This window comes from Cavia porcellus, unplaced genomic scaffold (assembly GCF_034190915.1).
Source record: "Cavia porcellus strain 051 isolate PalLab524CR breed Dunkin Hartley unplaced genomic scaffold, mCavPor4.1 scaffold_18, whole genome shotgun sequence".
NCBI lineage: Eukaryota > Metazoa > Chordata > Mammalia > Rodentia > Caviidae > Cavia > Cavia porcellus.
The window spans coordinates 68,861,157-68,999,882 of record NW_026947501.1 but is presented as its reverse complement, the minus strand read 5'-3'; the positions used below and the strand labels follow the sequence as shown (position 1 = coordinate 68,999,882).

At 52.0% G+C, this 138,726-nt stretch overlaps 5 protein-coding genes, 1 long non-coding RNA gene and 1 pseudogene across 16 annotated transcripts; 4 read left to right on the top strand and 3 right to left on the bottom strand.

Annotated features, from left to right (window-relative positions):
- Nucleotides 1-27,069: 27,069 nt before the first annotated feature.
- On the bottom strand, nt 27,070-45,546 carry Zbtb49 (zinc finger and BTB domain containing 49). 4 transcript variants are annotated; one of them, XM_063230167.1, is made up of 8 exons: nt 45,407-45,546; nt 41,010-41,176; nt 38,026-39,116; nt 35,385-35,431; nt 31,480-31,553; nt 30,926-31,008; nt 30,666-30,827; nt 27,070-27,947 (listed from the first exon to the last, which is right to left on the bottom strand). In XM_063230167.1, exons 2-8 carry the CDS (start codon nt 41,159-41,161, stop codon nt 27,280-27,282), a joined length of 2,277 nt encoding a protein of 758 aa, XP_063086237.1. In that variant the 5' UTR covers nt 41,162-41,176; nt 45,407-45,546; the 3' UTR covers nt 27,070-27,279. The 4 variants fall into 4 exon arrangements, with proteins under 4 accessions (XP_063086237.1, XP_063086236.1, XP_063086238.1 ...); XM_063230166.1 differs by lacking the exon at nt 45,407-45,546 and adding an exon at nt 44,981-45,400; XM_063230168.1 differs by lacking the exon at nt 45,407-45,546 and adding an exon at nt 45,062-45,400.
- Nucleotides 45,482-62,819, top strand: Lyar (Ly1 antibody reactive). Its single transcript, XM_003464351.5, has 9 exons — nt 45,482-45,671; nt 50,381-50,553; nt 51,049-51,163; nt 56,396-56,503; nt 56,608-56,691; nt 59,959-60,373; nt 60,673-60,759; nt 62,042-62,127; nt 62,508-62,819. Exons 2-9 carry the CDS (start codon nt 50,432-50,434, stop codon nt 62,640-62,642), a joined length of 1,152 nt encoding a protein of 383 aa, XP_003464399.2. The 5' UTR covers nt 45,482-45,671; nt 50,381-50,431; the 3' UTR covers nt 62,643-62,819.
- Nucleotides 62,820-75,593: 12,774 nt separating this feature from the next.
- Nucleotides 75,594-82,437, top strand: Tmem128 (transmembrane protein 128). Of its 6 annotated transcripts, none has more exons than XM_003464352.5 (5): nt 75,594-75,741; nt 77,216-77,357; nt 78,557-78,715; nt 80,612-80,717; nt 81,872-82,437. In XM_003464352.5, the coding sequence occupies exons 1-4, from the start codon at nt 75,645-75,647 to the stop codon at nt 80,709-80,711; spliced, it is 498 nt and encodes a 165-aa protein (XP_003464400.1). In that variant the 5' UTR covers nt 75,594-75,644; the 3' UTR covers nt 80,712-80,717; nt 81,872-82,437. The 6 variants fall into 6 exon arrangements, with proteins under 6 accessions (XP_003464400.1, XP_013002011.1, XP_063086234.1 ...); XM_013146557.3 differs by having other exon boundaries at nt 81,702-82,437; XM_063230164.1 differs by having other exon boundaries at nt 80,882-82,437.
- A 4,622-nt stretch (nt 82,438-87,059) lies between these two features.
- On the bottom strand, nt 87,060-90,678 carry LOC134471405 (uncharacterized). The gene is made up of 2 exons (XR_010040870.1): nt 90,476-90,678; nt 87,060-88,199 (listed from the first exon to the last, which is right to left on the bottom strand). It is a non-coding gene; the product is annotated as an uncharacterized LOC134471405 (long non-coding RNA).
- Nucleotides 90,117-117,179, top strand: Otop1 (otopetrin 1). Of its 3 annotated transcripts, none has more exons than XM_063230162.1 (7): nt 90,117-90,588; nt 98,811-98,947; nt 103,724-103,782; nt 109,618-109,748; nt 112,029-112,193; nt 112,888-113,810; nt 116,056-117,179. In XM_063230162.1, the coding sequence occupies exons 1-7, from the start codon at nt 90,237-90,239 to the stop codon at nt 116,224-116,226; spliced, it is 1,938 nt and encodes a 645-aa protein (XP_063086232.1). In that variant the 5' UTR covers nt 90,117-90,236; the 3' UTR covers nt 116,227-117,179. The 3 variants fall into 3 exon arrangements, with proteins under 3 accessions (XP_063086232.1, XP_003464415.1, XP_063086233.1); XM_063230163.1 differs by lacking the exon at nt 90,117-90,588 and adding an exon at nt 90,639-93,729; XM_003464367.4 differs by lacking the exon at nt 112,029-112,193 and having other exon boundaries at nt 90,125-90,588.
- A 13,442-nt stretch (nt 117,180-130,621) lies between these two features.
- Drd5 (dopamine receptor D5) lies at nt 130,622-133,729 on the top strand. Its single transcript, XM_003464368.3, has one exon. The coding sequence runs from the start codon at nt 130,881-130,883 to the stop codon at nt 132,303-132,305; it is 1,425 nt and encodes a 474-aa protein (XP_003464416.1). The 5' UTR covers nt 130,622-130,880; the 3' UTR covers nt 132,306-133,729.
- A 2,743-nt stretch (nt 133,730-136,472) lies between these two features.
- Nucleotides 136,473-136,699, bottom strand: LOC111755330 (U2 spliceosomal RNA; annotated as a pseudogene).
- Nucleotides 136,700-138,726: the final 2,027 nt, after the last annotated feature.

Here is a 138,726-nt window from a genome sequence, read left to right as displayed (position 1 = left end):
AAACCTACTGTTATGGTTGATGTGTTGTGTCAACTCGAGATGTCTAGAAGCTTACATAAGTAACTCAGCGGTTCTGCATCCCAGGTTGTAGAGGACCTGCCCTGGGACACTGTTCATCTTAGCAACTTGAGAAGTTTACTTAGCAGGGGGCAAAGGGCCTCACTTTGTAAACAGCCTCAGCTTGTGCAAGAGGAGGGCATGGAGATGGTGTGAGTGCTTCACCCACCCGAGGGTGGATAGCTGGCATACAATATAAGGGAGGAGAAGAGGCTTGCCCTCCCCTTTTTGCTATCTTCTGTTGCCCCTGTGCCAGGCCACCCTGCATTCTTGGAGCCAGCTGACTATGGACTGAAACCTCCACAAAGTGTGAGCTAATTAACCCTCCCCCCTTAATTTTGGGCATTGGGTATTTTGTGCCAGAAATGAGGAAAAGTAACCAAGACACCTACTGATTTCCCCACTTTCCAGAGAGGAAACACTTCCAACAGTCTTCCATAAGCGTTTGGAACCCAGAGCTCAGGGCACAGGAAGTGAGCAGTGCTTGGGTGGGGCAGCACTTAGAAGCCCTGCCAACCCCTTCGAGAGGCTTGGCAGCCCCAGAGATGGTGTCCTGAAGCCTCACCTCCCTGACAGGCTCTGAGCACGGCCCATGCCTTCTGGAGTGGAGCCCAGTGTTTGCGAATAAAATTGATCTGTCAAGACAGCGAGGTGGGGGTGATGGTGCGCAGAGCCTGACAGAGCCTACACCGGTCTTGGCCCCCCTGAGCCCCCAGGATCCTATGTTCATGGTGAACATGGTTTCCATAGCCTCTACCAGGGATGGAGGGCCATGTCCCTGTCCCTCAAAATGACAAGCACAGCAGATATGACACGTGCAAGGGCCATGCAGGAGACAAACAGGCCAGGCGAATGCTGCTCAGAATCCACTGGACACTTATGCTGACTGTGTGTCCAGCATTTTAATGACTCTTGTCATCTGATTACAATGCCACCCATGAGCTGTCATTATCCTCACTTTATTTCAGAGGAAAATCTGGGTCTAGGAGGGCTGGTGTCTTGTCCGGGTCATACGGTAGGCTGTGAACTCATTCCTTCATGTCCAGCCCTTGGCTTCCCCAAATCTCTGGTCCCTTCTGACTGTACCACTCTCCCATAAGACCGGGACACTAAGTCAAAGATACATGTGTTTCTGGACGTAGTGGTGCATACCTGTAATCCCAGCACTTGGGAGGCTGAGGCAAAAGGATCACAGCAAGCTCAAGACCAGCCGGGCTACATAGAGAGTTCAAGGCGAGCCTCTTCTACACAGGAGGACCCTGCCTCAGAAGAAAAATTTAAAAGGTCCCCATGGCTATGAGACCTTCAAGAGCTCACGTGGTGATTTCCTGTGGCCGCCATAATAATTGCTAAACTCTTGGTGGCTTAACCAACAGCAATCCATACTCTGTCTGTTCTGGAGCTCAGAAGTCCTAATCGAGGTGCTGGCCCCTCCAAAGGCTGCAGCAGGGATCCCCCTTTCCTCTCCCAGGTACTGGCAGCTCCAGGTGCTCCTCAGTTTGTGTCCCTGTCCTCCCAATCTCCGTCTCCCTCGGGGCACAGCTGTCACCCCTGTGTCTCTGTTCCACCTCTTAGTAAGGACTCCATCACAGTTTCCGTCACGGGACTGGTGGTAGAGCTTCAGGTGGTTTTGGAAGGACAGTGTCTGAGGGAAATGTGAGCCAAACCCACAATGAAGGAGAAAAAGAGGAAAGAGTATGACGATCGTAGGACACCAGTTCACACCCACCAGGCTGAACACAGTAAACAAGGTAGGCAGAAACAGGCGCTGGCCGGACATGGAGCTGCTGTGTTCCCTCCACAGCTGGCAAGAGCAGATGACGGAACGGCCTCCGTGGCACCTGGAGCATTCCCATAAGACTCAGAAATTCCACCTCTAGTACGGGCCCACGGCAGTGCCCAGAGATGCACACAGAATTGTACCTGGATGTCCACAGCAGCGTTCTGAGAATTACACCCAACTGATGCCCTGATACACCTAATGAGCAGATAACTGGAAGGCAGCGGGTCCGTGCGATAGAAGAATACAGTTCACAGCCAAGAAGACCCAAGCATTAGCAATGTGCACCAGGGATGGACCCGGGGGACATAAGGCTGAGTGATGGGAGCCAATGCAAAGGCACAAGTCCCGTGGTGTCGCTTGTGTGCAATGTCAGAACAGAGGGAGGCTGGGCGGAGGTGAGAGCGATGGCTTAGCAGTAGTCCCCTATCCAGGCACGGTGCAGGTGCCTATAATCTCAGCCATGAGCCTGAGGCAGGAGGTTCTGAAGTCAGGCCCTAGCTTGGGTGATACGGCAAAGTACTGAGACCCAAGACAAAATGATTGAGTATCAGGATGAAAACTGTTACGGTGCTGGTTCTGTCTTCCACTGCGGCCTGCCCTCCACATGGGGCGGACGTCTCCTCCTTTCAAGTGGCCCACTGGCAGGGCTCGTTTCTTTTCCTACATTTAATAAAACTTTACTGTCATCAAAATGAAACATATAGGTTTTTTAAAAGGTGGAGAGACATAACTCAGTGCAAAGTCCCTATGTTTGATTTCCGGTATCACAAAAATAATAATAATAACCAAAAAAGAGTATGCTTTTTGGAGGGGGGAGTGAGTGTGTTCTCCACCTGCTTGTGTAATTGCACGATGCCGTGACCCTGCTGAAACCATAGAATTGCACATTTCAAATGTAAGGTGTGGGAATCTCAGTAAAACTCTTACCCGGAAACAGACTGTATTCATGGATATTCCTCTGAACTCTGTTTTGGGCCCCAGCCCCTGTGCTGGTTCCTTTTGCCAAAACCACAATTATTGCTGACCCTTACGATTAGTCTTGAAATGAGGTCTCAGTGATTTTTTTGTGTCAGTGTTTGGAATATTTTGGTTTCTTTGCCTTTCTACATATTTTTTATAATCAGTGGTTCCTGACTGTAAGTCCTGCTCAGATTATGCTTAGGTATTGTATCTATATATATGGCTGGGGATTTAGCTCAGTGGCAAAAGTGCCTGCCTGGTAAGTGCAAGGTTATAAGTTAGATCCCCAGTATAAAAAAAAATCTATATACAGATTTGTAGAAAATGGACATGTTCCAATCCAGGGACAAAGTACACGTCTTTTTTATTTTTGTGTTTGTTTTGTTTTTTGAGATAGTGTCTCACTCTGCAGTTTGGGCTGGCCTTGAGCTCAGTTTGTAGCCCAGGCTGGTCTGGAATCTGCAATGATCCTCCTGCCTCAGCCTCCCCAGTGCTGGGATTGCAGGTGACATTTGCTTTCTTAATCTGAAGTAGAATGTTAAGTGCAGAGATTTTTGTAGCTATGCTGCTTCCCAGTTAAGAAAATTCCATTTTCTCCTCGTTTGCTGAGAGGGTTTTGTGTTGAGGGTTTGGTTTTACCAGGACTAGATGTTGGTATCCGTCACGTGCCTTTCTTTCATCTATTGATGTGTTTACCTGGCTTCTCGTCTTCCGTGGTTTCATGGTGAATTACCACAGTCAGCCTTGAATTCCCCGGAGAAACCCACCTTGCTTGTGGTATATTATTCCTTTTATATATTTATGGGCTTGGTCTGCTGGAGTTTGGTTGTTTTTTATCTACATTCATGACGGATCTTGGATTTTTTCTTTCCGTTTCTTTTCTTCTTTGTAATTTTATTTTATATGGATAGTCCTAGGCTAATGCTGATCTCATAAAATGTGCTGAAAATTGTTTCCTTCTGTTTTCCTAAAGAGACTCTGTAAAGTAGTATATTTCACCATTAAATATTTGGTAAAATTAGCCATGAAAACCATCTGGCCTGAAATTTTCTTTGTAGGACATTTTTAACTTTGAATTTAATTTTTTAAGTAATTATGACTATTCAGACGACCTAGTTCTTCATGTGTGAAGTGTTGTACTCTTCAGATTTCAAAGAATTATTCATTTCATCTGTGTTGTAAATTCCCCGAGAAAAGAGACCCTTGTCTTACCCTGTGAGCATCAGTCAGTTCTACAGAGAAGGCTGCTGCTGTGGTACAGACCAGAGGCTACCAAGGCTTCACCCCCCAGCCTTTGGGGGGCGGCATAGCCCTGAAGGGACAGAAACTAGTGGAAGAGCCGGGACCCCGGAGATTGCGAAGCAATCCCTTTTGCCCCTTAGCTGGCGAAGCACCTGCCACATCAGTCACTTTCCACTGCTGATACAAAGCACTCGACGAACACAGGTCAAAGGAGAAAATTTCTGCTTAGCTTATGGTTTCAGGGGTTTTCATCCATGGTTAGCTGGCTCCAAGGCAGAAACTTCGTGGCAGAAGAGTGTGCTGCTCAAATCATGAATCCAGGAAGCAGAGAACAGGGAAAGAGTCAGCCTAGAAGGGGCCAGGGCCCCGATGCAGTCCCCGTGATCACGCCCCCACGGCCCACCCAGACACACCCAGGAGTGTGCTCTGCCAACACCATGTTTCTTAAGCCATTCAAAGTGGTGATCGAGAGCAACCAGCATACACAGTTTGTGCTCCCAGAAAATTGGAGCTCCGGGTCTCGACTAGAACTCCAGAACCACGAGCTGTAATGCACCTTCCTCCACACAGGCCAGCTATCTCGGGTCCTTCACTGCAGCGAGCAGAAGCTGGGGCACAGCTCACCATGTGCGGCACTATTTGGTAAAACTTGTCTTCCCTCTTTTTTCTTGGTCAGTCTGGCTCGCTTTCTCGCTCTCCCCCACCACAATGGCCTCGCTCGCCCCAGACCTTCGTGCCCTTCCTCCCGCAGGTGACTCCTCTGAGCCTCCCTGCTTGCTGATGCCTCCTTGAGGGCTCGGGAGAGGTAGGGACCATGGAGCTGGAAGCGCCCTTAAATGACCTTGTTTGAAGCTTCTCCCTGGATGTCCTCAGGGTAACTCTGGATGGGGTCAGGCTGCCTTCACAAGTTCACAACTTAAGTTGGTTTTTTCCTGTTGTTGACAGGCAAGGTGGGCTGTCAGCCTGACTGACTTGGAAGCCCCTAGGTAGTCAGTAAGGCACGCTGTGGGTGTGTCCGGATGGGCCATGAAGGTGTGGCCTTGGGGACTGCCTGTGCTTCTTGGCACTTTCCTTTCTGGTGCTGGTCCCCAGCTCTGTTCCCCGGTCACCATGAACCTTCCACCACGATGCTCCTGCCTTGGATCCAGCTGACCACGGACTGAATCCCCGGAACTGAGAGCCACTTAAACCTCCCCTCCTTTAGGCTGTGTGCCTTAAGCGGTTGTGTCCCGGAGATGTAAAGCTGATTAATGTAACTTGACTGTCCCCACCTCTGATTCCAGGGGCCACTTCCAGGGCACTCTACCCCTCCGAGGAGCTCCAGGCTTCCCTTCAGGCCCTTTTTTTGGTCACATCATGCTAGACACAGACTGCCCGCTTCCAGCCCTGATCCAGCCTAACTCACTGGTTGTGTGATCTTGCAGAAGTTACTGTAACTCTGTCTCAGTTTCTTCATCAATAAAATAGCCCTAATAACTGTCCCCTTCAGGCCTGGGGCAGAATCGTCCGTGTGCCCGGCACACACTGAGTGCTTGCTGGGAGTGCTAACCCAGTGCTGCCCTCAGCTTGCCCCTTCCTTTCTCACCTTCATACCGTCAAGGCCAGGCCCACCAGGATCTGGGCTTGCTGACACTGCGCCCTCAGTGTGTGTCCCAAACTGAGTCAGGATTCGGAGCTGCATGAGGCATGCAAATGCAGTCCTCTGGACGCCAGGTGGGAGCAGCCAGGGAAGCCTCAGAGGTTCCTCATAAGGCCTCAGGCAGAAGATTCTAGAAGGTCCTTGCCATGGCAGAGCAGCACTCAGTGGGGTGTGAAGGAAGGTGAGGAGCTGGTGCACTGGGGGAGTGGAGACCACGAATGCCCCTGTGGTCGGCTCAGTTACGGCCTCCAAGAGAGTCCAGGTCCTAACCACCTGTGGAACCTCCCATTGCTGCCTTATGGGATAAAAGTCACTTGCAGCCATGTTAACCTTCTTTGAAGGACAGCTTTTTCTGATTGCACGGTTGGGGCCTAAAATCTATCCCAAGTCTGAGTAAGAGGGAGTTTTGAAACAGGAGGAAGGAACCACAGGACCACTGAAGCCAGAGGCCACTCTGTTGGGTTTGAAGATGGAGAAGGGGTGCACCATCTGGGGAACCCATGTCCCGTCAGGAAATGGATTCTGTCCTAGAGCCTGCTGTGAGGCGATGGGCCTGCCACCATCCTGACTGAGGCCCTGTGAAATTTGTTTCAGATCACTGACCTCCAGAACTGTCAGAGGATAAATTCTTCTCGTTTTAAATCACTGAGCATGTGGCAATGTGTGACACCCAAGACTCAGCCACTGTCTCATCACAGGGGCAAAATGCCCAATACCAACAGCCTAAGGACCGAGAGGCTTATTTTGACCCAGTTTCAGTCTGTGGTCAGCTGGCTCCATTACAGGAACAGGAGGGCAGAGGGGTGTGGCAGAAGGAAAAGTCCTCAACCCAGGGCAGCCAGGAAGTGGGGAGAAGAAAGGAGACAGGAAGGAAGGGAGAGAAACCCTTCTGGGTCACCCTCACAGTGACCCCCAAGCCCCGCCCCTAACCGCACACAGCTGTGAATCCACCAAATCCACAGCATCCCAGGACCCAGTGGTTCACCTTTCCCGCCCCACCTCTCAACACATGAGCCTTTCAGGAACTTTGAGGTCTAAACCACAAACTGCCACAGGACACTGACGCAGCAGGGAAGGAGTGTTCAGCTCTCCCCTAAAGGGTGAACACCGGAGTGAGGGTTCTGAGCAGGGAGGTGTTTATAAAGAGTATTCCTGAGCTACGGGGAGGCCAAGAGCTCAGGAACCATGGCCACTCGTCCTGCGGGAAGGGTCCTCCAAGGTCCGTGTGGTGGAAGAGTCAACCCCAGTCCCTCTGTTGATGACCTTGGAGGTGGGGTCTGGGGAGGTAACTGGAGTTTGATGTCATATGGTTGGTGGCCTCATGGTGATATCAGTGTCTCCACAAGAGAAAGAAGAGAGACTCCTCAAGCTGGCATCCTCTCCTGTCTCCCACGGGACGTCTCATCATGGTGGGATGCAGGACAGGGCAGATTGCAGCTTTGTACTCTTGGGCTTCCAGAACCACCAGCCAATAACCCCCTTCTCCTTAGAAACTGCCCAGGCTGGGGATCCCTCTGGAGCAAGAGAAGGGGCTGAGATGCTGCTGAAAAGATGGGTCCGTGTTCACAGTTCCCAAGGGGAGGAGGTTGGGCACCACAGGAGACCCAGGGGAGGCTCCGGGAGTGGGTGAGGGATGGTTGGAGCCTTCACTGAAGTGGCTGCAGGGCGAGCAGCAGGCGGGGCCAGCAGGCGTGTGGTCAGCAGGCGTTTGGTCAGTGGGCTGCTTTGCTGCATTCCTGCCTCCTGGGTCTCAGGACATCACTGGCTGGCTCGGCTGTTCCCTGAGGGTGCTCCAGTGGGCCTGGAGTGTGATCTCCAACACAGGAAGGGTTAGCGGCTCTGGATGGGTTGGTTTAGATTTTCCATTTGTGCCCACCAGGAGGGGAGGTGACAGGGAGACTGGAAGCAAATGAGGTGACTCAGGGATGTCACCGGGGCCGTCCACAGCAAGGTTCGGGTTAGAGGCTGGTGAGGAGATGGCAGGGGTCATGGGCACGGCAGCTGGGAGCATGCGTGATTCCAGTGTGGTGAACCATGTATGTCTCTGTGGGACCCCTGTGATGACAGGAGGAGGACGGGCTCCCTTTGGTGACCAAGCAGCACAGAGCCCTGTGTGCAGTATATGCATACATCACCCTGCACCCCAGCCAGGTCAGACCCCTCTGCCCCTACCTGCACCTCCTGAGCCACCTCTCCCCTCACCATCCCAACACCCAGGGCCAAGCTTCTTCCACACAAGCTCCTACCCAACTCTCAATGCCCTCCCTGTTTGAATGCTGCTCTAATCAACCCTAAGCACCAACTCATGAGCATCTCCTCTTGGCTTGGTGCCAGTGTCCTGGCATTTACTGAGCATTTATATTGTGCTGAATGTTGATCCAGCTTCATGCAAGTGTTGGAGGGTTGACCTGGGAACACAGCTAGCATACTATAGCAAGGTGCAGCCCAAACTGTCCAGTGAGTCTTAAACACTAGTGCATAAGAGAGAGGACTGAGGCTTAAAGGAGTCTGGAATTTACTGAGTCCCACACTTATACACCAGTTTCCTGACATCATCACAAAAAACACCGCAGCCTGGAGGCCTAAACAGCAGAGCTGTGTCCCTTCTCTGCTGAGAAGCCAGAGTCCGAGATCAAGGTGTCAGCAGGGCTGCACGCCCCCCTCGGGCGGGCTCCAGGTCCTCCATGTTGCTGCCAGCTCCTGGAGCCATTGGCCGTCCTGGGCTCCCTGCTCCATGGTCCTTCCCCCGCCTCCTGTCTGCCCCCCCCCTCCCTCCGCCTTCCCCACACAAGGGTGCTTGGCCTGGGGTTGGGATCCCCCTGGGACAGAGCGGGGTGCTCCAGTGTGGGGCCCCTACCGAGTCACGTCTGCAAAGTCCCTTTTTCCAAATAAGGTAGCCCTAGACGGTCAGGGGTCACCCAGCCCATGGACAGCTCTCATGCGGCCACGTTCACCTTGCAACAGCTTCTCAGTGATGTTGCCAGGCTTGAACCCAGGCATCAGCCTCCCGTGCCCACCCTAGGGCCCCAGAGCAGGTGCTGGAGAGAAGCCACTCTCTGTGTCCCCAGCTGCCTGGGACAGATTATTCATGGCACACTTGGCTCCAGGCCCTTGGTGCTGTTCCAGCTGGACCAGACCCCAGGCGGACCCCCTGCCTGTGAGGTCCCTGAGGCTCCCGCATCAGCCCAGTGTGTGCCAGGAGTCCTGTGTGTTTATATTCTCAGCTCGACACTGGGCTTCGGGATTGTTGCTTCCTGTCACAGGATTCCGACACTGTGTGGATGGGTGTGGCACCCACCGGGGGCAGCTGTTTAGTCAGGAGGGCCAGCAGGGCACTGGAAACGGTAGGAATGAGCACGGCTCACTCTGAGTTAGTGGTGGGGTGAGTGAGGGACCCCCAAGGAGCCAACACTGGGGTCCCCTGGACCCCCTGGGGCCTCTCAATCCCTCTGCAGGGAGCAGAGGCTCCATTCCTGTCTGAAGGGAGGGGATTTGACTAGGTCACACAGCTGCAAGCAGTGGAAGTAGGTTTTGAACCCGTGTCCCTTGGGTTCCTCGCCCTCTTCATGTGGGGTGGGGGCAGGGACGGAGCTGGCAGGGACCTGGAAGAACTGTGGAGAAGGGGCTGTGGTGTCCCCAGCAGGCTTTCCCCTGCAGTGTAAATTATCCCCTCAAACCAGAACACGACATTCGAATCCTAGGGACATGCCAGGGGCTCGGCTGGAAGTGAAGCATCCTTGCGGGAGGTAGATGGATGAGTGCAGGAAGGATGTGGGGTGCCTTCATCCCAGCGCCTTGTGGTCCACACTGGACAGCACCCCCTCCCTGTCCTCTGCTAGGTGAGGCAGCTCAATGGGGATTTCAACCACCACGCATCACTGGAAAGCAACGGAGGCCACAGAGGGCACAGGATAAGCATGAGCACCAAGGGACCCCAAATCCAGCCTTCACCATCCCCATGGCTCCCCAAGATGTATGTGGGGAGTGGGGGACCCTGCATACCCCCTCAGTTCTGTGCTGTGTGCTTGTGCCTGTTACCACTGTGCCAACCTAGGGGAGCAAGGACCTAGTGCCCAGTAGGACTGGGCGTCAGTTCCACAGCCCGCTGTGCACCCAGCCACGGGCTCTGCAGCACTCTGTGGGTGGGTCACAGAGACTGCACCACAGAAAGCCCCGAGTCCTAGGGCAGCATTTCTCATCTGCTTTCCTCAGGGCACAGGAGGAGCACCGCCTGGGCAGGTCCAGAGAGGCATGTGCCGGCAGGTCCTACAGCTGGCTGGGTTCTTCACAAACATTAGGGCAGAAGGCTGCACAGAGTCCAGGGACCCCAACGAGGCAGCACAGCGGCCCTGCTGGGATCTCCAGGAGGGTGGAGATGCTGGAGCTCAGGGGATTCCAGGGTTCGGAGGGCACTGAGACCAGGGAGGAGGGCAGAGTTGGGGGCCAGGCGCTTCTGTGTCCTGCTACTGAGCTTAGAACCAGTCTACAGGCAGGCTCTCAGGGGCTCCAATGCCCTCAGGTGTCCCTAGGCCTCCTGACCAGGCTGCAGCAGGTGCCAAGTGGATGTGCAGGTGCCTGTGAGTTTTGGGGTCCCCTCAGGAGACAGGCTGAGAGCCTCTGCCTGTGGCAGGATTGGGCCAGGTCCTGTGTGTGCCCTTGAGTCCATCCCTTGGGTACACACCCCTTTTGGGGGGACTCGAGCCGAGGCCTCACCAGCTGCAGAGCCCCTGAGGTTCTCACCGAGACACCTGCTGCATGACAGTGTCCAAAGCCTGGGTACTACCCTGCTCCGCTGCCCATGGTGCTGTCACTGCTGGGCACAGACCTAGGACTTGTTGTTTGGAAACCACCCTGCCAGTAGGTGAAAAGCCTTGCAGAGGGCAGTGCCTGGGGAAGAAGGAAGTGGGGAAGGGAGGGAGATGGAGGCTGTGACCCAGTCTGTTTTCAGAGCTGCCTGGCTTCCCATCCTGCAGTGTGGTGCCCCCTCCTCCACATGCAGCTGCACACACGCACGTGCACAGACGCACACAAGTGCACGTGCTCACCCTAGTTGCAGACTTGTGGCTTAGCAAGGTGCAATGATTTGAATTTCCCCCTGAAAAGTCCTGTTGTAATTTATTCCCATTGTGAGGCATTAAAAGGTGGGACCAGGTGTGACCTTCAAGGATGCTTAGGTCGTGAGGCGCTAGCCCTCAGGACTGGCCCACTCCATGGATTAACGGTTGACCAGTTCACAGACCATCACAAGTGTGGGTCTGTCACGGAGCCAGTCTGCCCCCCTCTTACCATACAACTGCCAACCTGGCACTCTGCAAAGCCCAGTGGTGAGAAGATTCTTGCTGGATGTGGTCCCTGGACCTTGAACCTCCTGGGCCCCAGAACTGTTAAAAATGACCAGCCTGCAGCGTCCAGGGAGAGGTCCAAGCAGATGAAGCCACAAGTCCACCTGGAGGGCCGCAGGTTGGTCCTGAAGGACGTCCAAAGGGGACCGAGCTGTATGGCTTGCAGAGTCTCTTGGTTCCTACCGGCAGGTGAATGTGTGCTAGAACCTGCTCTGCAGCACCCCCTGGCTCCATGGTTTTGAGCTTCACACGAGCGACTGTTTTGTGCTGATGGATTCCACACAGATTGTCAGACAGATTGTCAGCCAGGCAGGTAGGGGAGGGGCAGAGCTCTGTGCCCTCCCCGGTGTGCTGGCCTCCCAGCAGCTCCAGGGTTCTGCAGCCCAAGATCTCACTAAATATTTATTACTGGAGTGATTTACACTGGGTATGGTGATGCATGCCTGTAATCCCAGCACCCAGGAGGCTGAGACAGGGGGATCATTGCAAGGTTGAGACCAGCCTGGGCTTCAAAGTGAGCTCAAGTCCAGCCTGAACTGCATAACAAGACCCTGTCTCAAAAAGACACACACACACACAAACACACACACACACACACACACACAGAGAGAGAGAGAGAGAGAGAGAGAGAGAGAGAGAGAGAGAGAGAAATTTGGTTTTGTTTGTTTTTCTGGTGCTGGGGACAGAACCTGGGGCTTTGTCATGCTGGGCAACCTCTCTACCACTGAGCTCCATCCCCAGTTTGGAACAGTCTCACTAAATTGCCTATACTCACCTTGAACTTGCAAACCTCCTACCTCAGCTCCTAAGTAGCTGAGATGACAGCATGCAGCATCATGTCCAAGTTATTCAGGAGGTTTCAGAGAAAATAGTTTCCACTCACCAGCTTCCCAGGGGTCAGTGGGTGGGGGTCACAGTGCCAACTCTCTTACCACTGGGTCCTCCTGGTGCCTAGCTCCACCTTGGGGCCAGCTAGAGGGTGTGTTCTGGGTCACCTCATTAGTGCAGGCTCCAACATGATTGGAAGGGGCTCGAGATGAGCGACAGGAGACTCCCCCATGGCTCAGGAAAGGCCCAGGACTTTAGGAGCTCTGCGATTGAATCCAGGGGCAAGGACCAGATATGCTTCATAATGCGTCCCGTGCCCTCTGTCCCTGAGACAGCTTCTGCTGTCCTCAGATCTTCTCTCCTTTCCAGCGAGATGCAGGATCCTCTGCTGATCTCAGTGTGATGAGCAGCCCGAGTCCCTTTCTCTGCGGGCTTTTGTACACGTCCATGGCCTCCAGCGCCTCCGACTTTGTATCTTTTTTCACAGCATAAGCACAAAGTCTGTGAACGTTTTTCTCTCCAGCCAGCACATCACTGTTTACCTGAGTAATCCCTCTGCTTAGACATTTAAACTAGTCCTGATTTGTCTTGACCACGACTTTTCAAATGTTGTCCTAAGAGCTTTGCACAGAGTTTGACCACATCTCTGATTATTTCCGCTGGGGAAGTTTCAGCAGAGGAATCAGACTCGGGCAGTGGGGCTCTTGGGAGCTCTTGGGGAACGGATGGAATTACTTCGCCCGGAGGCTATGGGTGAGGGGGGCAATGTTCAACTCACAGCATCCAGCCTTGATGATGGCCATATTTTAAAAATTTTTTGCTAATCTGAACAACGAGCAACAGTGCCTTGCATCCGCTTCTGTTTGTTTGGTCACCCCGTGTGGAAATGCTCATGGGCCCCCAGCTTGGCATCTCAGGCAGGGGACAGACCTGTCAGAGAGATTCAAGGAAGGACAATGAGCCAACCAAAAGTTCCCACATTGTCGGGGTCCCAGAGTGCTGTGGACCCACGAGGGACACACTCAACTGCCCCATCTTCTCCATTTGTGCTCTGAGTGGGACCCAGCAGCGCCCTCCCCAGTTCATGTCCCTGGGAACTCCAGATGGCGACCTTCAGGGAAAAGGTCCCTACAGATGTCCTTGCTGCAGGAGGATGATGCTAAGCCCACTGTGCCTGGGCTCCCAAGGAGAAAAGAAGAGACACAGAGAGGGACCCACAAGGAGGAGCTGGGTGACGACAAAGGCAGAGAGGGGAGCGATGCAGCTGTGAACCAACGAGGGACAGGACACGCCGGCCGCCAGCTGAGCAGGCTCCTGGTACCCAGGTGGAAGGAGGGCAGCACACTCTTGGTGTGACCAGGGGCCACAAGCGGGGGATGTGGGGCAAATGGGGGACACCTGAGGACACTGTTACCAGTTGACTCTGCCCCCAAAACCAAGCAGGCTGACAGAGACAGGCAGGGTCTCCTTCACACCATCACAGGGGCACAAGCCCTGCCCGCACCACAAAGAGGCTTGCGGTCCCCAGGACCTCGAGGGAGCGATGTGTGGCTATTTTCCACCCATGTGGGGTCCAGGCTATGGCGGTGGCAGGGACAGCTGGCGGGATGAACACACAGCATGGCCCAGGTCACTGAGAGACCCCAGCCCTGCACACCCGGGCTGTTGGAGAGTTCCCAGCTCAGCACTGACCTCCAGAGGCTCCATGGTGTCACCGCTCTGTGCCTCAGTTTCCCCTTCTGTAAGTCAACAACAGTAGCAAGCACCCAACAGGGAAGTTTGTGAGGATTGGAGGGTGCTAGATGCCAGAGCCCCGACACAATGCTCACCTGGGTATTACTCATCCTTTTCTTTGTTAGTGTTTTAGTTGTTTTTTGCCTTGTTTTTGAGACAGACTCTGCCCTCTTCTTGCCTCAGCCTCCTGAGCCTTTGCCCTGAGCTACTTCCCTCACCACCTTTTTAAATTTGATGTATTGAGATAAATTCTTGCTAAGTCACTAAATTGCCTGGGCTGAGCTCAAACTTCTGGTCCTCCCACCTCGGCCTCCCGGAGTGCTGGGATTACAGGTGTGCCTTACCACGCTCGGCTCCAGGTGAGGCTTCCACCCTGGGACATCTGGAGACCATGTGCTGGGGACCAGGCCTCTCTTGCAGCAAAGAGGAGCAGATGGGTGGCCTGGTGCCTCCCCCAGAAATCCTGCCATGATGCCCAAATGTCCATGACCAAAGAAGCCAGCAAGGCTCTGGGAGGCCACACGACTGCAAAGGACTACTCTGCATGGAGGAGTGGCACAGGAGCTGTGGCTTACAGGAAGTGAAATCCAGAGCACATGCAGGGCTTCCTCCTGCTCCCTGCCCCCTCACCAGCTGTGTCTGAGCTCTGGGGACTTCTCTGCAGCGCTCGCCTGGGAAACAGCGCTGGCGCGGCCAGTGGTGTCTGCAATCAGCTGCGTGTGTATTCCCACATGGGCTCTTTCTCTCTGATGAAAACCAATACCAGCCGCAGAAAGGGGATTGGAAAACCACAGGGTTGGAGGGAAACTGTGTTTCTCGTCTACTGTTTCCAAAGGGATGATTTCATGGGGAAAAAATTCAGTGGGTAACAAACACAAAATCAGAAAAATTATGAAATAAAAACACCAAGTCCCATTAATTTTTAAGCAGGAGCTGGGTGTTCAAAGCCCTGGATCCCTCAGTTCTATCGCAGCGGCCAAGGCAGGCTGCGTGAAGGAGCTGTGTATTAGTTTGCCGAGGCTGTCATACCAAAATACCACAAATGGAGATTAAACAACAGAAATTGATTGTCTCATGGACCTCAAGGCCAAAAGTCTGAACTCCAGGTGCTGGCACAGGTGAAGGCTCTGCTCCTGGTACAAGCTTTCTCCTGGACTCGCTGCTTCCTGGGTTTGTGGCAGCCGAAGTCCACTCTACACCTGCCGCTCTCTCTGAATGCGTCCGTGTCCAACCCTCCCCTTTCCCCAAGGCTGCCAGGCGCCTGACCATTCCAGTCTGATCTCATCCTAACCTAATTAGACCTAAACAATTCGATTTCCAAGTGAGGTCAGAGAACTGAGCCGTCTTCCTGCTGTGCCCCCATGTGGCCTTTGTTAGTCCTTGCCCATGGGAGGACAGCAGGCCAGCTGTCAGAGGACTCCTTAGAAGGCGTCAGTTGCTTAGGATGTGGGTCCCACCCCTTGTGACCTCACCTAGCTCAGGGCCATAGTTGGACGCCTCCTCTCCAGATGCAGCCATGCCAAGAATCAGGGCTTTCCCTGTGAATCTCCTGAGGTCACACACAGTCCACGACGACGACCCCTGACAGCAGGCTGTGCATTTCCCTGTGGCCACCACACCCCTGGTTGTCCTGTGCTCTAATCTCCCTGGCTCCTGTGTCTTTATGTATTTTAGAAATACAAAGAATACACTGTATTTCTATAGTTTTAGAGTGATGCTGAACTTTATTAAGAACAGGGTAGGGAAGGAAACTGCCCCATGTGGTATTTGGGGGCCTGAGGGACAGAAGCTGGGGGCCAGCTGGTCATTTACAGCATCTCTTCTGTCCATGAGGCCAGTTGTCTTCACTGGTCGCCTGGGAAATCCTTGAGGGGCTCACGTACAAGGCTGGAGGGGAACAGAGTGTCGAGGGACCGGGAACACGGGGTACAGGGTCCCCAGCCTTATGTCCACAGGAGCGGCTTGGGTTCTGTGTCAGGGTCACATAGGTTGTTAGGGAGTCCTGCATCCCTGCTCCCCCAGAGCCACGGGCCAGCTGGTGGGAAGAAGCCACAGGATGTGAGGCCCCCCTTTTTTTTGTCTTTTTCATTTTTATCGGTACCGGGGATCGAACTCACGACTGCCTGCTTGCAAGGCAGGCGCTTATGCCGCTGAGCTAAATCTCCAGCCAAAGATATTTATAATTCTTTTTATTTTAAGCCTTTATTATTTATTTATTTATTGGTACGGGGATCGAACTCACAACCATGTCCTTGCAAGGCAGGCACTTATGCCACTGAGCTAAATCCTCAGCCATCTTTTTTTTTTTTTTTTTTTTTTTAGGTACTGGGGATTAAACTCATGACTGCCTGCTTGCAAGCCAGGTTCTTATGCTGCTGAGCTAAATCTCCAATCCCCTCCTTTTTTTTTCATAATCAAGTCTTCCACAAAGTGCTCTGACATCACCTGCTTGCTTGAGCACCAGAGACGCCCACAGGAAAGCGACCCACTTCCTCCAGCAGGCGGGTATGTCTGTCTCTGGCCTGGATGAGGATGCCAGAGGCTCTGGGATTTGGGAATTACTGGCAGATCCATTAACTGATCCTTGGCCCCAAGCCAGCAGGGTGCAGGAGATGCTGCTGGCTTCCAGGTCATTTTTCAGAGTCCCCAGCCACCCCTCAGCTCTGCCAGGCTGTAACAGTGTCCCTCCCTGCCCAGGACTTGGCCACTCCTGTCTCTTGTTCCATCTCTTGGGCTTAGTTATGTCCCCCAGATTTAGCCACTGAGCCTCCAAGTGTGACTGTGTTTGGAAATGGGACCTTTAAAGAGATAATGAAGTTAAAATGAGGTCATCTGGACCAGCCTCGTCCAATCTGGCTGGTGTACTTGTAAGAGCAGGCAAGCAGGATGTGGACAAGCACAGGCACAGGCCCTGTGAGGACATAGGCGGGAGACACCAGCTAGCAGCCTAGGGGCGGGCTCAGGGGGCGGCGAGCTGCCGTACCGGGGTCTCGGCCTGCAGCCCCCAGGCTGCCAGGCAGTGCATCCCTGCTGTGTGTGCCAGTCTGGCTGCTTTGCTGCGGCAGTGGAGCAGGCCCGTGCCCTCTGCACTGGAGACTGGACCAGATTCAGGCATAAATTAAATAGTAAATAGGAGAACATTTCTAAATCTGGACACACCTTCACTTTCAGAAACACATTAAAAAGTAACTTTCAAGAAAGGTGAAATCAAGCTTCTTATGCAGAAATAAAACTGAGTATATATTAAAGATTTCAGAGCCAGGTGTGGTAGCACCTGCAATCCCAGCCCTGACTAGGGAGCCGAGGCAGGAAGATCCCTGAGAGTTTAAGGCCGGCCTGGGCTACACACAGTGAGTTCAAGGTCAGCATGGGCTAGGTAGAAAGGCCCTGTCTCAAAAAAATTAAGAAGATTTCATTTTTTCTCATTAGTTGAGGAGGGAAGTGGTCAGACGTTTTATTTGGGTCAAAGGAAAATTGGAAGAACAGACACATCTTCCATCAGTAGTAGTTTTTTTGTTTCTGCAAGCATTCTGCCCCACAGCCAGAGCCGGCCCTGGACCTGGAGAAGTGAACAGGATGAAGAGGGGTGAAATGGAGTGGGGCGGCCCCAGCCAGAGAGCAGCGAAGCGCAGAAGCTCCGCTGGACCGACAGGGTTTGTCTGTCCTCAGCAGATAGGATGGTTGTGTGTTATCACACAATGAGAAAAAATTAAATCTCCTTAATTTTTTTGAGAAAGGGCCTCTCTACGTAGCCCAGACTGACTTTGAACTCACTGTGTGCAGCCCACTGTGTGCACCCTGCATAGGGGACTGTGGCTCAGAGACACCAAGCGGCCAGAACCTGCTGGGTGGGAAGGGGAGGGCGCACTGTGTGCTGCTGCATTGAGTTCTACCCCAAAGCACACATCTGCCTGGGGGCTCACCCGGGCACCGAGGCGGTGCAGGAACAGAGCCTGGATGGGGGCCCTGCCACTCAGCCCCTTCCTCCAACTCCCGTCTGTCAGGGCTCCTGTCTCATGACCTCTGAGCCTCCTGCAGTGGGCTCAGAAGAGGCCGCTGGATCAGGAGTGTGGTACTGGGATTAATGATGTGTGGTACTAAACTGGCCCACTGAGTGGTTTAGCACAGTGCTGGGTATGAGTTGCACCAACCAATGGGATTATAACCGGGATGGCACAAAAGCCCAGGGGGCTGGCTGCTTCCGCCTCCTGCCTACCGTGCCATGGGCTGTTTCTCCTCTGCCAGGCCCCTCTCCCATGCTGCCCTACCTTGGAACCACCCATGTAGGGGCTGAAACTTCCACAAACCGTGAACTACACTTCTCTTCTGTAACTTCTGGGTACCAGGTGTTCTGTCCTAGCAATGAGAAGGTACTACGACAGCCCCTGTCCCTCACTCTGGGGAGCCTGTTGGAGGGGCCCTTGGAAGCCCGGAAGGCAGCAGCTTGTTACTTCCTGGGCAGCTGTTCCAGGGATCTGTTCCGGTCTTTGAGTCATTCTCTGCCCCCAAATGTTCTTGTAGAGGATAAAAATAACAATAATAACTATAATTGATTAAGTGGCTGTCATATGCCTGATTCTGTGCCAGGACCTTAACAAACATTTTCTGCCGGGTGTGGTAGCACATGGCTGTAATCCAGCACTTAGGAAAATGAAGCAGGAGGACACCCACCAGTTCAAGGCCAGCCTGGGCTCCTGGGCTCCATAGTGAATCCCAAGCTGGTCTAAATCACTTAGCAAGATCTGTCTCAAAAGTTAAAAAAAAATTTTTTTTTGTCCTTGGGAACGATTTGTGTTTATTATATATTTTTGTGCAAATGTGTTCATATGTACACATATAAAATGAAAGTGGGTACAGAGTATATATAAGTATGCAAAGGCTGTATTATACAACCTTGAAACAACGCTGTCAGCTCCGGTGTAAAGAGAAGTGAAGGGCGAATTAGCAGATGAGGGAAAGGGAGGCCGGGGAACGAGAGGAAGAGCTCTGGATTCATCAGCCCTAGGCCTTCACTCAGAGGCAGTGGACTGAGCTGCCCATTGTTAGCTGGTAACAGGCTCTGGACACCGGCTCAGCTGCCCTGGCCACGCACCGAAGCAAGCTTGGGCCACGGACTCTGTCCCAGGCCAGGCTCCCTTTCACCTTGGGTTTGGGTGGCCTGAGGGGCGTGGCTTGGAGATCGTTCATTCTGCTTCTCTTCTCCCGTCCTGGCACACAACCTTCTTCCATGATGATTGGGCAGGGTGCAGGGTGCAATTCAGAGCATGGGGCAGGACGCGTGCTCAACGTGGGTAATGGGCAGGGGCTGCAGAACTCCAGCATGTATGGGCAAGCCCACGATGACACAGATCCCAGAGGCAGGGCTGGGCTGGGAAATGGGGTTTTCAGAATTCCTTAATGTCATCTTTTCGTTCATCGCAGGTCAGTCAGGCCAGGCTGCCTGTGGCAGGAGGAGCCCCGAGGCCAGCTGGAGGGTGTAAGACACTGGGGTGTGCGGGGAGGGGAAGCCACAGAGTCAGATGGAGCCCCTTTTCTCCTGCTCAGCCTCTGCTGCCGCTGTAATTCAGGAGGGGGAGGAGGAGGCAGAGGGAGGGGGAGAAAGAGGAGGAGGACGAGGAGGAGGAGGAGGAGGAGGAGGAGGACAAGGAGGAGGAGGAGGAGGAGGGGGAGGAGGCTTAGATTCCTGCTTCCCAATGAGCAAGGAGCAAAGAAGGCAGATCCAGCTGACCCTTCCCATGGGGCAAGTCACTGTACCCAGGGGCTGGGGAGGTCTTGAGAAGGGGAGGGACACAGCAGAGCCAGACTGGTGGAGCATGCAGCCAAGCTCAGAGCCTGCAGGAGAAAAGGGGTTCCCAGGGGCTGTCACATTCAAGCTCTGAGCCAGCTGAGGATCCCAGAGGTCCAGCTGGCTGCGACAAGAGCAGGACTCAGTAGGCTTCTAGAGTGGGCGGGACATGGCTGAGGGACCATGGCTCCTCCCACCAGCAAGAGAAGCCACAGGTCCCTGTCCCCACATTCACATTAGGGGACGACTAAGGGGGCAGGGGATGGCCGGGAAAGCAGGCCCTTCCAGAGGGATCCTTTGCACTCTCCCAAACTTTATTTTTTAGTGTCTTTGAGACAGGGTCTTGCTATGTAGTTCAGGCTGCCCTTGCACTCCCCACGAGGCCCAGACTGGCCTTGAAGCCACAGCGATCCTCCTGCCTCAGCATCCCGAGTGCTGGGATCGAAGGCGCGTGCTACCATGCCCAACTTTCTCCCAAGTTTTAACCTGCATCAGACATTTTTGTTTATTTCTCTGCACTGCATAGGCTCAGAGAGGATTAAGAAATTAGAATTCTCTGCACACCGCTGCACAGTGTGAATTAGATTTGGAGACCTTGATACTTTGTATTTCAGTCTTGCCAGCATGAGTAGCTTGGTTTGCTCCAGGAGCCATGATTAAGTACCATGAGGGAGAGAGTGGCTAAATAACACAAGCTCCTCTCCTATTGCTCCAGAAACAGAAGCTGGAGATCAAAGTATGGGCAGGCTGGTGCCTCCCAAGGGCCCACTGGGCTAGCAGCCTGGGCTCCTTTGTTTGTGGGTCTGACCCGCCAGGCCGCCTTTGTTGACATACCTTCTTGCGGTGGGCAAATCAGTATTTCCCAATTCCCTCCTCTCACAAAGGTGCAGGGTCAGAGCCTCACCCTACTTCATTTCCACTGACACTGCAGTGATCCTACTCCCAAGCAAGGTCACAGCCTGAAATATCGGGTGGAAGGCATGGTTTCCAACCATGGCTCTGAGGCCAGGGCAAGTCTAACACAGCAGCACTGAGCATTACCGGTTCCTTTAGCTAACTAATAACTAATAACTAATAACTTATGTGCCGCGTAAGCTTAACTGTGTGACTGGACTGGCTTGGGAGCCTCCCAGGGGATCAGTGAAGCTTGCTTTTGGTGTGTCTGAATGGGTCGTGGTGCTGTGGATTTTGGTTAAGGACTCACTCTGGCCCCGCCCCTTCCTCTCCGTTGCCGTTTCCCTACTCAGCCTCCTGGTACCATGAACTGAGCAGCTCTGCTCCCTCATGCACTTCCACCATGATGTCCTGCCTTGGGGCCGGCTGACTACGGACTAATCCTCTGAAACCGTGAGCCAAATGTAACCTCTGCTGTAAATCACTGGAGTTGGGGATTAGGTCCCAGGGATGGAAAAGCTGACTAATGCAACTGAATTATTTAACATAAAATCCATCGCCACTGTCCATCCAGAATGCTCTGTTGTGAGTGCTTTACTCTAAACAATGCTCCGAGCTGGAGAGGTGGCTGTGGGCAGAAGAGGTCAAAATCCACGTTTTCCTGCCAGCCCCGTAGGAGAAGTGTGAGTAAGGTCTGTGTTAATCTCAAGTTACCTCCTTCGGGGTGGATCTGGCTTCTAATCATCACGGCAGCCCCCGAGACAGGCACAGTTATCACAACATTCGCCAAAGAGAAAAGTGAGGAAGGCAGGGGACGCAGCAGGGACGCTCTGAGCTGCCCCTTCTCACAGACTGACCAGCAGTGAGCTCCTTCACCCTGCACCATGTGCCCGTGGCTGCTGTGTTGCCTAACCCACAGTACCTGAAGGAGGAGAGGAGACCCCAGGGTGAGTACGCAGGCTGACCCTGGGTTGAAGGCCACCCAGAGCTGCAGGCCACCCCAGACCCTGTCTGGTGGTTACTGTTTCCACTTCTTCAGCAAAAAGCAGAAAAAAGGCAGTGGGGTATGCCTGTAATTTCAGCTACTCAGGAGGCCGAGGCAGGAGGATTCCTATAACATAAATAACTTGCAAAGACCACCAGGCTTGTGTAAAGGAATGTGGAGTGGAATTTATTGTGCCTGAGTTTAGGCAGAGCATGTTGAGACCTTCTGCCCTGAATGAAGAGAAGCCTGCCCCTTTTATAAGGATGGAGAGAAGGCAGTGGACTAACACTAGGCGGGAAGATCCCAGTGAGCACCTGTGGCTAAAAGGTTCTGGCAGTCTCACAGCTCAGTGGGCCTCGTCCTTTGAAGTGTCCATGGTGAATTTCTGGGCATCTCCAGATGTCTCCAGGTCCTGCAAACTTTCTCATCCTCTCTTACCTCCTTTCCTGTGTTTGCCCAGAGCTGGGTTGAGTTCCAAGACAGCAATGCTTCTGCTGGCCAGCGGGCTGGCGGCTGGCAGAGTCAGGCCAGCCTGGAGACAGGACCCCAAGCCTGAGGCTGGCTGGGCAATCCAGCAAGACCTCTTCTCAAAATAAAACAAAAGGGGTGGGGCGGGTGTGGAGCTCAGTGATAGAGCACGTGCCTGGCAGCCACAAGCCCTGGACTCTACCCAGATCACCACAGAACGTAAAAGGGTCCCAGTCTCACATGCCCTTGCCCTGCCAGCTGGGGAAGGACCCACTCGGTCCTAGGACACAGCTCCTTATCAGTGTGTTTACTGGGGTGAAGTAGACACAGCACAAAGGTGACCTTTCCCCCACTTTAAAGGGCACATTGCAGTGGCCTTTTGTCCCTGGCGTTGACTGAGGTGCCTCCAGCCAGGAGCCTCGAGGAAGGTATCTCCCACCCCTCTTAGGATGCAAGTCCCAGAGGGAGAGAGAAGGACAGGGAGGGGGGTAGAAGAGGGAGTGGGGGTAGCCACACCTGAGGGCCTCAGCAACCTCCATACCTCCTTGAAGGCCCAGCTCCAAATGCAGTTGCGAGAGGGTCAGGGCTTCACCATACACATCCAGGATGAGGGGAGGAGCACAGTCAGTCACCCCAACAGAAACTGTGCCCGGCAAGCAGACATCCTCCACTCCCGTTGTCCCCAGCCCTGAGACACTAATCTGCTTCCTGTCCCCCCGGGGATGTCTAGATGGGACCATCACATGGCCAGGGTCACATGCTACACAGCCCCAGGGCCAGCACTTTCACCACTGCACAGTAGTTTTCAAGGCTCTCTGTGCCAACAATCAACTTTAAACTTTGGAATGGGCCTGGCGGTGCATGCTTGTACTCCTGGCCCTCTGAGAGGCTCAGGCAGGAGGGTGCAAGTTTGACTCCAGCCGGGGCAAGTTAGTTTAGTGAGACTTTCTCTTGGAAGAAGAAATTAAATTAAATTTTTAAAAGGGCTGGGGGTGCATCTCAGTACAAAGGCCCTGGATTCAATCCCAGTACTCAACAAACGAAGAACTATCAATTAATCAAGCAAGCAGGTAATCTTTTCTGCAGCCAGGGTCAGGGAGACCTAGAACCCGAGGAACCTGGTTGAGGGCACGCAGCTGTCAGCTGTCCCCAACTCTCGAGCGCTGAGGGCAGAGGCCAGGGCATCCCTGGCATGGAAACACTGGTGTCTGGGACCGAGAGAGCCCTGGACAAGTGAGAGAGTAACAAGCCAGCGATCCCTTCCCGGGCATGCTGCCCCAGTCTTCCCGCGGGACTCGGGGACACCAGGTGCGGGGCTGCGGTGTCCTCTGCACAGGGCTGCAGGCCCCGGTGTCCTCTGTGGAGCTCCGGGGCTCCAATGCCTGGAGCGCCTCGCCGCCCCGTTTGAGCGTGGCGATGCTGCCACCTGCTGGGCAGAGCGCTGAGCCGAGGCGGCTGCACAGACACCCGCATGGAATGGATGGGAGCTGCGCGCCAGAGCTGGGACCGGAGGTCAGCAGAGCTGGACAAAGGGTACTCGGGACAGTGCGCTGCACGCCAAGGCTGCTGCACGCAGCCGGACCGGGTGCACGGTGCGTGCCACTGCGTAGGGAGACCCGGGCGTGGACTGGGCGCTGCCTGACTGGGCTGTCTGAACCTGGGGTCAAGGATGAGATGTGCAAAGGCCCGAGGCCTGTAGTGATATTTATCTTTGGCAGCAGCCTCTCTGAATAAAGTCTTTGTTTCCTTTTTTCCTTATTTGTATTTTCTCTGTTGTCCAACTATTAGAATTTAAGTCATCTAAAAGAAAAGGCGCCGGGGTTGGGGGATGAGTGCAGAAGCTCAGTCTGGACCTAGAACTTTCCCCAAACTCCAGGTCTCAGCGGGCCACCTTGGGTGCTTTGGGGAGGAGTGGAGCCTTTAGGAGGTGGGGCCAGTGGAGGAAGTGAGGTCAGGGGCGTGGCCTCCAGGGGGCCTTAAGTCCCGCCCCTTCTGCGCTCCTTCCGGCCCCCAGCAGGTGAGCTGTCTCTGCCCTCTCCAGCTGGTACTGAATGCTGAGCGACCAGGGACAACAGCAGCAAGGCCAAGTGACCGGGACTGCTAGAACCGGGAGCCAAGTGCACCCTTTCCTCTTCGCACTCTGATTACCATAGGTCTTTTGTCACAGTGACGGGAAGCTAGCTGGCCAATGGAGCCTGACCCGATGTGGCTGCTGCTGTGGCCGCCTCCAGCGCCTGCTGCAGGGTGGCTGCACCCAGGCGGGGCTGACACCAACACCAGTGCTGTCTGATCCCTGGGTCCTGCTGTGACCTGCAGGGTGAGCGCTGCTCCAGGAGGGTCCTTTCCTCCTCTGGTGTCACACAGCCACTGTGCAAGCAGTGCCCTGAGCACAAGCAACATAGACAAGAAGCACCGCGGGAGGAGGTGGACCAGAGGAGTTGCTGCCCCCATCTCGCTGGGGCTTCCTGCTCCCCAGGCAGGTGCTCTACCTCTGAGCCCCGAGTCTGTATTGTTATTTAAAATTTTGAGACAGGATCTTAAATTGCCCAGATTGACCTCAAACTTGTGTTTCTCCTGCCTCAGCCTCCTCAGCAACTAGGACTACAGGTGTGCAAAATCACACCTAATTTAAAACTTTTCTCCATGCCTTTATTTTTTTTTAATACTAGGGGAGGACCCCAGGGCCTTTATCCTGAACTACATCCCCAACCCCACACTCTATTTTACTTTTTATTTGGGAATGGTGGCTCCCTAAGTCTTTAGGTTGCCCCAGCTGGGCTTAAACTTGCAGTCTCACCTCAGTCCTCTAGAGCACTGAAATGACAGGCCTGTGCCACTGCCCTTGGCGAGCTCACAGGTAGAGCACTTTCCTAGCACGTGTGAGGCCGAGTTCAATCTCCAGCACCACCAAAACAAAGTAAGTCACATTCTAAGTAGATTTATCTCAGGTATTTTGTGGCAGTGCAGGAAGGAGAATTTGTTGTGCTTTTTTAAGTTCTGGTTGGACCCAGGATCTTGGGCATGCTAGGCGAGAGCTCTGTGGCTGAGTTACACCCTAGCCTCACAAAGTGTCCTCTGGACCCATCAACCAGCCAGCAGGCGAGCCCAGCCTTCCATTTTGCTGGGTCTGATCCTAGCTTTGGCCTTTGCCACTCAGCCACCAGGGGACCTGGGGCCTAACTGTCCCTTCAGGTCCTTGGTCAGGTCCCCATAAGATCCTCCTCACAGGGCTCTGATGACTTTAAACACAAAGGGATCCGAGGGGCAGGGCTTGTCTCTGCTACTGTTACTACTGGGCACATCAGCTCATGTGCCAGGGAATCCACATGATGAAGGCCTTAGCCCAGGCCAGATCCGTCCACCTGCTGCCCTACTCCGCTGGCCTCCGCAGTTCCTAGGGAACTTGCTAGTGTGCAGCTTGCTCGCCCTTGTGCTGGCCCGCTGAATGGGCACCGGCCTGGTTTCCCAGGCATCCAGCTGGCTCCCAGGAGGTTCGCCTGTGGAAGGAATTTCTAAGGTGCCTTCCAGGGCCAGGGGGGTTTCTGATACTCTGACCCTCTGTCTCCCAGTTTTCTCCTGAAAGCAGTGCTTGACACTTTTAGATTCTTGGGCAGTAGGAATGTGTCACAGGCTCTTCATAGGGACTGAGAGAGCAGTAGAGTTGAAATTCCAGTCAGGGGACTGCAGCCCTTCCAGGGGGAGAACCAGCAGTGTCTCCTGAGATCCATGCCATGTTGGAACTGAGGACGCTGTGAAAACAAATGACCATCCTGCCTCCCTGCTTAGCAATAGTGAACCTACTGCTACATGGCCTAGAGTCAAATATCCCTCTTCCCTGATCCTCCTTATCCCCCCCCCCCTCCCCGCCCATTAGCAAATGGGAACCAGAAATCTGGGCATCTCCTGGGAGGTTGACCATAGCAAATAAGGGGGACTTCCCTCTACCATTTCTTTGAAGGCACATATTTTTATTACTGTTTCGCTCTTCTGATTAATGGTACTGCTGTATTCAATATTCTGTTTTGATAAGTTCTATAGTGTTCTATATTTCATCTCATTTTGATATACGTGATTGAAAGAACAACTATTATAAAGATAACAAAATATACTGTGATTCCTATCACTGTTATCCTGGTAACTTGCTGTGAAGTTCTGTACCAATTTCACTGTATGATCTTAGTTGGCTTTATTCTGACTAGTTCTGTTGTATACTTTCAAAATTTAAAAAAAAAAAAAAAAAAAGAAATTCCAGTCAGGATACTAAAGACCAGAGACAGGGACGTTTTTCACTGCCAGCTAGGGGCAGAGCCAAGCCACAGTCCATCCTCCTTCCTGACTGGAATCAGTGATGTGTGTGGGCGTGAGCATCTCTTTTTCACACGCATGCACGCACATGCACACACATATTCTTGGACAAAGGCCCAGGCCACTGCCACATAACTTGCTGTCCAGGGCACATACACACATATCCACCTCCTCGGAGAATTTTTTTAAGAGTATGGCTTTGGGCACGGTGTGACCAAGGCTTTGCTTTGAGTATTTCCCCTAAGGTTTTATTCCATAAAATCAAATTACTATCCACATCAAGTGGTTTTATTCGATAATAGTCACCTCAAAGCTGGATGTGGTAATGAACCTATAGTCCCAGCACTCTTGAAGGCTGAGGCAGGAGGATTCTGTCTGAGCCCAGTCCAGGTAACTTAGTGAGACCCTGTCTCAAAATTAAAAAAAAAAAAAAAAGAAAAGCCCAAGGGCTGGGGATGTGGGTCAGGGCGAAGCCTCTGGATGTAAGGGCCATGCTGGGGGAAACGATAGTTACCTCAGCCAATGTGACTCTTACTCTTCCAGCCTTCAGGAGAAGTGGGCAGCTCTTGGGGGTTTAGTCTGGGTGGCAGAGGACTGGGGTGGGCAGAGACGCCTGCAGCCATGTTGCGGAGTCTCACGGACCATGGCGCTGGGAACCTTAGTCCTATTACTGTCCATAGCACATGCACGTTTAGAAGCTCTGTCCTGGCCAGACAGGGGCAGGCTCCCCAGGTAGGAGACAAGGTGGTCTGGGCCCTGGCCGTTGTGCAGCTGGAGAAAGAAGCCTGGAGGAGCAGCGGGGCACGGGCCTTGGCCTCCGCCGGACATTGCTCCAGAGCGTGGCTGTGCTGTGTACTGATGCCAGAGGCCGGGGGTGTGTGTGTGTGTGTAGACGACCGCCGCACTGCAGCCCTGCTCACCGGCAAGGATTTTGATTTCTGTTTATTCTTTGGCGATGCCAAGAGTCAAACCCAGGGTTTTGTGGGCTGACAGTGTTTTTTATTCCACTCTGGCCTTCAGAGTCACAAAAATGCTGGATGAAACATATTAGATAGAAAACCAAATTTCATTTATTCAAATTAAGTTAGGAGCTTCATATACAAATAGAATTTTTTTAATTTTTTAAAATAAAAATGATATGCATTTCAGTCCTGTAAAAATACCATCTGAATTCCTATAGACTGTCTTAAAAGGACCCGATGTAGGTGCCTGATATTCTGGCCTCTGTCTCAGGGCCAGACGTCCAGGTGGCATGGGTCACTGGTCCAGCTCGTGCTCATTCTGCAGAGTTTTCATGGCGAGCCCCCAGAGTGTCATGCTGGAGAAGAACGGGCCCTCCGAGGTCCTGTAGGCAGCGGAAGCCGTGCGGCTCCCCAGTGGGTCCCCGCAGTGGTTGTCCAGGGCGGCCAGTGAGGAGCGCATGGTGCACAGGCCATCCGCCTGCAGTGGCTCACCGCCGGCAGGGGGGCCCACATCCGCGTAGGCATAGGCGGGCGGCGGGGCCAGCTTGCCGGGTTCCAGGCCGGGACTTGCTTTCTCCTGCACGCCCGTGCCCTGGACGGGGACCGCAGCATGCAGCTTACAGTAGCCGCCGTCTGCAGGATGCCCGTCGAATTCTGGCATGGAGGCGTCGGCCGTGTGGCCCGGGAGTCTGCCTGGCCCTGGCACCAAGGTCCCAGCCACGTCCTGTGAGAAGGAGTCCGAGCTCCGCGACCTGTCCGCATCGGGCACCTCGATAGCTGGGCCCAGCCCCCGCAGTGCGTCGGGGCTACCGTCGCCGCCCGCCTTGCCATGCATGCGCTTGTGCCGTCGCAGCACGGCAGAGCGCGTGAAGCACTTGCCGCAGACCTCACAGGTGTAGGGCTTCTCCCCGGTGTGCGTGCGAACGTGCCTGCGCAGGTCGCCGGAGCCCCCGAAGCACTTCCCTGTGGGGACAGAAAGGGGCGCTAGGACCAGCCACCGCTGGGGCACGTCGGGCAGGGGCCTCTCGGCTCAGGTCTCCCCCAGCATAGCCTGTGGCAAATCCCCACACCCCTGCTACCTGGAGCCAGCTGATGTCCCAGTGGGACCAGCAGCCCCCCATCCTTTTCATTCCAGTGTTACCCAGCCTCACAGCCAATCCGCTAACACAGAAACAAGCTCCCCTAGCCCAGCATGGCGGTTCAGGCCTGGCATCCCTGCGCTCTGGAAGGCTGAGACAGGAGGATGGCACATTTGAGCCCAGCTTGGGCAACACAGTCCCTTAGCACGACCCTATCTCTAGAAGGAAGCAAACAGGGCAGGCCTGGGCTCAGTCTCCAGCACAGGGTCGAGCAGGAAGCACCTTAACAGAGCAGTGGATTCCTCCAGGCTGTGCCCTTTCGCCTGTGCATGGCAAGTCCCAGGTGCCGAGGTAGGATGAGTCCCTGAGCTGTGTGGAGCAGTCTAGGGTCTCAGGTGGTCCCAGGGGGCCCAGTGTTCGGAGTTTCCTGGGGTCAGCTTGGCATCCATGCTCACCGAGTAGCAGGGTTTGTGTGGACTGTGGACCCTGCCCCAGCTGGGGGGGCCAAGTGACCGTCTGAGGAATGGGCTGGGAGCAGTGTGGGAGGCGGGACGGGCTGTGGGTAAGGGGACTAGCTGGTGGTCCTGGGCCGGCCTACAATAAAGGGGAGGCTGAGACTGGTGTGTGGGAATGACACCACCATCCCAGGGTGGCAGTGGGTCCCTGGTGTGCAGGACAGTGCCTTCCTAAGGAGAGGCGAGACCACGGACGCAGGGCATCCTGACAGGTGCTCAGGTCTAGTGCTGCCGTTAGGCCAGGCAGGGAGAGGAGAAGTGACCCTAACTCACTCCCTGAGCTCGCCACCCTTACCAAGGGCTGCATGCAGTATGAGGCGCCTCCTGGCCTCCACGGCTGCCCACTCTGCCCCTCCACACAACGGCCTCTGAGCGGTCAGTGGCCGAGAACGCCAACCCTGGGGTGCCCTGCCCCCCTCCTGGAACTCTGTGTGCGTAGCCTCAGCGCTGTGCTCAGGTGCATGCTGGTTCCTGGCCTGGAGCCTTCCTGGCTGTGTAGTGCTCAGCCTGGCTGCCATGACCTGCAGTGCAGCGCATGACACCTGGCACAGAAGCCTTTGTCGATATTTCCCTGCGTCTTCAGGACACCTTATAGCTAGCACTGCTGGGCACAGTGGGTAGACAATCTCAGGGTCCTCCGCGGGCATCAGTTTGGGTCAGAGCCGAGTGTGGCTGGAAAGGAGAGGAGGGAGGTGCTCCCCCCTCCAGCCTGGCGAGTGGGGCCGGGTGTCCTGGTTCCCACCATTTGGAGTGCACAGCAGAGCTCCGCCCGACATTGCCTCTCCGACACCACTGGGAGAGTCCCCTGGCAGGATTGTGGGAGCCCAGGCCCCCCAAAGGAGACAGCTGCCGGGCCCAGGACGAGAAAGGCACGTCCGTGTCGCGACAGGCAGGTGAAGGGGGGGGGGGTGCCTACAGGGGACTGTGCTGTGATCGAAAGAAGAGGGGCACCAGTAAGAGCAAGAGGCCAGCTGTCTACACAGCCTGTCTATGCCGTGGGAACACGAGCGCTCAAGCCAGCAAACACTGTCCACAAAGATTGGGACGTGTGCAGTGGAGGAAGAGCTGAGAAGACCCCACCCTCCTGACCCTGGTAAAGAAGATCTGGGACAAGCAGGTCACAGAAGGGATGGGCAGCTAGGGCGGGTGAAAGGAGCAACTACTACTGTGCACAGGGTGCCTGCTAGGGTGCTGAAAGGTCCTAAAATTAGAATGTGGTGGTCACAAAGCTTGGTAAACAGGCAGGTGAAACGCTCCGAGGGTCATGAGAAATGGCTTCATTCCATGGTACAGGACAATTATCTCAAGGCTGGTGAAAATACCAGTCCTGTCCAGCAAAAACACTCTACGCTGCTCTCTCCCATGCCCCAAAGCTGACCACGGGGTCAGAGCCATGGCTTGTGGGCGGGAAGCGCCTCCCTCTGCTCCCTGCATAGCCGTGCCTGCCGGTGACGATTTGGAATGGTTCTCTGCCATTAGGGATTTGAGGCTGCATTCTGGTCTGGAGTGTGAGTGAAGCCTACTCTCCCAGAGTGTGCTGGGTGGGCGTGGCTGCCTAATCTACTGCAAGCCAGCACGGGCAGCCGACGCCTCGGCTCTTGCCCAGTTGTGCCCTGGGAGGAGGGTGGGTATGGACTCCACCTCCTGAAGCAGGACCTGCTCAGACAGACCTCCAGGAATGTCACAGCATGAGCCCATGCACTAGACCCCATGCTACCTGCTGCCGAGTCCTGGGTGACACATGGGCAGCCTCTTCAAGGCTGAGGGCGCACAGGACCTGGCCCAACGTGTGCCTGGCTCTGAGTCCTGGTTCCCTGAGGCACTATGGGCTGTCCCATGTGATAACCTTGCTGCCATCCCAGATGCAACCCCAAGGAGCCCACTGGCTCACCCTCAACCCTGCCGTGTGTGCCCCGCACTCCCAGAGGCACCCCTGGGGGCGGCTGCCCCTTCCCATGCAGCGCCTGGACAGTCTGCTCTCTGCTCCAGTGCTGGGGTCAGCAGGTGTTAGAGCGCCCACCTGTGCTGCCTGCTCTTCACCTGGGATGGGACAGCATGTGACAGCCCTGCCGCCCACCTGCACTCACCGCAGGCCGAGCAGCTGTATGGCCGCTCGCCCGTGTGCCGCACCCTGTGCTTCACCAGCTTCCGCTGCATGTTGAAGGACTTGCCACACTCGTCACAGGTGAATACCTTGTCGGCCGTGTGTGTCTTCTTGTGCTCCTTCAGGTTGCTGAAGTTGCTGAAGCCTGCAGGACAGCGGGTGGTGAGCAGGGGCTGGCGGTGCCCGAGACCAAGTCTCCCCAGGACAGGACAGGGCGGGGTGGGGGTGCATGCCCAGGCTCACCTCGACCGCAGGTGTCGCACAGGTGTGGCTTCTCCCCCGAGTGGATGATGATGTGACGCTGGACGTCACCAGAGGCTGCAAACCTGGAAGGGACTCGGAGAACTCAGCTAAGAGGCAGCAAGAGACAGGGTCTTTCCTGTGATGGCTGTCGAGGGGAGCCCTCTCTCCTGCTGCCTCCATGTGAAGTCTTGGTGGCCTGATCCACAAGAAACGGCTTCCCTGTTCTTTCTTAGGTAAGGGAAGTAGGAGGTGAAGTGGAAATTGTTTTTAAAGCATGCTTCTGCTGCCCCCTCCTGGTGCCTCGGCACTCTTTCCCCTCCTAGATGTCCCCTCCATGAGAACACTAGTCTATCTCAGCTTTGGGATGAGTGGAAGTTCTCATGCAGTGCCATTCCCCTCCTGAGACTACTGGCCTAGATCTCCTTTCTTTGAATTCACCTCTCCTCTGACTGGCATGTGTCACATGAAGGGCCCCAGGGCGCAGCCGTCTCTGTGCGCTGTGCCGCCGCAGGCACCCTCGTGTGACAGGACAGGACACTGAGAGAGGCACTGACCTCTTTCCACAGATCTCGCAGATGTACGGCTTCTCCCCAGAGTGCCGGCGCAGGTGAGTCTGCAGATTACCTGCCTGCAGAGAGAGGAAAGAGGGCGTGCCCATAACCAAAGGGTTCTTACTTTCTTTTTCTAAATTATACAAATCCACAGACAGCTCCAGCCCAACCTCAAATGGAGAAGAAGCAGGCACAGCCCAGGAGATGGCGTGGACAAGGTGGCAGGGCCAGTGTGGTGCTACCCTGCCCGGTCCTCTGCTACATGCGGGCGCCCGGGGAGGTGGCTATGGTCCCCACGCCTCTATCTTAAACGAACCTTGATGTATTTGGGTCATCTATGTGCAGTGTCATTTCAAAAAAGTAAAAACCACTTGTACATGTTTATTTCCATATTCACAACAGTGTTGGTTTTTCCCCTGACGAACATGGTTTTGTTCACGAAGGAGCCACGCTGATTGAAAGCGTTTCCCGGCAGGACAGTAGACCACACTCTGCCAGGCAGGTTCATCATGTTTACCTTTGTGCAAAAATGCAAATCAGGAGCATCACAGCATGGCAGGGCCTTTTGTATCCCTAATTTCTGAATTAGGGACAGGGCTTTGCAAAGAGTAACACTGAGATGGAGATCACCAAAAATATTTCTATGTATGAATCAATAGGAGATCAATATTAAGGTTCTAAAGGAGAGCAGAATTAAAACTGCAAAGGCCACAGATATTAATTAAAAATACTGGGGGATGTTTCTAATTAGGACTGAGAAATGAAACCTTCCTTTGCTCGAACTCAGCAGTCTCAAAAGCTGTCATTTTCCCCGTTTAATTTTTTATAGTGTTCCTTTGCCATAAAAAGGAAAAAGCCCTACAAACAAACAGTTGTACCATGGGTGATAACTCAGCAGAGCCAGCAGCAAGGGTGACCGACACCCAATCACTGTGCCTTTTAAATCTGCAAACTGTGTTTCGCGTCAGAGTCGGAGGGGGTTTACTGTCGTAGATCTGAGGATGGAGCTGACATCACCGTGACCAGACACTCATGGGCACGAAACATGCTGTCTGTGGGGCTTCACAGCAGCTGCCAGGCCCGGGGAGCACTGAGGCAGAGGCTACACGTTTACGGCTATGGAAGGTGCAGCAGTGCGAAAACTTATGTTGATTTTTCAATAACTAAAAACAGAAAATTTGGCAGAACTTGGTGAGGCAGAGAGCTTTTAATAGAACGGCTATCAGTAACAATCAGGACCCAGTACCAACAGGGGCACACACTGGTTTCACTGCCACTGCTCACGGGCAGGGCATCTAAGCCGGGAGGCTCGGGGCACTCTGAGGGCTTCATGTTTGCACTTCTGCTGCGGCTGGGAGGAGGTCCCCCGGGCCGGTTCCTTACGCCTGCCTCCCCTGGCTTTGTGGCACCCTGCGCAGAACATGGGGCCCTGGAACCCAGACCCTTGAGGCTGCCTCTGCCTCACAAAACACACACTTCTGCACCTGCCACGGCTTCCTCCCCCAGCTCTGCCCTGGGGGAACTGGGCGACCTGGGTGCTTACATGGGCATGACACAGGACAGCGGCCAGCAGTGCAGGTTCCAGTAATGTGTCTGCCCATCCTGTGGTTTAGGACCACACAAGCTGTCTTCAGCTTACACGCCACAGTGCCAGTCACTTCTAATGACAGACTAATCCCCCCACAGACTGTGTTTTCAGCACACGGTAGGGGCTCTTCCTGGTATTTCCTGTCACATCTTCATAGGGGAAGTCTTTGGGAAGCTGCCCCTGTGGAAGCGCACCCTGGCAGGCTACCTGCAGCGAGGAGGTGGGGGAGGCATTCTTGGCTCACATGCCTGGAGCACAGGCTGCCAACCTGCCAGGGCTGCTGGGCGCAGCCTCAGCCTGGCATCAGGGAAGCGCCTGCCCTGCTCCTGCACGTGTTCTGCACAGCACAGCCCATGAGGCCTGGTTCACTTTGTCCCCTCCCAGCACATGGCATAGCACATGGACACAGGACACTGAGAAGTGTTTTCACAACTGCTGTCCTTGTCTGCAAAACTTTCATCATTTCACTAGGAAAACAGTAGCAATCTGAAAGCTGCAGCCCTAAAGCTACCTAACAGACTCAGGGGCTGACCCAGAAGAAAGGCAGAGAGCGTCTGCTCGAGACAGGCCCACCTGGCTAGGGTGAGGAGGGCAGGTGCTAGGTGGGTTGGGAGCAGGGGTCCCTAGCATGGTTGCACATCAGAACCACTGCATTTAGAACTGTGATACCAGTTGGCCTCCAAACCAGAGGATCTGTATCCTGGAGGGCAGAGAAGGGAGGGTCAGGGGCTGGGATCCTGACTAGCTCTTTCCTGAGGTCTCCAGCTTGAGCCACGAAAGGCTCTGGGGTGGCACAGCAGTGTCATCACAGTGACTGCGGAAGGGGTTTTCATGCTGGGCTTTGCACTAGACCTCTGTAATGGTCCCATGACTAGGTAACACCCGGTTTCAAGAACCAGAGATGCTGGGACTGCCCCTTACCAGCAGTCAGGAACTCAGGTTGTAAGACCTTCGGGCCACACCATGGGGTGATAAAATGGAAGTGGCGGGGCGGGGAGGTGTCAGGAGAAGGAAGAGTGACACTCCCCAGGCTATGCTGTGGAACAGGCATCTCATTACCTCCGCCCTGGTTAGCAGTCTTATACCCTTGGTGACACATGCAAGGTCACAGGCAGCAAGCCCGGCAGAGGCAGGCCTTGAACCTGACCCCAGACCACTGGCAGGGAGGAGGGAGGGTCCCCAGCAGAACGTGGTGGGGTGGGGTCAGCACTGAGATGAACCTGCCTAGATGTATCGCATTCTGATGATCCTAAGACACAGCCCCAGCCCAGACAGGCTGACCGCTGGGGACAGGGTTGGTTGTGCACAGGAAGAATGCTAGGTAGGATTCGGCTCAGTGCTGGGGATATAAGTTCAAGTGAAGCCCTTGTGTCTGGGCTCTGGGAGGTAGAGCTGATTCTGAAGGCATGGATAAGGGGGAGGCTGGAGTGCTGGGTGAGGGGTGCATGGTATAAGGCGCCCATTAATTCCATGCTCCTTAGGACCTGCCGTCCATGCTACCACTTCCGGGGTGAGTGGCACTGGCATGCGCTGCCGAGGCTGTGTGGCACATGCTGTGTCAGCACTGAACCAGCCCCTGCCCTCTGCGGAGCTGTGCTCCCATCCAGGGGCAGCTGCCAACTGTCTGTTCACCTGGGAGCCAGGGCCTGGCCGTGGGTGGGGTCAGAGGGACCTCCTATGCCAGACAGGCAGGTGCCTGCAAGCCAGGCAATCACCGTGGACATTTTCTACCAAACATTCAATCTCTACATTTCTTTATGTCCCGTGCCTAGCATGGTGCCTACCAGTAATAAATGCTGCATGAGAAAGTGAACTGCACACCCAGACTGGCATTAGTGGAAGCAGCGCGAGGAGCAGGAGGGCAGGGACTAGAAGTCATTTCCTCTTACTTTTCCCAGCACCGTAAAATCAGTGGTCCCGGTAAAAATAAGAAACCATTTGTTTACCCTGGACCTAGCCCAGCGTAATCTGCAACCTTCTGGGAAATCACAGTGTGGTGCTCTAGGAACTTCATTTATCATGTATAAATGAGAAGTCCAACCGTACCAGCACTGCACCCACACTTGGACAAAAGAAAAGGCGAGAGAATTCACACAGACTGCAAATGCCATCCCCCTGCCAGAAAACCAGAAACTTGCACGAACTTCAACTTCCTGAAAAGTATTTCCTAATTTAGTCTGAAGTCTTTAAGTTACAGATATCATTGAGGCTTCTCTTGTACAAAAGTGGATCTTACTTGTACAAAAAAAAAACACTGAGTTAAAAATATAACCTGGGTTTCAGGTTTCTAATTATTGACAGCAAATAAGAGTGTTCCCACCTGAGAGAAATGTTTCCCACAAATGTTACATTCAAAAGGTTTCTCACCTAAAAAGAAAACAAAACAAGTTTGTAAAATCAGTACTCATCTTCACAGTAAGGCCACACAATGACTGCATCTCTGCCCCACAGCAGGACAGGAATATCTAATTCCTTAGACTTACGTCTCTGAGATTTACAGATGATAAAAGTGAAGTCAATATGCTTTTTCCTCTAAAAACACATCATGCTGTCCTCTAAATGTAAAGCTGTGCTGTGTGCAGTACAGTGTGTTTATGTGCACTGAGAGCACACCCAGGTTTGGACAGTCTCCTCCAATGAGATCTCATCTGACTGCTGACTCCTAATGCAAGAAACCTGCTCATAGCAGATGCTGGAGCCCAGTGGGACCTCCTGAAACATGAGCGATGCGAGCAAACGCCATCTCTAGCACTCCGAGCAGTTGTGTTCATGAAAGAAAATGGGATTTCCCCGGGGGAGAAGTGCTCTTCAGTCTGTGGCCTCCTCTGACTACAGTAAGTGAGGCACTGCTGGATGGGATGGGACAGGGTGCGCAGCAGCATGCTGCCACAAGAAACACAGCGACTCTGGGGGAGTCTGCAGAAATTAGCCCAAGGCACCGCCTGGCCTCTACATCACCTTAAGGAACAGACCAAGAACACCCACCTCCCTGGTCAAAAGGTTTGGTTAGGATCCTCTTTAAAACCCAGCAGTCACACTTGGCTCCTTCCTTGCTGTATTCCTAGGCTTAGCTACCTGGGAGAAACTGGCTGGCACTTTCTGGGCTTGCACTGGGCCTCTCTTACTCTGAGTTTTCCCTGAAAATGTCTAATGGTTTCCTTGGCCCTGAATGACTATAATCACATTACATGTGTATTTGGGACTGAAGTTTCTGGGCTTACAATGATAAAGTCCCTGTAAAAGATACAAGGCTTTGAGAGAAGAGAGGGTGCCAGTCACCAAAACTCTTGACCCAGGCTAATGACCCTGTGTAGGTCTTAGCCTTAGGTCTCAGGTGCCCCTTACAATACTGTGAAAGTTGCGGCCCTGCCAAGTTGTATGGGCTGTAACTACGATTCCATGGCACAGTGAAATGGACACAAGTGACTGCGACATATGAATACAGGTCAGCAGGCCATAGTTAAGCAAGCAGAACTGTTTTCTTCCACAGCAAAATTGAGTCAGTAATACACTTTACATGGAGGATTCTGAACTAGCAGTAATAGAGATAATACTTAGTATTCAAGTGCACTGAAGTTTATAAAGGGCTTCCTCAAAACTAACGAACTCTCCCAACAGCCTACTGGGGAGGTAAGTACCTCAGCAAGGTAGGACCCCAAAGTGCCCAGAGAACACAGTGTCAGTAAATGCGGTTACAGGAATGCCGTAAACTCAGGGGCTGGGGAGGCATCCTGCTGTCATAGCTAGTTTGTGACCCTGTAAAGTCACGCTGAATTACAGGAGGGAAGGTAGATCGCAGGTATTCTGCAAGGTGATTAGGATGTTTTGTGTAATACCTTTTTATTCTTGGTCGTACTGAGGACTGAACCCAGAGCCTTGCACATGTACAATACTTACAAAAACCTTTTGGGAAAGGGGAGAAGGAATTAATTAAGATGATGAAACATTGAACATTCAATGTTTAAAATGAAATTTTTATTTGAAAATATCAAATAAACCTAATTCCTATTTAAAAGTTCAACTCCTCCCTCCCAAATCACTAACTTTCAAATCAGATTTTCAAATTACTTCCTAGAGAACTTATAGAATTATCAAGCTAAGTTAACCTACATTATATTTTTTAAAAATAAGCTAAAGAGACAGGGATTTAGTGCCTACATGGCAAGCATGAGGTCATGAGTTCAATCCCCGTACCAAAGACAAAACATAAGCTTTATCTAACTCTAAAGAAACTAATTAAACTGACAACTAAATAAAGCTCACCTGCTTTAGACAACCTGAGTATATCAAAATAACTGCCTGCACTTTTTAGAGACCGGACATCTATCACATAAAACTGTCACTGACATAAAAATGCAAAGGTGCCACCACAGCCAGGTGTGGCGGCGCATGCCTGGGACTCCAGCCACACAGGTGGCTGGGGCAGGAGGCTCATGTGTTTGGGGGCAGTCCACACAAACTAACAAGACCCTGATCAAAGTTTTAAAAAAGGGTAGGAACACAGCTCAGCATAGAGTGCCTGCCTAACCCACGTGCTGCTCTAGCTTTGATTTCCAATACCTAAAAAGACAAAGAAGAAAAAATAAAAAATAATGAAGTCTGTCATCTTTTTAAAGAATTTCTATAGAACCATTTCTAGATCTTTGAGATGCATCACCAAAATTATACAGTGCAAAGCAGCTGATGGCCTCTCTGGTTTTCTCGTGCATGTGTGTGTGCGTTTGTGAGAGGTAGGTCTTGCTGTGTAGCTCAGGTTGGTTGGGAACTCACTGTATAGACCATGCTGGTCTTGAACTCCAGATCCTCCGGCCTCAGCCTCCTAAACCATACTGAAATGACAGGTGTGCACCGCCATGACTCAGATTTCATAGACACCAGTGACTTCAAAAGAGAGGGAAGCAGGCACGGGCAGGGGCGCTGCACACCCGCGCTCCTCCTTCCCGACCTGCAGGTCCGTGTACCTGTGTGTGACCGCCGGTGCAGCTCCAGGTTGCTGGGGTGTTTGAAAGGCTTCCCGCACAACTCGCACGCGTATTGCCTTTGGGGCTGCAGGCTCTGTGACTGCTCCTCCACAGTGGCAGGCGCCTCGGGCACCTCCACTTCAGGGCCACTGTGCAGCGGCTCGGAGCTGAGGGCCCCACTTGCCTCTGCTTCTGTGCTGTGGCTGCCTGCACGCTCTCCCGCATTCTCACCAGATTCCGGTCCTTTGGTTAAGCCATCACCTGACTTGGGTTCTGACGATCGTTCTGCCAGTTTGTGCGACTTTAGGAAATTGAGCTTCTTCAGGTGAACAGCCTTCTTGAGCTGCATCTGCTTGGTTGGCTGTTGGCAAGGGGTGTCAGCATCAGCGTCGGGGGCAGCGTCACTCAGTGGTGGGGCCAGGAAGGCGGAGGGCAGATGCTCGGAGGACTCCAGGAGGCCCTCGGAGTGGCTGACAGTGCACGACTGGGTCTCCACCACAGGGAGGTCCGTGGAGGAAGGGAACACAAAGGGCTGCTCGGCCCCACGCTCGTGGCTGGGACAAGCAGCCTGCTTGTAGTACTGCTTGCTGTAGAAGTCCCGGAGCTTGTAGCAGTAACCGGGCTGTTTGCCAGGCAGCTCGGGGCAGCTGCCATCCAGCACATCGGAGGCCTGTTTGGCCATCTCTCCCGTGGCATGATGGAGCCCGACAGGCAGGGCTGGGGCGTGCATGTCCTCCAGAACCTTGCCATGCGGGGTGTCCACTGGGCACTCGGGCAGGAGAGGCGGCGGGTAGCTCTCATTCAGAACACAAGTGGTGTCGGGGGGCAGTGCACCCTGCAGGGAGAAGGAGCTACCACAGGGCAGACTGGGCTGCTCCACAGAGGCCGACTTCAAAAAGGCATGACACAGGTTGAGGACGTTCTGAACCTGCAGGCCCTGGGCTGTGTCAAGCATGACCTGGACGTTGTCCTGGTTGAGGTCGAGGTGTGAAGTGTACATAAAGTCGAGGATCTGCCCTATGCCGCTGACGTTCTTCACATCCAAGTGGAAAACATCATTCTTCTGACCTGAGGAATTCTGGAAGAGGCTCCTGATGAAAGAAGGGAGACCTGTTTACACTGTGAGTAGAGTGCACCCTCCTGTGAACAGCATCCATGTATTAATATTTTAAAGTGTGATTCTGTGAAGTGTGATTGAACCCAGGGCCTTTGCACTGAGCTACATCCTCAGTCCTTTTTAAATTTTGAGACAGGGTCTTGCTAGGTTACCCTGGCCAGCTTGAACTTGAGATCCTGGACTGCTAGGACCACAGGCATCACCTCCTGCCTGGTTTATCATAAACATGCCTTAATGTTTTAAACCACTTTGCCACACCATCCAGTGAAGCAATTCAGATGAAGTAAGTAGTGCTCTGGGTATTCACCTTTAAAAACAGGTATTCAAGTAAATACCTGGAATATAGTCACTGAATTTATGCATAGTAACTACACAGAAATGTGACTGATACACCACAAATCAAGATCTAAAAACTAACTATTCTAAACATGATCTGTGTAACATACAGGATTATTCTCAATATTTTTCTAAATGTACACTAAATTAAATTTTCATTTAATATTGCATGTTTAGTCTGACAAGTGATACACTCCAGGTCACACAAATATTTCTATGCCTAAACGCCTCAGTTACTTCTAAAAACAAAAGCTGCTACTTGAAAGTAACCTTCAGTACATGGTCACTTGTAACCCACAGTTTATTGCACTGGTAGGTGTTTGGGCAACTCAGTGTTCAGAACCAACAGTAAGAAATGCCCCCCAAGTTCTGGAAGGAGGAAAAGCACCTCAAAGCTCAGCCCTGTCCTGGGCACAAGCCAGGCCTGCAGGAGGATGAGCTGGTACCACGTGTGACACCGGAAGCCCAGGCAGGGAGACTGCCTTGTGAAGGCAGTGTGTCAAATCTGGTCCCCTGTGCTCCCAAAAAGGCTCTGGGTCTGCCCCTCTCTCAGCTCACAGCCGCCAGTGTGTCACGATGGTGAGACCCAACCATCCTGAGGACAGAAGAAACAGGTGCCTGCCATGCCCATGCCCAGCTCAGGGACAGCTTTGCATAGGGATGGCAAGCGCGGCCTCGGGAACCAGCTGGTTTGGTAGGACACGCGTGCTAGGACACGTGTGCAGCTGGACAGAGCCGAGGCTCCGCTTCAGGACATAGGATCAGCAGGGAAAACCAAACTGCCTTCTACACGCTGTTCACCAGAGCGCTCCAGAAACCCTAGTGCTTCTAACAAGGCACCTGTGTGTTTTTTTCTTTCTTTCTTTTTTAAAATAAACCTGTTAACCAGAAAAATAACACACAGAATACTTACCATAATAATGTTAAATATAGCGAAACACAACTGCTCAGAATTATTCAATATTTATGAATGAATCTTTCATATAAGCAAAAATGATTACAGCCATAGTGTAAGTTGATAATTTTTTTTAGCACATTCAAATGAGAAACAAAAATTAAAATGCTTAAATTAAAAAGAGCCACTGTGGTCACCATGCCTGTAACCCCAGTCCTTGGGAATCTGAGGCAGAAGTTCAGGTCCAGTCTAGACACATAGTGAGACCCTGTCTCAAGAGAAAAATGAAAAATGATAGCACGGCAGGATGCTGCGTTCTTGATGTCACAGAAAAATTAATATCAGAAATTCAACTCCTCAATCGATTTTATCCCAAAAGGAAAAGAATTATAGGGAAAGGAATGAAAGTAGCTAGAAGTATTAAAATGAAAGGCAAGTGCCAAAATAATTACCCCACCTGCATTTTAGTCAGGGCATCCTTCCCTTTCAGGTGACTCTATGAACACACAAACAGTAACACTTTTAACTACATTACAGTAAAAAAAATAAAGCCCATAAATCTGCACATGCTGGAAGGACAGAAACGCACAAGGTGGCAGGAGTGGGGAGCAGGGCACGGGGCATAGGGCCACACACCTGAAGTACTGGCTGAAGGCGGCCAGCACGTTCTTGTGTGCCTTGAAGCAGACGCCGCGCACCACCAGCATGCAGTCACACAGCAGGCCCTGGATCCGCTGCTCGTGCAGCTGCTGGAGGAGGTGGCAGCTGTGGGTGGCAACCGGGTCCATGCTACACCAGGAGACCTGTGGCAGAGAGGGCAGCAAGCTCTTAGTGACATCGTGGACAAGACGGCACCGTGCCCTTGGTCACAATGCTTGCTCACACACACACACAGCCACACACCCCTGTCTGGTCAGTGGGCCTAGGCCAGTGACATGCACAGAACTGTCTGTGTGGGAAATTCCCCGGGCACCCTGCTCGGCGCACAGCTGGGAGCCAGGTGCGCTGTCTGGGCCTGGAAACATGGTGCAGGACCTGGAATACTGATGCAAGTGGTCATCAGGTGGTGTAAATCTACAGTGTGACCAAGTGGTCATAGTAATGCAGTGTACTACACTCACACTTCTCAGATGTCCACTTAGGGCTAGAGCACATTTAAAAAAGAAAGAAGAAATATATGTAGCACACAGGTGGGGCAGACAGGCGCAGGCATGGGATCTCTGGAGCCCAAACCGAGCTGCAGAGCATGGCTGGGTGGGTGGGGGAGGCGGCCTGCTTGAGGGGATAGGGATGACTCCCAGGCCCATGTAGGGATTCGACTTTGACTCTGCCAGAGATGAAGCCACGATGTGAACCCAAGAGGTCTGCTCACTGGACAGGTTTTTATTGAGGGACCATAGCATGCTAGGTCCTAGGAAAATAACCATGACCAAAAAACAAGTCCTCACCGCCATGAAGCTTCAATTCTAGGGTGGAAAATACAACGAAGTATCCAGTGCACAACTGATCAAAGCAGCTGCAGCTACTACACACTAGGCCACACAGCTGAGGAGGATGTGGCCTCGGATGGCCAGCAGCTCAGATTTACAGGACAGAAGTAGTGGGGAAGAACAGAACCAGACTAGGGCAAGACTGCGGGGATTAAAATCGAAGTCCTGCACACTGAAAATGTTCCAGGGTGTCACCAGTGTTCTCTGACCCCATTTTCAGTGGACAAGCATTACAGAGGTCACTGCACCACATGGCCAGAATCCAGGCTCCCTAATAAGGTCCAGCTCATTGCCCAGCCTTGCCTCCCGCCACGCCCATAGGCACCGCCCAAATGAAGCATCTGGGCTACCTGGGTGCAATGCGCTCTTGCCTGTACTTGGAGCCCCAGGGACACTGATCATTTGCTACAGGGCTTTGAGCAGGTGACTTTGTGTCCTGCTGGCCCCACCCTATTTTACAGACTACTGCAGCACCAGGGAGGTGGCCTGTGGGAGCAGTCCAGAAACGCAATCTCTAAGGACCAGGGAGCCTTCTAAGAGTGCGTGTTGCTCCCTGCCATTCCCACATCCTCCTGCCGCCCTGCGTCACTTACATCTGGGCGATTCTGGTACAGGAGGCCTTCAGGTGATGCCCTGCATTCTGCTCGCTCCCAGGAACCTGCATCGACACTGTTTGCACCCCATGCTCCCATTTTCCAGGTCAGACTCCCTAAGATCACCTACTTTCTCCTTCTTTCCTTGTGATCTGGGACTGAACCCAGCCAGACGGGGGTGTGATATGACTGGCATCAGCCACACATCCCCCTGCCCACCTCATCTCTCCCTGGCCTTCTCAAGAGTGGGCTGGGGTGGGGCTGCAGTGTCAGAAGCCAGGCTGCACCCACACTGTGGTGGGGCTACTGCTGCCTCTGAAGAGATAGAAAACCAAGCTCCACAATGCCAAGACTGAGGACAGACTGGGCCAATTGTTGGTGTCCCCATAACCCCTGAACCCCAAGAGCTCCTGGAATCCTCAAATGCTGCAGCAGTCAAGATTTCACTGGTCTCTCTTGCAGAGATGAAGCAGCTGCTGACCCAGTGGTGCTCCTCTCCTCCTGGGTCTGGGCCCTGCTGTGAGACAGCAGTGGCTGTCCCAGGCGCCCCCGGCCACTCCAGGAGGTATCCGGCTTGGTGGTAGAAGGGTTGAGATGTAGATGAATCCCAGATAACCCTGCCCTGTGGCCACTCCTGATTACTCTGCCCCGGCAACCCTTACTGTGAAGCTCTCCAGCCAGACCATGAAACACACAAAATTACGCATGCAGGTTCCACTCCACGTAAGCTGTGCTTACTTGCACCCCAACACTCAGTGCTGCAGCACACGTCCCGGGAAAGCCTTGCTGGGTAGGCCCACACACCACCTTGGGTGTTATGGGCAGAGCTGGTCTCGGGACCTGGTCACACTCTACTAGCGCTCAAGTGTTTCTGACTGCAGCTGCATCCTGCCAACTTGTGATTTCCAACCGAATTGAGCAGAAGAATCCTCAGCGGACTGCTGAGATCACCTCAAGTCTCAGCTGCACTTTGAGTCACTACTCTGCAGACTCTCAGAACCCCTAGATGCTTCCACACTATGACTTAGCCGAGTATCCCTCTGTTTATGTATCAAGCCCCACTGTGGCCATTTCGTTCCCCTCTGCCTGGCGCGATGTGCATCCTTCTCACAACGCTCACACTGGCGAAGCTCTGCTGGCGCGTGGGTGCTGCCCCTTAGTGTTTTCATTCACACGTGCTCTGCTCCTCCCTGTACACCCCCACGGTGCTTTTCCACATCCTCCACACTCTCTTCCTTCCTCGAGTCTGACCTCATGGACACAGGTGAGTGGTGCCTTTTGTTCTCTCCTTACTTCAGAAGTTCCCGCTTGCTCCTTCCTCCCCTGGGGCCTCCCAGGAAGCAGGGTGTCTGCAATCTACCCCATCCTTTTGACAGTTTCATTGTGCCCCCTTCTAACTCATTCTGTCCCACAAGAACTCCAGGATGGCCCATATAGAACACAAAACAAACAGAACAGCAAAGTCCTCGGCCGTCTGCCTATCCACCACAAGCCTCTTTCATACTATCCCACTTCACTTTCCTAGGACTCCTCTTCCCCCTGTGCCCTCTGCTGACAGATGTCCCCAACACCTCCCTGCAGGCCTCACCCCCAAACCCTCTCAGCTTCATGCTGACTCCATCATGCCAGGAAGCCCTCCTGGGTTCAGCAGATGCTTTTGTGTCTAATACACACAAGTTACTGTCAGGAGGACTATACAAGATCTGTACCCTGGCTTCTACAAGCTCCATGTCTGTTCTCCCTCATTCCCTTCACTTTACAAACCATCAAGTCTGCCAAATAGTGAAGAAGGTTTTTGCTCTGAGTTTTCAAAAGGATCAAAAGAAAAGGAAATGTAGGATTATGCCATCAAGAATGTGGTATATACAACCCTGCCCATAAAAAGTATCTGGAGTGTGCTGTTTGTCAACCTCTTGGCCAACTGGTCACTTTCACTGGCAGATACTTCCCACCATGTGAGTTCCTTGTTATGAGGTGGCTCAGTTGGGTTCCCAATAGTACCTCTGAATGTGATTGCATGGGGGAAGCGCAGCCCTTTAAATGGGGGAATTAAGTTAAAATAAGGCCTCTAGGGTTTCTGCTGTGTTGCACTGTGACTGATACGTTTATAAGAGACTTGGCTATGAAGGGAGACACCAGACACGTGAGAGCAGAGAGAAAAGACCACGTGAGGACACACAAAAAAGTGGCCAGATGCAAGTCAAGGAGACAGACCTCAAAATAAAGCAAACATGCTGACATCTGGAGCTTGGGCTTCAGCCTCTGGAACTGTGAGAAACAGGTTCTCACGGCATCCCTAGTAGATGACTGTGCTTGCTGTTCTGGGTCATCTGCGGCTCACTTCCAGAAGGAAACCGCCCTCATCATTCCCACACTCCATCCTGGGGTTAATGTTTTTCACGACCCTCTAGAGGCTCAGACCCCATCCATCTTTCACTCACCCATATAAACAGCAGATACTTAATGACCACCACGGCCCGCCAGAGCCCGTCTTAAAGCTAAGGTGCATTGAGCACTTACTAACCGGCAGATACCGGGCGAGCACCTGACATGCAGGCTCATGAGGTCCCACAGGCTCCCGAGGACGCAGGCACCGCGGCCCTACCCAGTTAACAGACGCGGAACGGAGGCCTGAAGAGGTCAGCTCAGCTCGGGAAGAGGCCGGGCCGGGGTGGGTCCCCAGGGCCCAGGCGCCGACCGCGCAGAGTCACGCGGGGACAAGCAGCTGGGGGGTCGGCTGCGCCTGGGGGAGCAGGAGGTCGGCACGGCGCGAGGTCGGCACGGCGCGAGGCCGGCGCCGGGCACAGACGGACCCGCCCGGGGACTCGCCCCGCGCGGACCCTCGCAGGCCCGGGATGCGGAGGTGGCGGCGGCGGGCCCCGAGCTCCGGGGCACTCGCAGGCGCCAGGCCGCGCCCGGGCCCCGTACGTCCTCGCGAGACTGTCCTTACCCTCGGGGCCACTCCCGGCCGCGCCGCCCTGGGCCTCAGCACCTAAATCCCGGGATTCGGCCGCACAGCCATCCCGGCCACGCCCCCTCGGCCGCCGGCCCGCCTGACTTCCGGCGACGTCACTTCTTCCAGGGGCGTGGCAGGCGCGGAGCGGCGTGGGACCCAGTTCCGCGCCAGGCAGCTGGGAGTGGTGGCGGTGTCTTGGGCGGCGGCGGTCCACGTGCTCCCCGCGGCCGGTTAAACTGTTGCAGGGCGCTGCCGAGAGGTGAGGAGCGGTGCAGAAGAGGCCGGCGGCTCCGGGCGGGGAGGACGAGGAGCGCTGCGACGCCTGCGTTCCCCCGTCAGCGCTCCCCGCGTCCCCACTGGCGGAGGCGGGAGAGCGTCCGTTCAGCCCGGCTCGAGTGCGGCCAGCGAGGGGCCTGGGGTTGGGGTGGCCATTTCTGTGGTCACCGCTGCTCAGGGCTTCTAGTTTGTTGCACGGCGAGGCCTGGGCTCTTGGCTTAGTCCTCAAGGAGGGGCGCTGGGGCTGGCGATCTGGAGCACAGGCCGGGATAACCGCGCGCGGAGCCGTATTGCCACTCCTGCACGTGGAACCTGGTGCACGCTACTTCGCCTCTGCCTGCCTGTCCCCTGTGCTGTCCAAGCGAAACGGGCTTATGGGAGTAGAACCGAGTTAATCACCCACAGGAGGGCTTGGCATCTATTAGACGGTCAGGAAAGGTTCAGTCTTTGCAGCGTGCACCCCGAAAAGAAAGGAGCGAGGCGACGTGTTTGCAAGCCTTCCTCTCCTCCAGAGCCGCCCGCTGAGCGCCAGGCCTGGCGTTAGACACACGGTAGTTATTAGAGCAAATCAGTGTGGCTTAAAGTTGCGCAGGTGATGTCGTGGGTGGGGGCTAGGCTCACGTGCTGGGAAGCAAAGCCCAGGCTTGCCTGCTGTGAGCCTCAGGTTGCCCGTCTGGTAAAGTAGATATCCATGCGCCTGCTGCCCAGCCCTTCTGCCATCGCCAAAGGACTGTCCTCTCTGTGATCACCTGTTGCACTTTTTATCACAACTGGGTTGGCGGCAGTCTGGCACCATGCCTGTCGCTTCTCTGAATTCTAGGCCTGGAAGGGACTTGGGTTTAGTCTAGTTGACTTGATCCATTGGTTCACAGATGAGGAGAACTTGAGGTTAAAGGGGGCAGTGGCTTGGTTTAGGTCCTGTACCCATTGGTTGTGGCTGTGGTGGGGTTGCCAGCCTGGCCCGTTAGGTGGGCCATTTTTGGAATGGTGGTGATGAGGTGTAGGTTACTGTGTGTGTGTATTAGAGAAAAGAAGTGCGTTAAGAATAGTGAATATTTTTGTAAGAAAAATAAAAATACAAAAATTTGTATTTTTGTAGGAAGAGAAAGATTAAAATCGTTTCAAATCCCAATCCTAAGGGCATATATTCAGGGAGAAAGCTATAAGCACTCATGGTGTGAGAATCCAGAAGAGGCTGGAATAAATGTGTGCAGATTGGTAGATCAGGGTCATATGTTAAGGAGCGCGTGTTCCAGAGAAGACTGAATACAATAGCATTAATGTACAATTAATTGGTCACATAGAAACCCACCTACAGTTGGGTAATGTTCAAGCTTCCATGACTGCTATTCTGTTTAACTTTTCAAGCACTGCATTGAAATGGATATTAAACATATTACAGATTCTGGGAAGTTAAGTGACTGTGACCATGAGATCACTGAGTTTTTAATGACCCTTCTGGTGCTGGCAGGTATGGGCTGCAACCTTTGGCCCTGAGTCCAGGCCCAGTGCAGCAAAACATGACCACCATCTGTTAAAAGGAGACTGAAGTCCCTACCGATACGATCCTTCTCAAGACCGCAGCCCCGGACTGCCCCTGGCTGCTTCCCCCAGCTCAGGATTGCTGTCCACTACTTGTTGACGTTTCCTTGCCCAGGGTGAGCTGGCTTTAGAATGAAGCCCCAGGGTTCTAGTATTTACGAGTGGAAGGTCATGTTGTGGAACTTTCTGCTTTTCCTCCTTTGGATGATGCTCTCTGGCTCTCAGAGTAGGGGCCAAGCAAATGGCAGGGATGGGATGGGTAAAGGTCAAAGGTCGAGGCAGCACCGCCTTTCAGACACCTCAGCCACTCACTGTGCCTGCCGCAGACCCTTCTGAGGCTGGCTGCACACCAGCAGCCGGAGGAGGTGAGAGCAGGACTGTCCTGGAGGTGCTGTGTGTGGTCATGGTGTGAACATCAAGGCACTTTGTAGAGAGCTGGGGGTCCCACGTCCTGTCTTTCTGGCCCTTGACTTTTTCTGGGGTGTGGCATATGATGAGAGCTCAGTAAACTGAAGGGCCACTGGAAGCACCTTTTTGGAATTTTGTAGCATTTATGTCTCTGAAGTTAAGCCAGCGCCAGCACTAAGGCTTGACTTGCTTGCTGTCTGCAGAGCGGTGGAGCTTGCTGTTCTCCACAGCCTGTCCGTGTGCTGCCCCCGAGAAAGCTGTTTTCCCCTGGGGACGGGGCAGCTTAGAGGTACAGTCCAGATTACTTGGGCTGGTGCCAGCTGTCCTCAGGCTCTGTGTGAGCTCCGTACAGGTCCGATACAGGTCTGATCTCCTTAGCTGAGCAGATGGGCGCACTGTTCCTGGGTCGAGTCAAGTGTGAAACCTGTTCTGCCCCCAAGCAAACAGCTATGTAAGCTACCAAATGAAAGTGACCCAGGAGGGACTTTTCAGGAGGCCTGTGGCTCTCCTGAGCCAGCATCTGCATTGTGGCTTTTCTCCAGGGGGATCCGGCCTTGCACAGGTGACATGGGCACTTTTGTCAATACTGTGTCTTCCTTCGGCTGGAGGGCCACTTCCATTGTTGGACCTTATTGTGAAAGTACTTTGGAATTTTCCAGCTGATAATTTGACTCACAGCAGCTGTTCTGCTTTGTGCACATAGGGACAGTCCCTTTCTTGGTGACTAGTGAAGGATTTTCTCTTGTTCGAACACAAAAGTGTACCTCCAGCCTGTGATGATGTGACGCTGGCTCTTGTTCCAGCCTTTTTTCTCCCAGGCAGAGTGGCTGTGCTTCGAGCCTGACAGTCACTGAACTCTCTCTGCATGCTCAGAACCAACAGTTTCCGGGGACCCAGGTGAGGTCAGGGGACCCCAGCTCCCAGAGCTCATGCCTCTGTTTCAGGACTCGGTCCTGACCTGATGAGATGCAAGAGAGGTTGCAGCATGGCCAGGGCCATTGTGCTTGCTTTCCTCAGGATTCGACGCAAGCTGTGGCTAAGCACATGCCTTCTTTTACTGACCTAGCCTGAGAGGAAGCTGACAAGGGGACCTGGGCCTGCGTCTGTACCCAGCAAGTCAGGGATGGGGATCTGAAAGCAAAGTGGAGTATCCCTGGGCCTTGGCACCCCAGGAGGGGCCAACGGGACGAACATTTCCTTTCGACGCTGGGTGGCCTTGTGCAGCCTTGATCCTTGCTTGTGCAGAACCTGGGGCAGAGGCGGGTTGATGCATGCGTGAGGGTTCACTGCAGGCAAGGGGAGCCCACTGCCAGGATTCCTGGGCAAAGTCTTAGCCTGAAGCCTACTCCATTGGTTCTCTTAATGGTCAGTTTCATCAACTTAAACAGCCTGCAGGGTTTTGCTGTGAAACTGATTTATAATGCAGAACATGGAAAGCGAGGACGTTCTTTTAGCCTCTGGTGATTACATAAGCAGGGAAAGTTACTGTGGCTTCTCTGCCACTTAGCTGAATCCCTGTGTTGCTGAGCACGGTAGCACACACACACACACAAACACCCTGTGAGCATCTTATTTTGTTTTTCATGCTGAGCTGCACTCTAGCCTCCTTTTCTATTTTCTTTAATTTCAAGACAGGGTCTTGATGAGTTGCCCGGGCAGGACTCTTAACTTTACTGCTCCTGCCTCAGACTCTCAGAGTGCTGGGGTTACTGCCTATGCCCCATGACATTGCAGGGTGGTTATGTATATGTGCACACTGGCTTCCCATGGGGCAGTGCCCCCGAGACCCTACACACCTGGATATGTAGGGTCTACACTCAGCCCTTGCAGTCGAGGTGCCGAATATGGTTCCAAGTCTTTCAGATTGGTTTGACTAGAAGCCCAGTGAGGGCGGCTCCTCCTCTGCTCCTAGCCCCTGAGGCAGGCAAGAGCCCAGGCCTCCTTCCCACACCGGTGGGTACACTGTAACATCCCTCCCAACCTTCCTAGCACCTGTGGGAAAGTCTTATTTTAGAGTGGCTTGATTTTGTGATACAGTGTCTCCCAGTGTGGTCTGGGCTGGCCTGGAACTTGGGATCTTCCTGCCTCGGTCTTCCGAGTGCTAGGATGACCACTGAGCACCGGGCCTGACAAAAGTTGCTTTTAGGCTTTTTCCCCGACTTTCTAAATGTCCCTCAACTTTCCCCTTGTGTTTTTCTTACTGTGTAGGAACCTGAATAGTTTTCAGTGTACACCTAAATTACCCTGTGTTTTGTAAGTCTCATATAAACATATTTTAGCTGGTGAGAATGGGAGGGAGGAGAACTTAAAGGCACAGGGAAGGTAAAATACATAGTGTTCTAAAACCTCTGAGTGCAGTAGTCAGCTAGGTTTCAATCCTGATTCTGCTGCTTCTCTGGGCCAAGTTACTTAACGTCTCTGTGGAGCAGTTCCCTCTGTAAATTTTGAACAGTGACACTTTTTCCCTCACAGGATTTCTGTGAAGGCTGAATAAGTTAGCACAGGAAAATGTGTCAGAATGATGCCTGACAAGAGTAAATGCACACTCGGCCAATGTTCGCCTTTTTCACTGTTTACTTAGAGGACAAGTTTTATACAGATTGCTTGTCAACACTGAAACCTGTTGTTTTCATGTGAAATTATTATGAAAAATCCATGCAAATCACTTATTAGAATAGAACTTTCAGCTTATGATACCAATAATCTGTTTTTCCTTTTTGTTTTGTGTGTTTGTTTTTTTAGGACTAGTTAAGACCTATCTCGCATAGAGAATACTGAATCATTTAGCTAAAAATGGTATTTTTTACATGCAATGCATGTGGTGAATCAGTGAAGAAGGTACAAGTGGAAAAGCACGTGTCCGTTTGCAGAAACTGTGAATGCCTTTCTTGCATCGACTGTGGAAAAGATTTCTGGTGAGTTCTGTATGGTTCGTGCAGATCCACAGTGAAGGTCCAGAGCAGTTTGGGACCTCCTGGCCTCACAGCGGCAAATTCCAGGAAATGAACAGAAAACACCTTGCAGGATCTGTTGATTGAAACTGGTATGGCTCCCACCAGTGCTTTATGAAACAGTTTGGTTTTCAAGGGAGTCCTAAAGAGAAGGCTGAAGGAAGAAAATCATGGTGACTTCCACGCTGGTCACAATGATGCTGGGCGCCCTCTCATTGCCACCTCTGCCAGGCCCAGGGTCACAGGTGCCCAGGGAAGCCTTAGCGCCCCTCTTACAGCAGCTCTGGGATGTGCCCAGGCTACAGAACAGGTGGATTTACCTCCAGAAAGCGAGCTTAGGGCTCGGGCTGCTTGTGCCTGGGACAGATGAGAAGAAACTCAGACCGCAGCACGGCACACGGCTTGGTCAGAGCCTGCTACATGGTGTCGCTCTAACAGTGGGCTTCTGATCACTTTCAGGGGTGATGACTATAAAAACCACGTGAAGTGCATAAGCGAGGACCAGAAGTACGGTGGCAAGGGCTACGAGGGTAAAACCCACAAAGGGGACGTGAAGCAGCAGGCATGGATTCAGGTAAGCTCTTCCCGATCCTCCCCATTCCTTCAGCGATCTGAGACCTGAGAACAAACGTCATCCGTGCAGAGGAGCCCCAGGCACGTCAGGGTTCAGGACAGACTGCGGTTGCTTGAGAAAAGAGTTCTTTTCTAATGCTAATACAGTTATGATGCATTTTGTCTTTCATGCACAAGTTTTTCCAGTTTCTCTTAAAATTATTCAAGAATTCTCATTAGCTTTCTGTTGTCTACTGAGCCGAATAGAAACTCTCTAAATTTCTTTTAGTGATAATGCAGCTCTTTATAAAGCAAATCATGGTAATCACATCCTTTGTCAGAATCGAGTTAAAATAGACATTTTCATAAATATAACAGTTCCCTGCTTAGCTAAAATAAGATGAAAATGTATGCAGAGGAATGGCAGAAGCCACGAATCTTGTTTGGCTGAGAAGCGTAACCTCCAGGATGTTACTGGTTGGCTTCCAGTATATTACAGAAAGCAGGTGAAGGACTCAGAAAAGAAAGTGCAGAGAGGAAAGGCAAGTGTTGCCTCTGAGAATTGAGCATTTTCCTCAAAACCTACCTGAAAGTTCCCACTTAGTATTAGACTGACTGCAGATTGTCTGACCCTGGCCGCCTTCCCAATCAGCAGTGTTCCTCAAAGCACAGTGTTTCTGTCGCAAAGGACCTGCTGTGTCTGCCCGTGAGACGTTTAGGCTGGCGACCGTTAGCCATACCTGGGGACATAGTCTCTGAGCCCTTGACACCCTGCTGGCATTCCTAGGCTCCTGGAGAGGGGACCCAGGTTCCATCTCTGCTGTCTTCACAATTCGAATGAAATCCTCTCAGAAAGCAACAGGTGAGCCAGAAGTAAGCAGCCAGAGGCCCAGCTTGAGTCTGGTGCAGGCCAGAGGAGAGGCATCCATGTGGGTCACCGGTGCCCTCTTCTCTCGGACACTGCTGGTCATTCCAGCGAGTGCTGGGCCAGCCTGAAGTCTTCCTGCTCGCCTGGTGGTGGTTTTGTTGCCTGAGGGCCTTCAGTTTTGTCTCGTCCCTGCTTGGGTCCTGCATCTGTTTTTCTGGCCCGCGCGTGGGAAGGTTCGTGTCTTTGCCACGCAGGAACATTCTCCTTGTATTTGCGTAACCCCGTGGTGTGCTAGGGTTGGTTTGCTGATGATTTTCCTAACTGTCTCCTGACAGTTTCTTAGCTGTAACAATTGCTTTTTTCCCCTGCCTTCACTGGCATTGCTTAGCGTTTGCTCTAAGTCTCTAACTTTGCTTTCGTCCCTGTTAGGTTCTTGTTATTTCAGACTCATGCATAGCTCGTTTTGAAACCCCATTGGTTAGTCTCTGTGCTCCCAGTGTGCAGTCACACGTATCTGTGTTGTTCAGCTGCCATCGCTTCCACAACTTCCGGCTGAAGCCGGGACCCACCGAGCGTGAACGCTGCACCCTCCCTGTCTGCTGTCTCAGGAACTCACAGCAGTGGAGTCGCACGGCATCAGGCCCTCTGCCTGGCTTGTCTGGCGGAACAGCTGTCTTCAGGTTAGCTTCCATGCTGTGGCAGCCGGCCAGATTTCCTGTCTTGTTATGTGGGAGATACCCATCAGATGGTGGAACACGTCCATTCTCCTGCCCATGGGCACCTCATTTGCTTGGACCTTTTGGCTGTTGTGAGCATAGGTGAGCTGCAGGTGGTCTGCAGATTCTTCTGGGAAAGGAGACTGCTGGGTCGCATAGTGGAATCTCTGTACTGCTGTCTGCAGCGGCTGCAGGGTTCCTATCCCTGCCAGGAATGCACAGGGGCTTGGTTTCTTCACATCTTGAAGAATGCTTTTAATTCATTCTCATTCTCTCTGTCTCTCTGTCTCTCTGTCTCTGTCTCTCGGTAATAGTTATCCTTCTGTGTCTGACATGATCTCATTGTGGTTTGGGTTTTTGTTTCCTAATGATTTGGGGTTTTGTTTCCCTCTCTCTTTATTATTTTATTGTCTCTTCTATTTATTGGTATCATTTAGATATACATAATGATAATATTCATCATAGGGAGTTTGTACCTGTATAGGGTATATCTGGATCCTCTTTTTTTCCCTAACCCCTTCCCCTCCCTTTAACCCCTCTTCCTATCCTTATTTACAAAGCTTTATTTCCATTTTATCCTTCTTTTTATCGTCCCCCCCCCAGTTCCTCTTTCCTTTTGAATAATTTCTTATCTTAAAATATCTGTTGTACATTTGGTCTATTTGCTTTTATCAGCCTATCATACCAGGGAGATAATAGAATATTTACATGTGTGTCCAGTTTGTTTCACTCTCGAGTATGGTCTCAAGATGCTCCATTTACCTAGAAATGTCTCAAGTGTATCCTTCTCTGTGGCTGAGTAGTGCCTGCTGCATATAAAACCATCTTTTTTTATCCATTCCTCTGTTGATGGGATGTGGCTAGTGATTTGTGATATTGAGCATCTGGTCTTGTATGTTGGCCATCTGTGTATCTGTTTTGGAAAAGAGTTTAGTTCTTTGCCCATTTTAAAAATTAGTTTGTTTCTGATGTTGAATTATAGGAGCTCTTAGCATATTTTGAACATGAAACCTTTATCAGATGCGGTGTACACATATTTCTCCCATTCCGTGGGTTTTTTGCACAGTTGATAATGCCCTTCAATGCATAAAAGTTAATTTGGGGGCTGAGGATTTAACACAGCAGCATAAGCGCTTATATGGCAAGCACGAGGTTGTGAGTTTGATACCCATTACCCAAAAAAAGGTTAATTATGATTGTAGTCCAATTCATTTTTTCATTTCATAACCCACTGTCTGTTGGAAACCTTCCTCTCTTCCACTGACTAAGCTTAATATCCTCGTTGGAAGTCACGTGACCATTCATGCACATGTCTGTTTGTTTCCATAGAGCTATCATCACACTGTTAATTAGCTTTATAAATTTTGACATAAAAATCTATTCTCCTTTCAAGATTGCTTTGACTAATGCCCCTCAAGAATCCATGTTAATTTTGGGTGGATTCCCTCAAATATACGTATAAACTGAATTTCGCTCTTTTTCGCTTGGGGAAGAATTGACGTCTTAATACTATGGGGTCTCCCATTCCATGAGGATCCAGGAGGGTGAGTGCTGTCCTTCGGGTTCTTTGAGCCATGCTTTGGAGTTTGAATACACAAATCTTTCGCTTCTTTGGTCATGTCATTTCCTAATGATTGAGTCTGTGTTGTTTGTTGTGCTGGGCATGGAACCCAGGACCTCATACTGAGCTCTAGTTTTATTCTTTTTTTTTTTCAAATCTGTTTTATTCAAGGATGAAAAGAAAGAAAAAAACTACAACAAAATTTCAAAACACGTCAGTCGGGGCAGCAATGGTACATACATTGTGACTGCCATCCCCAAATCAGTCACCAGAGCACAGGACATCTGCGTTCAGTTGTCCGAACAGTATCAGCATAAATTTTTTTCTTCAGTGAACTCAGAGAAATCAGTAATACAGCTACCTTAACTATTTTTATATATTTACGTATACATATGTTGTTTCTTACAATACAGCTTCCTCTGCACTGCAAGGAAATCTCTCTAGGGCTCTCTAATCTCTAGATCTCTCTGTCCTAGAGAGATTTCCTTGCTGTGCAGAGAAAGCTGTATTGAATCCCAGTGTACGTGGTCAGGACACCGGCTAAGGTTCATGACAGCCTAGCAACTTAGCTCTCACACTAGTGAGACAACACGATGTTTACATGTGAGTCTTATTTATTTCATTAATGAGTATGGTCTCAAGTTGCATCCATTTACCTATAAAAAGTCCCCCAGTTTATCCTTCTTTATGGCTGAGTAGTACTCCAGTATATGAAAATACATCTTTTTTATCCATTCTTCAGTCCATGGTTATTTAGGTTGTTTCCAAGATCTGGCTCTTACAAACTGTGCTTATATAGGCATGTGTACACATAGATCCCTGTGGTATGATGTTTTTAATTCTGGGAAGATAACCAGAAGAGGAATAGCTGAGTCAAATGGAACCTCCAATCCTAGTTTGTTGAGGAATCTCCACACTGATTTCCACAGTGGCTGCACCAGTCTACACTCCCACCAACAGTGGAGAAGGGTTCCTTTTCCCCACAGCCCCCCCCCCCCCAGCATTTGTTATTGCTTGATTTCTTGATAACAGTCATTCTTTCCGGGCTGAGATGGAATTTGCATCTCTGAGCGGCCGGTGATGCTAAGCTACTTTTATTCTGAGACAGGGTCTTGCTAAGTCGTCCGAGCTAAGCATGCTGGGCTTGCCTGTGCTTCTCCTTACTGCAGCCTCCTGAGCAGCTAGGTGCCCAAGCCTGTGCTGCTACACCTACCTTATTCTGTTCTATAATTTTCTAATTTTGTTTTTGAATTGTTCTTACTGTCTGAAAATGCAACTTGACTTTTCTTTCTCTCTCTCTCTCTCTTTTTGAGACAGGGTCTCCCAACAGAGTACAAACTGACCTTGAACTCACTATGTAGCCCAAGCTGGCCTTGATTTTAGGGCAGTCCTCCTGCCTCAGCCTCCCACCCCGGCATGCCCAGCCTGCAGTTTGATTTTTGAGAGCTGACATACCCCACAACTTCCCAGTGCTTCTCGTGTGGAATTATTAGGGCGTTCTGCATCCCAGTCCACATTGCCACAGAGGTGTCATTGGTGCGCAGAGATAATTTTATTTTGTTCTTTCCGATTAGGAAGTGTCTTAGTTACTTTTTATTCCTGGCTAGGACAAAATACCAGATGCCCAAAGTTAGGGAAGGAAAGGTTTATTTCTAACAGTTCTTAGAGGTTTCAGTCCGTACTGAGTTGGCTCCAAGGCAGCATGGTATGGTGGGGCAGCCTTTCGTGGCCGCTGCAACAGCAAGGCATGAACCAGAAACAGTGAGACACAGCTCCTTCCCGCCCTTACATCATATGCTGGCCCTACCCCCCGTGGGTGTAGCATTGCCTGGTGCCCCAGTCTGAGCTCGACAGTGAACCAATGACAGACCATAATTGCATGAGGCCTGGGGGCCACTGACATAGACCATGATGGGAAGCCTTTCAGGTTCTCTTTCTTGTCTAACTGATCTGTCCAGGGCTATCATGAGTATCAGTGGATCCATATATGTTTAAGCTTAGGTATAAATACAGAATCTGAATTGCAAATGTGAGTGGGTCCTTTGGTCATAGCAAGGCCTTGGGTTTGGCTTACATGTTGCCTGTTTATTGTTCCACATTTCTTTGTAGAAAATTAATGAATTGATAAAGAAGCCTAATGTCAGCCCCAAAGTGAAAGAACTTCTAGAGCAAATCAGTGCTTTTGACAACGTGCCCCGGAAAAAGGCGAAATTCCAGGTATGGATTTGATTGGCTCCCCCAAGGGGGGCTGTGTGACCATGACTGCCTTGTGTGCACCCTCAGAATGAGACCTGTGGTTCTTTTTCCTTTTGTTCTTACAGAACTGGATGAAGAACAGCTTAAAAGTTCACAGTGAATCCATTCTGGAGCAGGTGTGGAACATCTTTTCTGAAGCTTCCAGCAGTGTAAGTGCAACCCTAGTTTAGGTCTGCAGCGCTCAGCAGGAGTGATCTCTAATAATGATGAGCAAACATGTGACATGTGGGCCCAAGGCAGCCTGCGTTTCTAGGACAGAATAACTGTCCTGGAGAGACTTCCTTGCTGTGCAGAGAAAGCTCTAGCGTACCCAGTGGGTACGTGGTCAGGGTACCAGCTAAGGTTCACGGCAGCCTAGCAGTCAGCGGGGAGGGCACTGGGAGGGACAGGAGCTCAGGGTTCTGACAGACCTGGCTCAAATCCCACCTCCGAGCCTCAGTTTCCTAATCTGTATCAGGAGTGGCATTGGCACTAAGCAGAAAAACAAAGTGAGGGGTATGGCCGAGTGGTCCTGGGTGGAGGGGGAGAGGCAGTGGGGGGCGGTCTCGGTGCTTCCCCAGGGGCCCAGTGCTCAGGGTGCTCAGCTGGCACCATCGCCTCCCTCTGGCCCCATTCGAGTACATACTTCACCTGCCTGTTGCACTCCGCTTCCCTCCGGAGCCTCCATCAGAGGTCTGAGTCAGCGGGGCTCTGCCTGGTCCTGTTCTACATAAATGATTGCGAGTTACTTATGTAGAGAAAATAATTCGGCAGCAGATCGAGATCAGAGGAGAGTTTCTCTTGGTGATACATCCAGCATTGGTTTCTATCAGAAGGTACAGGTTGGACCCTTGGAAGCTATGATTTGTCACTTAAGATTCCTTTAGCGGTTTCTCTTTTGAAATTATGAGCTCATTAAAAAATACTACAATAGCTGGGGAGGGTGACGCAGCCCTGTCACCCTCGCTCCCAGGGAGGCTGAGACAGGATTGCAGGTTTGACCCAATGAGACCCAATCTGAAGATACCAGGGCCAAGGATGTAGCTCGGTGCAAAGGCCCCAGGTTTGGTTCCCAATACCTTAGGAAGAAAAATGAACAAACAGAAACCCATCAAATCAGCTGTGATGCCTGTGCTCTGGGAGCAGGAGGACGGTGACTTGCTGTCCCCCAGGGCAACTCTGTGGGTGGTGGTTGCTGGGGCCCCACACAGCCAAGTGTAAGTCCTTGGCACAGCGCAGGGCAGAGCAGAGCAGAAGCCCTGTGTAATAATGACGTGCAAACATGTGACATGTGGGCCCAAGGCAGCCTGCATTTTAGGACAGAATAACTGTCCTGGGAGACTTCCTTGCTGTGCAGAGAAAGCTCTAGCGTACCCAGTGGGTACGTGGTCAGGGTACCAGCTAAGGTTCACGGCAGCCTAGCAGTCAGCGGGGAGGGCACTGGGAGGGACAGGAGCTCAGGCCAGCCACATTGCTGACGCTTCTCTCCCTCCTTCTCTGCCTCGTTGCGCCAGGTGGGGGCTGTGCTGCACTGTGTGGCTTCCCTTCCGTGGCTGTGGCACCAGTGGAGGTGGGTGGGAAGGAGGGTTCTCTGCCTGGAAGAGGTTTCAGAAGGGCCCGGGATGGAGTAGGGAGAGGGCTGGCTGGCTTGTTTCTGAAGCAGCTCTGGCTGCTGGTTGGGAGGTGGAGACTTGGTCTCCCCTGAGTGGCGGGAGGCCCCGATGGGTGTTAAGCGCCCCCTGCAGTCTGTGTGGTAGAGGCCTTGTCCCCAGGCTGGCGCTCCTGGGAGGTGGGGTGGGGAGCCTTTCAGGGGTCACAGGGCTGGGTCCTTGGGTCACAGGGCACATGTGCCCTTGAACAAGACCTGTGCTTCCTGGCTCAGGCTGAGTAGTGCTCCTTCCCATGGCTCCTGTGCAGAACAGTGGGGCCACCTGACCTTGGACTGGAGCCTCCAGAACCATGAGCCAAAGTAAACTTTTCTCTGTAAGTCTGTCGCCTCGGGTGTTTCACTATGGTAATGGGAAGCCGACTAGCACATTATGGCAGTGTTCCCCCGTAAAACAGACAGAACTGCAGGCTAGGCAGGAAGCTTCTCTCTTCCCCGCTTCCTCCTGAGTCTACTTCTGGGATTCTCCTTAGCTTCTTTCCCCTGAGTCTTCCCAGCTCAATGTCTCTGAACAGCTTCTCACAACTTGAACGGTGTAATTGAGTGTCTGTTTCCTGTGCTGCTCTTGGAGGTGCTGAGCAGTCAGGCTGGGTCCTCACTCTGCTGAGAGTCTCTGGTCCTTCAGAGGAGAAGACAGTGAGTCCCTTGTCCAGGCCATCTGGCTGGGGACAAATGGAGCAGGACCTGAAATGCCCCAGCCCAGAGGTTCCCAGCACCCAGAGCAGCCTGGTGGCTGCAGTCTTGGCCACTTCTTCTTCTGCCAGGGGCACAGGGCTCAGGGCATGCAGCAGGGGATGGGGCTGAGCAGTGCCAACGGTACCACTCAGTTCAGGATCCATGTGCCGATTCTGGTTAGGTAATACAGTAGATGGGATGTTCCAGTGCACAGGGCTTTTTAGTTTCCTTTGGTTATGCATCAGTTTGTTTTCTGGTGCTGTAAGAAAATATACCTAAAGCTGGTACTTTGTAAAGAAAAGAGGTTACTTAGCTCACCGTTTTGGAATCTGGAAGTCCAGGATCGAGCAGCCTCATCTGTTCAGCCTCTCTGGACCCCCAACCTCCGAATATATTCACAGCAGGTGACATCACAGTGGGTGGAAGGGACCTTGTAGCAAGACAGGAAAGGCTTGCTCTTTAATAACAACCTACCATTGAGAAAACCAAGTCCTTTGGAGCCCAGCACTGATCTCCTTAGAGGATGGCACCTTCAGTGACCTCACCACCTCCCCAGGGCCCTGTCTCAGGGTTCCTCACCTTGCACCAGTGTGAGTCGCTGTCCCTGTGCCCTGTGCACGGTCCCCGGCATCTGGGTGACAGTGCTTGTGTCAGTGTTTGGTGTCCTTTGCCTGCCTATTTTCTGTTTTTGCCGCACACAGCTGTGCGAGGCAGGTGGGTGGAGCAGGGGAGTGACTTGTCCCCGTCACCTGAACCCAGGCCGCAGACGAGTGCAGTGATCTCCACACCTCCATGTCCCTTGTGCGCCCCATGGAACCTGAATAGAGAGCGGGACCCAGTGTCTGGCTGGAGCAACAGAAGGATTCTCTGTTCCTGCATCTTCCAGTGCCGTGAAACTGTCTGAAGATCTGCTCGGGCAGCGAGGCTGTGGGCTGGGGAGTTTTTCCTCGTGTGGGATTTACTGCTGCCTTCAGCCACGGGGCTCTGGGTTGTGAAAGGGCATAGTAAGAAACCACAGTGACATGAGCATCTGTGTGCATGACATGAGCATCCGGGTGGGACCGCTGTTGAAGTGTCACTTGTTTTTGTCACCTAGGAGCCAGGCAGCAAGGGGCCGGAGCAGCCGCCCCCCACGCAGGGAACCAAGCCCCAGACAGATGCCGCCGCCACCAAGCTGCCCCCCGCTGACACGAACGGCTCCCAAGGGGAGCAGGCGCAGATAAAGAAGAACAAAAGGGAGAGAAAGGAAGAACGGCAGAAGAGCAGGAAAAAAGAAAAGAAAGAACTGAAATTGGAAAACCATCAGGAAGACTCGAAGAGTCAGAAGCCTAAGAAGCACAGAAAGGGGCGCGAGACAGAACCAGAGGCCAAGGACGAGGAGGCCCCGAAGGCCAACGGCTCGGCAGGGGGTAAAGGCGAGAAGCAGCGGGGCCAGGCTGGCCTGGCGGTGGCCGAGGGCGGCCCGGACAGCAGGCCGGCCGCGGGGAAGCGCAAGCGGAAGCAGTCGGAAGGTACGCAGCTGTCACTGGGGTTGGTACCAGCGTGGTCACGAAGCGAGCCCGGTTCCGTGAAACCTGGGGGAGGGGAAGGAGCGAAAGCTCTGGGCTCTGAGCTGCACACGGTCCGGTGGTGATCTTGGTGCCCTCCCTGCCCTCCTCAGCACGCAGGGTGATGGGACTCGGTGCTGGGCTCCTGCGGCGGAAGGTGACAGGTTGCTGGGGCGGGGAAGGTGACGGGTCTGGTGCACTCATGCAAGCAAGGCTGTCATTCAGCGGTTGACTGGTTTCTTTTGCATTTTCTAAATATTTAGTTGAAGTGGAGTCTAAGAAGAAAAAGGTGACATTCCCAGGCGATGCTGAGGACAGAGAACCAGAAGACCAGGAAGCTCCTGCAAAAGGTATCTCACCATCGCTGGAAAACACCTCCCTTAGGCCTGGAGAAGGGGTTGGAGAAGCCCTTCTGGGGGCCCAGGCTGTGTGTCAGGGCCCTGGGCTTTGTTGCTCCTGGGAAGATTCCTCTGACTAAGGAAAAGGGGTGTCTGGGCCAGATCTATGTGCGTCTATGTCCCGTTTGCCCCTGGCAGCATCAGTTTGTGGAGAGAGAAGTGTTTGGTTAGGGTTAGGATTCTGGAGCCGGTGGTGGGAGTCGGGATGGAGCGGGGCTGCTCAATTCATGTCCAGGAAGTGAAAGAGGAAGGGGAGCCCTGTGTCCCAGGGTCCCCTTCTAGGGCACCTCCACAGTCCTGAGAAGACTCCTCCAGGCCTCACCTCCTAAGGGCTCTGTTGTTGCCACTGGTGCCAAGCGGGGTTCTAGGCTTTGTAGTCTTGTAGGGGACACTACAAGCCCACCCTGTAGCAGTGCCTTGCCTTTGGGATAAAGGGGAGCCTGGAGGGGCTTCCAGAGACTTGGTTTCTCTCGCCTGCCCTAGTCCTCTGGTTCCTGCCTCTTGTTAGGCTCCAGAGCATCCCCAGGGTCAGGACAGGTACAGCTGTGCCCCTGCCTGTTGGCTGCCACCCTGTGCACTGCAGGAAGCCAGGCCTCCTGGGGTCCTCTCCTGGAGCCTGTCCCGAACAGCACCTCCCACTGAAGTGGCCTGTGCTCATCTCCCTGTGTCCCCACTCCAGGACCCAGATGGGACTGCAGTGTTAGCAATGGAGGTTGGTTGGGACTGGCCAGGCTGGGTTAGAGCTCTTAGCTCGAAACCCCTCCTAGCTCTGTACCCAGAGCTTTTACAAACTCAGTTTGTTTAGGAAGTCGTGGGTTTGTGCACAGCCCTAAGGGGTAACAGCCCTAAGGATCCACATATGCCTCCGAGTCACACCCCAGGGGCAGTACTGTAGGTCCAGATTCGTCCTTGGGGTGAGGATGCCTTCCGGAAGTGCGGTCCCCTGGCTACAGTTCCTTGTGACTGTCCCCTCTCTGGAGCCCTGTGATATTGCTGGTGCATGCCGCAGCCTAGTGTTGGAGCCAACAGACACAGGCGACCTTTCCCCAGTGGTTCACGTGGCGATAGTGCTCGTGATTCCTGTGTCACTTCTCACAGGAGAGCAGGGCTCCAAAGGGCAGTGTGTGCTTCGAGACCCGTGCTTGGACAGACGAGGGCGCCCTGCTGGGCGAGGACTGGTCCTTTGGCTTGCTCTCACCTCATAGGGCCTCCTGTGCAATGCTTTGCTTTGCAGGCAAATTCAACTGGAAGGGAACTATTAAGGCCGTTCTGAGGCAGGCTCCGGATCATGAAGTATCAGTCAAGAAGCTGAGGAAAAAGGTACGGGTGCGGGCTGGCTGGGGAGAGTTCCGGATTTTAACCTGAAAGCCGTGAGGAGAGGAAGTGTGATTGCCAGGCTGTCTGCTTCGCCTCTTGGGTCTGGGGCAGGAGTTGGGCCAAACCCCTGGTGTGGCCGTCAGTCGGCCACATTTGCGTCAAGCCTTTGGAAGGGAGGCCTAGGCCCTGTGTGTTGAATTTGCATTGGGTTTGGACGTGACTGAGCTAGGTGCCCTCCAGGGTCCAGGTCTCCTCTTTTGCACCTCTCCAAGGCGGCAGAGTCCACTGTGCGACCAGCTTGCTCTCGGCTTGTCCCTGAGTCACCTCTCCCAGGTGAATTTCCAGGACGAATGTCCCTGGTAACCTTGTTTTTCTCTGTGAAGGTCTTGGCGCAGTACCGCACAGTGATGAGTGACTGCCACAGGTCGGAGGAGGAGCTCCTGGCCACCTTCAACAAGAAAATCAGCAAAAACCCCAGCTTCCGCTTGTTAAAGGACAGGGTCAGGCTGCTGAAATGATCCTTTCACTCTTTGGAAGTTGACTTCTTGCTTTCACTGCTTTCTGTAAAATGTGTAATGAATTATAACAACCTCCACTTTGCTTTCTAAAGCCGTATTTTTAAGTTAAGAAAAAGATATATTTTTGTTAGAACTTTTATGAAAAAAATAAAGTATATTCTTGTCCAGGATCCTAAATCTGTGGTGGCAGAATTATTGTACTTTTAAAAATAACATTTCTGTGTGGAAAAGTTAGTGAAAAGTCAAAAGGTAAGTAACTCCTCCTTTGATGGATGTGACTGTGAGTGTTTGTTTTAATCCCTTTGCTTCCATGTGTTTCCCTGTGCTGTGAAAATACGCGTGTACATCACAGCACTGAGCCCAGCAGTGGCTGTGAGAAGTCCTGTGTGTGCTGCCCTATTCAGCCGGAAGTCCTGGTCCTCAGGAGAGGCCTCTGTGACAGTCTCGCCGGCTCTCGCTGTGGCCCTGTCTGGCCAGACGATGCTTCTGCACTGATGGCACTGCGTGACCTGCATGGTGCTGCTTGTCTGAGTCCTGGTGTGTCGGCCCGGGTGAGGCCATGTGCATCTCTCCCTCCTGGAGGAGGTCATGCCCACTGGGTTTCTGAAGGCTAGTGCCTTTGGTAAGCGTCACCCCCTTTAGTATTCCATCCTGCATGTGAAAGCAACACTGGGAAGGAACAAGGGCTGCAGGATGGGGCTGGGGAGTATCGGGTGAAGGTGGCCTCATGGGACCCTCCTGGGCTTGTGTGAGCCCGGGAGCCAGTGTCTCTTCCAGCCTTGCCTGTGGTTGGCTGTGACCGGGGAGGTGTCATCAGTGTCCCTGCATCCCTGAGCAGGACTTAGGCCGCGTGATCGGGCCTGGCATCGGGTCCTGCTTTCTCCTGGGCCTCATCTTCCTCTTCCAGTTCATTCCTAGTGATTGAAGGAAGTAGTGGAGTCACAACTCCAAACCCAGAACCTCAGCTGCTGCCGCCATCCTGCTGGTCCTGGAGCAGGGGAATCCTCAGGCTGTCCTCCAGCACCAGAAAGGTGGGCCCCGATCATGTACCTGCTTCGGGACAGAAGCCAAATGCAGCCACCCAGGGGGTCCCCTACTACATGTGTCCCCACCGTCCTTGGCGTGTGGGCAGATGCAGAGTGCCCCTGTCAGACGCTGATGTAGAGACACTGCAGCATTTCAAGATGTGTGTCTGTCAGTCTCACTGTGACAGAATTAAAATGTGTACTTAATGTCACAGTCATTTCTGTCATCCTCGTCAGCTGCTAACCAGGTGCTTCAGGGATTGCCAGGCACAGCAGCCATCCCAGAGTGCTGAGGGTGTGTCCTGTCTGACCTCGAGCACCACAAGGACAGAAGCGAGGCCAGTGGTCCTGTGTCAACCTTGCCCCTGCCCTGGGGCCTTGGCGTGCAGCCTGCCCCTTCCTTGATCATCCCCAAGGTCCTCACATGGAGTGAATTTCAAGGATTTTTGTCTCTTATACTTACCTCTTGGGGTAGCATGAAACTAAAACACTGTTCACAGAGTGCCTGGCACCTAGTAGGCCTCTGAGGAGTCCTTAACAGACACAAAGTGTGCAGCCCTTCTGAGGCCCTAGGGGATGGTAGCAGCCAAGCCAATGACATTTGGCATCAGATTTTATAGCTCTACCTTGTCCAAGTTAAATAGAACTTCCAACGCTACCATATGTGTTGGCCTGGCACGCACGGATCCCCGAACCTGCTGGGATGTTTGGACGCACCATTGCCTTATCTTGATGCCTTAATTCTTGAGGTATTCCCAGTGTTTACCAACTGTGTCCTGGCCATTTTCCGCTTAGCAAGGAGAATTCAGGAGCGGCTGGGATGTGTGACTGTTGTGTGCTGGGACCCTTCTACCATCAGGCGGGCACATGAGGCTCCTAATAAAGTGTGGGAGTCAGAGAGTAGACTGGGCTGCTCTGTTCTCTGCGGGCCTCGAAGTCACAAGGACTCCCAGTACTTGATGGCCAAGGGGCATTTAGATGGAGAGTACCTCCTGGTGTCTGGATCTCAATACATCCAGCTTTTCCCGTGTCCTCCAATTCAGTTTTGAAATAACTAAAATCTAAAATCAGCCTTCACTAAAAAGTGCTCTATTTCATAGCGATTCCTCAATTACAGGAGGGCAAGAGGCTTGTTGTATAGTTCAGACTTGGTATCATTCTGATAAGCTGGTTTTTGTTCCAAGAGATGATGCAGGTGATAACATTTGAACACTCAACCCTTTCATTTTCAGGAGAACTGCTGGCCACCAGCATGTGCTGCAATTTTACGTTGCAGCAAAGCCCGACGGGGGTGGGGAAGTGGCTCAGTGACACAGCACCCGTCTGGCCGCACCAGGCCCATGTTCAGTGTGCAGCAGTGGAGCGAGGGTCCCTGATGTCCGAGGCCACCTTCCTGTGCTTTCCTTAGCCCTCTGTCCCTGAAGCCATCCCGCATCCCAGGACCACTCACTCCAGACTGTATAGCCTGGGCTGAGTTCCGTGCCAGGCCTTGGGCCCAGGAATCTTCAGGAGGCATCAGCTCAAGCTCAGGGAAAAGTCGTGGCCAGAAGAGAGAGACCATTCAATCCTGCCAGGGGTAGGATGGAGGCACGGGTTTATTCTGGTGCTACAGGTCGATCATTTGGAAGGAGCAGTGATTCCTTACCAACACCACGTGCAAGGCTGTGTCTTTTGAATGTGGAGGACATGAGATGCTCATAGCCAAGGGCAGCTTGGACTTGAGGCTGAAGCCAAGCTTGGTTTCTTACCAGCCAACAGCTCCTGCTTGAGCAGGAAGGCCAGTTTCTCTGAATTTCAAAGATTTTCGTCGCTTACACTTACCTCTTGGGGTAGCATGAAACTAAAATACTGTTCACAGAGTGCCTGGCACCTAGTAGGCCTCTGAAGAGTCTTTAACAGACATAAAGTGTGCAGCCCACCAAGTGCCACCCTCGGAGACCCTGGCCCAGAGGAGGCACTGCCTCCTGCGTGAAGCTCCCTGAATGCCTGCACTGCGGCAGCAGGACCATGCAGCAGGGCGACACATTTAAACAAAGAATTCCACCATGAGTGTGAAGTGGCACTCTGGTGACAGCCAGCGTGTAGCCACATCTCAGGACAGTGACAAACTCCTGCAGCAGCCCGCCTCAAGCGAGCCAGCGCTGATGCAAACAGCTGTCGGAAGCACAGCGGGACACGTGTATTGACACACAAAACCACTTGCAGCGTGCCGTGCAGCTCCATGGATTATGCACAGAGTACACATATCACTGTCATTAAGTAAAAGGACAAGATTATGTCCAGGTATTCATGGCCTTTCTTTGAACCCTTGGCTTTGAACCTTCGAAGCATTGGCTTTGCTTGGTTTTGAACTTGATGCAAATGGAATCACACAGCAGGCACCGACTTGTGCCTGGCCAGCGTCCCCTGAGAGCCATCCACGTGGCTTTCAGATATTGTTTCTTATACTGCTTCACAGACTTGACCCACTCCGCTGTTGGTGGGATTCCAGCTGTCTCCAGGGCATATGGGTTCCCAATGAGTTCAGGGTCTTCCCCCCAGCTGCTATGTGCGTGCTGCTGCTCTCATGAGTGACATCGCTGTCACAAAGCACATTCGAGCTTGAAAAGACACAGCCAGTGTTTGGAGTGCTTTCTACCAGTCTATACTGCCACCCTCTGCCTGCTCCCAAATCTGGTATTTCCCGAATTTCCATCTGTATATTACCTTCTCATGTACCTTCATGGGGCTATGATAAGATTACAAAGCAGAGGAAAGGGGTATCCCCAAGCTCTCACAGCAGCTCAGTCTTGAGTGATGTGGTGGAGCACACCTGCAACCCCAGCATCTGGGAGAGGCTGACTCGGGAGAATTGCAAGTGGAAGCCCTGCCTGGGAACCCAGCAAGATCCTGTCTCCAGATAATCAAAAGGCTTGGGGATGTGGCTCATTGTGAAAGCCCTGGGTCCGATCCCCAGCACCACATACGCGTGTGCATACACACACACACACACACACACACACACACACACCTTGCAGCGTAGCAGTGCTCTGGCTTAAAAAGTGGCATCTTAATCCTGTTCCCACAAAGAAACTCAATATCTCACTCAGCTCCCTTAGCATTACATTTTTTTTAGCTTCTGTAATTTGGAATTGGGCTTCCTAACTGTCTGGGTTACAAAACAGGGAGATTTCTTAGAAAAAGAAACATGCACTGTTGAAAAGAAACTCTATTTTCTTTCCCAGTGCAAATGCTGCTTTGGCTTTTTTTGTTGTAAGATCCAGGAAGCTTTAATTTATTCCCTTTGATAGGGATGATGAAGCTGCCCCTTTGGTAGCTGAAGTTGTAATTGCTGAGTAAATACATATGTTTGTGGAGCCTCCAGGGTCAGATGGCGCTCAGGAGGTCACCCCTTTGTTGAGCCACAATGAGGCTATTGTGAGACGCTCAAACACCCCCCTCTGCAACTCTCCTCTCTTCCCTGTGACCTCAGGCCGATTGGTGTCACAGGCCTGTGGTCGATCATATATTAGATTTCTCTGTCGCAGATCAAAGCGAGGTAAAGGACCAATTCTACTGGGTATTTCTGATTGCATTGCTTTGGGGATTTGGTATCAAGCTGGAACCAGGAGTTTAATGGTAATGTCATTGGATCCCACTGCAGCCCATTTTATACCAAACAGGGAGGTATTATACTGCCGAACCTGAACAAGCAGCTGTGGGAGGCTTCAGGAAGAAGTTAAGGTCACAGAAACTTCTCCGCTTTAAGGTGTTCCTGCATAGGGTTTCAGAATCGAAGCCTCTTGGCTCCTGCATCTGTGAGAGATGGGCTGAGATGCTGGGAGGGTTGGCACGGACTTGTAGAGCACTGAGTTCTTTTTTGCTGGCTGCATGCTTCAGTCAAGGTGTTTCACAGAAGCACCCGCCACCTCCAGCTTGGATGAGTTGGAGCATCGGAGTGGTAATGACAGCAGCCACTGCACCTGGAGGACAGTCTGTGCCCGGCAGTGTTAGCCCACACCGCCAGGTGGCCTCACGGGCTGTGTCCCAACTCAGGCTGTGGTCAGGACGTGGCCGCCTTCTCTCACAGCTGGGTGTCTGCCCATCACTGCCCACTGTGACAGGCTGATGTCTTCTCCCCTTATTTTGTTTTTCTTTAATTTGGGGACCAGTAGAATCCATATGAGATGCAGTGGTGGTGGGGCAAGGCCTCAGAAGAGGTACAACGTCCGGTTGACCCCTGTGGGTGCAGGCTTCCTCCTCCCCTACCAATGCCAGTTTGTTATACTTGGATTTTTGTAAAGTTGGCAAGATTTGCTTACGGACTCTTCAAAACGTGTGTGTTGAGCCAAGCACAGTGAGTGGTGCACACGTGTAATCCCAGCACTCTGGGAGGCTGAGGCAGAAGGACGGCAAATTCAAGTCTGGCCTGGGCAACTTACACTGTCTCAAAATAAAACAAAAGAAAACATGGACTGGGGATGTGACTGGTGCAAAAGCCCATCAAGAAAGTACCAGACTCATAAAAAACACGCATTTGCGTATTTGCTTTATGACTTGATGAACAGGCGTTGAGTCTTTGAGGGAACTACCTGCAGCTTCTCATTGTGGGGAAGGCAGTGGCTGGTTTGTGCAAGCCTAGTGTGCACACCCTAGGGCACCCCTAAGCCAGCAGCAGCAGGTGTGATTGGCCACTCTCATCCAGTGGCCTTTGGCTGCCCTTTAGAACATCCAGGCCCTGACCTGGCTTGGGAAAGAAATGCTGTGACACATTCGCAGCATGTCTCTGGCATGGTTGAGAACAGGCAACCAGGTCACCATCTGTCCTCTGTGTCTTTGGCTTTCATTGGCAGATTCTGTCAACCAGGGATCAGACAGACTACAGTCATGCTGTACTTGTCACTGTCCCTGAACAACAGGGTGTAGCAGTGGTTCACACAGCAGTCACATGGCGTTAGGTGTGACCAGCAATCCAAAGGGGATTTAAAGCAGAGGGCAGACTCCAAGCTCCTGGGATTGCAACATCCCCAGGACCTGGAAACACTCCCCCTGGTGGACACCGAAGGATAGAGCGTCCCTTTTGTGGATTCAAATCCAACAAAGACCGGCTGTAGTGCCAGGAGACCCAGCACTCAGCCCTGATGTGCCCCAACCCCCTGACTGTCCTGCAGCAGTGTCTTGGCATGGCAGTGGAGAGCTTGGGTGTAAGTCCTGGTTCCCCCACTTTTCTAGCTGGGAGACCATGGGGCAAAGAGTCCTTTTTGTTTGTTTCTAGACAGGGCCTAAGTCATTCACTGGCCCCAGTCGGGCTCCAACTCGAGGTCCTCCTGCCTTAGCCTTCTAGACCTTTGGAATCACAGGTATGCACCACCACGCTCAGCTTATGCAGTGACCTCTAACCTCTGGTGAACTGTGTTAGCTCAGAGTCACAGCCGGGCTACAAGAGAACCATTTAATCACTGAGATTGAGGGAATCAGTGAACACCTCTTTGGGCCTCATAAGAGAGCTTCATGCCTCAGTTTCCTCATGTGTAAAACGAGTTGTAACAGTGCATCCCGAGGGTGTGGTGGGGTGAACAGTAAATGTGTGTGTAGTACGTGGTGTGGAGGCCCAGAATTCCATCACCACCCTTCTCTCCTGAGCTCTTCCTATGGCTCTGCTCCCAGGCCCAGGCCAGCAAACATACGGTGCCCACCCTGAGTAGCCCCAACCTGAGGCCTAGATTCCCCTGGAATAATAACATTACTGGTTGATGTAGCCAGGCCCTCGCTGAGCTCCTGACATGTACTGTGAAATTGTCAAAGACCCCAGGAGGGTGGTGTCAGGGCAGGTGAGGGGCAGGAGAGGAGCTGTCTCGGGCAGAAGGGCCCAGGCACACAGCGGGCGGCAAAGTCAACACCCATTTGAATTTAGGTGACTCTGTACCTTGGGATTTTCCTGCCAGTCAGATTTTGTCCACAGGTCAGGGGCCCCTCCTGGTTTCCGCTTGCCTCTTCTTAGCACTGATGATGTAAATTTTTATCATAAAGATATTCCAGGGAGAGCTTTTTTTAAAATGTCCATAGTGAGTGTAGTAGTGCACACTTGTAATCCTAGCACTCAGGAGGCTGAAGCAGAGGATCACTGTGCGTTCAAAGTCAGTTTGGGCTATACAGTGAGACTATCAAAACAAGAACACAACAATGAGGATGTCCAGGCCAGAGAGAGAGATTTTCAGGTGGCTTCCACAGTGAGTCATGTGATCAGAAACTACTTTTGTCTCTTTTTGGTTAATTTTGGTGCTGGGCATTGAACCCAGGGACTCAAACATGCCAGACCTCTGCTTTGCTCCTGAACCAAACCCACAGATCTTTCTATGCCTTTATGAATAAGATGGGGTGCAGCGCAGTCATTCAAAGCTATGAGGAAAGCATGTTTGTTTTATCTGATTGCTTACCCCAGAGTAACCCAAACTGAACTGAACATTTAGCACTGAATAGTCAGCTCATGCTGGTGACGAGACTGGCATGAGAGCCTGGCTGGCACTGGGGGGGGGCAGCAGGATGCACCTCAGTTCCGCTCCAGGCTGGCCTGATGGTGACTCACATCACACCCGGAAGCGACTGTCAAGATGCCTGTCCTTTCACCAGACCCCTAGACCCAAGCGTCGCTGCCAGACTGGTCACCCAGCCAGGAGCCACAGAGGGCTCAGGACCTCTACAGTCGGGGGTGGAACCCACCCGGCCATCAGTTCCGGTCAGTTGCTCCTCCCACCTCCTCCCTTCCTCTCTAGCTTGAGGACTGGCCCATTGTCTCTGTCCCAGTCCTGTCTTCTGCGTCTGTCTGTTGTCTGGCACCGTGGCAGCTGTGGACTTGCTGTGTCCCTTCCCTGGCCTCTTTCTCCAGAGGGCAGCCTGTCCTTGGCGTCACTCAGGCTGCTCTGAGAATGCGGTAGGCTCTCACCTCACCTTGCCTTCTCAGAGCTCTCTCTACCTGGCTGCTTAAATGGAACGTGGCCAGAGAGCACCCCAGGCAAAGGGAGCAGGTGCTCAGAGGGGGAAGCAGGGCAGGCTGGACCTGCAATGGAAGCAGGGGAGTGGCAGGCAAGGGATGGTGCCACCTATCTGTCCCCTAAGGGATGGGCAGCAGTCTCCTCTTAGTCACAGGGGCTATGCTTCGAGACTCCTAGAGAACTGAGTTATATAGTAAGCCATTATATATATATATATATATAATATATATATATAGTTAGTCATGTTTATCAATTAACAACAATAACAAAATAGAACAATTACAATAGACCATAAGAACCTGTGTGAATGTGGCGTTTCTCTCTGCTTCTCCCTCTCCCCCAGGTGGGTACCACATACAGTGCAGTGATGCTGGACAGAGGGACAATTCATGTCCTGGGCGGGAGGAAGTGAGACGGTGCAGTATGGTGCCACTCAGAACATGATTAGACTGTATACTTATTTACTTTTGGAAATTTCCATTACTATTTACAGACCATGGTTGACCACGAGCAAGTTCGGGAAAAGAAAACCTCAGGCCAGGAGATGGAAAAAAACAAAGCAGAACAGAACCGAAGATGATCACATTAAAAGTTGAACAGTAAACTGGAAAAACATCTGATATTTAAAGATATTTTTGAGCTATAAAAATAAGCAAAGATTTAAAGTCCCACTAGGAAAAAGGTATATACATAACCCGTGGACATGTGAAAATTTTGTTAGTAAAGTATAATAAAATCGCAGATTTCCCCCCCAACTATGAATTTGGAAACATTTCTCAAAAAATAAACTCCATTATTGGTGCAAATGCTGAAAGTGGCTTTGCCTGGCCCCTGCTGGGAGACTGAAATAAGCCCTTTCCCATGCTTGTTAGAGAACAGTGATCAAAAGACCAGAGGCTTCCTTTCTTTAATCTTGCAATGTCATAGCTTTTATCAGGGAAATGACCCAGAGAGAGGTATAAAGAGAGTCACATATTTCACTGCATCTTTACACCAACAAGATGACGTCTTTTCAAGAAGCAGCTTTCTTCTTGCAATGAAGGGCAGAATCCTCATGTTATCTACGCAGAATTACTGAGCACTTTTGCCAAGCACTTTTTCTAAGCACTTTCCAGGCATTAACTCTAGGGGATGCTCACCGCCCAGCCAGGGCTCCCAGCTTCATTCTGGTACCTGCTTGCTGTTCCACAAATGAGGAAACTGGCCCTTAGAAGAATAAAATAACTTGTCCAGGTACCCACAACACGGTGAAAGAACAGGTCTAGGCTAGCCTGGCCTTGGGGACACAAGTAACAGAAAACCATTCAAGTTAACATGTTTTTCAGGGCTTGAGTGGGGTGGGGAGAAGGACATCTGTAAATTAAGATTTACTGAGAGCTGCCCAGAGGCCAGGCAGTGCCTTAAGCACTTTCCAGGTCCTAATGCTTTTACCCAGGTACCCAACCTCAGAAAGCAGGTGCTACTGTGAACTCCACACTGCAGGCGAGAGAGCTGGTCAGAGGCTTAGAGACGGAAACAGATGACAATGACCAGCCGGGCAGCAGGCTCCAGGACTCATGCTCCCGCCGGAGTAACCAGGACTCTGTGGGGTTCAGGAGTCGGAGTGAGCTGTCAAGACCTCAGCTTGCCCCCAAAGCCCCCTTCCCCACTGGGCTTCCCCTTGTTTTTCCAGAACGGTAGCCCCAGGCCCACATTGTCTTCCCAGATCAGCACAGCAGTACAATAACTAGTCTTCCCTTCTCTGGGGACTGAGAGGTCTGGTGTGGCTTGTGCTGTCTGCAACGTGAGCAGAAAGGAGAAAAAGTAGCTTCTCACAGGAGAGGATGCTGGCATATCCACAGTGAAGAGCAGGCAGCTGTGACTGGGGGCCAAAGGAAAAGCCGTCAATGCTGGTCTCGCTATGTGCCCAGTGTTTTCAAGGCGCTGGGCAGCTGAAACATGTTTGCTCCCAGATCACAGGCACAAGGAGGAAGACAATAAAACTTGCTACTTGCTGGAAAAGCAATGTGAGCAGGGTAGCTGGAAGCCAGAGTCAAGGAAATACTGATTAAAAAGTAAGCAGAAAGCTGGGTGTGGTGGCCCAGGCCTGTAATTCCAGTGCTCTGGGGAGCTGAAGCAGAAGGATTACAAATCTGAGCCCAGCCTAGGCAATTTAACAACTTAACAAGGCCCTGCGGGGCGGTGGGGAGCAGATGTCAGGTGTTGAAGACCCAAGACAGCAGCCGAAGCTGCAGTGATGGTTCTACATCTACCCAAACACACAACCTATGCCAGGCACCATGCTAAGCAGTCCCTGCACATCTGTCTTTATTCTGCTACCTGCTATTTCATGGGTGATGAAACTGATACTTAGGAGGATGCAATTGCATGCCCAGAACCCACAGTGATGGAGACAAGATTCCACAGTGTATAAATGTCTTGGATTGGTTACTGTTGTTGTGGGGAGAGGCCAGCAAAGATCATGGTCAAGTTCATTGTTTTCCTCACGTTGTAATCCATGTTGAAAATGAACATTTCTTCGCTGGTAGCAATCTGACACCACCTAACCATAATTAAGGTGCCGCAGTGCCCACACCAAAGGATTTATTCAGTAGACCCCAGCAAAGAAGTTGTGGTCATTAAATACTGGATTTTTTCCAACACGCTTTTAAGTATCATTGATATAGCGTGCAAGCTGTGCCATTTAAAATATCAGGGAAAAAACTGGGAGGATTTCAGGTGCAAACACAAAGAGCCTGAAACCACCAAGTCAGAAACCTGAGCTGGCCTGCAACTACCACGTATGGAAACCCTGGAATCTCCGTGATGCTTTTGGGACTATTTGGTTACAAGGGAGACCCAGAGCTGACCTTTCTTCCAGGAGACAATCAACAGAAGGCTGTATTTAATGGGACGAATTTCTTCCCATTAACAAAACTTCTAACCTTGTACAAGAGAAAGAAGGGAGGGTAAAGAAGAGATGACTCTTAGTTCCTTAGGAGTCTGGATAGAAAACAAAGAGCAAAGAACCGGCAAAAGGAGGTATTGTTTAAGGACATATGATCCACCCTGCTTTAAGTCCTTTCCTCAAAGAGTATAGAAAAGCTAAAGAATAACAGAAACAAGTCAGTGGTAACTTGACTCTTTCATTAAATATTTTTATTACGCCCCTTTTACAAATACCCACAACATGTAGCTATTAAGGCATCCCTGCTGAGTAATCCACATTTTACTTCCTGTGCTTTCTGGCCCGTGGAACCCTGTATTTAACCTGTCCCAAAGCACTTTTCTTGCTATGTCACAAATCCCAGTAGAATACACTGCCCTTTATTCAGGACTCCCATCCCCCACATGTACTATTTCTCTGTGGCACTGGATTGCAGCCATTGCTACCACTAGATTCTTTCCTTGCATGGAAAGGAAATTTAGCTGCTCATAAAATGATGGTTGGTTGAATTAACAAAGTGCTTCTCTTTATGTATAAACACTGTAACACATTATCTTGTAGTGCATCTTCATGGTCATCTTGGGACCAGGAGCCCCTTAAGAGCAAGGCCAGTGTCAACGGCCTGGCATGATACCTGACAGTTCCCAGCAAATAGCACATGCACAGTAAATGCCTGAATGGCTCAGTACAAAATTTCTCAGCATATGACTCAGTAGGAAAAGAGTGGGAGAACACTAAAAGGGGTTATTGATGAAGAAAAAGGTGTGAACTAGAGAAAGACAGTTTATAGGTGCTGAGTCACGGGAGAGGGTAGTTTGCTGGCAAAGCGAGTCTGTCCCAAGATGCCAGGTGGGGTGATGTCGCAGGAGGGAGATGGGGGCCCATGGGAACACTATGGGTGCTCTTAAACCATTCCAGAGAATGTAGAGGCATATCTAATTACCACGGGGCAGAAGGGGAAACGGGACAGAATGGTTCCTTTCCTGCCAATGTTCAGCTAAGTGGTCGGTCATCACCTCTTGGCGGGAAGGATTAGGAAATCAAGAATAACTGTTACACAGATCAAAATATATTGGCAGCAAAGAAGGAAACTACGAGGAATTCATACTGAAGTTGCGACTCCCGGGAGCTAAGACAAGCTACCTTGGTTAGGTCAGGGAACACATGTTCAGGAGAAGGGCAGGAGGCTACACATCTTGGGGCTAGGGTGACCCTGCACAGTTGCACCTCGAGGGCATGCCTTGATTCCTATGTTACCTTTTCTCTTGGCGGAGATTGTAGTATTATAATGAAGTAAAGTTTGCCTATCACAAGTGCACACTCTAATCTTAGGGTGGTGCGTGGACTTTTTTCTTTCTTTTTTTGTCTTTTTAGACAGGCTCTCCCTATGCAGTTCAGGCTGGTCTTGAGCTCACTTTGGAGCCCAGGCTGGTCTCCAATTTGCAAGGATCCTCTTGCCTCTGCCTCCTGAGTGCTGGGATGATAGGCGTGTGCCACTACGCCCGGTTTGGAACACTACGTCTAAAGAACAGTTTTTCTTTGGAGGTCCGGGTACCGAGCGAGAGGGTCTGCATCCTGCCTTCCTAGGCGGTCCCTCGACTGTTTCGGCGGTCATTTCCTCCTCCCAGGAATCTCTCAACCCTTTCAAGTCTAACAAGGTGACTCCAGGAGAGCAGGGGAGGGAGGAGGACTGTGGGTTGACACTCTAGGGCTGTGCGGCGGATACCGTTTTATATTTTGATTCTGACGGCAAGAAGCAGCTCCGCACGCTGGGCTGTACATCCCTATCCATGCCCTGCACGAATTCAGCAGCAAGGTAATCTTGGTCCTTCAGGGCTTCTGTAGAACAGAATAAATTTAGCAAACCGGTATTTTAGAGACCAGAAAAGATCAATACTATTTTAAAATTTAAATCACCTTTATGGGAACTTGAGGGCAGACTGTAAAACATTAATTCTAGCGTCTCATTTACAAAAACCACAAAGATAATACAGTCTACACTTTTAACGCCCCCGGGCAGACACCGGAAGTGTTAGTTTCTACGTGACGTCACTTCCGTCGCGCTTAGAGTGGTGCCAAGATGGACGCTCCCTGGGCTCGGGAGCAGCTCCGCCGGCGTTACCAGTTGCCCACTGACGTCGAGACCCGGCTAGACCGCGAGGGCGACACCGGGCGGGGTGAGGCGCTCTCCCCGAACTTGTTCAGGGTTTCCTGGAGCTTCTCGGATACGAGGCGCACAAAAACCGCCCGCCCCAGGGGCCACTCACAGCCCCGACCCAGTTTGGGGGAAGCAGAGGTTCCATTTTTCAAAACATCCCAAATCATTTTGCACATCAGGTACTTGGTGTCATGAAAGAGCCTTAGAGATCATGTAGCCCTGCACATCTCCGTATCCTCTGCACTTTAGAATTCCCTGAACAGTAGGTTTAATAAATTTTTGGAAATATCCAGTAAAACTATCCATAGGTTCTAAACCTTAAGAATTAGCCAAAGAAATATGTTTGAACCGTTACACGAAGATGCGTGTGCACAGTGCTTCTTTTCTTTCTTTTTGGTTTTGGTATGGAAAATTGGACGCAAGACCTTTTTTAATTTTCAAATTTTTAGACTGTCTTTCTGAGTTGCTGTGTTACCAGACTTGTGATCTTCTTGCCTCAGAGACCCAGAGTGCTGGGATTACAGTACAGGCATGCAGCATCACCTCTGACTTTAGTGTATTTTACATACGGACAGATTTTTCTGTACCAGCGTAGATTACTTCAGAGCAAATTGTGTGCCACCATTTGAGCAGAAAATGTAACTTGTGTGTTCATCCGTGAATTCCTAGGGTATAGAAGAATTCAGTAAAGATGATAGTGATGACTGCTTCTGGGTGTGGGAACTGGGGATAAGGGTGGGAGAATTCACTTCAGATCCTTTTATCCTGTATGTTGTAAAACCATGTCTATATATTAACTTTCCAGAATAAGTACAAGTATGGTATCCTGGCATAGTAATTTTTAAGTTTCAAGGATATTTCCTAGTCTATGTTATGAACAAACACCCCAGGGAATCTGATGTCATCTAAAGGTCCAGCACCCACATATAGTTCCAATGGTTGTTAAATGAATTTAGAAAGTATCTCAGAATCACCTTTCAGTTCATGTCTCAAGTGGGAGAAATCTGACACTGCGGTGCTTTGGTACAGTGGTTTTCCCTTTCCATGTGTGAGTGGGCCTCAGAATGGTATTTGTTTAAAATCAAGTCCTTTGTTGTAAAGTGTTTTTAGAAAGTCACATGTCCATTTCATGCTCTCATATTTCATTTGGTATTTTTTTTTAATCAGGACTAATTACTATCCCAGAGGAAATGTGAAACATAATAATAAAATTCCTATATTTATAGATGGCACCATTGTATCTAAAAGGTTATAAAAGTGTAAATTGTATTTCAGAATTCACAGAGGAAATAAGTTGACTATACTGAGCCTATTTTATGGTGGCTCCAATTAATTATGTAAATGTAAATCTATCTTGATTTATAGAAGGATTTGGTACTAGAATGGGAGAGATTCTGGTTATTAGAAAGCACTAGACAATGATTGGCTTAAAGTAGGTATAATTTTTCTTGTAAAACTACAGCAACTTAGTAAGTTGAAATCTTTATTTACAGAAAGCTCCACAACTGTTGAGAAAAAGGAAAAACCTCTTCCAAGACTTAATATCCATTCTGGATTCTGGATTTTAGCATCCATCATTGTGACCTATTATGTTGATTTCTTTAAAACTGTTAAAGATAACTTTCACACCAGTAGGTAAGAAAACTTATTGCTTCATAATTAAACATCCTTGTCTTATATTTTTGTATTATATTTTGTCACTTGAATTCTTAAAGACTTTTAGTAAACTAGTTTCAACTAGAACCATGGAGGAGATGCTAGTGATAAAAACAGGTATGGGTCAAGGGTACAGCTTTGTGGTCTGAGACAACTAAGTTACAGTGTTGTGTAATTGGCATCTGCTTGGGTGGTAGATTACAAGTGTTTTTATCACACACAATGGTAAATTTGAAGTAATATGAGCTGATCCACTTGATTATAGTCATCGTTTTCTGTGCATCAGACCATGTGCACCTTGAGTATGTACACTTGCAATTTGTCAGTTGTGCCTCAGAAAAACGGAAAAAAAAAACCAGGACAAATAAGAGGATGTGTGCTCTGGGCAGGCACAGCAGGGTGGATGAGAATGGAGGATTCCTTCAGGATTCCTTTTCAGCCCAAATCTGTGGGATGTAGAAAGTAGTGAATTTTAGGGACCCGTCATCTCCCAAACCCCTCCTCATGAAGATCCATCGCTTCAGTGCTCTTATGCTAGGGGCCAAGATTCCAGCACCTGAATCTTGGGGTGGAGTACCCATTGGACCCCAACTATTGCAGGAGGCTCCTCCTTAAGTTTTTTTTTTCTTTTTTTTTTTTTTTTGAGACAGCCTCTTGCTATGCAGTTCAGGCTGGCTTTGAGCTCACTTTATAGCTCAGGCTGGTCTTGAACTTGCAATGATTCTGCTGCCTCAGCCTCTTGAGTGCTGGGATTGCAGGCCTGCACCACCATGTTTGGGTTTTTTTAAGTGTTTCATGAGCGAGAATCTGAAGTCAGCCTGTCTCCCTGACTGACTCTCAGTAATCCACGCAGCTGCGGACAGTGGAGGAGTTTGTGGTCCTCTCTCCCTGTCTTTATCCCTCTCACACGCCAGACTGCAGGGTCAGCCAGGAAGTAGCGCTCAAAACAAGGTTCTTTCTGGGCTGACTGGCTGGTGAGAGCAGCCCGAGGCATGGGGTTATCAACCCCTCTCTTTAATCCGACCTGAGTTACATGTCTCCTGTTTTCTCAGGGTGAGACTTTCCCAGAGCCGAGGTTGTGCAATTGCGGGTCCCTTCACACCCCTTCTCCAGGTAACCCCTCTTAGACAGGTGACCCTTCGGACTGGCGGTGAAACCCGTGCCGTTTTTCTCCGCAGTTGGTTCCTCCTGGGCGCTGCCCTGCTGCTTGTCAGTTTGTCTGTCGCTTGTTACTGCATTGTCTACCTGGAGTGGTACTGTGGTGTTGCGGACTATGACGTCCAGTATCCGACGCTGGTGCCCATCACCACTGCCACGTTCATCGCAGCGGGAATTTGGTAAGTTACCTTGGAAATGAGGACTAGCCTCGAGCCCCTCGCGGGCTGTGCTTCCTGCCTCTGGTAAATACTGCTCACCTTGGGGTCCCTTAGGCGCTTTATTTGTGCTTCGTCTGTTCTCTGTGTTTTCTTGACTACTAGGGATGCAGCTCTGTGTGAAGGCCCCAAGTTCAGCCCTCCTCCCCTTTCTTATTTTAAGGCAGAGTCTTGCTAAGTCACCCAAACTGGCCTCAAATTTGAGATCCTCCTGCCTTAGCCTCCCAGGGTGCCAGGATCACACTCACGCGCTACAACACCCAGCCCACTGTATGTGTTTTTGTGAACCTTACAGAAATGGGCGTATGTGGTGTCTTTATTTCACATTTGACTCTGAATGTGTGACAGTGCAGTTGTTGTTGCTTCCCAGTGCCATTTATTTTGTTATTGTTTGGTGTTCAGTCTAGCTGAGTTCCAGCTGGCCTGTGTCACTGTCAATGGTATAGGTTGTTTCCAGTTCTTTCCTGTTATGAAGGATGCTGTTAAGAACATGCCTGTACCTGTGTCTTGCGGCACATGTGCTTATGGGTCTGTCACGTGTGCGTGTGTACATGTGCGCACATGGCACCAGGGGCTGAGGTTCTCAGGTCCTAGGGGTCTGCAGACTTACGGCTAGTTTCCAGAGCGGTAGTGCAGTCAGCCCTGGGGCCCTTGGGTCCGCAACTGTGGGTTCATGAGCCGGCTGGCCGGGGAAGAGGAGCTGCATCTGTCCTGAGTGTGGAAGGCTTCTCCTCCTGTCCCTGTCCCCTGGGCAGTGTGGCAACTTCACCTAGCACTTGCGTGGTGCCGGGTGTTCAGGGTTGTCCTAGACAGGAGCTAAGTACCTGGGAGGACACGCAGCTGTTATGTGTGAAAACCACGGCATCCGGTACCGGGGTTTCCTTAGCCCCAGTCCTGTTGTCCCTGGCAGTTATTTTTATCCTCACACCATGCTGCAGTGAATATGCTTATACTTAATAAGTTCAAGTCCTCAGTAAAAGAAGGAAGGGATTTTTCAGCTTAGAAAAATAATACCTAAAAAAAGTAATACTTGCTCACTGAAGAAAACTCTGTAAGGTACGTGAAGACAGAAACTCATCCCATGATCCTGCCAGTCATGTATTGTGTGTAGCTGTTTAGTATTTTTCTTTCTTTGTATGAGTTGAATTTTGGTTTTGCAAAATCCATCCATTTTTATACATATTCAGTTTAAATATGCTTTCTGTGATTTCACTTCAGTTTGAATTTAAGGCTGTTTGTCACTGTGATGTGGGCACCAGTGTGATTTTACTTTTATCTCCTAGCTGAGATCTCCCCAAGAAATTGTTAGAACAGTTTTTACATCAGTGGGATTATGATTATTTAAAATTCATGCTTATCAGAATAGTATGCATTAAAACCAATAACTGTCTGAAAAACTTACTTAACTGTTAATAGTTTTCTTAGTTAACTTCTGTTAAATTCCATCATTAAAAATCACTTGTACTCAGTGTCTTATTTTTCATTTGGTGACAAGAAATAGTGTTTTTCTCAGTGGAAAATTAGTAGCACCTTGTAAACACAGACTGTTTTCCTTCTCTTTTTATTTGCTGGTGCATGAGGCATAAAAGCCCGCCGTGACCATTCGAATTCACAGGGCGCCACAGATGCTGCTTTAAGCGACTTGGCTCTCTACTGAGCCAGGCCCGCTGCTGTCCAGGAAACTGTTTGGGTCCTGGAGCACATGTAGCATTTTCTTCCTAACGCTGCCTGAGTCGCATGGCTGCGGAATTACGGGGTACACAGAAAGCTGCTGGGGGATGAACCCCTCACGCTGTGAAATGTGTTTGCGGACATTAAAGCAGAGTTGTCAGTTCTTACACCCATGTTTGGTCCTTGCAGTTTCAACGTGGCCTTGTGGAACGTGTGGTCGTTCTTCACCCCGCTGTTGCTGTTTACCCAGTTCATGGGGGTTGTGATGTTCATCTCGCTCCTCGGGTGAGCTGAGGTAAGGTAAGACATCTGGAGGGGCGACCTTGTCGGGAGAGGTCTTTGGGACATTTGAGGGATGCAGCTGTCACACTGCTTCTGAGTCGTGTCCAGGAGCATTTGCACAGAGCTGTTCCCGCTCTGACCCCGGGCCCAGGGACCGAGACCTCTCTCCTGTCATAGGATCCAGCCCTCTCCTGGGGGCGGCTCTTCAGAGCCCTCCTGGAGGCATCAAGCATACCTCCACTGTGGCTGAGTCCACACGCGAGGCTGTTTGTCTGGAAACCCGCTTCAGTCAGCTTACAAGGACGATTGGCCAGAGAATTCTTGAGGCATGGAACTTGGGAACCGTGGGCAGTTTGACCTAAGTGGGGGTGAACTCTCCGCAGTTCCATCTGTGCTGGCTGCTTCAGAAAAACTTAAGAGATGATACAGCCCGACCTTTCTTTCCTGTGTTGCTTAGAGAGTCTGTGTCCTCAGAGCTCCCTGGGCCTGCTGCCTTACAGAATACGGTTGGCTTCCGAGCCATTTATCAGAGAAACGGGCAGTTTCAAGACTGCTCCCACCACCCAGCATCTGGTAAAAGGACAAATAAAAACCGTCCCTTCATGCCACTCCTGTCCCACTTGGCATTCCCTGAGGAAGCTGGGACCCCCCCCAGAGGAAGTCAGCATCTACAACAGTTTACTGACAGGGAAATGAGGCCCAGGGAGAGGAAGGCTTTGCAGCTGTCCTGTGTCCCAAGGAGGGTACCCTTGCCATTGGCCACGCTTGTGTTTCCGTGGGGCAGAAGGGCCTTTTGCTGCCTGTCTGAGAATGGTTGCCAGCAATGTGTGACAGTAGTCGTGTAGGCAGTGTCCTCCAGACATCGCACCGCGTGGAGAGAACTTTAGGACGTCCTGCAGTGGCCCTGTCCCTGTTCACGGCACTGCTCAGGCAGCTCAGGGCCTAGCACATCCCCTCTTTCTGCCTGAGTCCTGTGCTCTGCTTCTCTGACCACCAGGAGTCTCCTGGGGCCGTGGTGACTTCTGTGAGCCCTGGGGAGCCCTGAGCATCATGCCAGGCGATGGGGAAGGTCGTGCTGTCGGGGCCTTGGATCGAGCTGTGCCTTTGCAGTTCATGAGCAGAACACAGGGCATCTGGTGTGGGACGTAGGTGCTGGTTTCCTTTCAGATCAAAGGATGTGGATGTTTAAAAGGAGTGACGGGACGTGCAGCCTGCCGACAGCATTGTGGACAGGAAAGCTGCAGTGTGGTCTCGTGTCTGGGAAGTGACACCTGGGATCCCTGGGAAAACGGTGAAGATCTGTTGTTGAAATTACAATAAAATGTATTTCTTTTGCCCAAGTGATTATTCAGCTTTTCAGAAGTCTGTGCTGTATAGAAATAACTATTTTGAGATGTTAATCTGAATTTTGGGAGAAGTAGTTCCATTATTGTTGTATAACATGCTCTTTAAAATTTTGAGTAAGTGCTGCTTTTTCTCTTAAGGGGTAGCAATTTTTTGTCTAAAATGGCTGTGTGTGTGCAGAGGAACTGTGTCGTGTGCCTTTGGTACCACTTTGGTCATTCCTGTGTGTCATTTTATAGTAGTTTTGTTAGGTGGCGGGACCAAATGGAAAACTGTATATTTTCTCATCACTTTTGATTTTACCATCGTGGAAATGAATGGATTTTTAGCATTTTTAATTATCGTATGTATTTTTCTGTAACATTTAAATAAAATATTTTTATAACTTTCTTGTGCATTTTATTAATAAAACTTTGGAGTAGCTTGTGACTTTAGCTATTAACACCTCGAGTTAACTAAGTAATGAGGGCTCCTCTTCAGAGGTTACCTGCTCTCGAAGGACCTCGTGACCATGGTGTCTGTGCCCCCAGGTGTGGCTGCCCGAGTGTGCCCTGCCGTGGGCGGCGTGGTGAAGCAGGATGCACGCGGTGGCTCTGTTCCCGTGGGGGCTGACCTATCGGCACTTGTGTGGGGGGCGACCAGTCCCTGCCGATGACAGCTGCAGGCCTTCGGTGGTGACTCATGTTTTCCAAGTGCAGACTGGAAATAGTACCTGTCTGTGGGGCTGGTGATACATGTAAAGCGTGGTAACAATTGGAGGAGAAGCTGGAATCTGGGATCAGGGACAGTTGTCTGCCTAGAGACAAGTCGGGTGTCATCGGCAAACAAATGTGACCCAGCGTGGGTGCACAGAGGTGTGATGGGATGCAGAGAGCATCATCTAAAATGGGGAGCAGGGTCAGGCAGCAGTGTGAGGACCCGAGGGGCTCCTGCTGAGGCCGTGAAAACGAGTAGCTGGTCCAGACCTGCTGAGGGGAGCTGGTGGGGCTTGACAACAGTGCCCCGGTGCCTGTGCCCACACATCATCAATCATTTTGTTTTCCTGAATATTTTTGGCTGGAAACCTAGGGCTGGGTTTTTTGGCTTAATCTGCCAAGGGCCAATATGGTGGCCGATGAGGGTGGTGTGGAGATTATCCTGTTACTTAAAGGAGACATTTTAATAAATTTGTTTCAGCAACTTGGTCCCTGCTCATGTTAAATGACTCCTGTGCCTATTATTTATGAGCCTTTTGCTTCTAAGTAGTGAAGAAATGAAACGTGTCAACTCTTCTGCAAGCCAGTGAAGGAGCGGCCCCTTGGAAGAGAAATGCACAGTGGGTTAACAGCTGGAAATCCTTGCATCAGAATCTGGCATGGGTGAGGGCAGCTGTGCTCTGACTGCAGCAGTCAGCGTCAAGACTGAGTTTGGAACCTGGGTTACACCTCTTGCACACGGGCGGCTTGAGTGCAGGGTCTGATCCAGTTGGTAGGTGTGGCTGCCCTAGTTGGACACATCCCCAGGTGAGTCCAGTGTGTAGCCTGTGTGAAGAACCCTCCTCTCCAGGCAGGGTGGGGAGAGACCTCTGCAGAAGCCAGGGCATTGGGATTGGCAGGAACATAAAGGTGACTGAATCTAACCTGGTTTTCAACTGTAGATTTTTTTCTGTGTTTGTACTAGGAATTGAACTCAGGACCTTGCACTAGCCAGGCAGGCGCTTTTGCCATTGAGCTAAATCTCCAGCCTTCCAAATTTAGTTTTCTAAGATAGAAACCAGACTGAAATTGTCCTAAGTCTGCATCTGGGACCCTGGTGGGAAGGGTGTGATTTTTCTTGCGAGTTTGACTCTGGACTTAAACTTCCTGGTTGTATTGTTTTTGTACAGCAAAAAAAGTGAACTCTGGATTCAAAGAGTAACATTGGAAAGGAATGCCAGGGACCATAATGAAAAGAACGGCAGTGGGGTAGTTTGGGAGAGGCCGCAGGGTTGGGTAACAGGAGGTACTGGATGTCCTCTTCAGGGGCTGCTGTTAGGATAATGCGCTTCACTTTTTAAAAACTCATTTTCATGGACTTTGGACTCAGGTGAGTCGGCCTTGGGTGAGAAAGTGTTTTCTAGCTTCTGGCATTGAAAATGCAGAATTTTAAAAAAGGCTGAAATGGCAATAAGAATGTCTTGGTTACTTTTTACTCATCGCTGAGACAAAATACCTGAAGCCCAAAGTTGGGAAAGGAAAGGTTTATTTCTTAGTTTTTGGAGGTTTCAGTCCACACTGAATTGGCTCCAAGGCAAGCGGGCATGGCTGGGCCACAGTTCATGGCTGCAAACAGCAAACAGGAACCAGCAAAGAGCAGGACACACTTTCTTCCTGCCATTACATCACATCCTGGCTCCACCCCTTTGCAGGTGGAGCACAGACAAGCACTAGACAAATAACAAATGCACAATTGGACCTCCTGAGGCCTGGGGGCCACAGACATAAACCATGACACAGGATTATTTCATGTGCACTGAGAATTAATTTTAAAGAAGCAGCACTGAGGTTCTCGGTCAGGGCAGATGGGGAGTTGGAGGATGAGTTGAGCAGACGAGTACCTTGTTCATAAAGGGCCCACAAGGCCTCCCGGTGCAGTTCTGCGCTGGAGGAATAACCTTTCCCCATCCCAGCAGACTGGCGATGTGCAGCGGGTGATTTACTTCTAAAGCAATGTGGGCATTTTGTTCTAAGTACTGCTGCAGCTTTGCTGACCTCTGTACCTCACTTTGAGTTTATCATTGTGCCTTGAGATAGACGGTTCCTATTGGCACAGAAATTTCTTATAACAGCCCCATCTCCAAGTGAACATAAAATGAGGTTTCCTTATGCTCCCCCAGTAGTTACCTCTTTCTTTGGGGGCAGCAAAACTTTGCCAAAGAGTTCTCCATGCTCGTATCTTCCACTGTGTTCCTGTCCTTTAAAGAAAGTTGCATTGTGACATGGATGTGATGGAGCGCACACCGTGTCCCAGCGTGTGTGGTAAAGGGGTCAGGAGGGACCTCCTGAGCTTTGTACGCCCTCAGCCTTGCCCTTCAGTGGCATGAGTGATGGACACACCTGGAGCCCGCTGTCCTTCAAGCCACAGGGCTGCTCAGTTGGGTCCTTGGGTCTTCCTTGGGACCATGGTGACTTTTTCTCTGAGTGCCCGGAGTCCTGTCACCAGTGGTCACTGTAGGCAGCCTCCTGTTGCTTCCCCTCTGGACACTCCTGCTGCACGGTCCAGTTACAGATCACTGCACCACCAGCCACACCCAACCAAAGTGGTTTCAAACAACGGCCTCCCTTTATTCTGCTTAGGAATCTGAAACCTGAGCAGAGCTGGCAGGAGCAACGTGTTTGTGCTCTGGAAAATGCAGCTCAACCTGCGGCAGGGCAGTCTCTGTCCAAAATGGCGCTGGACGGTGGCAGCCCAGCGCTGGTGGAGCTGGATCTCCGTGTGGACCTTCCTGTGCAGCAGCTGGGGATCCTCCCAGCGGAGTAGGTGGGAATGAGGAGTGAGGATTTATTAGCATTTTGTTGTAACATTGCCACAAACACCTCAAGATAGTGGAGACAGGTCCTCGTAGAGCACTGCCTGTGGAAGTCTGGGTGGCGCTTACAGACTGTGTTCCTTTCCAGGCTTGTGGAGAGACCTATTTCCTTGCTTGGCAGAATTCCTGTCCTGGTTGGCAGAATTCAGTCTCACGCAGTTGTTGGACCAGCACCACCGTTTCCCAGCTGGCTGCTGAGTGCGGTCCACGCTCAGCTCCCAGGGGCCTCCTTTCCCCTGGCCTCAGGGCCAGCAGCAGTTTCCATCCCCCTTGTGTGCTGAGCCACCCCTCTGAGCAGTGAACGCAGGGCCTGAGCTTCCCATGTGAACCAGGTATGGTCTGATCCACCAAGCCATGAAGCTGGGCAAGCACAGCAGCAACCCATTATCAGACACAAATGGCCAGTATGGGACACCATCTCCTTGGGGATTAGAACTTCAACCTGTGACTCTTGGAGGAATATCCAGCCCATGTGTTAGTCTTCCTGACTGAACCCTAGACATTATAGAGCTAAGTCAGGTGGTATTTTCTGCTGCTGTAGAGACCAATTCTGAGTCACTGACCAGGCATCTGAACTTAGGCATTCCCCCAGGGGTTAGTGATTCCAGGGGTTAGCGATCCTCCTGCACCCCTTCCGCAAGGAGAGCTGGGAATCTGCACCCATATTCTGTGATTGCAGTTGCCTTTCCTTCTCATCACACTGCAGTGAGCTGCCCCATCTGTACGTTTTACAGGGGGCCGGGGGAGCCTCACCGCTGTCATGGAGTCCACAGAACAACATTCCCTGTGTCCTACACCTTACATCCCAGCAGGAGAAGTGGACTGGGAATCTACTTTGCCTGTGTCTACCAAAAGGTCTGCATAGAAAAAACCGTGACAGTGGAAAGAGAAGCTAAATGGCTCTGGCTCAGTGATATTAGTGTTATTAGTTTTCCCTGTGCTAAGGACAGTATTCAAGAGCTTCGCACTCAACTGCATTCCTAGATTTTCATTTTTATTTTTTACTTGGAGACAGGGTGTTGATAGGTTGCTCAGACTGGGCTCAAACTTGGGATCCCAGAGTGCTGGATCATAGGCTTGTGCCACCCCGCCTGGCTAGCTGGTGGTATCCTATCAGTGTTAATACTGTGTACCACAGAGCATCAGGTGTGAGGGGAGGCTGGGTGGAAGTTAATAGGAATATTCCGCGTTAGTGTTATAGCTCCTCTACATCATTTCAAGAGGAAAAAGGCCTGTGTTGACCTCTGCCAGTGAACAGTCTCCATGGTGGGGGCCTGAAGGAAAGTGCACAAGACACGCTGTGGCACGAATGCCAGCTTCTCCCAGAGCCCTGCCCCTTGCCATTCAAGGACTCCTTGGAGTCTAGGATTAGGCCGGGTCCAGGGACCTGGGAGAGTTTCTGTTTGTCCCTTTGTCTTAGTTACTTTTTACTCATCGCTGAGACAAAATACCTGAAGCCCAAAGTTGGGAAAGGAAAGGTTTATTTCTTAGTTTTTGGAGGTTCAGTCCACACTCAGTTGGCTCCAAGGCAGGTGGGCATGGCTGGACCACAGTTCATGGCAGCTGCAAACAGCAAGACACACCTTCTTCCTGCCATTACATCACATGCTGGCTCCACCCCTATGTGGGTGGAGCACTGACACCATCAATCCAGGCACTATACAATGAACCATCACAAATGAACAATGCAAACTCATGAGGCCTGGGGGACATAGACATAAACCATGACACCCTTGCATGATGCAAGTTGGATTTCTGCTTATCGTATCGAGAGACTTTCCAGCGGCAGAGATCAGACAGTATTTTCATTAACATTTTATTTATGTAATTTATGATTTTTAACGAGTATGCAAAACTGTATACGTTTATTCTGTACAATGTAATCCTTTGAAACGCAGATACATCGACTGGTTAATGGAGCTGATTTGCATATTTTCACTTCACTTTACTTTTTTGTGTGGCACAAACCCTTCTGCTATCAGTATTTTTCAAGAATATCACAGGTTGTTAACTGTAGTCACTGTGGTGTACAGCAGATCACTTGACTTTAACTAAAACTTGTGTCCTTTGACCAAAGCACTTTTGGCATTCAGAAAATGACACTTCCTCGCTTGTCAGAAAGAACAGAGAGCAGGCAAAGGTTGCATGTGGTATAATTTATCACTCAGCTCTGGGAGGCTGAGGCAGAGGCTCACAAGTTCAAGTCTGGCCAGAGGAATTTAGCAAGGCTCTGTCTCCAAAAAAAGAAAAAAGAAACAAAACACAACAACAAAGTGGTGTTATTTGCCACTGGGGACCAGGCTGCCAGGCAGCTCTGGAGCACAAGGATGTAGGGTCCCAGCTGTGCAGCCACCGCCTGGGAAGCTCACTGCCAGATGGAAAGGGAGCTCACGCAGGATGCACAGCTGGCGCCTCTGCCACACAGCAGGTGCTGGGGACAGGAATAGTGTCCCAGGGAAGTTACAACGACAGGCACTTTCCAAAGTGCCCCTGACACAAGCTGTGAGTTTCACGTTGCTGTTTCCAGTGGGTTGAAAAAAGCACAGGCTTAGTGCTAGAGAGAAGAATGAGCCAGATGTTCTTCTGTCTTTAAGGGGCTTGAAACTAAAAATATGGAAGAAGAAAACAGTGATTGGTAAGAAATAGGGGTGATGGAGCCCACAGAAGAAGTCAGAACAGGCAGGTAACTTAGACAGCCTTCTCTTTACTCATCCATGCATTCACTTGTATCTGTCGGTCTATTTATGTATGATTATCTATCCATCTGCCTATCCATCTATCCATCCAGTCATCCCTTTACCACTCATCCACCCATCATCCATCCTTCCATCATCCATCCATCTTTCCCGAGCACCTCCTCTGTGCTGGGCACTGCTGTTCTACAAGCCGGAGAGAGCCAGGAACAAGACAGAGTTCTAATGGAGCATCTGATGCTGTGAGAGAGACTGGCCACGGGTTTGCACAGTGCAGGCCTTGCATTCTGAGAAGGAAAATAAAGCCAGTGGAGGGGACTTGCCCTACACCCTCACTGTCTGCCGAGGAGGCTTGGGCCTGCGCCCTCATTCAAGACCGGTGTGTTTGTGCACCCCTTAACCCACCGTGCCCTTGCTGAGTGCTCATGCTGGCTGGCTCTTGGGGCACAGGCAAGGGGCATGCGCTGGGCCTCAGGATGCCTGGTGGGCAGGTCCCCGAGTCTGATAGGCATCTCACATCCTTTCTGTGTTACTGGCTAGGTCACCTCCTGGCAGGCCCTTTCCACACCTGCACTACCTGATGGCTCTTTCTGCAGGGACCTTGCTTCCTGGCAAGTGGTCCCTCCCTCCTGCCAGCTCCTGCCCCCCAGCCTGGTCCGTGCCCATCTTCAAGGGCAGGGCAGGGCTGTCAGGGGTGTTGGCTCCTGCAACAGTTGCCTTCCAGGCTGTCTGACCTCTCAGCAGCTTCGGAGGGAGGGCGTGGTCTTTCCCTGATGAATTCCCCAGGGCCTGGAACAGAGCCGGGCAAGCACTGCCCGATAGTGTGTGGATCAAATGAAAGAAAGACTTGAAGGAAGGAGTGAGGATGAGGCCTCGGCTTGGCTCTTAGTGGGTCCAAGGCTTTCCTGCCTTCAGCAGTCAGAACCTGCGATTGCAACCAGCTGGGCTCAGTGCAAACCCCAAACAAGTGTCCTTGTTTAAGAGGCCAGGCAACTAGGAGGGTTAAAGCCAGGAGAGCTGGAGTCTTCCAAGCGCCCATCCCAGGATGAGGCCCAGCTCCAGCTGGCGTCAGGACCTCACCTCTCAACCAGAAAGCAGCCTCTTGGTGTCTCCCTAGTTCAGCGACTCCGGAGAGCTAGGAAGTGAATCGCAGTCCCCTATCCCGTAGAGACCCCCCACTGGGATCCTTACCCATGGCGGGAGGGCGAGGGGTGCGCTCTTGCCTTAGGAAGTGGCTCAGGTCACCTGTCTCCCAACACACAGAAGCACCAGACAGACAGGCTGAGACTCCCAGGAATCCCCACCTCACCCCACCGACCCTGGGAACAGCGCATTCTTCCTACCCTGGGTGGGTGTGTGGGTGCAGGACAGAAAGTTGGTGTAGGGACACACAGCCCTACAAACAGTGCACACGCGCGCGCACACACACACACACACACACACACACACACTGGTGGCTCACGTAGACCACAGGCACAACTGGGAGCAACCAGATGGCCGAGGACCTCTGGTTGGCGGCATCCACGCCCTTGCCACCCCTCTAGGTGGTGCTGGCCCCCTCCTTCCTCTTCTCTTCCCCCTCCCCTTTTCCCTTCCCTTCCCGCCCCTTGCAATTCAGGCTGCACCACTGGGCCCTCTATTTCTGGGCTCCGGAGTGGAGGGAGTGCTGGGTCCGCACTAGGGAGGGGTTGCGGGCCAAGGTTGGGGTGCAGGAGAATGGCTCAGAGCTGGAGGAGTCCGGTGTACTGGGCAGAGGGAACGCGGGCCGTGGGTGTCGTGAAACGCGGGCGGGAAGGCGCGCGCACGGGGCGGGGACCTTGTGGGAGGCGCAGGGGCGGGGAGGGGGCGGCAAGGACAGAGGGCATCGGTCCGGGATAGGAGCCAGGAGCCATCCGCGCTGCCGGCCACTGCACCTCGGAACAGCGCGGCGCTGGCTCGACTCGGGAAGATGCTCGAGGGCCTCGGCGCTTCCGCCTCGTCAGCAGCGCCGGCGAGCGCCTCGGAGCCCCCCGCGTGCCCGGTCCCCCGGCGGCGGGGCGCCGCGCGCAGCAGCGTCCCGCAGAAGCTGGCCGAGGCGCTGAGCAGCCAGTACGGGCTGAACGTGTTCGTGGCGGGGCTGCTGTTCCTGCTGGCCTGGGCCGTGCACGCGGTGGGCGTGGGCAAGCGCGACCTTTTGGGCCTGCTCACCGCGCTCATGCTGCTGCAGCTGCTCTGGATGCTGTGGTACGTGGGCCGCAGCTACGCGCAGCGCCGCCTCATCCGGCCCAAGGACGCGCACGCCGGGGCGCGCTGGCTCCGCGGTGAGTGCGCCGCCGCCGCCTGCCTCAGCCTCCCGCGCGCGCTTCCCTTCTCTCCCGAGGCGGGGTGCGTGCTGCTGCCCAGCTCTGGCTTCCTTCTCCGGAGCTGCTGCTCCCCAGAGGTGCGCACGCGTTCCCTGCTTAGAGCCCCGGGGGTGTTAGGGTGCCGCTCTCCAAATAGCCTTAGGTGACCCGTTCCTGCCCTCACCCCGTGCCCCAGCATCTTCAGACTCAGGCCACACAGTGACCCCGTCTGCGTGCTGTCGCAGATTCAGTGCCACCCTCCCCTGGCCTTTCTGTATGCCAAACCCCTGTCATTCCTGGTTCCGACCACGCTGTCCTCCTGCCGTGTCCTGGGTGGACACTGCTGTCCTTGCGACTCCTCAACCCCTCTACTCGCTGCCAGCGGAGCTGAGTGCCACTGCCTCTGGCTTGGTGCAAGTCGGGGCTGAGAATGTGGGGTGATAGTGAGTGGAGTAGTGAGTAGGGGTGTTTGGGACACGGTGACCAGGGCGGTCAGGGCGTCTGCTCTTCAAAGGAGAGTGGAGGTGACGCAGGCCAAAGGGGACTCACAAGATTCGGGACACAGTGGGCAGGCAGAGCTGCGGGAGGGGAGGGGCGCGGTGGAGAAGCCTCTGTCAAGGGGACCTGCGAGGGTGGCACATGTGGCCCTCACGGGACACAGGAGTCCACGGCCCTCTTCCGCTGGGTGCCTGCAGGCCAGGGTCAGCAGCATGGGCTGCCCTGCTTGCTCTTAGGGCCTTCCGGTCCTGTCAGTCTTGCTGTCACTGGCAGGGTCAGTGGGGCCTCATCTTGCCTTTGGGGAAATTGGACACTGCTGCAGGTGGCCCAAAGCCCGGTTCTGAAAACTATTGTGTCAGGAGGTTCCTGGCATGTGACCTTCTGAGCCTGCAGGAAGCCAGGGCCTGTCCTGTAAAAGGCAGAGGAGACAGGACCTTGAGGGTTTTAGTGCACTGATTTATACTTGCAAAGAGTGCCTCAGAGGGCTCCATACTACTTCTAGCAAAGCTCCTTTCTCTGCCTCTCCCTTCTCTTCCTCCTCTTCTCATCCCCTCTCTGCCTGTCTCCCTCCCTCCTTCCCTGCCCCCACCCCCAGCTCCCAGAGCCAGCTCTGAGCACCAGTCATGCTCTCACAGACACTTGGAAACCAGAGCGCAGACAGGGCGGGGACACAGTGCAGGCTGCTGGATGGGCTCCTCAAGGGGAGGGGCACCGGCCAGGGCAGGATGGGTAGAGAGGGGCTGCCTGGCGATGGGTGGTGGAGGCTGTGTGTACCTGTGTGAGTCACCCCACAGTCTCGAGCCTTCAGGCGAGGTGTGTGCACAGTGGAAATGGGGTGGGCCCTGAAGGCGGGCCTTGAGATTGTCCTTGTCATCCTTCTGAGTTCCAGTTTCCTCCTGGACACAAGGCACTCCAGCCACCTCTTGGGGAGGAAACGGAGAAGCAGGGAACGAGTACTGTGCTTGCCTGGCTGTTCTGGGGTGGCCGTGGCTCCAGGGTGAGGCTTGAGGCTTTTAGGACACCAGAGGGAGAGTGAGGTGCCAGGATGAGGTGCTGGAGTCCCCCAGAGATTCACAGCTGGAGAGAGAAGGAGTTGGCCCAGGGGCAGGCGCTGTCCGGTGCTTCTGGAAATTCTGCTCAGTCTCCTGTGCTACAAAGGCCACCCGTGGAATGCTGGCCGGGACCAGAAAAGATTCCATTCTTCCTCATGGGTGTGCAAAATGAAGACTTTCTTTCTAAGAACAGAAACAAAAATTGATCTATGTAAAATAAAGTAGCAAGGATGGGTTATTAGCTTAACCTCTCCTGTTTGCTAAATAAAGGGTTTGATTTATTTTAGAGGGGACAGAAGCCTGGTTACACTCACAATGTATATGGTGTGAGACCTGCAATGTACCAGAAGTTAAATGCCCCCTTAAAAAATGCCCCAGCTAAAAAGATGGGGTGACAGCCAGGCGTGATGGTGCACACTTGTAATCCTAGCACTTAAGAGGCTGAGGCAGGAGGATCACCATGAATTTGAGGCCAGCCTCAGCTACATAGTGAAACCTTGTCTGAAAAAAAAAAATAGTGTGGCAAAGTTGAGCATCTTTTTAAAAAATTGTTTCTGCCCTATATGAAGGCCAAATGAAGTTTTTTTCATGCAGAGCTAGGGGACAACAATGAGAGGGGTTACAGCCACTTTCACTGAGTGCATGTGGCAGATGCAGTATGAGCACTGACCCAGCCCTTTTTCTTTTAGTGAGGACAGTGTACAGGCAGTTAAGGGGGTGAGGTCTGGGGCACCAGAGGAGGAGGCAGTCAGGCAGGTCCCTGGGCACCCCAGCTGACACCTGCTGACTTCTGGGCAGAGACAGCACCTCTGTGAGCATGGAGCTTCGCCCTGTTTCTCCCTCTGCACCGGGGTGCCCGCCCTGCTTTCCTGCAGATGCGGTGTTCCCTCAGGCTCTGTCCCTCCACCGGTGTGGCACACTCATGCTCCATGTCACAGCTTGATCTGAGGTGTGCAGGTGTGGTTTTGGTACATGCATAGACCCCGGCAACCTCATGGCTCTTGAGACTCTTCTTAGCAGTTCCGGAAGAGACCCCCGGTTCAATAGGCCCCATTCCCTTTGCAATGCCGTCTCCTGTTGGGTTCTCAGGGAGGGGGTGATTTCACTGTCTGCCTGTGAGGGAGGCAGCTGCAAGGGCTTCTGGGGGAGGACCAAGAGCCATGCTCAGCCCCCTTCTTGCCTTGGTTTCCATCCTGGGAGCACGACCTTTGACCCTGGCAGAGGGCAGCAGGGAGGAAGCCTTACCTGGCATGGAGGGCTGGGCTGTGCCCGGAGCGAGCGCCCACAGTGCCCGCTGGCCCTGGGTAGGGAAGGATTTTGGGGCCTGGCCCAGCACAGAGTGCAGGGAGGGTAGGGGAGGGCACGGGGTGGTGCTTCCCTGCCTCAGTTTCCTCATCTGTAAAGCAGGACGATGGTGCTGTCCGCACGCAATTGTTCTCAGACACCATGACCTTGCTCATACACAGCACTTAGCCCTGCTCAGCACACAGCAGGAGGAGCCTGTTCCTGTCAGGAAGTGAGTGAGCCAGGAGTGTGAGGCTTGCCATGTGGGCAGGCGCGGAGCCTGGAGGTGAGGACTTGGGGGTGAGGAGCACTGAGGGGAGTGCAGGGGTGTGGGGGGCTCTGCCTGTGAAACTTGCACTGCAGGCTCTGGCAGTGGTTTTGTCCACTGGGCCACAGGGGGCAAAGGAAGGCTTTGGAGGAAGAGTGATGGGGGGTCTTTGCATTTGAGAGTGGTCACTCTGTCTGTAGGGCGGGACCTGTGTTTAAAGAGAACGGGACAAAGGCCCAGAGTTGTGTTAGAATCCAGTGGACTTGGGATGGCTATGTGTTGGAGACCACTACCAAGCTGCTCTGAGCAGGATTTAAATTTTACTAACTGGCTTTCTATGTTTATCTGTGAGTCTGTCCTAGGCCTCGGCCCCTTGCCTGGTGACGAGAGCTGATTCATAGTAAGTGAACTTCTATGAATCACTGGTCCTGGCTGAGGCCTGTAGTGGCCTGTGAGGCCAGAGAGACCTCAAAGGGCAGGATAAGGGCACAGCTGCGGACAATCTGGCTCCAACCCCAATTAACAAGACAGAGACTGCAGCTGCAAAGATTACTGCTACAGTCTCACTTCTACCATGTCTTCATGACAAGACAGTGCTACTGAACTGACTTGATTCATGACTTGGAGACGTCCTTGAAGTGACCCCCAAGGTCTTGCTCATTGCCTGCACTTTCCTCAGTTTCTCCGCCCGCCCTTTGTCCTTGGTCCTAATATAAGTGGACTGATCCAGAGAAGCTTTTGTCTTTACCCTCAATGTCTCTCGCTTAATTAAAGGGTTTTGACTCTCCTGGAGCCCTAAAAATCATACAATTTGTCTTTTTTAATTTAACCTCAGCCATACACTCGTTTGGGAGATCGGGGATCTAGGTCAGAACCTGCTAGCTGTGCTCTCGGGAAAGCAGCCCTCAGCTTCAGAAATGATGCTATTAACAAGAGAGTGAAGGCAGCTGAGCAACCACAGACGTGGCATGGCTGGGGGCAGACAGGACAGGGGTCCCAACACCCATCCTGTGGTCACTGGGACAGTCCTGCCTAGCCGCGTGCATTTTCTTCCTGCGTGGGATTCCTGTTCTAGCCGAAAAGATAAACAGTGTCAGGATCTCAACAGTAACAGGAGGACTGTCAAAAATGTGGGTGCAGTTTGCATCATTAGGTGGTATGTGGAGGGGGCCACCCTTCTTCGTGTCCTGTTGATACCTTAGCAGAGTGCTCACAGGGGGAAGGAAAGAATGTTCAGTTCAGAAAGGAGAAAGATACAGCCAGGCGTGGTGGCACACACACCTGCAATCCCAGCAATGTGGGAGGCTGAGGCAGGAGGATCTCAATTTCAAGTCCTGTTAACTTAATGAGACTCTGTTTAAAAAAAAATTTTTTTTTTAAAGTAGTGAGGATGTAGCTCAGTGCATAGGTCCTGGGTTTACTCTCCAATACTATGCCGGGGGGGGGGGGAGAGATTGAGACACAGACACACACAGAGAGAAAGAGGGGGCAGTGAGAGCTTTGACTTTTGGCAATGACAGTCACCCAGTTACCAGCAGTAACGCAGTCACTCAGGAAGCCTCTGCTGATACCTCAGCTCAGGTGTGGCTCTGCCTGTGCTAGGTGGTGTTTCCTGGTGACTGGTGCTCGGGCCCACAGATCCTGGGCTCCAGCAGGCCCAGATGCTGTGGGGACACTCTCCCCTGGGACCCAGGCTCCCAGCAGGGCTGTATACTGTGGAGTAAGCAACCCGCCCAAGGCTGGCTGGACGGGCGGAGGTGCTGTGGCTGACCAGTGACAGCTCTGAGGGGCTGGCCATGGCTTGGTAGAAGGAAGTACCTTCCTGCAAGAGTGCAGAGTGGTGACAGAAGTGTGTACAGGGAGAGACCATGGCCTCCGGTCTTGTGGGTCTGGGAGAGACCCCAGCTGCTGGCCAGGATGCCCAGGAGACATATCTGCATTGGCCTCCTACCTTTAAGGGCTCCTGGGAGGGACTCAGGTTTTCCTTCCCAGCACTGGATGGGACCCTGGGTGACTGCTGGTTCTTGTGATCACTACCAATTCATGAATCTTTTCTTTGGGGTTGAACCATGAGATGATAATGATGATAATATCCCATTTGTAGAACTTTCTAGGTATGGGACACTGTCCCCAGCAATTTCTCTGTGGTGGCCTATTTAATCTCCTCTATACCCTTACAGGCTAGGCTTTACCATCATCATGCCCATTTTACAGAGGAGGACACTGAGGCACAGGGGGTGTCACCCCCTTGAGGCCACACCCCATGATATCATCCTTCAATTAGGCCCCGCCTCTTAAAGGCACCACAGTGCTTCAGCCTCACCAGGCTGCCCTGCAAGCTTTCATGGCATGAAGTTTTGTGGGAGGCAGTCAAACCATGTCCAGGCCATAGCTGGAGGACTCCCTGAATATTTGTTGTCGATATAAGTGGGTGAATGAATGTATTTGAGGAAAGGGGACCTTACCAAGAAGATAAAAAGGTGTACAAAGTATTTATATCATCAAAACTGCTAGACCCGTGTGGAGCCTCAGACCAGCCACATCAGCCACACCTGCGATGCAAATTCAGGGTTCCACCCCAGCCCTACTGAATCAGGAACTCAGGGTGGAGGGTGGGGCCTGGCCACATGTGCTCTCATGCATCAGAGGGAAACTGAGGCTGAGGGCAAAGCCGTGATGTGTAGGGGTCACGCAGCTGAATGCTGGTAAGCTGTGGCTCCAGGACCAGGTCCCTGCCTCCCCAAGTCTGCGTCCTCTTGTCTTGTTACCCTTCCTGTTCTTCTGTTTCCTTGAGGTCAAAATGCACCTTGTATTGATGAGTCCATCTCCGGGCTCCAGGGGTTTCATCAAGGTTTCCCCAGGGTTTAAGGAAATGTGACTTAGGGTTGTTTGCGTCAGGCTCCCAGCCCTGGAAAGCAGCCAAGTGGTTGTGTTATTGTCACTGTTTGTCCCACGCGGGAACGCAGTTGCTCCTGCCCTGCCCGCCCTGCTCCTCGCCCCAATGTACCACTTACGTGATCCGGTCCCACGTGCTGGGCAGGGACGTGTGAATGGCTGGCACTGTTGGCCGGGACGGATGAGGAGTGGTGACCCTGACGCTCCCAAACCCCGCACAGCTTTTGTCTCATTTATTTTTTCCTTGCTGCAGTGTTCTTAAATGCATTTTGTATATTCCTCCCTGGGCTTTTTTCATATGTACATTTGTGGTTTGTCTTTAGTGACAGGGTCAGAACCAGGCTTCCACTGTGCAGCGGGCACCATGTCTGTGGGCTCGTAACCACAAGGTCAGCCAATGCAGGTGCAGGGTAGCAGGAAGGACCCTGTCTTTGCAGGGCACCTGCACAGATTTCACAATTCAGCACAGTAGCTATTTGCATAGCACTTACATGGTATCAGGTAATATGAATAATCTAGGGGCGAGCTCAGGTATACAGGGGGACGTGCACAGGTGCTACGCAAATACCACCTCAGCTTATACTGGGGACCTAGGCACCCTCAGACTTGGGGCATCCTGGGCAGGTGCCCTGGGGAGGGTCAGGGTGGGTGTCATTTGCTACACTCTGGTTATGCATAAGGGTACAAAGCCTAGCTTTGAGTTTCAGCTTATCAGCCTAATGATAGAACTTATTTTATTAATATATTCAAAGCTTATTAATCATCGTGAAATAGACACAAGGTGAAAGTTGGCAACTCGATCAATTTCGTGTGCTGCTCTGCAGTGCTGAGCACGTTTAAACAGCCCACCACCGTTCTCATTGCTTCTTGCAAAGCACAAACCCGGCTGCGATAAACATCAGCTCCCGCCTACCATGTCCCTAGATCCGCCTTTTGCTTCCTCTCTTTCTGAGTCTGAGTACTTCTCAGAAGTGCTGTGGTACAGTATCTGTCCTGTAACTTGTTCTTGCCACTTAGCACGGGGCCCTTGAGGTTCCATCACACGGTAGAATGTGTTAGAATTTCCTCCGTGGGCATAGACTTCATTTTCTTTATCCATCCCACTGTCAGTGGATGCCTCATTTGCTATGATAGGGTGAAGCTCTGGTATGAAAATTGGTGCCCCTGTTTCAGTTTTTTTGGGGTTTATACCCCAAAGTGGAATTGTTGATTCACAAAGGAAATAGTTTAATTTTTTTGGAGAACTTCCACACCATTTTCCATAGTGGCCATATCATTTTACACTTCCACCTGCAGTGCTCAAAGATTCCACTCTCTGCATGCCCTTAGCAACATCAGTTATTAGTATTATTTTATTAGAAGCAGTCCTACTGGGCATGTGGTGGAATTTCATGGTCCTGGTTTGCACCTCTACTGTGACTCCTGATGCCGAGGGTTTTCTGTGTGCTCACTGGCCATCTTATGTCTCGGAGGAAGGCCTGTGCAACCCTCTGACTGTTTTTAATTGTGTTGTTATTGAACTATAGGTGTCTTTATGTATTGTGGATCCTAACAATCTACCAGAGATTTAATTTGCAAATATTTTCTCCCATCCCATGAACTGCCTTTTTCCTCAGTTGATAGTGTTCTGTGATGTGCAGAATTCCTCATTTTCATATTTTTAATTTTTTTGCTTGAATTTTTGTTGTCAAAGCCAAGAAATCATCACCTAATCCAATGTCATGAAGTTTTCCCCTACATTTCCTTCTAATAGTCTTGTGCTTTTAGCTTTGATAGATCTTTGATTGACTTGATTTAATTTCCACATAAAGTATAAAATAAGGGTCCAACTTTATTTTAAAAATTCACGTAGGTATTTGTATATGTATTTATTTACTTGAGACAGGGTCTTGCTGTATAGTGCATGCTGGTCTTGAACTCGCTATGTAGCCCAGGCTGGCCTTGAACTCACAAGTGATCTTCCTGCCTCAGCTTCCCGTGTGCTGGGATGACTAGGCCTACCCCACCACAGCCCTCTTAGCTTCACTCCTTTGCATGTGGGTATCCTGTTCTTCCAGCAGCATTTGTTGAAAACCCTGTCACCACCCATCAGGGGATTTTGGCACCCTTGGCAAAAATCACGCGGTCACGCATATGCCAGTTTACTACACTTTATTTTGAACTGAGGTCCATGCGTATTGACACGCGCCCGTCTCCCCATTCAGGCAGTGTCACCTTGTTCGCAGCCATCACCGTCATCCTGGGATGCTTCAAAGTTGGCTACTTCATTGGCTACTCCGAGTGTCTGTCGGCCACGGAAGGAGTGTTTCCTGTCACCCACGCGGTGCACACGCTGCTGCAGGTAACTCGTGGGTACTGCTCCCTCTGTCTTTGTTTTGTAAAGTCTGTCCTGAGACCACGCAGCCCTGTGACAGGAGACATCTGGCCAGGAGCGCTGTGCCAGGCCCAGGTGGCTTGGGCTCTGTCTCTGGGGCTCTGTCCTGCAGCTGGCCTCACTGTGAAGCAGGACTTTGTGCCCTGGCTTTCTTTGCAGGAGTCCTGTGAAGCAGACTGCATCAACACGGGGAGGTACAGCCAGCAGGAAAGGCTTGGGCATTTCATTTTAGATAAGCTGGGTGTGGTGGTGCACACCTGTAATCCCAGATCTCAGATGACCAGGAGAGTTCCCAGATATTTGAGGCCAGCCTGGGCCACACAGTGACTTCTAGTCTAACCTGGGCTACATAGCAAGACCCTGTCTTACAAAAAAACAAACAAACAAACAAACCGACCTCAACACTCAGATGGGTCCTGATGTAACGTCATCCTTAGCAGAAATTCCTTGTCGCCACTCTGAGAGTTAGAATGATCCATACTTCTGTAGTATCGTAGGGTGTGTGAAGCGGTTTGCATTTATCTCTGTAAAATCCTCCCATCCGTTCTACAAGAACAGGGTTGACTTCACAGTAGCCAGGGTACGGAGCAGCCCAGGTGTCCAGTGATAGAGGACTGAATAAAAAGAATGTAGCATGTCTACACAGAGGAATATCACTCCCCTACAAATGCTGAAGTCCTGTCTGTGGCAGAAACACGGCTGGAACTGGAGGGCGGTATGTCAAGTGGGGGGAGTCAGACAGAACCAGGATTGCGGCATGTTGCCACTTTGATCTCATAGAGGTGGAAGGTAGGACATATTTACCAGAGCCTGGGAAGGGACAGGGAGGGAGGCTACCAGAGGAAGCTTAATGGGTCCAGGGGCAGCTGGGAAGGAGGGACACTTCTAAGGTTCTGGCATAGCAGAGGGACCCCGGCTGTGTCAATTAATTGGCTATTTAAAAATAGCTATCAGAGAAAATCCTGAGAGCTCCCAACAGAGAGATCTGAGGGGGCTAATGACCCTGATCTGGTCATTACACATTGTGTACAGGAAAAGAAATGTCACACTGTGCTATATAAATATGTACGGCTCTGCCCACTAATAAAACTGTGTCTAAAAATGATTGGGTATTGGACTGTCCCTCTTGTTTTTCCTTTTTCTTATATATTTAAGGTGTAGAGCATGAAGTTTTAATGCACACACACAAAGTGATCTCTGTGGCAAGCAGACGACTGTTCCTGCTCTTTCCTGTCTTTCCCTTTGTTCCTCCTTTGCTTCCTCCCTTTTTCTTTTCTTTTGAGGTCCCAGCACCTACATTCAGTCTCCCTGCACGTTTCCAGCTAGTGTAGGGAGCCTCAGGGCCTGCGCAGTGTGTCAGGCTCTAACCCAGCACTCTACTGCCTGGGCAGCTGGGCACCCATGACGCTGCTCCTTCCCATCCCTCCGCTGTGCTCTACATTCCGTGTCTTAGTTTTTGATCCTGCCTTGGAGTGAACTGGCCCATGGTCTCTCTGTGCCTAGCTCCTGTCTCTTCACAGCGTGTCCTCAAGGTCCACCAAGTGGCCTCCATTCAGCCTTATGGTTTTCCAAGGACGAAGTCAGGGCTCAGCAGGGGTGAGTGGCTAGCTTCAGTTGAGGCCAACGTGCAAAGATGGATTCCTTCTCCGAGGTGCAAGGGAGGCCATGAACTCGAACCAGTGACACTGTCCTGGCTCACATACTTCTGGACTCCCAGCCTGAAAGTGTCCCTTCAGAGACAACTCCCATCTCTAGGAAGGGAGAGGACCCATTTCCAATGCTGTCTTGGTCCGTGCTGTGCTCATTGTGTGCCCCCGTTGACTTGGTGGACAGCACTGCTGGCCTGCAGATGTCTCTGTGGGAGTGGTCACATCCTGGTGTGGTGACAGTGGCAGGGCAGGACTGGCCAGAGGGAGATGGGGTGCAGTGAGCTCAGTGCAAGATGGTGGCCTGGGTTATGTGCTCGCCAGGGGCCTGAGAGGTACGGGCTGCATCTTGTGCCTAGTGCCTCACATGAGGCCCTTCCAGGGGAAATGTGAAGGTGAATGAGGTCGTGCATCTGGGCCCTGATCCAGCACACCCAGTGTCCTCATGAGAGTGGCGATCAGGACATGCACAGAGGGACAACGATGTGAGGACACAGTGAGGGCACTGTCCACCCGCCAAGGAGAGAGGCCCAAGGAGGAACTGTGCCTGCCAGCACTCTCACGTGGGACCTGTGGCCTCCTGTGCTGTGGGACGAACTGCAAACTGCTGTGGGTGCTACTCGTGGGGACGACTTTAGAGTTCACTGGGACCCAGGGTCCCAGATTCTGTAGAGGCTACAGTGGGAGAGTCTCTCGGTGATGCTGGTGATGGTGTGCAAAGCCTTCGTGAGGCCAGGAAGACATTCATTCATTCATTCATTCATTCATTCATTCATGTGCTCCATCCTCAGATGCCAGTGCTGGGAGTGCAGGGTGGAAGCCATGGCCTGGGCCGGCATGGGGTCAGATGGGGACAGTTAGGCAATGATGGGGCCATGTAGCTCGGGCTGTAGGGTACAAGTGAGGACGCCCCGAGGAGGTGCCCCTGCAGCTCGGGATGAGAGTTGGCATCTGCAGTAATGGGAGACAGTGGTGCAGGTCAGAGAGCACCCAAAGGGGACACGTGGGTCACATGGTCCTCTTGTGTGAGGCTGTGGGGGAGGCTGGGAGATGGGCAGGGATGCAGGAAGGTGGGGTGGCCTGGACCCTAGGATCTCAGTCACTTGGCCCAACTCTGCTGGAACTGCACCGGCAGTGGCCCTGCAGGCGAGCTCCTGTGCCTCCCTGGCCCTAATTCGTGCTCTGGAGACCCGCACGGTACCCACTTCCTGGGCTCGTGAGGCTGACAGACGCCGGTGCAGGGAAGCCCGTTGCACAGGACTTGGCATGCAGTGCGGGTCAGTCAGGGCCAGTGGCTACAGGAGCTTGCGCCTCGTCCCGGGGGCCTGGGAGTCTCTGAGGGCCTCAGGCAGAGGAATGACCCAGATGAACAAATTCTCAAAACATGATTCTCACTGGTGGGTTGAGCATCTTTCTCATTTAAGATATTTTATAAGTCAGAAGGCTTGGCATTCTATGCTTATAGGGCACTTCCCTTTGCTGCCCAAGGTGACTGGAGCACGGGAGAGAATTAATTAATAATTAATTATTGGTTTTTATGTTTTTGAAGACAGGTTCTTGCTGTGTAGTTCAGGCTGGCCTCAAGCTAACCAGAGCCTCCTTCCTCAGACTCCTGAGTGCTGGGATGAAAAGAAAATATATTAAAAAATATATATTAAATTGTAGTAGATACTCATGCTGTGTATGGCCTTAGCCATTTTAGACCTGTGGTCCTGTAGTGTCACACATACTTGTGTGCTGTGAAACCGTGACCTCTATCTATTCCCAGGGCTTCCTGTCTTCTGGACTGAGTCTTGGTCTCCTCTAAATGCTGTCTCACCCCACCCCGGCCGGGCACCCCCTTCCGACTTCCTGCCTTGGTGGGTGAATAATCCAGATTGCTCGGTGCTACGTACTTGTCCTTTGATGACTGGTTGGCACAGTGTCCTGGTCTGGCCACGCCACGTGGTAGCTCCTGTGAGCATCGCTTCCTGTGGAGCCTTTTTCTGTCCCATGAGTCCCTGTGTGCTGCATGGAAAGCTGACATTCCTCATGACATCCCCTTTCTCTCTCCTGCCCTCTTCTTCCCCCCTCTTAGTCCCCTTCCCATCTGAGAAAGACCTGCTTCCTTACTTTCTTTCACCGGTCTTTCATTCCACTCTTTCTTCCTATTATGATTTCTGTACTTTGGGAAATGCTGTGATGTTTAAGCTCGTGTGTCCGATTCATTTCACTATACATGGGAGCCTCAGGGCGCATCCCCTTTCCTACAAACCACTCAAATTTACTTTTCTTTAAGGGCAGAGCCATGTGCCCTGGTGTGTAAACACCACGTTCTCTCCACGCACTCATCTGTGCGTGGTCATCTGTCAGCAGGCCCTGGGCTGTGGCCTGCATTTGGCTACTGTAAGCAACGCTGTTGTGAGCTCGATGTGCAAAGACCTTTTTGAGAATCTGCTCTTGATCCTTTGGGGTATAGATGCAGAATGGGGTCACTCCACCCCTAGTAATTTAAAGATCAATATCCAATAATCAACTTTATTTCTGCACACTAGCAATGAACAAGTCAAAAACAGAATCAAGAAAACAATTAATTTACCAGATCACCAAAAAGCCAGGGTCACATGTAGTCCTAACTACTTAGGAGGCCGAGGCAGCAGTGTCACCTTGGCCAGCATCCGTACCCTACTGAGCTCTCCTTAAAAAGTCCGTTTTATCTTGCTAGTACCGGTCTGTCATTCACATGGTGTATGGTGCTGTTGGGCAGTGCCCCATGGACATATTACAGCTCATTTCTTTTCCCTCCTGCTCCCCTCCAATGGTAATTTTTTTAAAAGCACTTATTTTAAAATATAATGTAACCTTACAGAAAATATATTGGAAAAGAAAATAACAGTGCAGTGTAAAGCTGTCAGTGGAAACTGGCATTTCTTACTGTTTTTATTTATTCCCTTTCCTCCGGCAATAAGGTGTACAGTCTGGACAAGCCTTTAGGTGGAGGTGTACAGTTTTCTATTTCAGGTTGTTCATTTAAAAATCATAACTATTTTATGTTCCTCTGTACAAACTAATGACAGCTTTCCCACTGACGTGTTTTTTGTTCTTTTATTCCATGCAGGTGTATCTTCTGTGGGGCCACGCAAAGGATATTATCCAGTCTTTTAAAACACTGGAAAGGTAAAAGCTGACATACCCCAGGACTGTGTGTGTGGCTCAGCGGTAGACACTGAGACACTGCCCGAGTCCTGATGCCCAGCCCTCCTGGTACCAGGAAAGGGGCTGCTGCCTTGGCCCCTTGCTTGGCCAGCCAGACTGATCCAGGGACCAGGGGTTAGGATTTGCTTTAGAGAAGACCCCTGGCTCTGTCATCTCTCCACGAGGACTAGGAAACTCCTTTCCTGCTGCTTAAGGTGACAGCTGGTGTTTGAAGACTGGTTTCGGTATGGCCACTGGGTGGAGGTTTCAGTGGGCTGTGGAACCAGAAACAGATTCCTCCAATCTCTAACAAAGCCGACTCCATGCTGGCAGGTGCTGGGTGTCTTCCAGCACCAGTGGTGAGCAGGGGTGGCGGCTGGAGCTGATGCTCCTTGTTCTACATGGGGGCAGCGAGTGGCCCTTAACTCCAGCCTTGCCGTGAAGCCCAACTTCCTGCGTGGGGACACCAGGGGAGCAGGCAGAAGCGTGCACCCATGCTGCTTCCTCTGACGGTGGGGAGCAGGCATGTGAAGTCCGGGACCCTCAGCACCACCAGAGGTGACTTAATTGTCCTTCAGAGCAGGAAAAGACCTCCACCCCGTCACCAGCACATTTAACCCACACAGGCAGCTTGTCTGCCTCCATGGCTGAGACTGAAGTTCTAGCAGGCTGGGAGCCTTGTCCCAGATGCCAGAGTGTAAGAGGAGGCCTGGTTCCCCCTGGGGGTGTCTCCTTTCCTGTCCCAGGATTGGGGCGAGCAGGGGCACTGCTGGCCCTCCCTCCCTCCTCCAGGCCACCTTGGTTTCAGGCTGCAGGGCGCTGCTGGCTGCTACTGTCTCAGGCTGTGGTTCTGCTTCAGCTGCTGTGAAAAGTTATTCCTTCAAAACAGCACCGTTAGCTGGTGTGAGTCTGCACACCTGTGATCCCAGCTCTCTGGGAAGCTGAGGGAGGAGGATGGAAAGTCTGAGGCCAGTCTGGGCAGCAGAGAGAGCCTGTCTCAAAATAAAAACAATAGAGAGAGATGGGGATGCAGGTCCAGCGAAGACCCTGGGTTCCATTTCCAGTACTGCAAAAGGCAAAGCAAAGCAAACAAACCAACCAGCCACATGCTTTTTCCTCCTAATGAAACTTGTCGGCTGCAGCAGAGTCTGACACTCACCCCACTGCCTCGGTGCTGGACCGGATGCTGCGGCCTTTCAGTCTCGTAAGGGGAAGCTTTGTCTCCCAGTGTGATGGTGTTTGAGGGTCTTTGGGAAGTGAGGGGCCAGATGGTCATGGGGGCGGGGCCCATGGTGAAGTTACTGTTTTCAGAGAAAGAGGGGAGACCAAGTTGTCTCTCTTTGGAAGAGAAGCTCTTAGGTCGAGGTGCCAGCAGGGTTGGTGTTGGGTGAGGGCCTTCTTTTTGATTTGCTTAGAACCACTTTCTCACTGTGTTCTACATGGTGGGGGGGGGGGAGAGAGAGAGAGAGCGAGAGAAAGAGAAAGAGAGAAAGAGAAAGAGAGCTCTCCAGTGTCTCTTTCCCTTCTTACAAAGACATACGGACAAATGGGCTCCATTCCTGAAAGGCTCTGTTTCCAAACATCGTCACATAGGGGTTGTGTTCCTCAGTTTTCCCTTGCTGGGACAGAATACCCGATACCCATGATAAAAAGGAGAGGTTTACTTTGGCTCATGGTTTTGGAGGGTTCAGTCCATGGTGGACTGGTTCCCAGGCGGTAGCACCATGACAGAAGGGTTGGTAGTGCAAAGCTGCTTAGCTCCAGGCACTTAGGCAGCACAGCAGGGGAACAGTGCAGAGGAAGGGACCAGGGAACCCATATGGACCTCAAAGCCACCCTTCCGTAGCCCACCGAGACACACCCAGGGATGCCTGGGTGGCTCTGAAGCTGACAAGCAGTTTGACAATCCAGTTTAGCTGTCACAGGGGATAAGGGTTTCAGCACAGAACTTTGGGTCATGGTACAGTACTTGGTGAACACCTCTAGTGAAATATACTCTTGAACACATCTAGTTGTTTTCTTGGGCGAAGTTGCTGGAGGTGGAACTGTTGGAACAAAGGCAGAGATGTCCCAGCGAACACACACTGAGCAGCTGGCTGGAGACCAGGCACCCCAGGCTGTGGTGCTTCTGTCACCACCAGGAAAGTAGAGAAGCACTTTCTTGACTCATGTGACCTCTGAGGTCCTCTCTTGCACTCGTCCTGCCCAGTAGGGACAGTAGATATGACCATGACCCCATTTAGCAGGTGAAAGAGCAGAAACTCAGAGCCTGGGTGCCAGGCTGAGGCCACGCAGCTTGCTTGGCACAGCTGTGTGCCCTTGGTCATTGCCCTGACTGCTGCTGAACCCACAGTGCTAGGGTGACCATGGTGGCCAGTGGGGCATGCCAGGAGCTGTCTTTCCCTTCACTTCAGCTGGAGGCCTAATCAGGACATTGGGCATAGTTCCCTGGATGGAGCTGTCCCTGTCCTCACCTTCTAGGTCCGCACTGTTGGGTGTGGCAGCCGCTGGTCCTCTAGGGCTGCTGGATGAAACCTAGATGGAAAACCTCTCTGTGGGGTTTTGTGGTACTGATTATCTGTTGCTGTGATGCCACAGCAGATACACTGGGTTTAGCAGAATAGTGTTATGATCGCTTTCACTTGATCCTTTGTACTATTTTTGTTTGTTTGTCTGTTTTTGGTATTGGGAATTGAACCCAGGACCTTCACACTGATTACATTACATCCCAGCCATTTGTATTTTTTGAGACAAGGTCTCACCAATTCATCCATTGCCCAGGCTGGGTTTGAACTTGTGACCTCCTGCTTCAGGTTCCTGGAAGGCTGGGATTGTAGGTATGTCACATCATGCCTGGCCCTCTTTACCATTTTGAAAATGACACCTGTGGGTCCCACCTGAGTGCTGCATGGTGGTGTGGTTGCACCATGCTGCTGATGCACCCAGGTATTGATCCTGAATCTGAGTGGGACTGGGACACAGCCCTGTGTGGCCCTAGGGGGTGAGTGACTGGGGTGCCAGTTGTCCTTCCCCTGAAACTGGAGGGCAGCCTTTGGTCCCATGGGGACTTCACTTCCCTCAGTGTTTCTGCCTTCAGGGAGCCGCGGCTGCATTCTCACCTCACCCCATCTTTATAGCTGGGACTGGAGGTCTACAGATGGTGGGAGGTGTTCAGTCCCAAAGGTGCATGGTGCCCAAGGGCCAGAGCTGGGCCAGAGATGCCCTGTAGATGGGGATTGGCTTCCCCTATGTCACAGTCCCTGCCCCTGTAACCTACCTTTTCTCACAGAGGGCTTCTGAATGTGCTGCTTGACTGCACTGTCTTCTGGCTGTTTGAGCCAGCACCCTCTGTCCTACCTTAGTACGTGCAAGAAGGCTCCTCCTGAGCTAGGAATTCCCTTTGTGGGCTTGAATCCTTTCCTGTCCCCAAAGATGTAGGTAGAAGGACAGTGGTTCTCACAGCAGAGCTGGAAAACAGGTCATGATTAGAAATGGCTGTGAAAAGCAGGTGTGATGGTGCACACCTGTAATCCCAGCACTTGGGAGGCTGAGGCAGGAGGGTCCCCGACAGTCTGTGGTCAGCCTGGGTTATATAGAAAGACCTTGTCCCACCACCCCCTAAAAAAGAAACACTTTACAGAAACCTGCCCTCAATGCTCTCTGGGGGTATAGATGCCAAGCGTGGGGGGGCCCTCAAAAGGGAATGACCTCTGTCCTTGGCTCGTAGGACCTTTTTCAGGGCTCTAGGGAGCAGGCATAGTGGGACATATGTCAGATGTGGGGGACACCAGGGCCACTGCCTCAGGCTCATTGGCCCTGCATTGGACGGTGCCACCTGCCCGGGAGGAAGAAGAGAAGGAAGGGCAGTGCCTCGCATTATGAGAGAAAGAAAAGCCCGGGCTGGGCAAACAGCACCGTGTGCTCTGCTGAGAGCTCTGCAGGTTGCCTCCCTCACACCAGGGGGAGGGGCTGCGACCTGCCCTGTGGCCGGAAGGGAGGTGAGAGGGGCAGGTGGGCAAACACTGGCCTGGCTTCTGTCTGTCTCCTGCTGTGCCTGGATGTTAGCAGCCGACAGGGCAGCCGGGATGGGATGGGGGAGGTGCTGCCATGGGAGCTTGGGGGGTCGGGGGGGGGCAAGGGGGCAGCCGGCAGGTGGGAGACACTGTTGTGTCCTTTGTCCTGGGAGCTGCTCATAAATGGGTACGGGGACTGGCTCTTGCTTAGCCCGTGGTGGTGGGGAACATAGGTCCTCTGGGCCTCTGCACTCCAGGTTCAAAGCAAGCAGCTCTGTGGGAGGCTCAAGGAGGCCTCTCTCAGGTCACAGGGCTCAGCCTGGGTTGTGCTGCTGGTTAGGCTGGAGAGTCAGGGTAGGGTTAAGCTTAACCAGTAGGGGTAGGCATTACGGTTAGGGTTAGGGTTAGGGTTAGAGGATGAGGGATAGGGGCAGGTGTAGGGTTAGGGTTAGAACATTGGGGTTAAAATTAGGGTTATGGTTATGGTTATGGTTAGGGTTAGGGTTATGGTTATGGTTAGGGTTATGGTTATGGTTATGGTTAGGGTTGCAGGGTTAGGGTTGTTGTCATGGTTCTATGGTTAGCCGTAGAGTTAGGTTTATAGGATGAGGGTCAGTGTTAGGGTTAGGTGTTGTGAATTAGCATTAATGTTGAAGTCTGACTCTGTGTAAAGCTCAGTGCTGTTGTTCCAGATATTTCTCTTTTGAATTCAGCTTAAGCTTGCTTGTAGTGGACACTGAAGAGAAACAGCAGTCATCAAGGGCCTTTGTGTCCTATGTCTTCCTCCCCACAAAGCTCCTGTGTTTCCCATATTCTGGTGTCTGCCTTCCTCTTGACTTCTCTTTACTGTCTTTGTTTGAGATTTCATAGCAGAGTGGTAAGAGAAGGACACAGGAGTTATCTAGAAGTCACCTGTTTTTCCTTACCTTTCATGAGGTAGTGTGCATCTTACATGACCTTGGGCTATCTGTGGAACCGAGCTGCTCCTGCAGAAGCTCAACAGTGTGAGCCTGTGCAGGTATTTTCCAGGTCTCTACTCCAGCAGCCTCTGAGCAGGGCTTCATCCCATGCTTTATTGCTTCATGGTCACAAGATGGCTGCCATATCTCCAGCCTTCCTATCTACACTCAAGATTGTTAAAAGCAGAGATTATGATCATAAGCAAGATCTCATGTTGCATTGGCCAAGTCTAGTTGCAAGGAAAACCAGGCAACAAATGTCTGGCTTATTTTGTCTCTGAAGGTGGGTGGGAAGAAGGCAGAGGACAGTGAATGATAGTGGTCAGGATGGGCAGTCAGCAGTTAGGTCCAGGTTCCCAGTGTTCTCTTCCCCTCATTGTCCTCTGCATCTCTTCTCTACTGGGAAATGCATTTGGCTGTATGGTTGGTTGCTCATCTTTAGTACATTTTCTTCCCTGGAGTTCTGCTTCCAACATACGGCTCCTTTGATATTCCACAGACAATGGTTGGAGGGCTGGGCAGTTCAAGGTGAAGGCCAAATGCCAGGACTCTGTGGTTTGGGAATCCCCTGGACTCCCCCTTCCTGCCCATCAGAGACCCACCCAGTGTGTGAGCCACCAGCTGAAGCCAGAATCATGGTGCGTGTGTGTGTGTGTGTGTGTGTGTGTGTGTGTGTGTGTGTGTGCAAGTTCAATCCTAAGCCAGGCACCTTAGTGATTTAGGGAGATCCTGGATCAAACTATTAAAAGGGGTCAAAGTGTAGCTTGGTGCAGAGCCCCTGAGTTCAAATCCTAGTACTACAACAAAACAAAACAAAACAAACGCCAAGTCCTTGTTCCCTGCAGGTTTGGAGTGATCCACTCGGTCCTCACCAATCTGCTGCTGTGGGCCAACAGTGTCCTGAACGAGTCCAAGCATCAGCTGAATGAGCACAAGGAGCGGCTGATCACACTGGGCTTTGGGAACATCACGCTAGGTGGGGGGAGGGCACCCTGCACCCACTTGGGGTGCTCAGACGGTTGCGGTGGGGGCAGTGCGGATCCCAGGGAGGTGTGGGTCCTGGGAGACAGTGCCCTGCTGCTGATGACTCCAGCCCTCTGTCCCCATCTGCCCCATCCCAAGATTGTGCCCGTCATAATGAATGGTCCTGCCCTGACTCAGGGCCTCTCAGGCCCAGGCTATCATGTGCACACCTGTGTCCCATGGCCCAGTCTGGAGAGAAAGAAGTATCTTTGTTTTCAACTGTGGAAGGTTGGTGGCCATTTCTGCTTTAATGAAGCCACTGGACCAGAGCTTTCTGCTAAAAGCATGGCATTAAAAGCCCCTGGAGGTGTAATGGTAGGTTGTCCTGAACCAGGTGTACTTCACTTGAGGTTTTGTTTAATTGCACTTGGCTTATAATTTTGGCCCATTTTTATTTTTCCTTGTTTCTACTTGAGAGCCGAGAGTGTTAATCTTTATATTTTCTTTCAAAATCTTGAGTGCTTCCAATCCAGGACATGTGTTTTAGAATGTTTGGGTGCAGGACAGGGCAGCATGCTGGCAGCTGGACCTCTTGTTCTGATCACACGCTCTGGAAGCCACTCGGCCTCTCTGAGCTTGCCTGCGCCCCGGGCTGCACATCCCCTGCCAGCTCCCGTGTGCTTTGTCCCGGAGTGAGACCCAAAGCCCCTTCCACTCTAGACTGGGGCAAGCCATCATCAGGAAAGCACCTGTCTGTGACTGCATCAGCACCCTGGCCAGCGCCACAGCAGGGAAGATCCCTCTGTGTCCTGGGGCCTGGTTCCTGCTGTGCTATCCTTCAGGGTGGTAGTGACAATGACAGCTATACCCAAAGAAAGCTTCTAGGAGCACTTGCAGTGTGGTGGGCACAGCGCCAAGCCTCTCTGTGGCTCCCAGGGTTCTCATCTTGCAAGCGGGTGACAGTAACTGTAGTATTAGGTGGCCGAAGCCTCTGATGCCCAGAGGAGGTGAGTGACTGGCCGAGCTCATGCAGCAAGCAAGTGACTGAATCAGGATTAGAATCCAGCAATGCATCTCCAGGGCCTTTTTGCTGAAAGATGAGACTGGATTTATTTGCAGAAGTAGATCTTGTCAGTTTTAACCTCCTGATTCCTTTCCATCTTCTGCACAATACTGTGTGGAGTCAGAAGTGGGGCAAAGAGTCTGCTGAGGAATGGGAAGATGCCCCGTGTCTGCACCATCAGGGCAGGTCATGCTCCTGTGAGACTTCTCAAGTGATGGGGAGGAACTTCTGTGCATTACAACTCAAACCAGTGACAAAGTGCGCGTGCACATGCGCGTGCACACATACACACACACACACACACCCCTTCGTGTAGGCACACGAGTCACACTTAGTTTCACCATATCTTGCATAAATCTTACACAAATCAAGCTTCATCTTCCTCTATAGAGATGCTCTCCTTAATTTCTGGTGTGTTTGATTTCATCCTTTTCTCTATTTCCTTAAAGTTTTATTTGCTAGAAAAATATCAGTTACCACCCTCTAAATTGATTTTGAGACCCAGTATGGGTTTATCCAGCCATTACATATACTGGATACACCATTTGTTCTTACTTGTTTCCACCTTCCTGGTAATAGTATCGTCTGTTTAAAAAGGTTTATTCTATTTATTTATTTATTTATTTTTGTCTTTTTCCTTTTTATCGGTACCAGGGATCGAACTCACGACTGCCTGCTTGCAAGGCAGGCGCTTATACCGCTGAGCTAAATCTCCAGGCCCTGTTATATTTATTTTTAAAATGACAAAATCGTGCATCTCACATATAGCATCGTTCTGAAATGTATACACATGGTACAATGGCTAAAGAAGCTAATTAGCATATGCCCTGCCATACATATTTGCCAGTAAAAACACATCTTAATTAGACTTTCTGGGTTTTTTGTTTGTGTTTGAAACTGGGTCTTATCGTGTAGTTCAGACTGGCCCTGAACTCATGGTGATCCTCTTGCCTCAGCCTCCTGAGTGCTGGAACCACAAGCTTGCACCACCCCACACCTGGCTCAATGATAGATTTCTCACGGCTATTGAATTGCATGGGGGTTTTGCCAAAATTCAATTAATTTCTGAGCTGTTGAACATTCAGGGTCCCTGCTCCATGCATGTGCAGATTTCCCAGTGTTTGTTTCCATTTTTGGGTCCCAGGGAATGGCGACGAGGTGGAGTCAGGGCCCCTCCTGTGTCTGTGGCACTGCCAGTCTTCCCGGTTGTCCATCTTCTCTCCCCCTCAGGAAGAGACACTTATTCTGCAGCCGGTGTCTTTTATCGGGCAGTGACAGTTTACGCTCCTGCCACACCGGCTGGCCTCAAGCCTTCAGAGGGCCTACAGCTGAGCAGAAGGCAGAGTTTTAAACCATCACTAAAAGTCAGACGCAAATCAGACTCCCAAAATTCAGGTAATACATAGATGCAAAGTCTAAAAGGAAACACACCTCCCTGGGGCTTCCCGCCAGACAGAACTGTTGCCTCCTCCTACAGGCATCCTCCCTGACTTTCTCCCCTGTTAGCCCTTCCTGAGTTTCTCCTCTGCAAAGCCGAGGCCGCCTCTGTCCTGTTTTCCCAGGCCCATAGCACCTCTGGACACCTCCTCAGGCAGGAAGTGTGGTTCTGCGGTGCCAGCAAGAATGGCCACGCTGGACTGGCAGATGGTTGAATCGGATTTGTTCAAAGGTGACTCTTGGGGTCCTGGTCCCCCCTGTAGCTGTGACATCGAACTTGATGCTAGACAGGGTGTAATGCTCTGCTCCAGCTGGGCAGCTGCACGCCGAGCCCCACGGACAGTGATCTCCTGGTGCTTTTCTAACTCTTGTTGCTGGTGCCTCCCTTCTCCCATGATCCCCATGACTCCCTCCCCCAGTGACCCCACCCCATGACTCCCCACCTCCCTGACTGACCCTCACATAAGTTCCGCCCTATGACTCATGCCTGTCACCACCCTTCCTCCATAAAACCCTCCGTGATGACAACTGCGCCCCTTGACTTACTCCCCTATTACCTCCCTCTCCTCTGTGATCCCCTCCCCAATTACCCGCTTGTTCCCATGACCTTTCCCCAGTGACCCCTTCCCTGCCGACCCTATATGTCGCCTAGAGCTGGACGACCACTCTCCGCCGTGCAACTGCTCGCCCGCGCGCCTGTGCGCGGCCCTGGCGCAGGGCATGTACTACCTGTACCCGTTCACCATCGAGTATCAGATCCTGGCGTCCACCATGCTCTTCGTGCTCTGGAAGAACATCGGGCGCAGCGTGGATGGCGCACGGCCCCTGCGCACTGGACTGCGGCTCCGTGGCATCCTGGCGGGTTCGGTGCTGGGCCTGGGAGCTCTGGCGGCCACCCTGGGCGTGGTGGCCATGTACCTGGTGCACATTGGCCGCTCCAAGGCCAAGAGCGAGGTGGCGCTGGCCATGTTCTACCTATACGCCATGGCCCTGCTGCTGCTCATGGGCACTGCAGGGCTGCTGGGCATCCTCATCTACAGGGTCGACGAGAAGTCACTGGATGAGTCCAAAAACCCGGCACGCAAGCTGGACACCGACCTCCTGGTGGGCGCGGCCTCGGGCTCCTGGCTCCTCTCCTGGGGCTCCATCCTGGCCATGGCCTTCGCTGAGACCCGGCCGCCCTACACCTGGTATAACCTGCTCTACTCGGTGCTGGCCATCGCGGAGAAATACATCCAGAACCTGTTCATCATCGAGTCTGTGCACCGCGAGCCCGAGGGCCTCCCGGAGGACGTGTGCACCCTGCGCGTGCTCACCGTCTACAACGGGGCCGCCTCCTCTCACCTGGGTGACTCAGGGGAGGCCCAGGACACAGCGCCCCAGGACCAGCTCGCGCAGCCTGCGGGCAAGAGCAGTGTGGGTCGGCAGCCAGGCCTTGGCAAAGAGGAGCAGGTGGAGCCGAGGAGCGGGACGGTGGCCTGGAGCTCAGCCAGCCCGGGGCCCCTCTTTCGGGGCAGCGCCAAGAGAAGAGTCCTGAGGAACATCACGGCGTTTCTATTCCTCTGCAACATTTCGGTAATCTGCTGCAGCCTGATTCTTGCCTTCAGATTGAGCAGTCTCTTTTCCTCACCTCCTTCTCCTAAGGCACGGGGGCAACTTAGAGAGCAAATGAAATTAAAAGTTGATCACAAGTGAGAGCCCAGCCTGGGGAATTCAGAGGCTTAGACTCACCCTGTCTCAAGATAGAGAGGGAAAAGGGCTGTGAGTGTAGCTCAGAGCAAAGGCCCTGGATTCAAAACACTCCCCACACTCTCACTTGCATGACATGGTCGCAACCCCTGCACATCAGACGTGGCCAAAGGGGATCTCTGAGCACTGGGCTGAGCATTCCCCCTTCTGACATTTAATGCATTTATTGAGCACCTGCTGTGTGCAGGAAATAGGTCAGGGCACAGCCATGGACCCTGGAGTTAAAGAATGAAAAGAGAGATAGACATTCCCCATCACTGATGTGGGACTGTGTGTCCCACAGGGTGTCCCTTGAGTCTGAGTTAGTCCCAGAGGGTGGGGAGAGGTGCGGGTGGCGAGGTGTCAGCCATCAGGCAGAGGGCTTTAAACCCTGCGGAGGAGTGGAGGTTCGGCTTTCGGGGTCCCGAAAGACTGGGCTGTCCGGGAAAGGACAGGATCTAGCTGTGTGGCTTGGGCCAGGGGAGAGGGAGCAGGCAGGGGAACAGACAGGAAGGAGAGGGGGTGCGCAGGTACCGGTGGGAGCTAAGGGTGTGCAGAGGAGGTGCAGAGTCGAGGCTTGATGGTGGTGATGTTCGGGGTAAGGGGGTGACACCATGACCCCCTGGTGGGGGCTGATGTTGCCTGAGAAAAAGGGGAAGTGGGGAAGGTAAGGTGGAGTTTGAGGTGGGTTTTTGTTTGAGGCTGGAACTCCTGAGCGTGGTCGAGGTTGTAGGCTGAGATGGAAGCAAGGGTGGTCACTTGTATTTAGAGCCAGAGCTGCAGGGGCCTCGTACATGGGGAAGGGAAGGGCACCTGGCACAAGCCTGGGACAGCATGAGGAGGAGGACAGCTAAGGGGACTGGGAAGAGCTAATGAGGTGGTAGGGTGAGGGTCAGGGGAGAGCTGTCAGTTACAGCTATGTGTATCAGTTACCCATTGCTGTGTGAGAAATCACCCCCAATGCAGCAGTTTAAACAACCATATATGTTGCATGCTTTGTCCTGTGTGGTACAGCTGGGGGGTCTGCTCAGTGTCCTTCCCAGGCTGAAAGCCACACCCCTTTCAAGGCCTTGCTCTAGGGATTTGACTGATGAGACCCACTTGTGTGTCTATTGGATGGGTTTCTGAAGCCCCTGCAGGCTCCTGGCCTGAGACCTCCCTGGATCCCTGCCATATGGCCTCTCCATGGGGTGGCCTAGCCTGGGACAGGTGTATCCTTTTGTGCAAGAGATCAGTGACAAAGACAGCCGATCCTTCTGTGAGCAGGTGCTATTCTGGTGGCTTTTGCCCTATTCAGTGAGAAGTGGGCTGGTAGCTTTAGCCCACATTCAGGAGGAAGAGGGGATTACATGGAGGGGGACCCCAGGTACTAGGGGAGGCACTGGGGTCAGCTAAAGGCTGCAGTAGGGAAGAGAAGTGGGCCAGGGCCCAGCCTCAGAGCCCTGGCAACTTCAGGGGTGCTGGAGTGAAAGCAGCCAGGGCAGAGGCTGAATGGGAGGACGGGGGCCAGTGTGTGGGGGTCAGTGAGGCACAGAGCAACAGATTATGGGTTTTGCAAATTTAGCTCTCTTTGCACTCAGATTAAGCCCACTTTGAGAGGTATTAGCATTGGCATCTTACAGATGGGGGAGACCAGGGCCGGGTGAGAGCTGTAGGGATGGAGAGACCTGGACAGGTTCCAGAGGATGGCACATGTTTATAATCCTAGTGCTGAGGGAGGCTGCGGCACAAGGGTTACAAGTTTAAGCCCAGCCTGGGCAGTTTAGCAAGATTCTGTCTCAAAATAAAAACTAAAAAAGGCTGGGCCTAGAGCTCAGTGTGAAGGCTCTGGGTTCAATCCTTAGTGCAGGATCCTTAGACAGGGGAGGGTTCATTAAGGATTTACTGCCCTGAGGGATGGGTGAGAGGCAGAGGAGGCTCCTGGGCCTGGTGGTTTCCATGGAGACTGGGATGCTACACAGTCTCATTGGTCAACAGATGTGAGTGTAGCCCGTGAGCGCGGGTAGCACCTGTGATCCTGGGCTGCATGGGGCATCATGGGAGGGCAGGGGGGGGGGCTGCTCGCCAGACAGATGCCCCTCTTCTCTCGCAGCTGTGGATCCCTCCTGCCTTTGGCTGCCGTCCCGAGTATGACAACGGGCTGGAGGAAGTGGTCTTTGGCTTTGAACCCTGGATAATTGTGGTCAACCTGGCCATGCCCTTTTCCATTTTCTACCGGATGCATGCAGCTGCCTCTCTCTTTGAGGTCTATTGTAAGATGTAGACCGGGTCCACCAGAGACAGACAGGCCAGCTGACGAGTGAGCTCATTGGAGCCCCTGGGCAAATATTGCCGGACAAGGGCAAGGCACCTTTTGTCTTCGGTGACTGTGTCCGAGGGCTGGGCATCACCGCTGCAGGCCAGGACGTGGCAAAAACCATGATGGGAGCTGAAATCCATCCTCAGCTGTCAGTTTTTATCAAGCTCAAATTATTTTACCGCCCTCTAAATGACACTGTTTTAGAAGAATGTGATCTATGTTTGGGCAAACATCTCTCCTGTTAGTTTTTCTCACACAGCCCTTTCTGTTTGTCATTTACCCGGCGACAATCCTGTCCCTCTGCCTACAGTCAGTTAAACCTTATCCTTCTCAGAGCTGCCAAATAGAGACACGAACACATTGGGTTTATATTTTGGCTTCTGAGTGGGTTGAATTTGCCAACAAAGTGACTTTTGCCATCTGGATGGAAATTTAAATGTGCCCGAGATTTGGCACATGGTTCTTTGCGATCATTTTGTAATTTATTTTTTAAAATAAAATATAGTCTGCTTTTTTCCATTATAAATCTTTGCTAGAGAGAATTTGGGATTTCAGAAAATTAGAAACAGTCAGCCATGATGCTACTGTTCAGTTAGCGGTTCCCTTTCAATACCTTGATATATTTCTTTTTCTGGGATGGAACCTGGGATTGTCTTGATTGTTATACCTGACAGTCATGGTCCAATGTTTTCAATTCTGTACCCAATTTTGTTCTTCACTTGACAGCATTTCCCCTACATTGCCATGAACTCATTATAAAATAATTTTAATGCTATATTATAGTCTATTATGTGAACATTTTATCATTGACTTGGTTTCTTAACTGATGATTTTAAAGTGTTTGTAACTTTTCATTTTTATAATTGCTCTGCAAAAATAAAACCAGACGTCAGAAGCATTTCCTGTTTAGAATTGCTTCCTAACATATCTAGTTGGTACTGTATTGCCATGAACCCCATATCTGCAGATTCGATTGACCTTGGGGAGAAAATATTTTTTAAAAAGTTTCATACATATTGGTCAGGTGCAGATTAAACAACGCAACAACTACTTACATGGCACTAATATTTTATATCATTAGTAACCTAGACATGATGGAAAGTCTACAGGAGGATCGCATGTTATATGCAAATACAGTAGCATTTTGTGTAAGGGGTTTAGTATCTGTGGGTTTTGGTGTCTTACCCCCTGGCACACACAGTACGGACCAACTGTGTACTTAAAATCAGGATGAGAGCCCACAGGTTATAAATATCTAAAAGTCTCCTAAGGATTAGTGACATGTGGGAGGTCTTTTTGTGGTTCTCCAGAACTACTGTATTTATTTACTTTTGGCTGAGACAGACTCTCCCCGTGTATTCCGGACATTGGTCCTCGTGGTGAGAGAGGAAACTGGGAAGCTGGATGGGAGTAGCTGTCATGGTGAGCAGCCTGGAGGGACATATTTACTGCAAAGCTCTTTTCCTAGGAGCTGGAGGCATACCTCAGTGGTGCAGGGTCTTCCTGGCAAGTACACAGTCCTGAGTTCATTTCTAGTACTGGAACAAGACAGGTGTGTCCTAAATCTTCACTGCAGCATTAGTTGGATTAGGAAAAGCAGAAAACAATCTAGATGTCTGCCTAGAGACTGGATTAGGAATGGCAGTTTCTACAATGGAGTGTCTCTCAGAGGTGGAAACCAAATTTGCCAGCACTGCAGGCCTCTGCGCAGACAATCCCCATGCCATGTTGAATGGAAAAATTGTGAAGCACAGGAGCATGGTGCCATTCACAGGAGGCTTAGAAATGGCCATGATGATCCAGGTATCGCTAGGGCAGCCATGCACACTGTTGTAGTCAGGGGTTATAAGGAGGACAGTTACGTATGGGACTCATAATTTATAGTACTATTTATAATGGTCACCCAAGGAGTCAAACACAAAGTGCAGGAAATCTGTCCACAGCACTAAAGACCTAGAAAATTCAGCTGAGGGCCTGGATCCCATGGCAATAACCTTCATGAGTTCAACTGAAAACCTAGAGCCCAGGACAATGTCTCATGAAAGTCTATTTCATGGATTTGCACTGGGAAGGCCCACAGATCAGCAGTGGAAGCTAGAAAGTCTATGCCAGCTGGGTGGAGGATATGTGCCAGCAGGCTGAGGGTTCTGCAGTGGAGCTAAGAAGCAAGGCTCAAAATAAGGACCAGGGCTGTCCTGAAAAGCACCACAGCCATCCTCAGTGACAATGAGATCCTGAGCTCTTCCAATGATGAGAACAGCCAAGTTCATATCGGAGGGGCCAGCTTGACAAGCTCCTCCAAGAGAACCAAGGGCTCCAAACAGCACCACCGTGCTTCCTCTCCAGGCCTCGCTCTCCTCTTTATGCTGCCATCAGCCCTCAGGGGGCCCTCCATGCTCAGCACCATGCTGATTCAGTTCAGCTGGCCTTTAAGTTGACAATCCACTACACACATGGAGTGAGCTTATAGACACGTGGGAAGAAGTCATGCAAACCGAGTCAGGTGTGGGAAGGGGTGGATTGCATGGGGACCGGCGGCCGAGTGGTCATGCACACTATGGGTTGTGTTTTCCTTGATGTGTTTTTATGTATCAGCTGTTTCATAATTAAAACAGTTGAGAGGAAAACCGAGAAAGTAAGGGAAGAGAACTTGGACTGCTGGAGCAACTCTGGCTCCTCCTGCAGGCCGTGCGCTGACGCCTCTCAAGGTAGCATTTGATCAGACCTGTTGGTTACAGGTCATCTGAGCCCCTGGCTCAGCACCTTTGTAAATCCAGCGACCAGTCTCCCCCTGCCCCTGCTTCTCTTTCCCTGTCATGGCTCTCGCCTTAGAGGATAGGGCTGTGGCCCCACGGCCATGTGGGCTGCCCTCATGCCACGAGTCTCTTGGGAGGTGGTGCTGACCAGGACTGTCATGGTACTTTCTTTAGACTTGGAGTCCCTGTCAGGGACAGGGCTACTTCCGGTGCCCAAATTCAGCTCTCCGCTCGCCTTCTGGACGCAAGAGGGCGCTGTGAGCCTGACTATGAAGAGGAGGACACGGCCAGGCGTTTCCTCACTTGCTGCGCAGCAACCAGCGGGAAGCCAGACGGGGGTTCCCACAGTGCCTTCCTCCTGCCGCAGGGGCAGTGGAGGAGCCTGCCGGTCTTCCTGACAGCAGCACCGGCTACCTGGCACAGCAGCGGGTACGGAGGACCTCCTTCCCTAGAGATGGCACAGGGCAGGCCCTGGAAGGAGCCTGACCACGTGTTGGCAAGGGGTGCGTGGTGAGCCCAGAGTGGGTCTGACATTGCTGCAGGGTGGTAACGTGTGCACACATGTGCACACAAACACACATACATGCACACACACGCAGAGAGGATGTGCTGCAGGACCTTACGTGGCCTGTCAAGCCTAAGGTAGTTACTGTCTGGCTCTCTATGGAAACTCTTGCTGACCCCTGGTCTAGACCATGAAAGGCAAGGGACCCCATTGACTGGCCCTGCAGGGACTTTGATCCCTAAATGGGAATGAGATGAGGAGGACAGCCCTTCTGCCCGCCTGGAAGTTCTGTGGAAAGAAGTTAGTCTCGGAGCTGTGATAGCCAGTTTGTGACCTTAAGCTAATAGGTCCTCTGTGAAAGGCCAGTCCACTGAGGAAGGAGACGGGAGACTGGGGACTTGAGAATGCGGCTGAGTTTCTTCTGCAGAGCCCTGGGGCCGCCTTCCCCTGGAGCGATTGTGTGGTCATTCACATGATGTGTCAACTTGATTTGGGTAAGAGTCGCCCATCAGATTGGTAAAGTCTGGGTGTGTCTGTGGATGACTGACAGGTGGGCCAGCAAGTGGAAGGAAAGACCCATGCCTGATGTAGGTTGCATCAACCAATAGGCTTTCAACCTGGAGGAAATAAAAAGAGAAGGAAGGAAGAGCTCTGGTCTTTGCCATTGCCCGGGGATGTGGATTTCTAGTTCTTCACTCTCCAGTATAGCCTTGTGCTGTGGCTCTGCAGTGACCCCAGGCTCTGACCTTGACTGCTGGACCCTTCTCCTCCTCTGCTCGAAGATGGCCACAATAGATTTTTCCACCTCCAGGCTTACCCAATAAGTCCTTTTGCATAACTATATGCATATTTTGTATTAACTCGGCTCCTCTAGAAAGCCCTCATAAATACTCTTTGTTAGGGGGAGATAATCAAGTGTCACCCTGGTTTGGCCAGTGGCAGACTAGCTTGTCTCTGTAATGAGTCAGAGGAAAGCAGTTTTAGGTTTTATAAGCCAGGGGATCTCTGTCACTGTATGGTGTGAAAGCTACCATTGGCTACATGCAAAATAGAGGGACGTGGCTGTGTACTGTGTATGTGTGTGTGTGTGTGTGTGTGTGTGTGTGTGCACACGCGTGTGTGTAAAAGCAGGTGGTGGCAGGATCTGCAGCTGCCCCTAGTCTCCTCTGTCCTTCCAAAGTCACCTCAGCCACCCAGGAGTGCTGCTGGGTTCCAGCCCGGGGAGCAGCTGAGCGTGGGGCATCTCTTGCACAGTGGGCCCTAACTGTTCCTCTGTCCTCCTCTCCACGGTCACCCATGCTTTCTCCCCCCGCCTCCTGACCATGCTCCCGGGACCACAAAGATTCCGCACAGGCAGTTTCAGGGTTGCCAGGGCTGCGGTGTCCCTTATGCTGCGAGGGAAGGGGTCACTCTGTGCATCCATGGAGCAGGATTCACCCCATAGAGCAATGGGGTAGTGGTGTGCATGGGTCACAGACAGAGAGTGGCTGGTGCCACCTTTCCCGACAAGCACATTCCCCAATGTGGAGCCGCTCTGATACTTTGAAGGTGCAAGGGTGACATGATGATGGACCCTTCACATGGAGACTGGCAGTGAGGTGCACACAGGTTCTGTGCCCCCTTGGAGTCTGACTGTGCTCTGTCTCCAAGCTGGATCCCAGAAGAAGGACAGGACTCCAGCAGAGGCAGGGGCAGCACCTTGGAGGAGGACAAGGACTTCAAGGACAGCAGCACAGAGAGAGGACGAGGCTCTGGGGTGTTGGCCATGAGTGACCTCCACTCTCCTGCACCTCGGGTTTCTCCTCTGTGTGGCAGTGCGGCAGGAGACCCGCCTTGAAGGGTTGCTGAGAAAAGTGGGTGGTGCAGGGAGAACCCTAAGTTTGTGGCCCGGCTCATGGAAGCTCCTATTATGTTCTCCGTATATTTTAGCTCCAGGGGTGATTATGCCCCCAAACGTGTCCATGTCCTCATTCTCCAGAGCCTGTAAATGGTAGCAGAGAAATGAGGACCCAAGGGCATTAAAGGGCTGGAGATACACACTCATCCTGGTGGCTGTGCAGGCTTGGTGTTGTCACAAGTGTCCTTAGGAGAAACAGGGGAGATGGGGAAATGATGGACATCGGGAGAGGAAGAAGCCCTGTGACCAAACAGCAGAGCTTGGCATGCTGGGGACACGAACTCGGCTGCTGGGGCCCCGCAGGTCCCCCTGGGTGCTCTTGGTTTCATCATTACTGTCCTGGCTGAGCAAATTCCCAGCCAAGGGCCACTGCTGTCTGGACACAGCTGGTACCTAGACTCACATTTGCAGCTGACTTCTCAGCTCCAGGGTGGTTCACCCCAGCAGCCTGCCTGGGGTCTTTGAACTAATAGTGTCCAAAGCTAACTCGAGATCGTGTGGCCTTGCCTGTTGCTCCTTTCATTTTCCACCCCTGTGGCTGCTCCCGTGCAAGCCACACCCTCGAAGGCCGTCTTTGTGCTCTGTGCCCTTCCGGGCTCAGGATACCACACCCTAAATTGTGGCACTGGGCATGTCATGAACCTTGGCCTGAGGAACACTGGAAGGCCTCAAAACTAAGGTCAGTCTCACCTTCTTGTGGCCCCCCTTACTCTTCCAAAGTGAATCATAGAATCCAAAATCCTCTTGCCCAGAGCAGGTCATAGGAGCTAGAAATGCTGCTCCTCAAGTCAGCCAGAAAGCCTGGAACAGCCACTCTCTCCCTGTCTCCTTGAAGGGGGTCACTCCAGAGGGCCCTGAGGTCCTACCTTGGGAGAAGGAAGCCGCTGCAGACCGGCCTTCCTCCTCCCTGCCCCCATCTGCCACGGGCTGCTCAGACTCTCTGTCCAACCCCGTGTCTCTGTCACTGTTCCTGCTCCATTGACTCTAAGCAGAAAAATGTTTTCCCCGCATCCTTGGTCTTTGTCTCCCCTCCCTCCTCTTTGAGATGGGGTTTTACTTTGTAGTTCCAACTGGCCATGAGCTGACTAAACAGCCCAGACTGGACTCACTCTCATGGCAGCCCTCCTGCCTCAGCCTTCCAAGTGCTGGGATTAGAAGCACACACCACGATGCCCTGCTGGTTTTCATTCCTGAAAGCTCCGAGTCACAGGAAGCTGGGTTTAAGGCACTTGTTCCCCCGTCTCTGCTCTCAGAGTCTGGACCTTAGCACCCCTTAATCCCGCTCCAGCTCCCAGCTCAGGTGCTCCTGTGGCTTGGGCTTTGTCTTCCCCACGTCCCTCAATGAGTCTCCTGCGGCAGCTTCTCCACTGCTCTCTGCAGCTGCTCAGTGCCCTGGAGGCTGTGCGTGGCCCTTGTCCATGGGTTTCCACGCCTTGGGTACCGTGCTCAGTGTCCATGAGGGGCGTATGGGTGGGGGCCTCTTTCACACTCTGTTGCTTGTGTGTTATGGGTTGGGGCGCTGCCGGGTCACCAGGGAATTCCATTTTCAGTTGCTTACCATCTCCACGTTATTCTCCACAAGGCCGTGCCAATCCCCATTCCCTCCCATAGGTGCGAGGAGCCCTAGCCGTCTTCACGGTGTCTTTATGAGGTGGGACAAAACAGAGCAGATGCTGCTGCCGAGTGCCACCGAGGGAGAGGCAGGCCCGGAAAACAAGACCCTGCGTCCTCATCTGCCTTAGTCACCAGGTCTGGCACCGTGTGACTTGTGGTTCTTCCTTGAGGTCAAAATGACCGTGATGGGGAAACGTTTTGAATTGACTCGGGCCACTGCGGCAGCCACGACCATGAAACTGAAGACCTCGGGAAAGAGGCGTCCAGAGTTACTGCAGAAAATTACAAGGATGATGGGATGAGTGTGTTCGGAATGAGGAGAGGATTCTGAGGGGGATTTGTGGCAATGTGTCTTTTACTATAATGATTTTTAAAAATGTGAACACACACTGTACTTTGAGATCATGCCTCGTACTATTGGCACACGGTCCTTCTTCCTCCTCCTCTCTGTTTCCATGCTTCCCTGCGGATGGAGCTTATCTCCTGCTTGTTCACATGACCAGCCTGGGCCGGAGGGCGGGCACGGAGCTAACACCCACCCTGTCTGATCCCCGCTCTCAGCTCTGGTGGGGCTGGGGTGGCCATACTGGTTTTCCTGTTGTAAGGAGAAGAGCCAGCTCCAGGGAACCACTGGCCTGGGAAGGAATCAGGTGGGCAAACAGAACCCCAGTCCGACCTGTAGAATCTGACCTGTAGTCTGGGCAGAACTTTCATGAGTGCAGATCATTCCAGAGAAATAAGAGTACTTGTTGTTTTAAACTGCTACAATGCTGGGGCTGTTTGTTATGCTGCGTTGTTGTAATGAAACCTGACTAACACAGGCACTGGCTATTTCTACATCTCTTTTATTTAGGCACATATTGCTCCTCCCATCTTAAAGATAAAGGCTACAGAGGCTTTGGAAGATTAGTAACTTGTTTAAGATTCCAGGGCTACAAGGCAGAGAAGCAGGATTTAAAACCAGGACTGTCTTGTGGGCCCACTGTCCTCACCATCTGTGCAAAAAATGGACCAAACTCCTAGGAAATCAAAGAAAGCTTCCAAAATCCTTGCCCCTGAGCTGTGGAGAGGGAGAAGCTGACTTTGGGGTTTAGGGCAGGGACGTCTGGTTTAGGAATCAGTGCTGGTGTGTCGGGAGGAGGCCCTTCCTGGCTCTCAGTTTCAGCTCCACTGTTTCAAGTTGGGAGGGGCTGGGGGTTTGGGGTGCATCCCATGGTCAGGACAGGGAGTCCCTCCGGCACCCCCACCATCCTATGAAGCCCTGCTGAGTCTTTGGATAGCAGTGGTGGTGGCAGCAGCCTCAAAGCCCAGGCTGTTTTCCTATCGATTTTGCCATTTATCTCAGGAGAACAAATCACATTTAATCTATGGATTTCAAAAAGGCAGATCAATGGCTCTACGCCTGGGCAAATCCTCTCAGCCCAGTTGTGCAGGAGCCCACGGAGTCGTTTCCCTGCCTTCCCTGATGCTGGGGCTCTGAGGGAAGAAGGGCTTTCTTAGCTGCTCAGCGGGCTAATTCTGCACCACTGAGGCTGACTCTGGAGGGTGACTGACAAGAGCCCTGGTGTTAGGAGTTTTAAATCTGTCCAACTCTTGCAAATACTAGCCTCCCTGGTGAAGGAAAGGCAGCCACGCTGGCTGCCTGGCTGCAAGCTCTGACTTTGCAAAGGAATGCATTTTAGTCACAGGGAGAAAACTATGTTTCCACAGTGCTGAGGAGCATCAGCTTGGTGAGCAGGGCCTTCCTGCAGAGCGCTGAGTGTTTATCTCTGCCCTCATGCAGTCATTGAGGGTGCCGGTCCCTCTTTCACAGCCACACTGCCCCTGGAGAATTCCATTGGACCTCAGTTCCAGCATCCCCTCCTGCCAGCCCTTCCCTGTCCTGCCCGTCCCCACCAGCAGTGGCTTCCCTTGTTCTTATGCCAACCCTGGAATTGTTTATCTGTGTTCAGCCACGGTGACACTGGAAACTCCGCTTAGACACGGTCTGGGGAAAGGGTCACTTACGGGCTTTTGTAACTGCAAAGCTCAGGGTGTGAGTGGATGGAGAGAGTCAAGTGTCACTCTATTTGTCTCTCTCCCTCTTCTTTCCTTCTCTTTCTACTTTCCCTTCTCCTCTTCCTTCTTTTCCTCCTCTTCTTCATTTTTCTCCTTTACCTGTCCCTCCTTCTCTATCCCCTCTTCATCCTCTCTCTCTCTCTGATTTGCTCTTTCTGGGCCTTATATTTTCCTGGAAAGCCAATGCCACAAACTGTCCCAGCTCAGCTTCTCCAGCAGGAAGAGCCCCAGTCTTGCCCCCACCTGCACACCAATCCCCGCAACCTGGTGTGGGATACATTTCCATCCCTTTACCCATCCCAGAGGCTGGGAAATTCAGCATGATGACTGGATGCTGAGGCCTGTGAGGGGCGGGGCGGGGCCAGGCAGCGCAGCCACCCTGGAGCTTCTCCACCTGCAACTCTGCTTTGAGAACCTGTGGCTTCTCAGGCCACTAAGCAGCAGGACAAAGAGCTCAGCTGTCCCACGCGTGTTCCAAGGGGCATAGCTGCAGCCTGTGTCACCACAAGGCTGGAGAACTCTGGCTCCACGGCCTCAGCAGGCAGCAAGGGTCCGGGGACACTGGGGAAGGAGTCTGGGGAAGTCTGTCAGGGCCATCGTCTCTGGGGCAGGAGCCAGTGAGGGGGAGCTGGGACTGACCCAGGGCTGGGAGTGGTGATTGAGAGCTCTGTACACCCAAAAGGTGGATGAGCCAGATATTTCATGCATGCCTGTGATCCCAGCACTCTGGGAGGCTGACTCAGTAGGATTCAAGTTCAGCCCAACCTGGACAACTCAGAGGCTTAGCAAGACCCCACCTTAAAGTAAAAAAAAAAATTTAAGAAAAGTTTTAAAAAAGGCTGGGGATGCAGTTCAGTGCAAGGGTTCCATCTCCCAGTACCAGGTAAAAATCCCATGAAAGATGGAGGAGGATTCAAGGAGGAGGGGGAAGCATCTTCAGTGGAGACTGCTGAGACCCCTGGACTCAGGTCCAATGTGCTGAAGTCCCCAGATCTTAGCACCACACCATGGTCCTTGTCATCACTGGTATTCCTGGACCACCGCGCTGGCTCTACCGGGGATGAAAGCATTTCCATGTTGTCTGGCAGCTGGTCACTGCCCACAGTCTCTGTCCTGAGAGGCCTCTCCCACCTTGGCCACCTGCCTCCCCAGGGCCCCCAGTCCTCCCAAAAAGCAGCAACAGAAAGGCTCTGTCTGGCACAGCAGGGGTGCACTGGGTCCCCCCCAGGGCTCAGGGCCACAGGGCCACAGGGCAGCTGCCATTAAGGCTGCTCAAAGTAAGTGCTACATTCTTAGTTGCTTCCATGGATCACAGCCTTGAAAACTGTTTCTTTATCCAGTCAAAGGATCAGGATTGAAAAAAGTATTTTCCCTCATGCCTGAAGCCTACAAGCTCGTATTACTGGAGCTTAAACATTGTGGGAGTTCTCAGTTATCATCCAGTGCAGAAGAATTAACTCCAGGCATTGGAACTTAGCATACATCCTAATGTTCTCACCATGGCAACAGGGCTCACCTCCCTCTGCTTCTCACACCTCCACCCCCCCCCCTTGGATACTGAGCTATAGAGTTATAGCTTTTGATTCCTTTTGCTTTTCTTAAATAAGCTCCCTTTGCCCTGGGGCCTTTGCACCAGCCCACCCTCCTCTTCTGGAATGATTTACTTGTCTACATCTTCTTAACCACCCAGAGGCTTCCCTGACCACAGTGTCTGAGGCAGCTCATTCCTCCTGCCTGGCTGTTCTGTGTCATTATTGCTCAGTTTTCTTTATAACACTTGACACTAGATGAAATGGCTTTGTTTGGAGTTACTCACCACTGTTGCTGTTAACGTTTGGTGGTGCTGGAGGCTGAGCCCAGGGTTTCACGCTGCTTACCAAGTACTGCCTCTCGTCTCCAGCTGTTTATTCACTTCCTCTAGAATCCAAGCTCCAGAAGGAAGCTGCGAAGCTTTGATTCTTCTTGTCTACTAAACCCAACATCTGGAGCGGCTGTGTGTTTTGCAGCTTAGCTCCTGGTACAATAAGGATTAGTGCTAATTGGGAAAAGAGAGCCCTTCCTCTGAGTGTCTACTGTCACCTACTGCAAGTTTTCCAAAGCCACCAGGCCAGCCTGCCCTGCCCGTGCCTTGCCCAGCCCGTCCCCTCCTCTGCCACTAAATGCTTGCTGAAGGAACCAGGGGGCGCTGGAATTCCAAGGGCCAAGAGCTCTAAGGCAAAGGTGAAACTGCGCCTCCTGAACATTAAGTGGGTTGTCTGTCCGTTGTTTTCACGACGTTGGCCACAGACTCATCTATCAAGGACAATTTGCCCAGCATCCCTCATAGTGTTGGCTGGCTGAGGACCAGCAGCCATGTGGGTGAGCTGTGGGGCACAGGGTTGTCAATACTGAAATATAATTCAGCCCAGGGAGTTCCGGGAGACAGAGCACCTACGGGGCCCAGAGGAGTCACAGCTTCTGGGGAGGAGGAGCTTCAGTCCAGAGGAGTCGCAGCTTCTGGGGAGGGTGACCACAGCAGACCCCAAGGAGGGAAAGACCTCGTGCTGTAAGGTGAGAGTCCAGCTGGTGACCCAGGAGACCCAGGCTCCAAGCCCTGGTGTGCTCAGCAGCCTTGAAGTAGTAGCCAAGCTCAGACTCCCGCCTCCCATTTCCATGAGGTGTGCGGGATCCGTCTGGGATTCCCTGTTCTTCTCCTCTCCGCTTGCTTCCATGCAGCCTTTCCTGCCACGTTTTCAGTTTTGTTCCCTCCATCATTCTTTCTGCTCTGTTGTGAAGACAAACACAATCTCTTCTTGGATTCTTCCATTTCTCTCTCAGCCTCCTTGATCCAGGACTGTGCCTACCCTCTAGAATCTCTGTTATGGCTTAGATGGAAAATGTTCCCCAAAGTCTCATGTATTCAGAAGTGAAGTTTTTGGAAGGTGAATGGGTCATGGGGGAGGGGCACACTATTCATTCATGGATAATCCATGCACGAGTTCATAGTTGAATGTGCTGTTAGGAACGTGGCCTGGTTGGAGGTGGGTCACTTGCGATAGGAACTGGATATGTTCTTGTCCCCAGCCTGTCCCTTCTCTCTTTGCTTCCTGGCTGCCATGGTTGAGCACTCTTCCTCTGCCTGGTCCTTACACTATGCTGTGACTGCATGGGAGCCAGTGAACCATGGACTGAGTCCCCTGAATCATAAGCAAGCTAAACCTCTCCTCCCGTCACAGTGGGGATGATGGTCCTCCAGCCTCACCCATGGGAGCATTGGCGACTCTAGTCTCCATCACGAGAGCCAAGGCAGAGTCCTCTTTGGAGTGTAGTGAGGGCAGAAACAGGGGCCCAGTACTCTCGCATTACTTCTTTTGGCCTCGTCACACTTAATCTTTTCAACCACAATTATTAACCTATTTTACAGGAGAAAATTGAGGCCGGGAGAGATCAAATCATCTTCTCGAGACCTCAAAGCCAATAGTGCCCGTGCTTCCTCCGCCATCTGTCTTCTGCTTTGCACCCTTCTCTGTGACTTCAGTGCGAACACACCCTTCCCCAGGACAGCCTTCCCCAAACATCTCGTCCTGCACACTTCCTCATGCCTGGATGCCTGTCTGCCATGGCACGTGTCATAGCTGTAACTGCATATTTCTTTTTGGGGTCAAAGTCTACCATTGGCCTGCACGTTCCTGAGAAGAAAGTGTGTGCATCCACATCTCCCAGCTGTCTTCACGGTGAGTGAACCAGCATCTGAGATGCACCAAGTCTCTGAGTATTTGCTGGATAGAAGAGCAAGCAGCTGGACCGCCAACCCTGTTCTCAAAAGCCTAAGTTCTGTGCAGGGAGCTGGCATCCTCAGGAGGGCAGGACGGGATGCAGGCTGTTCTGGCTTCGGGAGTGACCACTTGCCACAGGTCTCAGGGGTTAGGATGAGGGTCCCTTTCGGATGTTGGTGGTGGTGCCCCGTATGAGGAGGGGTGGCAGGAGAAAGAGCTTCGTGAAAAGGCAATGGTGCAGTGATGACATTTCTCTCGTGTGCTGGCCACAGATCCGGGCTTTCAGGTCACTACCTGGAGCTGTCCAGTGGGGAAAGACGTGGTCACGGCTACATTTCAGAACAGCACTGTGTGTAGCTGAGCGGAGGCTGCAGAGATCACAGCAGAGCCTGGAGGGTACAATGTCACATAACACAGCCTGGAGGAGCCACTGTCCTGGGCAGGGAGTGAGGTGGAAAGGAACCGGCAGGCCCCAAGAGGTAAAGGGAAGGAGGGCAGTGTCAGGGTCGGTGCCAGGCACCTGGACAGGTGGCTTGCCTTGTCCAACTGCAGAAATGGGCTCCAGGGGTAGGGATGGTCTGGGTGGAGCAGCTCAGACTGAGGAGCGGGTGCACCTGCAGGTGCTGATCTAGGTCTCAGGGGGAAGAAGGGTGCGAGTGGTCTGGGTGGAGGCAGAGAGACCAGGGAGGGGGTGGGAAACTCCAGCTGGACAGGAGACGCAGGTGAGGGGGTCAGGGCTGGAGCTGTGGGGTGCTGCTCTGACTTCTGTCTTCACCCATCAGCAGCAGCCCGGACTGTGGACCAGTGAGACTTGTCACCTGGGAGTGGTCTGAGAGCTGGGGAGCCCCTAGGATTCTCTCCTCACTCTTTCCCCATTCTTCTTCTTTTTTTTTTTTAATTGGTACTGGGGATCAAACTCACAACCATGCACTTGCAAGGCAGGTGCTTATGCCGCTGAGCCCCTTGGCCCGAACTGAGGCTGAGTTTCCTCTTTTGTGAAATCCTGAGGTATTTATGTATCCTGTTCACGGTTTAAAGAGAGGAAGAATGTGACAGCATCCCGAAAGGAGAAAACTTTCAGCTCCGAGTTTCCTTCCCTCTTTTTATCTTTTCTTTTTCTTCTCTTTTTCCCTCAAGCAGTGTAGATTGAACCCAGGGCCTTAGTACTGAGCTGCCTCTCCAGACCATTTTTTACTTTGGCACTGGGAGGAGGCTGGAGCGAAGGGCTCGTGGGGAAAGGGTCATCTCTGGAGGGGTCAGGGACGCCAGTGTCAGGGTGGGCGTGAGTGAGAGGAGGCGGGGAGGATGGGGAGACACGGGCTTCAGGAGAGCTCCACACCTGAGGAGCAGGCAGCGTCGCAGGCTGTGGAGGAAGAACCCAGGGAATTTGGGCGGGCTCTCAGAGGGGCAGAGGCAGGAACGAAGCCCGGCTTGGGGCCCAGGTCTGTGCAAAATCCCAGCGCCTCCAAAGCTCTCCAGTCTGGAAGCCGGTGCTTCCAATCCCTCCCCCACCTCTCTGCTTCCAACCGGGATTCGGGTCACCGGCATGGGCCCGGCCACGCGCGCCTGTTACCATCCCGGGACGCCAGGGTGAGGGTCTGCCTCCTGCGGACCTGTGGCTCAGATCCAGCGCTCTGGGGGGTGCCGCGCTGAGCGGGGGCACAGGTGGGGCGTGCGGGCGTGCGGGGCAGCGCGGGCGAGCGGAGGGGGTGGCGCGCAGGCGGGGAGCAGCCGGGGACAGCAGCAACCTCCCCAGGCGCGCTCGGCAGCGGCTGCGGCTCACTCTTCCGCACTCTGGCTCCGAACCAGACACAGCCCGGGACCCCCCCGCCGCTTCCCGCCGGGACTGGAGGGGCTCACGGCCACTGCTCCGCTCCGGCGCCCTGCGCAGCTCATGGTGAGCGCCCCGTGGGGCTTGGGAATTCTTGGCAGAGGGTCCCGGCGCACCCCTTGGGGTGCTCGATGGGGCCGCTCTGGGGGCTCAGGGCTGAAGTTGGTACCGCGCACATCCTGCCTGTGTCTCTGAACCTGACATGCTGCCGCCCGGGCACAACAGCACCACGCACCCGCTGTGGTTCGGTCTGCGGGCTCGGCTGGCACGGGAAGGCGCCGTGGGGGGCTCCGCGGGGGAGGTGCCGTTGGGACCCGCCCAGGTGGTCACCGCCGGCCTCCTGACTCTGCTCATCATGTGGACCCTGCTGGGCAATGTGCTGGTGTGTGCAGCCATTGTGCGCAGCCCCCACCTGCGCGCCAAGATGACCAATGTCTTCATCGTGTCCCTGGCCTTGTCTGACCTCTTTGTGGCACTGCTTGTCATGCCCTGGAAGGCGGTGGCCGAGGTGGCCGGTTACTGGCCCTTCGGGGCATTCTGTGACATCTGGGTGGCCTTCGACATCATGTGTTCTACAGCCTCCATCCTGAACCTGTGTGTCATCAGTGTGGACCGCTACTGGGCCATTTCCAGGCCCTTCCGCTACCAGCGCAAGATGACCCAGCGGGTGGCCTTGGTCATGGTGGGCCTGGCCTGGGCCCTGTCCATCCTCATCTCCTTCATTCCCGTCCAACTGAACTGGCACCGGGATGCAGCAGGCTCCGAGGGCGGGGTGGACCTTCCCTCCAACCTGGCCAATGTGACGGTCCAGGAGGACCCTGCGGAACCCCAGCCAAGGGCAGCCAACTGTGACTCCAGCCTGAACCGGACATACGCCATCTCCTCCTCGTTCATCAGCTTCTACATCCCGGTGGCCATCATGATCGTGACCTACACGCGCATCTACCGCATCGCGCAGGTGCAGATCCACAGGATTTCGTCACTGGAGAGGGCAGCTGAGCACATGCAGAGCTGCCGGAGCCAAGCGGGCCGCGAGCCTGACACCAGCCTGCGCTCGTCCATCAGGAAGGAGACCAAGGTGCTCAAGACGCTGTCGGTGATCATGGGGGTCTTCGTGTGCTGCTGGCTGCCTTTCTTCATCCTTAACTGCATGGTTCCCTTCTGCCACGGAGACCCTGAGGACCTGCGGGCCGGCTTCCCCTGCGTCAGCGAGACCACTTTTGACGTCTTCGTCTGGTTCGGCTGGACCAACTCCTCGCTTAACCCCATCATCTACGCCTTCAATGCTGACTTCCGGAAGGTGTTTGCCCAGCTGCTGGGGTGCAGCCCCCTCTGCTTGCGCACCCCGGTGGAGACCGTGAACATCAGCAACGAGCTCATCTCCTACAACCAGGACACTGTCTTCCACAAGGAGGCCGTGGCCACCTATGTCCACGTGATCCCCAACGCCGTAGCCCCCAGGGACAGGGAGCTGGAGGAAGAGGAGGGTCCTTTTGATCGCATGTCCCAGTTCTGCCACACGTCCCCAGATGGTGACCCTGCAGCTGAATCTGTCTGGGAACTGGACTGTGAGGGGGAGATTTCATTAGGCAAAATATCACCTCTTACCCCCAAAGGATTGCATTAAACTGTAAGAAAAGCCCTTGTGGATCTGCATAAGTGTGCAGACATTTACAACCAGACACACACGTGCACACACACACACACACACACACATACACTCACTCACCCACTGGCAGTGCTGCTCATTTATCAGTGTCTCTGTGCCTCTGTGAAGTCACCATGTGCTGAGTGTCCTCCCCACCCTGTAGATTCCTGGGTGTAAGAGTTGGCAGGAACAGTTAGAGTCAACTCACATACAACACCCCCTGCCAGCCAGGCAGAGATGGCCCGGGCCTGTCAGAGAAGAGAAGGTGGAGCTTGGCCCTTAACACTCACTCTGTTGCTTTTCCTTTCGAACAGACGGCTTGGCTTGCTCGTGTGACTGGCTTGTGTTTGGGTCGATTTTCCAACAGCCCGTTCAGTGCTGCCTGTGGAGGCCGAGTGGGGTGGGGCGCTCCCCTTGCCCTGCAGCGGCTGCTCTCGTCAGGAAGCCTGCCCCACCCAGTGTGAGGTAACACCGTGTGTGTGTGTGTGTGTGTGTGTGTGTGTGTGTGTGCGCGCGTGTGGCTGGTGGGGTGATTGTTCTTGCTTTCCTGGTGGGTTTTCAGGGCTTTTCCTGGAGAGGCCGAGTGCGTGCTCAAAGGCAAGGAAGAAGATATTCCTTTATTTTCTTTCCAGGCAGTTTGGCCTTAAAGGAACATAGCAGGGCTTGAAAAGCTTCTGGCTTCTCGGTTTCCTTTTGCTAGATGTGTACAGCTGCACTGTTCTTGGAAAGCCAGTTTCCTGGTCACGGCAGCCTGGTCTGTTCTTTTTCTGTCTTGGAAACTTCCTTTTATGATAACGTAAGACAGTTCTCAAGATTCCTGGGTGGATGCTGTCCATCACTGTAAAGATCACTTCCTATGACAGTATCTTTTTCCAGCTCAGATCTAGAGCCCTGTGACATGACCTGGCTTTAGTGTGTTTTCTGAAGAGCTTTGACGTGTGTGAGTTAATAAGCTTGCAGAAAGAACCTCATTTTCAAACAAGCATTTTTAGTTGCACACGATTAGCAAAGAGGCTTTCAGATTTTAACTGAAACGTCGAAACCAGAAATGACATTTCAATGACTGGCAGTTGGAAAATCTACAGGTGGGATTGCTCAACAAGAGAGCCCTCCTCCCCCAGCCCTGATGGGCTCAGCGGAGGGCACTTTGTCCCAGTGTAATTTTAGTCGAGAACACAGGACCAGAAGAATTAAGTGCCAAAGCTGTTAATGAAAGCGTCCGTGTGTCTGTAAGTTCTTATATATCTCTGCTCTCTGAAAATGTCATAGCAAGGACAGTTAAATCAGCTTTGGTCTCTCTCGGGGTAATTTTATGGTCAGCCTCTTGTACAGTTTCGTCTCGTTCATCGTACATGTGTAGTGCCTGGCACAGAATGCTTAATAAATATTTGTTGAATGAATAACTATTTTTGGAACAGTGAGATTGAAAGCAAATTCTGTTTGGCATATGTTTTTATATGTGATTTTGTCAGAGTAATTTGGAATCCAAGGTGTGTGTGCAGTCTTTGACTTGTATGTCAGCAACTACATACGGTTAGGACATTACGCAGTGAGATGTCACTACATTGGGGTTCAGGGGCTATGTGACCTTGTGTGGTCTGTTATCCTGTCTGAGTCTTATGTTCTGTCTGCCTTTGTAAACTGAGGGGCTTGTACGTGATCCCTGTTTATCCAGGTGTGCTGTGTGATGCCAATGTGAATGGGTAGGGTCTCTGGTGAACTGCATTCAGCAACCCAGGTTCAATTCCTGGTTTCAGGGCTTCTTGGAGCCTTCCCTCAGCATCATGACCCTGCCCCTGCAAGGCAGGTTGCATTTCCCAGGTCTTTGGCCTTGTGAGTCCTCAGTGAGGATTCCTGTCACTCTTTTCTGGAGCCCCCGGTTCTAGGGGGCATAGTCTGAGAAACTTGGATGTGGAGCTATTTTATTCTGAAGGGCACTTGTTATATGCAAAACCTCTGTGGATGTGTGGGTGTGTGTGTGTGGGGGGGCACATGTTGGTTTAGGCCCCAGTTTAAATAGTGGAGAAAACTCTGAGGACCTTGGGATTCCCTGCTGTAAAATATCACTCATTATCAGGAATCCTGCTGAGAGTCCTGATTGTCTGTCTTAGGTGTATGATGAGAAAAATGAAAAACAGAGAGGAGTTTAGCAATACACGAATGGCTGGAAGTCAGTGTCCCCGAGGGGTCCTCCTCACACTGCAAAACAGCCAGGCGTGTACAGTGTAGGTTAGGCTAGAGAATGATCCTAATTCTGCAAAGGCTCAGACCCAAGAGGGTGTAGGTGAGTTTGTGCTTAAAAGAGTCAACGGGAAATCTGAGACAGATGGTGCCAAGAATCCAGACCTCCATTTTACCCCTTAGGGAAATAGGCAAAATTAGCCATTGTGGATGTGTGGTCTCTAACAACTCATTGCTGTGACATGATTGACATCTCCTGAGTGCTGGCCACTGCCCCAGACGCTGGGAATATCCTCACTCATTGAATCCCGGACGGACTGGAGCCTGTTCAGCGGGGATGAAACGGGACACACTGCCCTCAGGTGCTGCCCTGTGCTGAGTATTGTAGTGATATGGTTTATTCGGGAGTGGGTATTGGTGGGCTGCTCCCTGAAACAGCAGGGAAGGGGTGAAACTGCAGTTTTACTTAGGGTGGTCAGGGGAGCCTTCTCACAGGAGGAAGCAGGAAGAAAGATCTTGCTGAAGCAAGGGCTGGAGCAATGGCAATATCGAGGAGGGGGAGTGGCCCAGGCAGAGGCAAATGCAGGGGAGAAATTTAGAAATGGGGCAGTGCTTTGCACACCCAGGGAGGAAGAGGGTGCCAGGGTGTCTGAGTCCAGGAGAGACAGGGATTGTGCTGAGGGCAGTGTCAGCAATGACAGTGGCACTGCAGACGCAAGGTCACAGTAAGGATTTCTCTGGAGCAGTGTCCCACACATGCTTTGGGACATTTGACCAAGAGGCAGGTCTCTTTATCACCCCGTTTGAGAGACGAGGAAATGAGGCCTACCTAATACCTAACCTGCAGTCACACAGCTACTGACTGCTCAAGCTGGACTCAAACCAGGCAGCCCCACCATGGGGTCTGGGTCTTAACTGCTTTTTGCTGAGGAGAGATGCAGCTAGGACATCTGCCCCAATCAGCAAATGCTCTCATGTATGGATCAGGATGTTGGGTTCTTTGTTAGCTAACTGACTAGTCGATCCATTCCTAGGTCCACAATGGTCTTGCACTGTGTACCTGCTCTATGCTTGGAGGGAAAGCAGTCCAAGGTCCTGCACAGCCACCCGTGGGTTAAGGCCATGGGCTACATGGATGGGTCATATGCTTTCCAGGCTTCTTATCTGAACTTCCCATTAACCTCACCTATTATTGTTTCCCATTTTATGGAGGAGGACACTGAGGCACAGGGTGGTTAGGTTTTACCCAAAGGCATATGATAATCACCTGGCAGAGCCAGGGTTTACATTTAAGCTACGGGTTCTTAACTGAAGGCAGTTTTGTACCCCACCCCTGGTGACATTTGGTCACATCTGGAAATACGTTTTGATTTTCAGATTTTGGAGAGGGGTGCTCCTGCCATCTCATGAGGCCAGGAATTCTGCTAAACATCTTGGGGTACACAGAGAATGATCTGGCCGCAGATGCCCGGGGCCAGTTCTGACCAAGGCAGAGGGACCCCCATTCCTCACTTGACAGAGTAGGAAGGAGGCTCAGAGGTGTTTGACAGTTTGGGCAGGGGTGATGTGGGTGTGAAGGGAGTCACTGCCCCTGCGAACCTCTCTTTTGGGTCTTACAGGATCCCTTGGAGAGACCCAGGCAGAGGTGAACTCTTTCCTGTGTGTTCTCGTGGGTTCTGTCCAGGCTAACCATCCTGAGGGCCCTTCTCCTGGGCTCACCTGATGGCTCTGTCACAATGGGTGATTGGACCTCAGCTGTATCAGCTCCAGATGGAGGGGTTCCACCTCCATGCCCTGACAGCTTCTGGAATTGGAAAAGCACGCCCTCCTTGGCCTGTATGAGACAGCAGGTGTGTCTCAGTTCACATGCTGACTTGGCTTCTTTGCTAGTGGCTGCCAGGGATCTTCTGATGAGAAAACCCCAAGACTGAATTCCAGCCAATGGTGATGAGGGGCTGGTGGATGAATATGGACACAGTGTGTGTGTGTGTGTGTGTGTGTGTGTGTGTGTGTGTGTGTGCGCCCATGTGTATGCACACACTGGCATAAAGTATGCTCTGAGTAATTGATGTTTGAGGTCAACCAGTTGTCCCTAAGGCCTGCTTGCCCTTTTGAGCCACCTGAAGATTAAAATATTAAACTGATAAGAACAGATATGACACTTGATCTTAGCCAAAAGGCCGAGAAGCAATGAAGATTAAAATATCAGTGTCCGGGCCTTACTCTGATTCAGTTGAACCCTAATTTCTGATAGGGTCTAAGCTATTTCAAAACTGTTTTTGTGTGTAAGGCTGTACCTAGGAAACACCATTGGACTACTCTGGTTATTAGGAGTGTTTTGGGTTTATGGACCTCAGTCCATCTTGATATCTGTGCTTTGGCTACAACAATAAAGTGGCCTCTAATTAGCAATGACTGTGTCTAGCAACTCCCTGGGTCTTTTGTTACTTTGAGTTATTCTTACACATCCTGCCACATACACAACTTTGAATAGCCTGCTGGTGGTTGGTGATTTAAAACAGTGGGCTGGAACGTTTTCCCTGATAGAGAACCTCAGGGTCCTTTTACTCCAGAGGAAATAATTCAGTGTACCAGGCTGCAAAAGTTTGCCTCTCATTCTCAGATTTCTCTTGGTGACATGGGAATACAAGAAGGAGAAGTAAAAATGATGGCAACACAATGTGTGTGTGCATTAGTTCCCTAAGATGAGTGTAATTATTTTTACCGTAAACATATACTAATAAAAAGAATCTAAAGAGAAAAGATAAAATAGAAATGCAAAGAAAATGAGGAATATATAACAAGTGTCTAATGAATATTTGTTGGGTGAAGAGATTGGTAAAACACCAAATCAGAGTACTGTTAAAAATCTGGAAAAAAAAAAAAGAGTGAAGGATCTAGCAGGTGTCTTTCTGGGCACACCATTGCGTGCTGTGTGGTCAGGAGGGACACATGCCTCTGGTCACGGGCTCCCGGCTGGCGAGGACTGCAGTCTAGCAGCTGTGCATAAGGCATCGCCCCCAAGAAGACTTCAGAAGTCACTGGATCCATTGCCTTTCACTATAGGCTGTGCAAAATGTGGCCAGAGAGACTGAAGCATTGCCCATGTATCCGGCAAGCAGAGGACACGAGAGCTGGCCTCTCAACCTCTGGTTTGTCGCTTCTTCTGTGACACAGTGTGTGCTTGGCGGGTGGTGGGGGGCTCTCTGGGTCTTTGGGAATCATTGTCAGGGAGATCATGGGTACAAACAGAGTTCATTCCCGACTGTTCTTTCCACACAAAAGGAGCTGATGGCGTCCACGCTTTTCCCTCTAGCACACCCTGCTCACACAGAGCGATGTTTTGTTTCTGAGGATGAGACACCCATGTGCAGGGATTTGAGGGCCCTGGTTAATTCTCCACTGAAAGAAGTGTGGAGGATGATAACATACAAGGAACAAGTGGTGGCTGACGGGGCAAAGCGGCATTTCAAAGGTCTGTTTACTGTTTGTCTTTTGAATTTCATGAAAGGCAGCAGGCACTTCTGGACAAAGTAGCAGGAAGCCAGTTAAAAAGAAAAGCTCAGGCGAGAAGAGGGTGTTAAAATGGCTTGAAAACAAAAAAAGCACTAGGCTTTATCACTGCGAGCTCCTCCTGTGGAGTGAGAAGCTGTTAAGGCGAAATCTGTCTGTCCTTCCACACATTCTGGTGAAACGACTCGGACATTTCAAGCCATGGAGATGGAACGTGAGACTGGAAAGCGAAGGACTTTGGTTCAAGGCCACTATGTGGAATTCTGAGTGTGTGATTGGCCATAGGAGTAGGAATAGAATGTGCAGGGTCAAAATAACTGATAAAAAATGTGGGTGTTTACTTAAGCTTAAGTGTCTGGAGAGAGGTGAGCACAGTGCATGTGAGGGGGACTCACCATGCTCGCTGTCACCTGTATAATAACAGGCCCAGGCCATACAGCCCCTTGTGGTTTCATGAACTATGCTGTGTCGCAGCTGAGAGTTCCTTGTAATAGAAGTAAGGGAAGAGGATTGGGGGCTTGAAATGTGACTCAGATACTTATCAGCTATTCTAGTCTGGGTAAATCTCTCTGCTCTCTTTATTTTCATGTCTGAAAAATAATAATCCCTATTTTACTAGTTATGGGCTACATTTCTTGATACTCAGTACCTATACCATAGATTATATCTTTAGGAGTTAATCAATTATCTGGAGAGTAGCACTCTA

Excerpts from the sequence above, each read along its gene's own strand:
- Lyar (XM_003464351.5), top strand. The coding sequence starts at position 50,432 with ATGGTATTTTTTACATGCAATGCATGTGGTGAATCAGTGAAGAAGGTA. Across the intron at positions 60,760-62,041 it reads CCAGGAAGCTCCTGCAAAAG|GCAAATTCAACTGGAAGGGA; the intron begins GTATCTCACCAT and ends TTTGCTTTGCAG. Across the intron at positions 62,128-62,507 it reads TCAAGAAGCTGAGGAAAAAG|GTCTTGGCGCAGTACCGCAC; the intron begins GTACGGGTGCGG and ends TTCTCTGTGAAG.
- Drd5 (XM_003464368.3), top strand. The coding sequence starts at position 130,881 with ATGCTGCCGCCCGGGCACAACAGCACCACGCACCCGCTGTGGTTCGGT.
- Zbtb49 (XM_063230167.1), bottom strand. The coding sequence starts at position 41,161 with ATGGACCCGGTTGCCACCCACAGCTGCCACCTCCTCCAGCAGCTGCAC. Across the intron at positions 39,117-41,009 it reads GCCTTCAGCCAGTACTTCAG|GAGCCTCTTCCAGAATTCCT; the intron begins GTGTGTGGCCCT and ends TTCTTTCATCAG. Across the intron at positions 30,828-30,925 it reads GTGCGACACCTGCGGTCGAG|GCTTCAGCAACTTCAGCAAC; the intron begins GTGAGCCTGGGC and ends GCTGTCCTGCAG.
- Otop1 (XM_063230162.1), top strand. The coding sequence starts at position 90,237 with ATGCTCGAGGGCCTCGGCGCTTCCGCCTCGTCAGCAGCGCCGGCGAGC. Across the intron at positions 103,783-109,617 it reads TCTTTTAAAACACTGGAAAG|GTTTGGAGTGATCCACTCGG; the intron begins GTAAAAGCTGAC and ends TGTTCCCTGCAG. Across the intron at positions 113,811-116,055 it reads TATTCCTCTGCAACATTTCG|CTGTGGATCCCTCCTGCCTT; the intron begins GTAATCTGCTGC and ends CTTCTCTCGCAG.
- Tmem128 (XM_003464352.5), top strand. The coding sequence starts at position 75,645 with ATGGACGCTCCCTGGGCTCGGGAGCAGCTCCGCCGGCGTTACCAGTTG. Across the intron at positions 77,358-78,556 it reads GATAACTTTCACACCAGTAG|TTGGTTCCTCCTGGGCGCTG; the intron begins GTAAGAAAACTT and ends TTTTCTCCGCAG. Across the intron at positions 78,716-80,611 it reads TTCATCGCAGCGGGAATTTG|TTTCAACGTGGCCTTGTGGA; the intron begins GTAAGTTACCTT and ends TGGTCCTTGCAG.